The sequence below is a fragment of the Saccoglossus kowalevskii genome, chromosome 6, assembly GCF_978046115.1.
Source record: "Saccoglossus kowalevskii chromosome 6, keSacKowa6.1, whole genome shotgun sequence".
In the NCBI taxonomy this organism is placed as follows: Eukaryota; Metazoa; Hemichordata; class Enteropneusta; family Harrimaniidae; genus Saccoglossus; species Saccoglossus kowalevskii.
The window spans coordinates 33,342,702-33,486,880 of NC_140646.1; the positions used below are offsets into that span (position 1 = coordinate 33,342,702).

At 33.7% G+C, this 144,179-nt stretch overlaps 4 protein-coding genes and 1 long non-coding RNA gene across 6 annotated transcripts in view; 3 read left to right on the plus strand and 2 right to left on the minus strand.

The window, feature by feature from the left end:
* Positions 1–8,168, minus strand: part of LOC100371061 (uncharacterized) — a 13,475-nt gene extending 5,307 nt beyond the window's left edge. Inside the window, exons 1-3 of the mRNA XM_085500673.1 lie at positions 7,844–8,168; positions 4,209–4,435; positions 525–547 (exon numbers count right to left, since the gene is read on the minus strand). Coding sequence (XP_085356799.1) covers positions 525–547; positions 4,209–4,435; positions 7,844–8,000 — 407 coding nt within the window. The 5' untranslated portion in view covers positions 8,001–8,168. The remainder of the gene's footprint in view (positions 1–524; positions 548–4,208; positions 4,436–7,843) is intronic.
* A 10,257-nt stretch (positions 8,169–18,425) lies between these two features.
* Positions 18,426–20,302, plus strand: LOC146742721 (uncharacterized; the record flags this gene model as incomplete). Its single annotated transcript, XM_085500674.1, has 2 exons — positions 18,426–18,432; positions 18,714–20,302. Coding segments are annotated over exons 1-2 (1,596 nt in total), but the record flags the coding sequence as incomplete, so codon positions are not given.
* LOC100376684 (uncharacterized) lies at positions 20,300–74,629 on the plus strand. The gene is made up of 2 exons (XM_078012469.2): positions 20,300–21,257; positions 74,272–74,629. The coding sequence occupies exon 1, from the start codon at positions 20,303–20,305 to the stop codon at positions 21,251–21,253; it is 951 nt and encodes a 316-aa protein (XP_077868595.2). The 5' UTR covers positions 20,300–20,302; the 3' UTR covers positions 21,254–21,257; positions 74,272–74,629.
* Positions 74,630–101,291: 26,662 nt separating this feature from the next.
* On the minus strand, positions 101,292–132,336 carry LOC144359226 (uncharacterized). Its single transcript, XR_014929717.1, has 4 exons — positions 132,290–132,336; positions 130,090–130,213; positions 117,201–117,294; positions 101,292–101,419 (listed from the first exon to the last, which is right to left on the minus strand). It is a non-coding gene; the product is annotated as an uncharacterized LOC144359226 (long non-coding RNA).
* Positions 132,337–139,772: 7,436 nt separating this feature from the next.
* LOC100313738 (spalt-like transcription factor) overlaps positions 139,773–144,179 on the plus strand; it is a 46,019-nt gene continuing 41,612 nt past the window's right edge. For both annotated transcript variants that reach the window (XM_085500407.1, XM_002738509.4), the window contains exon 1: positions 139,773–139,932. In XM_085500407.1, coding sequence (XP_085356533.1) covers positions 139,860–139,932 — 73 coding nt within the window. In that variant the 5' untranslated portion in view covers positions 139,773–139,859. The remainder of the gene's footprint in view (positions 139,933–144,179) is intronic.

Genomic DNA, 144,179 nt, shown 5'->3' on the forward strand with positions numbered 1-144,179 from the left:
CTTCACTCATTTTGTATTTCTGTGTTTGGTTCGTCTACTCTGTATTCCCGGTCGAGTGTGTTTAGCATATAAAGTATAGACATTTTGTGTTCATTTATGTACTGTTGATATTTTCACATATAAATTCATGCACGAGTAGTCATTTTGGTTAGAACCTATATCCTGCCCTTTCAATAGAACATAGAAATTGCAGGGCAGATCTGGGTTCATCACAGGACAGGAGACAGTGAGTAAATACAAGAATAATATGATGTATTGCCGTTGCCTCAAATTAAGTTAGCATCTACACATGTTTTTGTATTATAGTTATTGTACCCAGCCAGAATTGAAATTTATATTTAAGACTAATAATTTGTTTTTTTCCCAGAACATACTTCGTACTGAGCTTGCTTGAAATCGCTTTCAGTTTCATTCAACACGATATTGTAGTATAATTAAAGGTTTCCGACTGAGACCCAGACTTAATACAATATTTATCACAAATATATCTATACTGTTATAGATTGGAACCTACACCCGCTTACCTGCTGTGTTGTACGATGTCAGATTATAAATGCTGTAATGTTGCCGTTATAAATAGGATTTCTGCATTATACTTGCAATGATTCATGGGATACATATTGGGACATTGTTGTTAACTTACATATGGGGCAATTTGAATCAGTTTATACTGAATTTTGAGAAACTATATTTCATACATCACAAATATGAACATACCCAAAAATCAATGTCACAAGTCAACCTAAATGTTTAGTTTCTATAGGCATAGAATAAATTCAAAATTCCTTATACTAGTATTTCAATTTCTGTGTTTTTCTGCATTCTGTTCTAATTGATGGTAGTGTAGTATAATTTGGAATCAATGCAAATTGGATACTTGAAGGAATGTCTTAGTCATTATATACCCTATATATAAAATATGTTTTTGAAATGCAGTCCCTCACCCCTTTGGCTATTTTCGCCGATTTTTCGCCATCGGAGCGATTCACGTCCCAAATTTTGGTTCACTGGGAGTCTCTAATAAATACCCTATGTAACCGCTGGACCGAATTACAAAGAAAATATTTATTGGTCGTGTCTGAATGCAGAAGTCAGGAAAACACAGCTACATGTACCACGTGAATTTCAAAATCAACCGTGCACAAAAGGTGGCACTGATGAAATGATTAGTCACAGTATACTATAATTTTAATTATTAGAAAACTCGAGGTGCAATTCGCTCGTTATGGACAATAAAATCACTGGAATCATCAATTGAAAATAAAGAATTTGGTAGAAAGTGTGGTTTTGAGCATATATAGCATCATCCGTATGATATTCACAGAGCAATGGAAAAATTAAAAACGCAGTAAAGACATTAATTTCATGAGAAAAGCAAAAATCTAACCATACAGGATTTCAGAAACACTCCAACATAAGGTATGAATTTCGTTCTGTAAGATGAGAACAACTACCTACAACTATCAAACTCCTCAAACCTACAATAGCTGAGGTGTAGTAATGCAGATAAAGACGAAAAGCGCCAGCCAGACAGCTGTACTACTGTCACAAAGGGACCAAACATCTGATAATAAATGGGTAACTGTCATAATAATACCAACGACATTTCCTGACAAAGCATAGAGAGATGCTGAAGTCAGCAAACAAATTAACATCAATCAGATCGTATGTTACAGAGAATAAATGGATATTCTGGAGAATTTGCAAACATCTGAAAAACGCATAGGAAATGTACCAAATTTGGCAGCTGGTGATGTTACAGAAAATGCTGTGCTGGAGTCCACGCCAGATTACCAAGCAGTCACTTCAATTGCAACACAATTCATGTGAACAATTAGGAACGTGAAAGCGTCATGTGAGAATATAGTAGAATAACTATACAATCAGGCTGTACTGTTGAGAAGTCACAACACTTGAAAAACTATTAGTATGCAACTAAACTGTATTTTGAGACAATATTTTGTTTCTAAAGAAAAGTACATAAAGTGAACTTTTCTTACAATACGAGACACTCGAATGTATACTTTTGATTTGTTCTTACTTTTAGATGTTGTATTGTAAGTGAACTACGGTGATGATTGTGTATTAAAGGTCGGCAGTCGTTGTGCCGCGTCCTGTTCGATATGGGACTCATAGCGACGTATACAACGCGTGTAAAATACATTGTTTATTTACATGAAATTTGAACACGCGCTGCGCGACGACCACCGCGCTTTAATATATAGTATGCATGTGTGTGGTGTCAGTCGTTCCAAGTAGCATTGTTTGAAGTGTGCGGTCAAATAAAAACAGTACACATTACAGTATAGAGACTTGTGGATTTCTCACGAAAAAGGTTCGAATGTGATCGAATTTATGTGTTACTCGAACGAATTGTTTGACTGACTGGAAATGTTGTGCTTGATACCTTGTCAAGTTCAGAGTCAGATTCAAGATGATCAGCAAATACATTATCTGTGAATTTTAGTATCATTTTATGCCAAGCTGACTGCATGACACGTAAATATGTAACGTTTTGTAATTGTGTAATAAACCTAGCGTTCTTTGCATCAATCGCTGGTTCAGTTCAGACTGCGCTGTCAAGTAAAATATTTAAGTTTTCGTTTATGATCTAAACAACTTTGATTTAACAAGTCTCCTGGTTCTAACAACAATGTGGTATTGTTCCAGAGCAAAGTTATCTAAAGATTCTAAGCTTGTTTATATGGTTTCTACCTTTGTCATTAGATAGTTATCTTTGCATTGAATTTATTCTTGTTGATTTCAACAGAATGTGTTGCTCGTGTTCAGCGTGTTAGGGTTAGTTTTATATCTGAACTCGTTTTGCAATTCCACTGGAATCTAACATTTCCCCCAAGTTTAAAAACTTATATTAACAGGAATGCATACATTACTTTTAAATATAACAGCAGCTGACAACGCCGTTATTTTACCTAAGAACGATTGGTTCTTTCCAATCATTCACTGCTCATGCGCAGAAACAAAACAGGGGCGACGATCTATTCAAATATCAATACTCGTCCATTTTACATCTTTAAATCGTTTTACTGAGCATAAGAATCGTGTAAATCATATGTACTTTGTATCATAAGTAGAGAATCATATGCAAATTGAATTATGCTAATTAGATCATTAGTGTGCATGTGACTTAACGTCCATAACAGTTTCTATAGAATTGCTACTCCTATCCAGAAAGTAAACACTGCCGTGTTTATAGCGCCGCCAACGTCATGATTTGTACGTTGGCGTTTATTTGTTTATTTGCGTACAGTAAACTTTTTTATAAATCGCGCCCTCTAGTGGTGAAATGCTGTGCGGTAAGTTGGTGACACGAAGGTTGCAGTTCAAATAATCGATACCGTTTCGATATGCATTTACCCATCAATGAAGTTTATGTTTTTTTAGAGATTTTACTATAGACTAAATAACGAACAACCAAACATCCATATACGTCATTTTGACGCCAGAGAAGCGTTCTACTATATGGCGCGATTTATGTAGTTCACATCGTTTTTGTCACATACATACGTATGTAGATACATAGGGTCAGGGTCGACGTTAAGCCTCGGTTATAGTGAATGTAAAACTGTGTATACCTTCCCAGTGCATCTTGACCCAAGAAATTGTTTTACGATAAAGCACGGCTACAACAAGACTTTAAACAGTGATTGACCAATGCACCCTCAACATGAAAGAGCTTCATATACTGTTTTTAATTTGAGAATAAGGCAGGCATCACTATATTTTATTTCAATCTACTGTGGTGTAAACTATGGCGTTCATGAATGCCAACGTTGTTTCTATAATATACACGATATATATAAAACTGTTGGACGTTGTTACTGGCATTACATCATGTCCTCGTCCGGTGACGTTAAAGTTATGTGCAGACGTACTTTTTTACAGATCAGAAAATACGTGTAATGGGCATGTGATTACAGTGACAAACAATTGGATGCTTTGAAAATGGTAATACAATTCAGTTGTAGTTTTTCTGGTAGTGTTTAACACTTATTTAACACAGTTATTACCTTCAAATATTGAGCGACACAAAGGTAGGAGTGAACTTCAATATATGAACGCTGTGCGACAAGGGTGCATTATCCGACTTTCTATACGTCAACAACACCTGGAGTTTGCCCTGACCAATCACGTTTAAGTGATTCTGTTTGTACAAATGTGTACAAGAGTCTATATCCCCTAAATTACTGATTAGCATTCCAGATGTCGATATCTATGCGATATTCACCCTCAATTTTCTTCCAAATTATCACATATTTTCCTGCCTCGCGAATGCTTCCATCTTCATTGAAGAACTTGTAGTGACCTCGTTCGTACAAGCAGTCGTCGCCGTGAACCTGTCCAGCTTCGTCGGTGTCGAGGGTCGACCATTTGGCGCCTGCGTTGAAAAAATCTCTGAATGATTTCTCAACGGCTGTGAACAGAAAAAAAAGTTTTATTCGTAAGCAGCAGGGTTTTGAAATAAAATAGGCATTGTTCAAGTTCTTTGATGCGTAAGTGTTTTAGTTTTAGTTTGTAAGCTTGCATGTATTGTATTTGATTTTTTTTTAAGTGCTTGTATTTCGTCATCAATGTTCATGCATATACCCTAGGGTATATGGTTCAACGAAACATTTTAATTCACCAAGGGAATTGTAAGCAGTTCAATAAAGAACGGTGTACTAGTAACCTCGACACCCTGGTCACAAATGCTCAGGCATCGGTTTGGGTCAGTACTCTATAGATACCCGCCTACTTTGAGAATTCATTATACTTTATAATACATTTTGTTATTGACTCCGCACTATTGGTACAACAGTACAAAACATTAAAATAAGAGGTTGGTAAATGAATAATAAATAATATATACAAATTTAGATAACATTACTCTCGCGACAACAAGAGCATTCCTTCGTCTATATAAATATTTATAAATTGCTATTGCAGTTGAATCAAACCAGCTAATCAACGAACACAGTGCGTAAACGTCTCAATATTAATTAATCGGCCAATAGAAACCTCTCGTTTCAGCTTGAATAGTGAAATTTATAAATATTTATATAGATAAAGGAATGCACCAAGAGTATGCTATGACAATTGTGCTTTCTTCGCGTTTTAATAATAAATAGGCATATTTTGTGAGATTATACAGGCTGAGTAATTGGAACGACAAAAAAAGTTTTTAAAAAATGATTATGGGGTTCAGCTGAGCTATAATATTCCGAAATATACTCTCCCTCATGTCCTGAAAAGCAAAAACAAATTGGACAAAATGGTATTTCCCTCAATTTTCACAGCCTGGTTATCATACAAGGCCACATAGCCCTGGGCATTTGGACAGGTTAGTCCGTTTCATTCTTAGGGCATATGTGTTGATATCGAAAAGCTGCTGTATGTAATTATTATCTATACTGTAACAGTGAATGTATATGAAGAGGTTGGCGTTATACAAACGGACGTGTCGGCCGCTGTTTATTTCAATGAAGGGTTGGAGTTTTTAGTATTTACAAAAGATACATGAGAGGGTTGGGGCCAAATTTAACATGATCAACTAAAACATGGGTATTGATGTTAAAATAATAAATTATGTAATGAGTGGTTTGTTGTCAGGACGTGATCTCTAATATAATCTCTATTAAATACAGTCGGGGTCTTCTATAGAAATGTAAAATGTACAATCGTTTTATATTTACTGAAATGTTGCATTTTGCAGGAAAAGTAATATAAGCACGATCCAGCAAGCCTTGCCAGTTTTCATGTAACGTACAGAATAATCTTAATATTTATTTTAAACTGTACGAATGAATACAAAATTTAGTCAAATGTACGTATAAGATGTGCGCAGTCTTCCCAGAAAAGCGAAACACGAAAGGTCGAAACGTCCGGCATTTCTGTTCAACATATCATGAAAGACTACTTAGATTGTACGTCTAAAAAGACAAGTCAGTTCCCGCCAAACAACTAAACCGAAAGTAACATAGAACTGACATTACGTTGTGTACACATGTTTTCGATTATATCTTTAGTTTATACATTTTTTGGAGCAGGTATTCAGAAAACGAGTGGAAACAGTTATTACTGAAATAGCTCTCCAAGAAATGTTATCAACAAGGAGTGTAGCTGGAATTTCACACCTTCCTTCTCTCGAGTATAATTCACCTGAACGGTACTTTCGCCAGATAAAATTCCATTCACAGAGATTTCTCGCTTGATGTCTTACTATTTCTTGTGCAGGGGTCAAAATACCCTTGTGCACACTGCACTATGCACATAGATCATTACCTAGTGCTAGTAAACCCAAAATATAATGTGCACACTGTGCATGTAGAAATTTAACACATTTTCACTAAGCCTAAATTAAGTTCAACCAATATTGTAAGACAACTAAAAAAAAGCAAATTCTTTCATGATTGCATCAATCGATAACTTGTAAATGCTATTAAAACTTTAAAACAATAAGTTAGTGCAGGTAAATTTCAACTTCAACATGCACACTGTGCATGCAGGGAAAAAATTCTATTTCAATCCCTGTTGTGCGACTGTGAAATTGCTGTGGCCTAAATTTAATACTATTAGGCTATCGATTTGTTTTATTTACACTGGAAAAGTGACCACTCTGGCTTGTAAAAAAGGCGACTTACATATTTTATACGGGGTGTCGGAATTTTGTCCAGAATGCGCAAATCGGCTTCACTATTTACATGTCATATTGGATTTGCAAAGGATTATGGGATAGAAAATGGACGTTTGGGGGGGGGTCGCATCTTCTTCATAGAGCCCCATGTTAAAACCAGCTTTTTACCTCCCCTGTTTTTTAAGAAACGCATTAGTTTTTTTTTAATTATGCTTATATTGTTGGACTTCCCATTATATTTTATTATTTTCCGCGTCACAGTTGTGATAAACTGTTAATTTATGAATGTCAGATTCACTCCTGATTTGTTGTATAAAAATGTTTGCTATGATTTTTAGACAGTATATACATGAACGAAACCCGAGAACAAGTGTAAAATATATTAATTTCATGCAAGCTTATTGGTCATGTTGCTCTAGACTACTACAATATTACATCCCACTCTATTGGTAAGTGGAATGTTCCAGTTTGAATGACGGTGGGACAGATGAAATGTATCACCAGCTGTCTTATCTGAGCGTGTTTTATTGTGTAAGTGTCTTACAGTCACACATAATCTTACTGTTTAGCCAAGAGGATGGGGATGCTGCAATCTGGCGAGGCTGAATGACTGACTATGTGTATTCAGAGATATCACGCCCACAGCACACATTGATAAACATTCAAACAACTGAAAGAATATCTTACAGATTGGCCCATTATCCTAGAGGTAGCTAGGTTATAATTTTTGCGGGGCAGAGATTATTTCCTAAGCAGTCAAATATGCCAGCTTTTCTTAGACAAAATATTGATCTACATGAAACACCTTGGTGATGATAATTTAATTATCTTGGCATAAATAATACTACAAACGGAAAAATTTAAGGAAGGAATAAAATCACTGAAGAAGAAAGACTATCTTGTTCAAATAAAAAAATAAAAAAATTGAGTATTCAGCTACAATTGTCGTTCTTTGACGAACACATTTAACTAATCATTTCTTTTTTAAGGCTGTGACGAAACTTTAATTAATTCCTCAATCGAAGATGTACTTCTCACATTCTGACGTTTTCTTATGAATATCTCAAAACATACATTTACAGCCATCTCCGCCTACCGGTTTGTTTTTCTTTTTTCTGGTTCTATTTTAGACTACGCTAGAATAGTTCCCGGCCAGGGCAGTCCCCTGTAAACGTTATAAAAGGATCCTTTATTGATCAATATGTTTACCTTCTCTTCCAAATAAGACGTCTGTTCCTGTTGGCATCAGTTTACAGTTGGGCGTATAGAGCTCGGATAAACCCTTAAAATCTCCAGCCTTGTATCTTTTCACAGGTTCCTCTTGAAGTTGTTGACAGAAAGCCTTCAAATCATGTGAGTCTGCCATGTCAGTTGGCGGGGTCGAGGAAAACGTAGTAAGTGGTGTGTGTCGGCCGTTCTATGCTATGAATAGAAACAATTATGTGCACGTTGAATTATATACCTTAGAAAGCCCCCCTAAGGTCAGACCCATATTCTGACGACGTAAGAAGAACCACCGACATCGCGGAGATTCTGTCATAGAAGCCCGAGGCGATTATAAGGCCAACACTTAGAGGGGTGGTTCTCTGTTTAAACCACTATGATCCTTGAACTAGTCTTACAGGTGTCAATAACTGAACTAATGTAATACAACACAGAACGTTGTTATTCAGTTTTAGCTAAACGTTTTAATATATTTAGGATTTATTCTTGCTTATTTGTGTTTATTTTTTAAATGGTACCCCTTTTACCGAAATGGGCGATGCCCTATTAGAGAGATTTCTACCGTACTGACTGCTGTTTAAAATTTACATATTAATGTCTGGCCGAACATTGCTGCGTAAGTATGTTATATAACTTTTTGTGCAGACAAACAATAGACTGATGAACAGGAGAAACCTGATATATGCATGTTTAGTCATGGACCACTTTTAAAATTCTGTCACAACTCGCCTACTCAGACAATAGAATTGCCACTGCATGGTTTTAATGGTCGAAGTGACCTAGTTCAAGTCCAACGTCCTGCCACTGGAAGGGAAGCTGCACTAAAACTCTCAGATCAAAGGGAGGTGTCTCCAGAGAAAACAACAGCAGTGTGAAAGTCTTGAAGTACTGGAGTTTTTTTTTTTAAATTGCTATGGGGGTTTCTAGAAATCCCTCTTGATGGTTCTGGAATTTAATTTAATTTTATATATTTAATTTTATTTTTACTATATATTTTCATTATGTTTTTGGTTTTTATTATTAATAAGTACATCTTATTTTGTTAATTATCGCAACATATGGCCTTGCAGGCTTTCGTCATTACCAAAACTACCAGCAAATAAATAATAAATTCAAATAAAATAAATTAAAAGTAAGTGTATAACAAAAAAAAATAATTAAAACATATTTTTAAAAAATCAGGGGAAAATAATAAAAAAAATTAGCCCAAACTAGAATCTTATTTTAATAAGATTGAATTCGTTCTCAGTACAATAAAAACAAAAGCGCTCGTCGATTTGTGTAGAGGGCGCTATTTAAAGCTGCGTTCTTCTGCAAAAATTCTACTCGCGGTCCAGATTATTTTTTTTACATGTGCACACAATTATATATTGCTCAGTTTTTATCTTAGAAAAAAACGGTGGATAAAACAGTTTCCATAGACCACAATGAAAACACATTTTCTCGCCAAAAACCCACTAAAATATTGTCAATTTGTTAATACTTCTAGATATCAAAAAGTACCTCTTTGATCACTATATATGTTTGTTTCAGCATATGTCACAAGCAAACTTTTGAGATATTGAAACATAACCTCGCTATAGGAAACAATGGTAAAATGCCTTAAACAGACAAATAAAAACCCGGGCATAAAACACCACATTAATGACAAAAAAAAACACAAAAAAACAAAACATGTTTATAATAATATTACCTCAACAATCAACAAAAGTATCGCGAGATACACTTCAGACTACTATACACCGTGTATACACGTAATTCCGGAAATGATAAACGCTTCATTCCATTCTCGTGTAAAATCTAGATGTTAGTTTACAATAAAGTTGAAACAGAACAAAAACAAAGGAAGACAACATCAACAATTAAACATAATAAAAAAAAAAAATTTTAAAGGCAGTTGTTATTTGCCAAGATCATTCTCTTTTGTTTTCAATGGTTTCTGTGATTGTAGCCATGACATAACGCTCACATCAACCTTTTGTATACTCTCCCCAACTCTGCATACCCTACTTTCACTTGATGCTATAAACATGCACGACCTAAAGTCTTGAGGGTCACGGTAGCCATATATGGAATATACTATCAATGACACGTGACAGCCCCTGCGAGGCCCGCCATTTTGTTTCGTGAAATACTGATTTGAAAAATCCAGTGTTTTCCTATATATTTTTGGTCGAAACGCAAAATGAACATTTCAGTACCAAACCAGCCATTTTCAGCCAGCTGTAAGTATAAATTTCGTTCCAATTGCAACGCGCATTCATTGAGTTTAACGATATTTTAACTAGCGACTTCATGGTCAGGGGCCTGTACGCGTGTCGAGTTTGAAGAATATTCAGATGCTAATCTGGCCCCAGACCTAGGGTAACACGTCGCTATGTTTAGACACACACACAGAGGGACTGTGGTTTAGAGTAGCCAGACAGACTGGCCGGTGTACATAGATACAGGTTAAATGCTTCACAAACAATGACTTAGAAACCTACTTACAGAAAATATGAACTTGTTTTTGTTCAGCACATATACACAATAGAATATATTCCGACAATAATCGCGTCTATCCAATCGATTGAAATGAAAAAAAGTACTTTTGCTTTTTCTAATAAAATAATGGTACAAAATCTATGAAATCTCAGTTTGGTGTCATATTCCCACAATCAAAAACCAAATAAAAGTTTTTTAAAAAAAAATATATTGTGAAATTATTTTTTTATTCAGAAAGTGACTGCAACTATTCTAGATTATCTCAAAATTTGTAAGACAACAAGAGATTACGCATATTTAATGTAATTATGTACACACTCTAAAGGCAAGACAGTGAAGTGATGCATAATACTGTAGAAGTGTGAATTATTTACTGGGTTTTAATTTTGCTTATTTCGCTGACTGGAAATTAAAACACATGTACAGTGAATATGTAAAATTCACTATAGAACACATTATCTAAATGATAAAACCGTGAAATATGCCTGAAATGGTAAATCAGCGAAATTTAAACCTAGTGAAAATTAGTCATTTTACAGTATATTAATAAGCCAAACTTTTGACCAACCATGTTTTACAGATTTGGATATTCAAAAAACCAGGAAATAGATTTGTTGAAAAAGAAGTAAAAAAAAACAACATTTTTTCATGACAGTTCTCCCTGATAATGAGAGAATAGAAAATTAATTTTCTTTCATGTAAAGTTTGTAATTTTGTGAATAATTTCATGAAACATATTCTAATTCACCTATACCCATTTTGATGATTTTTGCAGTGTTTTCAATGCAAAAATGGAATTACAGCAACTTTCACTATCATTTTTGCCACACTTGTCAACTTTTCCTTTTTCTCCTGACTTCCTGTTCCATTCTGCCTTTGAGTAGACAGCTTTAAATGTCAATTCTCATAAAGCAGTGTTAACTCTTAAATCAAACCAAATTTTCATTCATTTAATCCCAAATATAAATTCAGGTTTCTGTGGTTTGTAATTAGCACTATATTACAGTTCACTGAAACTATAGTGATACAAAGTTCAGTACACAAATTACATTCCATCTCTTCATCATTCTTGTGCATAGCTTGTCAAAATCTGTTACCTGGCATTTTCAAAAACAGTTTTCCAATATAACAATATTTATTGTATCAAAACATAGAGTGAACAGAAAATGTTTGATTTTTAACTTCTTGATGAATTGTACATAGAGGGCAGTATTCCCCACATATTATAGTAACATTTGAACATTTCAAACAGGTCTTTAAAACACTGCAGGCTTCAAATTTTCAGGTGCTGTTTTTGCAGCATGTTCATGTAAACATGAACTCTGATGTGCATGTAAGAAATTTAATGTAATTGCTAAATATGAATAGATTCGATGATTTAAAAAAAAATACTTATAACCTGGCAGAAAAGTCAAAATATCCATGAAGTGTGACTAAAATCATCCTCAACAAAAATTCAAATTTGAGCAAAAATTACTATCATTATTCAAAGACTCAGCAGCTTACATTATTTTTCATCTGTTGAAGACGCCATTCTTAGGTATGTGATCTAAAAAAAAAATAGAATATAATATTTCGCTTATCCTCTAGATAACCTTATTTCCCATCAACCCCTTCTCAAATAACAAAACATGTGCTTTTGACATGATTTTCATAATAAGATTTCTAGGAAATTAGTGACATAGCATTTCTAACATCTTGATAACCGCCTCTAATATCTGGGAATCAAATCAAGTCATCGTTAGATGAATGTACACATTTACTTTTGACTCGCTCCTTGCAATCAACCCTCATAATAAAAGCCATAACCTCTAGTCTTTCACTGTGATTTCTTTGATCTTATGATAGACTATATGATTAAAAATTTGTTAAGGGTCAGAAGAAATTCCTGCGTTATCCCCAGCTAACAAGGCCACTGTTTCCACAGGGGAGAATATCTGCAATGCCCGGTAGATTGTCCATTAGTACTAATCATGTTCAATGCATATGAATCGATTGCTATCTCTATTTTTTTTTTCTGTCTTCATTTTTGTTTCATCATTTCTTATATATGTGTGTTTTTTTTTCTTCTTTTTACTGATAAGTATCTTAGTTAATACATGTAATTCACAAACCTCACAAGCCTAGCAAACTAATTACCCCAGTAAATATTACTTAAATTGCATCTGCTGTGCAACATTTATGCCCTGCGACTGTCTTTTGTAGCTTGCAATTTTTCCCCCCTTCTGCACCTGTTCCGGTGACTTGAATAACCTGTTTGAAATTTAATTGATTTGCCATTTATATAGCAGAGGAATTATTGTGCTTTTGACCTGTATTTATCGCTTCGCCCTTTAGCTAATTGCATGGCAGCGTTAGATAAAGCATACACGTTTTTTCATGATTACATATTTCCCAATAGGTGACAGCAAACCTTAGTAATGTATCTGAATCCCAATCATATTGTCACATATTAGAGGAGATATGTGTATGGCACCACCTATAGTTTAGTTTGGGAAACGCACAGCATTGCCTCAGCTACTGATGATGATTTCATTTACTTCAGGGCCAGGAGCAAATTACAATCCAGGGTGGTAGGGTTTAATTAGATTGCAAAAATTTAGCACTGAATTGAGCTTCATGACATGAACCTGACCATGATTTTTAAACCAATTACCATTATTCATTTTTGAAACCTCAATTGACAGAGCATATGGTTACTTTATGTTATATTCCTTGTGCGAAACGTTCCATATATTTTGTGTAAATTATCTTATTTTCCACATTGCTTTTTAACAGATTATGACATGAGAGCCATGTGAGTTTTTTTTTAATTTCACCAACTTGCACATATTTCGTGAGTACGGGAAATTAGTGAAATTTGTCCATGAAATACCATAGCCATCACTCAATGTATACAATGCATTCTTTGTTTACACAAAATTTGAATGCATGCCAACCGTGACACTTTAAGTCTTTCAGACTTTCATCAAATTTTAGTTTTACCAACACCCAACTTCAAGTCTCAGAAATTTCTAGCGAAAAAAAAATCAACTTACAGTATATTCAGGTATTTGATTTGTGATACTTCAAATATAGATATTGTGAATGTTTTATTTCTACAGACATAATTATTACAGAAATCATCTTTGGCTCATTGTTAGAATTTACATGTATTCTTTTCTTGAAATTGGGTTCTTAATTATTTTCATTTTTTCAATTGACTGTTTTGAATAAAAAATTACTGATAAATTATAGCGCCCTCATACAGCATTGTAACACTCTTCTACAGAATTATATAACCCTTATGTAGCTTTATAGCAGTCGTTACCAGAATTATTGAACCCTACAACATTATAGCGCCCTCGTACAGCATCATAGTGCCACTCTTATACAGCCATATCAGTTTCCTTCATAACATATTAGTAAAGGATTTGCATCCACAATAAGCACCTTCAATCAGCATTATATCACTCACATACAGCATTATAGCACTCACATACAGCATTATAGCACTCACATACAGCATTATAGCACCCTCAATCAGCATTATATCACTCACATACAGCATTATAGCTCTCACATACAGCATTATAGCACTCACATACAGCATTTTAGCACTCACAGCATTATAGCACTCACATACAGCATTATAGCACTCACATACAGCATTATAGCACTCACATATAGCATTATAGCACTCAAATACAGCATTATAGCACTCACATACAGCATTATAGCACTCGCATACAGCATTATAGCACTCACAGCATTTTAGCACTCACATACAGCATTATAGCACTCACATACAGCATTATAGCACTAACATATAGCATTATAGCACTCAAATACATCATTATAGCACTCACATACAGCATTATAGCACTCACATACAGCATTATAACTCTCACATACACCATTATATCACTCACATACAGCATATCACTCACATACAACATAGCACTCACATACAGCATTATAGCACTCACATACAGCATTATAGCACTCACATACAGCATTATAGCACTCACATACAGCATTATAGCATTCACATATAGCATTCACAGAGCATTATAGCACTCACATACAGCATTTTAGCTCTCACATACAGCATTATAGCACTCACACACAGCATTTTAGCACTCACATACAGCATTATAGCACTCACATACAGCATTATAGCATTCACATATAGCATTCACAGAGCATTATAGCACTCACATACAGCATTTTAGCTCTCACATACAGCATTATAGCACTCACACACAGCATTTTAGCACTCACGTACAGCATTATAGCACTCACATACAGCATTATAGCACTCACATATAGCATTATAGCACTCAAATACAGCATTTTAGCACTCACATACAGCATTATAGCACTCACATACAGCATTATAGCACTCACATACAGCATTATAGCACTCACATACAGCATTATAGCTCTCACATACAGCATTATAGCACTCGCATACAGTATTATAGCATTCACAGAGCATTATAGCACTCACATACAGCATTTTAGCTCTCACATACAGCATTTTAGCTCTCACATACAGCATTATAGCACTCGCATACAGCATTATAGCACTCGCATACAGCATTATAGCACTCACATACAGCATTATAGCACTCACATACAGCATTATAGCACTCACATACAGCATTATATCACTCACATACAGCATTATAGCACTCACATACAGCATTATATCACTCACATACAGCATTATATCACTCACATACACCATTATATCACTCACATACAGCATTATATCACTCACATACAACATTATAGCACTCACATTATAGCACTCACATACAGCATTATATCACTCACATACAGCATTATAGCACTCACATACAGCATTATAGCACTCACATACAGCATTATAGCACTCACATACATCATTATAGCACTCACATACAGCATTATATCACTCACATACAGCATTATAGCACTCACATACAGCATTATATCACTCACATACAGCATTATATCACTCACATACACCATTATATCACTCACATACAGCATTATATCACTCACATACAACATTATAGCACTCACATTATAGCACTCACATACAGCATTATAGCACTCACATACAGCATTATAGCACTCACATACAGCATTATAGCACTCACATACAGCATTATAGCACTCACATACAGCATTATAGCACTCACATACAGCATTATAGCACTCACATACAGCATTATAGCACTCACATACAGCATTATAGCACTCACATACAGCATTATATCACTCACATACACCATTATATCACTCACATACAACATTACATCACTCACATACAACATTATAGCACTAACATTATAGCACTCACATTATAGCACTCACATACAGCATTATAGCACTCACATACAGCATTATAGCACTCACATACAGCATTATAGCACTCACATACAGCATTATTGCACTCACATATGGCATGAATACAATATCATTATAGTGCTTTCATACAACACTATGCATGACATTATTGCATTCATGTACAGAATTATTGCATCCTTACACAGCTATATAGTGCCCTCAATACTCCACAGTTTATTTGTAGGCTGTTACATACAAAATTAATGATTTGTAAGCATTTCTATCTTAGACTGTTTAATCCTACCTGGAATCTGGAAACACATCTAATAATGTATCTGTACATTATTAATAAAGCCCTCATACATTGTACTTTTATTGTACTCTATGAGAAAACTTGCGGTATTTATTTCCATTGTGTTTCATATTTGTTCTTTCGTATTGCATCCATTTTAAAATAAAAATTAAGATGTAGTCAAAATTTTGGCTTTTAAAATAAACACCAGAATCCTAAAATTCATGTTGTGACTTTGAAACAAGTACAGAAGCTGAATCCCCTGTGTGGTGTTTTGGTAAATATTTTATCAGCAAACCTCCTTATTTATATCTTGTACAAACTGTGTGAATATTTATACTATAAGTATAAGCTTATACTCAGTATAAGTCTGAGTAATACCAGTTGGAGGGGTTTCAACAATGTTATTTGTAAGCCGATGGGAGAATACAAAAACGTATCTTCTTTCTAATTGGTTTGTTCATGTGAGCATTCCCATTATTATGAAGTTGTCATAGAGTTTGTTACTGATTCTTCTGATCTTGTAAACTAACCACTTTTAGTTCTCGCTGTGTTTTTATCATTAAAGACAGAATGCTGGCTAAAATTGGATAGCTGCCAGGCTTTGCCAGGAGAACCGCGTGAGGCAATTCTGAAATTCACTCGGCTACAGCTAGGTTTTATAGATCTCTTGTCATTAAAATCATTTAGTGAAATAACATCGGTGGCTTTCTGCAGGTGCAGACTGACAACCATTCTGCTGCGTGAACATCTGTCTTCATTACTGCTTTCTGATTCATTTCCATAATTCAGAATTTGCCTTACAAATCAAAAATTGTTGATCTCGTTTATCAGTCAGCCTCCAAGGTCAGTTAAAGTTAATCAGTCAGTTTAGCAATGCAGATTCTCATATCTAGAGGTGAGGGGAATATTAATTTTACATGTTTGGGTTTGTCCATGGATATTCCTCTAATTTCCTCCCTGTCAGTGACAATTACTGTAGCTAAATATTTATATACCTCAAGTAAACCATGGCACACACAATGCATCTCAGCAGCGTACTTCAAAGGTGTGGGGGAACTTAACTACTTCCTGTATGGCACTCCCACGTCAACTCACCTTACATTTCAAATATCGCTTTTTCTGTCAGAAATGTAGAAACCTTTCCTGTTGGAGCCAGAGTGTATTAATTACATTGTCAGTTGCACAATAGGGGATTTCGTACACACAGACTATCCATGCTGTAACATGTTATATGCTATGTCCCATGCCATTCAAATTACTACCATGCTTTTTACTTTTTTACTTGTGACTTCCTTGCAGATTTTTACTTCTTAACTCAAGTGCAAGCTGCTGACAATCTCAGTTTGTGCAATTTAAAAAAGATTTCACTGAATCTTCTACTTGTAGAAATATTATTTATCAATAAACTGAAAACAAAGATTGAATTTTTACAGCATTTTGATGTAGAATGGTATTCTTTGTAAACATAACTCAAACATCCAATAGTCATATACATCCATACCATACTCGCAACTCATACTATGTGATGATTTAGTTGTTGGCAATGAGATGCATGCTCTCCTAGATTGCAAGAACCCCGAGATGGAAACTGCTAGGTGCCAATTTTTGGGACAATCTCAATGCACAATGAAGAATTTCAGAGTTTGTCTAAGCAGATCATGTCTAAGAAACAGTTTAGTTCAAAAGATAGTTTCATTGCCAACAGTCTAGGGGTCTTTATTCATAAAATCTTAGAAATTTATGCTAATTGTTAAATGGGTTTCCTGTTTTATTTTTTATTGTTGTCTGTGACAGTGGTTATTTATTTGTTTGTTTTTTGGCCATAAATTTTGTATTATTATTTCAAGTCAAATAAAATATTCTAATCTATATCGTCAATGTTTATCACTGAATTTACTAAAGCTATAATTGTATAACTTTTTAGCTCTTATAACTTATTATAAGTTTTCAATAAAATACCAGTAGAATACTTTTTTGTTCAGTATCCACCATATACCCTGTTTAAACCCTGAGTCAACTGGACCTTATATCCTTGCTTAACAAATTGTATTATAAGAAAATCTCCGTAACTGACCTTTTTAGCTAGAATGTTATTTTATTTATATTACCTAACAACGCATTGTGGCTAATTCAAGATGTAGCTGATTTAACAAAGAATCTAGATCAGGACTTTTAAATAACTTTTAAACTCACTTGTTCAAAATGTATGTTACTCTTCAGTTCTTCGAATGGAAATTTTACTTACTATGGAACTGTCCTTAGTGTCAATCTCTGAAGATTGTGGGTATTTAGTTGAATTAATTTGGTGACTGCTAATCCTTGCATTAGGAAAAATTCACTAAAATGACAAGGTACATTGTTGCTATTTCAAAGTGGTCTACATAGCAAAATATGGTACTACTCCATATCAGTCATCACCATGATTATGTTTATCCCTGTTGTTTTCAATTGTGTATGTACCGCTAAGTCATGTCTTGTATGTCTGAAGAACTATGGTTTTCAATCAGTTTGGCAAATCAGAATTGATAAAAATGTCCTATATTTAATATTTAATACTTTATAGTTTTAGTTTCGTATAGTTTTATGATAAAATTCGCAGCCTAGGGTAAATAAAACGTTGCCTGACAATAACAGCAGCCCATTCTCCGAAAATGATTCTATTTATTGAATTTTTGTCTATAATTTTCAAAGATTATTTATAAATTGTCTTATTTGCAATGACATTAATTATAATATTATTTGTTTTTTACTTTTTAGATTTGCCACCTGAACCTGTAACAGATATACACATATGCGGGACTTGTAAACTACAGTTCACCAGTGTTGAAGCTTTCTTAACTCATAAGAGAGTAGGATGTGGTACACATGTACCTGCACCTCCTGCTTCTCAACCTCCAGTGCCAGTCAGTGTCTCAGTTTCAGCAAGTGCACCACCATCTCTTCATTCGACTCAGTTTATATACACCCAGCCAATCAACAGTTTGCCTCGGCCACAACAGCCACAGCTGGCATCGCAGCAAATAACCCAGCAAAGACAGCAACAAGCAACAGTGCCATCAACGCAGCATCATAACTATGTCATTCCACATGTTTTAACTGTCACGCAAGAAGTATTCAACAATGATAACACCCAATCAAATCTTGCTCCAAATAATGTTATTGCTGCTACAGCTGCGACGACTGTACATGCACCAACCACAGCATCAAATACAAACACTATAGCCGCAATTACTAAATCCCCGGCAGCGAAAAGTCCGAAAGTTAAGAGTGTACCAGAGAAGAGATTCAAGTGTAATCATCCAGGTTGTAGCTTTGTATCTGCCTACAACAAGGATCTGGAGAGACACTATCGCACTCACACTGGTGAAAAACCCTTCAAATGTGAAATGTGTCACAAGGCGTTCAACCGTAGAGACAAGTTGAAAGTTCATCTGAGGTCACATAGCGGTGAGAAACCATACAAATGTGATTGCTGTGCCTATGCTGCAGCAGACGGCAGTAGTCTGAAGAAACACATTCGTATTCATACGGACGAGAGACCATTTAAATGCCAGATTTGTAATTACGCTAGTCGTAACTCTAGTCAATTGGTGGTACACCTGCGATCACACACCGGGGATTGTCCATTTCAGTGCCAGCAATGTGATGCAAAATTCAAGATAAACTCGGACCTAAAAAGACATATGCGAATTCATACTGGTGAAAAACCATACACTTGTGAGCTGTGTGATTATCGTTGTGCCATGAAAGGGAATCTTAGAGCCCATATGCGTATCAATCATAACCCACATAATCGGATACACTGTGATGAATGTGAATATATGTGTAACAGTAAACGCCAGCTGAAACTCCATGCCAAAGAACACCAACCTGAAAAGCCAATTAAATGTCTTGATTGTAGCTATTCGTGTGCCAGCAAAGCAGCCTTGAAAGCTCATGAGAGAATACATTGTGAGGAGCGTCCCTTCGCATGTCCTCATTGTAACTATGACTCTAAACAGCCAGGGAATGTTAGATCTCATATTAAAAAGAAACATGGTGGGGAGAGAGTCAGAGAAAAGAAAGAAGGGACAAAAAGTAAAAAATCAGATAGAAATAAAGAATCAAAGTTAGGGAAAAAAGATTTGAAACGATTAGATATCATCAAGCTGCCAAGTATGTTAAAGAAACCGCTGCAGTGCGATGTATGTGAAGCGTCTTTTGTGCGAATAGATTCATTGCGTAGTCATAAACGACAACACAGTGAGATCGAACAGTGTCTGCAGAGTACAGCACTGGCTGTGTTACAATTACAAGATCCAGTTGATAATACAGAGACTAATGGTAGCAATGTACAGAGTGAAGGAATGACCAACCTTCCAGTTGAACAGGCTGTAGAAATGGCTATTGCTCAAGCAGTTAGTGGAGAACAAGGTATAAAAGATGATGAAGATGTTGCTGAAACTGTTACTATAGTTGTACAGGCACCTGATGATCCACGTTGTCATGAAACTGTTGTTGTACATGCCGACGACCAACAACAACAACAACAACAACAACAGCAGCAGCAACAACATCAACAAGACACCGTACCATCGGTGAGTGTGGAACAATCTATTCCCATGAGCAGCATTTCTTCAACATTCTCGCAGCCTTTAACTGTTTTGTCTGGGTCTGTGGCTCAGTTGTTGCATGCACCTCCACTGGAAGGATTAGCTGCAGTTCAGCAGCAATTACCAGGTAAACAATTACAACAGAATATGCTGATAGAGCATCCTGCAGTTCAGAGAATTATAAATGTACAACAATCACAGCAACAGACACTGGAATCACAACAGCAAATACAGAACTCTGCCCAACTACCACCAACTACACAGGTAGTGACGATCCCAACGTCAATGCTTGTGGACCAGAACACCACGCAGATTCAGTTTACGACTCTCAGTAATGGCCAGCCTGTCATCATACAGCAACAGGGACCTATACCAATACGATTACACACTGCGCCAATGAATCAGATAAACACTCAACAACAAACACAATTAATCAGACAAAACATTAGCTTTGCTCCAAATAGTACATCTCCGAATTATACTGTGGCAACAAGCCAATCGCCATCAGTGAGTCTGCCACAGCAAACTGTAGTACCAAGCGCTGCTTGGGCCATTGTGAATAGAAATGTTGGACAGACAGTGGCTCTGAGGCCAGGTCCATCAATTACACCTAGGTTACAAGTGACAGCCACTCCAACATCAAACATCAGACCAACATCTGTAGCAACCACATCTAACAATCCTACAACAATGAACTATATGTAAACAGGTGGGTGTTTATTTCATTGAATGGAATGAAGTGTAGTGTATATATGATGTGAATTGAGATGGATATTCGCAGATGTATAGGGCAGCATACTGTGACATGATTTGTTTACATTTTTTGCCAACTCGCATACGTTCATTGTGTGTAATCCACCGGGACAATTTTGTTGTTTATTGTTTGATTAACCGAGACACATTTATAAGTATTAATAGCAGTGAACAGTGGCATTCTTCATGTGCAAACAACTGATTAAAGCCAATTGAGCATATCGGTTAAACGTTAAAAATTGTGCTCTCCTATAAGGTCAGCCAGTTAATAAACCTGCGGACTAAATAGTTCAGTTTTTGTGGACTTGACGAACACGTCCACTCAATGCATTTCAGCATATAGTGACGATGTCTTCCCATTACATAGGACAATGTTTCTATGTTAAAGTGGATGCTGCAATGATGTTAGCTCATGTGTACATGTGACTGAATTTATATAGATCTCAAACTATTGCAACTATATGAAATGAATCCCATTATGTGTATTGTTCTACATAACAATTGAAGGGTTATGAAGTTGCATTCATAAATTAGCTTGACTGCATCTGGTTAAAATAAGATATGTTGTACAAGCGTTTTGGGTCATCTCAACTTCTGCCCATTACCTGCTTACATACATATGACTACTAGTAACTCCAATATGAGAATTGTTCGCAAGATCGCTTCAGAGTAAATTTCTCAACCAATCAAAGAATATTTTACTTACAGACTATACGAACATCATATTGTGCATAGCATGTTGGAAATTGTGAAATTGGTGATTTTGTGAAATTTGGGAGTTGATCAAATCTACATTGTATCATATACCGGTATTAAATAAAGAAGGTTATAAAATACACTCAAAAGCCCAAAACAGTATATATTATTTTTGAGATTGAGCTTGACTGCGTATATCATTTTTTCCTGCGATTATATTTTGAGAGTTGCAACTATCTACACATACATGCTAACATTATTTCCTTGATAAACTGTCACTTTATATGTATTATATAAATAATATTTGAATTGTTTACAACAGAAAGTTTAGATTGAGTTTGGTGTATTCATATTCATCATGTTATATTCGAACACTTCTGGTGAATGGTGAATCCCAGATTGAACACCATGATCAGTTACCACCATTGAGACAAAAAACTATCATACCCAATGTTGTTCCCATTCAAGTCAAGTCACAGGTGAATTCTATAAACTTGCTGCCCCAGTGCATCTCAAACTGTTTTTCACAAACTTGTGAATATACCGATAAGGTTGAAAGGGAAACTTGCTGATTCTTATGACTGCACCATATGCTAGGTATGGAGGGAAACGCCATGACAAACTTAGAATATATCTTTGCTATTGAGTTGCTTTAAGAAAAAAAACTTGAAAAATTGCAAGTTATAACATCAGTAGGTCATCATTTTGGAGATGGCTCCAGAAATGATGAGAAAATACAGTACTATTAGCAGTGGTAAACAATTACTGGTATTTAAATTCAGACTATTTAATCTTCTCAAAAGATTTGAAGTCGAAATGAGATGTGTTGATGTCACGTGATAATGTCTTATAGAGGCAGAATGTCTATCTGTTTACTTATTGCATTGAGTGGAAGGGTCATGTGATAAATTCCTCTGGTAAAGTAAAAAAACAAAAACATTTCCCAATGTCAGAGAGAGTCATCAACTGCATTTTTTCCCGGTGTCATCTCCGTGAGAAATTCATCACCTCTGAGTTTTCCCTCTGATTTCTATTCTAATTTTGCTCAGAGTAAAACGAATTTGCCAATTGCTTACGAAGGTTGATCAGAATTTATGAGAAATCAAGGAGATATTGTATTAAACGTGTTCATTTGGCGTGAGGTGACAAAGGTTGGTCATTGTGATAAAGGGGTTAATTTCAATTTCAGTTTCTAAGACATTGAGGGCTATAACTATATGTTCAATTCTACTCAGTTTGTTATATTTCTCTCCCCTAAGTAGCCAACAGAAACACACTAGTGTACTCAGCTCTTTGGGCAGATAAATCAAAAAAGTAATCCCCAATCTATGTATAATTGATATTTCTTCCTGTTAGAAAATTGAAAGAAAAGACCTCTCTGGGTGGGATAATGAAAATACATTTTTCCTTCAGACAGTTGACCTGTGAAGTTGATTATTGCATAAGGTGGAACAAATCAGTGACGTTCCCCGTGGACGTGCTGGAAAAAAAACTACATACCATCAAAGCAGTGCAAAGTCAGTAGAAAATTGACTTTTATATATGACATTTTCGGCTCTTGGGAAAAAGTTTCATACATTTTTCATCAAGCTGGGAATGCTGATTTTTTTCAGCGTGTGCATGTTGTTAAAAGTAGTTTATTGATAGAGAGGGAGTGTATTGAAAATTAGATGTATGTCCCAAACGGACTGTGATAGTATAAAGTCTAGTTTTCTGCTTGGTTGCCTCTCAGTTTCTGATAATAGCAATACTTTAATAGCTTCAACCATTCCCCTATTACGACCATTATAATGCATTTATAACATTCAGATGAAAATTTCAGCAGCACGTATTAAATTTTTAAGAGTGCCATTTCGGTCATAGTTAGCCCATAGATCTTTAATTTGATGTGTGGATTGTGAAACCTCTTTTTTTTTTTTTGTCTATAATAAATTACTGTATTTTTGTATTTTTGTTATAGTTGCTAGTTTATGATCACCTATTCCATTAAAAGACATAACACTCTGCTGATCATGTGAGCCATCAAGCGAAATTATTCTCTTGTCATCTATTAGTCAAATAGTTTTAATAGCTGCAATTAAAATAACCATCAGGTACAAGCAAATAACTGATGATCGATGGATGTCTTCTTCATTTCAATAATTACCCCCCCCCCCACCCGAGTGGCTTGTTTGTTTTGAACACAGAGGGCGCTGTTCATAAATGCATTATCCTGCCAGGAGTGTCATCAATTGCCCCATGCAGCGTGAAACTAATGTTCAATAATTTTGTATTCAGGTTGGAGGTCTTGTATGTCTTGCTCCCTGATGTAGAAAGAATTGTATGAATGATTCCATTAATTTACCATCAGGCAACAATTAACAATTGACCTTTTGGCGGGTAATTTGCTCTGGTTCTATTGAGTATGAATTCAGACTCGGTTACGTATCAACAAAAAGGTTTACTTGGCTTCCATGCGTATAGTTGATTGGTGGAAAACCAGTTATGAAATTACTAAGTTTTACGTAGGATTTCTGCTTGCTTCCCCAGAGGCCTGTAATATAACCCTGTCGAGGTCTCTTGAACTCCGTTTTGCATGTAATTGCATTTTTTTTAGTTTTTATTCCTAAGGATACATTTGCCATCCGGTATAGACATGTGTGCATTAAATATCATTGCAGTCATGTTATTATACATCTTTCCCCTGCCTGTCAGAGCACTTAGCCTATATTTAATCCTGATATGTTACATACACTAACATATAGCTTTTGACAGGTAAATGCATCCATACGCGCCTCAAGTGTTTCTTTTTATTTTATACAGACAAGTTACAATATAATATTCAAAAGAGTGAATATGATATTCCAGGCACACTTTTTCATCATGGATAATATCAGTCTGTGATTTCTGATATGTTTAATTCTCATTCCTCTGGGATCCCGATTATGACTTGTATACTGTATGAATGTAGCGGAATACTACAAGTAGTTAGTATGCAGATATTTTGTCTTAATGCGAAAAATAGACTCCCTGTTATATGCAAAGACATGCAGAGTAATTTTCTTGCTGCATAATTGGATCAAACATCAAGATTATGGATGGAATTGCTGTGGAGACATTAGTTGGGCTCAGTCACCTGGGACTCCGATGGCCTGAATTATCTGTTGTGGGCAGGGCAGCAAAATGAAGGGATAGGCGAAATGGTTTTTAATCAACCAATTTGAAGCTAGATTGCGAGCCACAACAAAATGACATCTCCATAAATTTACAGTTTGTACATGCTTGGCTGACAGGACTATGCTCGTAAATCAATGCTCAACTTGGTAATGGACATCAGAGAATGTGATATGCATACTGTCAGTCTGTTGTGAGGTGTGCTGCGAGTTGAATGCACAAGTAACGGAGAGCGAGTTGGCGAGATTGGAAATTCCATCACTCTAAATCGTTGTGGAGAAAAATTAACCTGTCTCCAAGTGCCAAGTCCCAGGCTCATGCAACAGGTCGATATATCTTGCACTGGTGCTTAACCATAACACTGTAAAGCTAAAAAAAAAAAAATCTGCTTTGTGGAAAAAAACATTTAATCCTGATTTTCTATTATATCATATCCCTAACTGGCTTTATGAAATCAAGAAGATGTTAAAAAAATGATTGAAGTTGACTGTCTACAGACTGTTTGACTGGAAGCTAAAAAGCCTATTTAGGAAGTAGAGGGAGCTAGAGATGTCGGTCTTAGAGCCTAAGGCGTCATGTCAATTAAACATAATGAAATTACTAACACTTGGTGTGATAATCACAATAAGGTTAAAAGGGGAAGACTTTTGTGCATGAATCTTGTTTTTCTTGCATTCTATCATCAAGTACTACATCCACATCATCAAGGTGGTACACATTATCATTGCCTATGATCCCCTTAGGTCTGTGCAATCCCAAACATTTTTTTTTTCCTGGCAACTAAATATACACTTTATTAAATTATAGAGGGAAGTAATGCTGCCTTTCATGTACTTAATCTGTCAGTCATCATTGGCTTATATGGGAGTTATCAAAGTGCATGTGTAATGGGCCTTCACATGGCAACCAACTGATATTTTCTTACTAATACACAGAATAATATTAGTTATACTCTGTCGTGGTGCTACTTAAACAGATTACTTTAAAAAGGGCTTTAATAAAAGCTCTCATACATGCATGTGCAGTTTAGATTTAATCAGTGTATAAAAAAAATAAATGTAGAGGGAGATAGAGTATGGGAGAGTACGAGAGGTGTAGTGCCTGATTTTGCTTTCTGTGTTTGATTTATCATGTCTCGCCAGGATTTGTCAGCTGAGTTGCCAAAGATTTCCTGTCATAGTTCGTGAGAAGTTTTTTACGAGCCCAAAGAGTAGCGTCAAAGTTACCGCACCACAGATCTGATTATGGTCTGCGAAAGCCGTAACTAAGATTACTGTGGAAAATATATGGCTAGTGTATGCACATGGAATATTTTGTGCACGGTTGATGTGTCTGTGTAATTGATGTATGCGATAAGAAAAGCTGTGTCCAAGCCAATGCTTTGGCAATCTTATTGATTGGTCATAAATACTGACCAGTGTGCTACACTAATTGTACCTGAACAGTGGAAGATACAGAGAAAGTGAGTGGAGTACGTGCCTCTGTTTTAAAATTTTAATGAGGGCTCATTAAAAATGGACCAATTGGAGAACAGAGTTGATCGTTGTCATATCAGTTACTCATTTCCATCTATTTTGAAATGTTTTTTTCATTTTAATAATTTGATATATAAAATGCTATTGCGAGTGCTAGGAATTAGTTATGCATACCCATGTGACTTTAACACATTAGATCTCACATGTTAAGAACATTTATTGATGTACATATACGCCAAGCAAGTCACAATTGAACAATATAATGACACTGACCTGTGGATTTGCACCTACAGATGTTGCAATGATAAACTTGTTGTCAAGGGTCGCTGGTGTCAAAAGTTTGAACAAAGTAGCTGTTGAAATCAGAACACCCTGCTGACTGGGTGTTAAATTAGCCATGGACTCACTAATGATTAGTTCCTGGTATACACACGGCAGCTCTAATCTTATAATTCTCTCAAATGAGAAATAAAAACTGTTACATTTCAGCATTGTTCTGTACTTTGTTATGCGTTATTGATTTTCTAAGAGCCATTTAACCCCTAGGTGGTGGCAGCTGGTGCTAATGCAACACTGATTTTGACTCCTTGACTCAATAATTTGTCTTTTTGTTAACGAAAAAGGTATATTTGTACGAATACAATTTTTGAAGTTGTTGTCACTGGCTGACAGACTGGTTTTTAATGCCAAATTAAGTCATTATCCTGGATTACCGATTCTTAATTACCGTCTACTATGTTATCAACGTACTCATAAAATTTAATTTTCAGGACATAAAAATAAAAGATACTTGATTTGGTTTTGGTTAGTTTAGGATCTGGGGATTACAACTCTATATATTAGATGTATCTTTGAGGTTTGTAATTATTATATGTTTGTTCCTACATTTGTCTCTCACAAATCGGATGAGTGAGTCTACAAACACTGATTTCACTCACGATGTACAGATTGTTCTCAAATTTCTATAAATCTCTATATGCAGACATTACTGTAAATCGCTTATTTTTTGCAATTTGGCAACATTTGTTCTGACTCTCATAGATTAAAATAAAAGTCATTACTAGAAAATGTCTCCATTTTCCTGACTCAGAAAATTACTGTAATTTATGTCACTCTTTCATACTAAAGAACTATTTATTTAACTCTGTCACCATCATTTTTAAATTTTGTCTCCTTCCACAAAAATAACCCCATTCAAAATCATGATACTGGACTTTATTATTATTAATATTAAAACATTTCAAAATTTGATGAGTGGCAATAATAATCTGTATTTCTGGCTTAAAATTGTTGAATCTGGCAAAAATTTATTACAAAATGCTGGCGTGAAATCAAACCTGTAAGTGTGTGTTAGTTAAAATAAAACTGAATTTTTAACTTGCGGCATTAGTGGAAACATTTCATGATCGTCACTGTGGTTTGCTGTTTTAAAGATATCAACAAAATGTTCATTGCTACAGAATGTTGGGGTTTTCTCCTGACTCTTCAACATCACAAAAAAAAGTGATTTACAGTATTTCCTATATGTGAATATATAATGATTTGAAAAAGTTTGTACATGTATATTGTATCTATCGTATTAATAGTGCATTCACTTGCGTAAATGACGGAGAAATGTATTTTAATCAAAACAAGTCAGATTTTAATGATCCAGCCTCCGAGGATCTGTGGCCCAGATTATAAATGCAATTTTGGGGTTTATGTGCACTTTTATTAGAAATGCACTTGTAATCGAGCACAATTGAAATGTGCTTCTAATAGAGCAAATTTGATACCAGCCGAAGAAAATAAAACTACAATAGAAGTATGCACTTTGTGTTAGAGTGCACAGAATCTGATTGAGATGCGTGTAATGCACATATGAGAAGAAAAATATTCACTTCAGACTCAATACAATATTACTTTTGAAAGCTTTTTGTCAAGCAAGCTGACAGATAGAATTTCGTACCACAGGTCGACGTTTGATAGAACAGTACGCTAGTTTATTTTCACAATGATTACTAAGACGATGATTTTAAATAAACTATGATTCAAATTGATTTTTTTTCTAACTGACACATTTAGTATATTTTTCTTGCAAGTACAAAGCACATAAATTGAATTTGAAGCACTACACGCTGTGCTGCTTCAGAATTTTCACTGCTCCATCATTGTGAATGCACCCAGAATAATAAGCTATCTTATACTCAAATTACATAGTTTTTCGAAATGTCTATAGTGGCATTTGTTTTTATATTACTATAAGATGCATTGTTAACCAAGGGCTTCCAACTTCCTTTCCATTTCTGTTGTGTGGTACGTAGCATTTGACAAATCTCACTTGGGTGTCAACTTGCAAGACTTTTCAAACGTGTGTAGAAAGTATAGTAAAATTGGATACTTGTCTTGCAAGCCTTGTTTTTCTTTCTTTAATTGCGGTTGTATATAATGAGCAGCCCATGAGGCCACAGAGAAAATTACTTTGAAATAACAGTAATGTAATCTGCCTAATTCGCTGGATTGTCATGCAAAGTTAATGTCAACGATTATACGAAACATCTGATTTCATCGATGACGTCTGCAGATCTCCAAAATGACTTGCCCTTTGTTATCCGCCCTCGTACACAAATACATATATGTATGTGAATTGATTAAATGTACATAGAGGCAGCATGTTACCACACAATGAGCGTATCTCTCGAAATGTTTTATTGAAATCAGGTATTACTATCGCTGATGTCATTTCAGCTCGTTGATTGAAGTTTTCTTAAATTTCAGGATGTCATCTGAAGCCCATCTTTTCCTCTTTTTAGATAAGGAACAATCACTGTGCTTTTAGTTTGACTTGATTCCTTTTCTGATGTCATTATCAACATATTTTACCCTTTAGTACTTTGGACACTCTTTCTCAGTCCACTTGCTTTGGTATCTCCCTACGGGTTACTAGTGGACACTGCTAATTATGTTGACATTTGCTGGATGTTTAGTCTTCCATTGCTTAGTTAAAACTGTGGGTTGCTGCACTGTACACACACATACACACATTCAAATTTTGAGTGACAATTTATATTTTACCCACTAACATCATATAACCCACATCAAATATCCGCAGTACATTGACCAAATGCCCCTTTACAAAATGTAGCTGTCATTACATTCGCTGAATTCAACTTAAAAAATAAAGTTTTATATAAAATTCGCCTTATTTTCGCTGCTAGCAGTTTTCGCAATTTGATAATTTGAAGACGAAATTTTTCAAAAGTTGCTGAGACTCCCTAGGACTCAAGAGAAAAGTCCCTGTGACTCCCTAGGACTCTAGTGAAAAGTCCCTGTAACTCCCTAGGACTCTAGTAAAAAGTCACTGTGTCTCTCTAGAACTCCAGTGAAAGTCACTGTGATTCCCCGTTCACTGTACTTCATTATGATGATATATCCCATGATGCTTTGCAGATGTATAGTTCGCTAATATTTTCACCTGGGAATAATTTCACTGAGAACTGGTTTCAGCAGAAAAATCTTATGAAAATATTGTACATAACTTTATGACAAATCTTTGAAAACAAATCACAGGTATCAATCAGGTACAGTACAATAAAAGTAGATGACACATTGTCTTCACTGTCTGTCATAAGAAAACTGTTTTAGTATTACTGTGGATTATTCCCTTTTATTGTAGTCTGAAATAAACGCTATTGTATTTGCTCTATTAGAAGCGCATGCGCTTGATCACAGAAGTGTATCTTTGGTTAAAATTGTTAAAAATTTAAACATAGTATACTATGAATGCAGTATTTGGTGATGCACCTCTAATAGAGCAAATATGGTATTGTCATAATCATCTTTACATCAAAATGACCAGACAATATTTTTCTCACTTTTCTTTAATAATGTTGGACTCATTTGATCAAGATTTTAAAATTTTTAAAAGTTATTTGGTGATACAGAGAGAAGTTGAATTTTTGACCAAAATGGTGTCAATTTAAGTGAAAAAGTTCATTATGATGCATTCTTGTTGTATTCTGATTCACATATTTGTGGAATGAAAACACAGAAAGGAAGATGAGTAGAAGTACGACCATTGGGATTTGTAAAATGAAATGAATGCTTTTATCCTATGCCGTCACAGCCCATGGCAGTTTTGTATTATTCATTTACAATATGACATTACTCAGGTACCATTTAATATGTAATGGAATAGTGGCTCCGAAAAGGTAGCAACTCCTGCAGAGAAAATTATCATTTTTTTTTTCTTTTTGTCAAGCTTTGTTTAAAGCTATGATTATTATTACATTTGTTCTGAGTTTGTTTTGTTGCCAGTAGGTGAATGTCTGAGATGTGGGGTTATTCTACTTTTGTTTCTAAAAACAAAATACAAAGATGTTTTTACTACTGTCATTGTGTAATGTAAACTGCTTTTGTGAGATTCAAATGTTTGTGAATTTCAACAAGCAGGGATAATGGCAAAATTTGTAGCAGTGAACTTTGTAGTTTGGAACTAGTTTGTAGTTAAGACAGTGACTTTTGCGAAATATCGTCTTCACAAATGATTTCAAATCATTATGAAAAATTGATAGCGGCAAAATTTAAATGGACTACAGTACTGAATTGGAGCCATGTTTGCTGTGATGACACTACAAACCATGCTTCTTACTGTAAAATACTTTATTTTAGCTGGAATTCATTTTCGCTGAAAAGACTTTTTGGATGTTTTGTATGGAATTTATTTTCACAGATTTTTGAAAAGGTGAATGTAAAATATAGAAAAAAAGGTATATTCACTGAATTTTATTTTCACTGAATCATTATTTCACCGAAAATAGCGAAAATTAATTCCAAGCGAAATAAAGTATTTTACAGTACACGAGAAGAACATGGCCCTTTAATTTTTTCTGAAACTTGTGATCGTTTCAAAAAATTGTCATACTTACGAACGCCAAAGTCAACATTTGTCTTCAAAAACTAGACCCACGTAATTTTTTCAATCATTAAAGAAATATACATACAAATTTGAAAGACATAACATCAAAATTTGGCTGGAAAATTATGCCATTCATAATGAGTAATTGTTGAATGAATCCTTTTGGTTGGAACACTGGTGATATATTATGTTTTTTTCTGTGTCATTGCAAATCCACTTTGATTTGTTCAAACCACTTCAGTTCTCTGCTGTCTGGTTAAGTTAAATAATATGATTTTTGTTGAAGACGGTTTCCATAACTATTACAGTTAGCAGGTGTGAGTGACTAATGTACTCGTTTTTCTTTGTAAATTGTTAAACAGATTTCATGCCTAATTCTGGAAAATTATATTTTGTTTAAAAATACATGAGTGAAATGTTTTTTTCGTATTATGGAGGTCTACTTTTGAATTGTTGTCTTTCTTGTGATTGATAGTACACATCAAACAATCTGATAAGCCATAATTGTGATGCCCTCCAGCTGAGAAACAATATTTTTCTTTTTTGTAGGCCTGAGGGATAGACTATATTAATTGTTCGGGAGGTGTTATTGTACGACAATTGTGTGTTCCATTGATCTGTTGTACTTCTGCTTGAGGATTATTAGTTATTTCTGCGAAAATCGGAAAGGTGGGGTTTTTCGAGACAGGAAGTTTCTTTAATGATTATTCATCCCCGCGAACACTCCTAAATCATTGAATTAAAAAAAAATGTCCAGCACTGGAAAATATATAATTCCTTAGTGTGCTTACTTTCTATCACAGAATGAACTCTTCATAAAGTATGGAACTACGAAAAGGGTGGGTGTCATTGTGCAGCACACATTTATTTTAGCGTAAACCAACAATATATTTTACATACGTTGCATACGTTGCATGGGACTCATACTAAACACACATGGAGTCATGACCACCACCCTCATTTCTATATATTGAAAGTTTTTTTTTTTTTTTATATTGTTAAAATTTATCTCCTTTCTGGAGGTCTATGTTGGGTAGAGAAGAAAAACATTTTTTTTTCCCCAGACTGATTGATAGAATTTCTTGTTTTCATTAGTCAAGATATTGGCATAACTGGTTTATTAGGTGAAGATAGGGGTAGCCTATAAGTGAAAGGTATTACGAGTATTAGTAGAATGTGATCTAATGGATGCACATACTGAGTTGCACGCTCCTTTCAATCTAATCAAATCATACATCTATATGACTAGTCTGATCCGTCAGTCAGCAAAAATGAATATCTAAAATGAACACATTGCGTCTAACTCGCTTTGATATATACAGCTTGTTTTTCTTTCTCGCAGATCAAAACCTTTTTGCCAATTGTAATATTTATTTATCATGCAGTCTTTTTATATTATTAGCTCTTATGCTGGCTGTGAGACGTCTCACAATAGTAGGCTTTGATCAATGTGTTGTGGGATTGTGTTGTATGGCTAATAAGAGACTCGCCAACACAATATGTATTTTATCAATACACATGAGTACTCAGAAGAGCATATCTGTTAATAGATTGCATTCAGCCGACCGGCATCTTAAAAAAAAAAAAAAATAACATCAGGATCTATGAGTGAAGTGCATGCTTGAAAACGTCTTAGAGTACCTGCCCAAATACTACTATATTAAATGTGATAGCACTGACCCTGATTGACCAAAGTAAACCGATTCAACACTCGGTTTACACTCTGTAAATAACGTTAGCCCTAAGACAAGTTTTTCATGTCAGAGGATATCCGATTTAAAATATTTGGAATTTGAATTAATAGATATGCAAACATCCAACTAATCAATTTTGCCAGTAAGTTGAATATTGCATAGCAGGCAGCCACTCTGAAATTGTTTTCCAATTGCGTGTGTGATTGTAGGTAAATATTATATTTCAAAAGGGGGAGACTTGCTACAATGTTGGCGTGTACCGAGAATGATTGTGGATCAATCACTATTGGGTTTCCATATATACTTAGTGCGTATGGTAGATTTTGGCAGTTACAATTGTCTGTGTTATCAGCTGGTTCAGTGATTTTCCATTCTCTTGGAAAATAGCTCCTCACTTGTGTCAATATGCTAAGATGCCAACATACTGCCAGCCTGTGTACTATCTAATTTTCGTTACTAGCAATTTTCGCGATGTAATAATTTTACGATAATCATATGGACAAAATTTCATGATAGTCCATTGTGATTCACTGTCTTTAAAATTCTCAGTGAAATGTCCACTGAGCACTACACAATTTGCCTGTTTCTCCCAATTTTGTGGTAAAATTTATCTATCATGAAATAGGTACATAGTATTTTCACACGAAGGAGAATGATGATCATAGAGATGGCTGACCATTGTCCCTTATTTGTTTTAGGAAAAGATTGAATTCAGTCATCAGTATTCATAGATATGACATACCGATAGTTTTCATCATTTTCCACCAATTCCATCACACCCCCATTAGATGCATTGTGAAACCCCTGAATTGTGTGAAAAGTGACGAAGACCGAGTGAATTAAAAATTGTTACTCACGCTAAGTATGGAAATGTATGTGAGTGCATGGATGAAATGACTCAGAGATGTTCGCACAAGATTGATTGCAATTTCAGTATTTCCAGAGATGAGCCTGCTTAAAAACACTGTATACTATGACAGTGATTGTCAAAATGACAGGCCATATATTAAAATACCCCATTAAGCGATTATTCTCGTCACTACAATATTGAACTTGACTGAGTAAATGTTGACTCTTTGTACGACTCCTTATTGTCAATTAGCATACTTTAGATGTATGTTAAAAGGAAAAATAAAATTTGCTTTATGCTTTTATAGCTGTGAACTTGACATTAATAGTGGGCTTGACAAAGGTTTACAATGTTGATTCTGACAGATTAATGCGAATATATTGAATATTGCTATTACCCTTATGCCCCGTGTCTTTCAAAAAATTTATTTCCCATATCCAGGGGAAGAGATAAAATTGACTTTGTAAATGTTTTTATGACTTTGAACCTGTTGTCTTGGGTGTAGTATAATTTATTTATGATAAAAACATATTTACAGTCTACTAATGCCCTATAAATCTATAAATTTTATGTATGTTCTTTCCATACATATTAATTCCAGCGATATGACTGATTGAAGATGGTTATCGCTTTTACTTACGTATATCAATATTGATATGAACTACGATTTGAAACTTAATTGCTTGTCTTTTTTACTGTAATTAAGTATAATAACTAATAACTAATTAGACAAACGATGCCAATGATTGATTATTCTGTTTTCTGTATTCCATATATTGCAATAAATTCTGGTTGTTTAATCATTCATGTTTGCGTATGCACAGCGCATAACTGGGGTAAACTGTCCTGTTGCTATTTTCTCCCACACAGATCATAAAACTTAGAATATTAGATCTTCCTCATTTTCTTTTTTTTTTACTTTGATATTTATCTAAATGAATTACTTCTGGCTGAATTCAACAGTCAACAATTATTTGATAGACGTCACAAAGATGAATACTTGAATACTTATTCCTTAATGTATTAATGGATTCAAGTATTTAAAAAAAAAATGGAAAAATACAATGAAACGTTGCATCAAAATTGTTATGGAAACAATTATGGCATTTAATGAGTTGAACTTTTGCCTAACTATAATGTAATAATTGGCATGCAATATACCATATTTGTTCTATTAGTAGCACATCCACTTATGTAAATAATAGATGTATATCTAAAGTCACAGAAATTTAATGATCCGGTATTAAAAAATGCAAATTTTGGTTTAAGTATGCTTCTATTATACATTATAGATGGTACTGTAGAGTACTTTATTTTCACCTGGAATTTATTTTTTCTACTTTAGCTGGAGGGATGAATCAGTCCAGTGAAAATACCCTTTTTTCTATATTTCCTATAAAAAATAAACTTCTTACAAAACAACCAAAATGTCTTTTCAACAAAAATTAAAATTAATATAGTATTTTTACAGTATTTGTCTTTCATTTTTTTAATAAATAACTTGAGCCTGGCCATACCACCATTATTAAACATGTCTGGGTGGAAATTTGTGTTGTTTTAAACTTGCAATTACTGACTTTATACAGCATGAGAAATAAGAGAACATGTGAAATTTCGACTAAACTACAACTCTCCCAGTCTGGCTTAATTTATAGAAACAACAAAATGTATTTGTTCATTTGACACATATTCCATAATATTCAAGTTATAATTTGAATATGGTACTTTTAATTTGTACTGTTTGTACTGATGACCCAACTAAATATCCCTTGCCAACTTTTCAATAGTTGAGGAGAAATCCCTCATCAAATCTAGAGCTCAGTGGCGGATCCAGAGGGGGGGTGTCCATGCCCCCCCCAACGCATGACGATTCATATCATCTGGATTACGCAAAGCTTCTCTGCGATTTTCGCTCCGTATATCTTAAGCGAAGCTTGTGCCCCCCCCCCCCATACATTTTGCTGGATCCGCCACTGCTAGAGGTTGTACCTTTGCCTAGTGGCAGTGTATGGTCAATTTACAATCAACAATTACCAGTGTAAGATTTAAAATAATAATTTACAATCTGCATATGAATACAACAGTATCGGTCTACAATCTGCATATGAATACAACAGTATAGGTTTACAATCTGCATATGAATACAACAGTAGAGGTTTACAATCTACATATGAATACAATCATAGAGGTTTACAATTTGCATATGAATACAGCCGAAGAGATTTACAATCTGCATATGAATACAACAGTAGAGGTTTACAATCTGCATATGAATACAACCATAGAGGTTTACAATCTGCATATGAATACAACAGTAGAGGTTTACAATCTGCATATGAATACAATCATAGAGGTTTACAATTTGCATATGAATACAACAGTAGAGGTTTACAATCTGCATATGGATACAACTATAGAGGTCTACAATCTGCATATGAATACAACCATGGAGGTTTACAATCTACATATGAATACAATCATAGAGGTTTACAATTTGCATATGAATACAGCCGAAGAGATTTACAATCTGCATATGAATACAACAGTAGAGGTTTACAATCTGCATATGGATACAACTATTAAGGTATACAATCTGCATATGGATACAACCATGTAGAGGTTTACAATCTGCATATGAATACAACAGTAGAGGTTTACAATCTGCATATGGATACAACTATAGAGGTCTACAATCTGCATATGAATACAACAGTAGAGGTTTACAATCTGCATATGAATACAACGATGTAGAGGTTTACAATCTGCATATGAATACAACAGTAGAGGTTTACAATCTGCATATGGATACAACTATAGAGGTCTACAATCTGCATATGAATACAACAGTAGAGGTTTACAATCTGCATATGAATACAACAGTAGAGGTTTACAATCTGCGTATGAATACAGCCGAAGAGATTTACAATCTGCATATGAATACAACAGTAGAGGTTTACAATCTGCATATGAATACAACCATGTAGAGGTTTACAATCTGCGTATGAATACAACCATAGAGGTTTACAATCTGCATATGGATACAACTATAGAGGTCTACAATCTGCATATGAATACAACAGTAGAGGTTTACAATCTGCATATGAATACAACAGTAGAGGTTTACAATCTGCGTATGAATACAACTATAGAGGTCTACAATCTGCATATGAATACAACAGTAGAGGTTTACAATCTGCATATGAATACAACAGTAGAGGTTTACAATCTGCATATGAATACAACTATAGAGGTCTACAATCTGCATATGAATACAACAGTAGAGGTTTACAATCTGCATATGAATACAACAGTAGAGGTTTACAATCTGCGTATGAATACAACCATGTAGAGGTTTACAATCTGCGTATGAATACAACCATAGAGGTTTACAATCTGCGTATGAATACAATCATAGAGGTTTACAATTTGCATATGAATACAGCCGAAGAGATTTACAATCTGCATATGAATACAACAGTAGAGGTTTACAATCTGCATATGAATACAACAGTAGAGGTTTACAATCTGCATATGAATACAACAGTATCAGTTTACAATCTGCATATGAATACAACCATGTAGAGGTTTACAATCTGCATATGAATACAACCATGTAGAGGTTTACAATCTGCATATGAATACAACCATGTAGAGGTTTAGAATCTGCGTATGAATACAACCATAGAGGTTTACAATCTACATATGAATACAATCATAGAGGTTTACAATTTGCATATGAATACAGCCGAAGAGATTTACAATCTGCATATGAATACAACAGTAGAGGTTTACAATCTGCATATGAATACAACTAGTGGTTTACAATCTGCATATGAATATAATCATAGAGGTTTACAATCTGCATATGAATACAACAGTAGAGGTTTAATATCTGAATATGATTACAACCATGTAGAGGTTTACAATCTGCATATGAATACAACTTCTGAGGTTTATAATCTGCATATGAATACAACAGTAGAGGTTTACAATCTGCATATGAATACAACAGTAGAGGTTTACAATCTGCATATGAATACAACTTCTGAGGTTTATAATCTGCATATGAATACAACAGTAGAGGTTTACAATCTGCATATGAATACAACCATGTAGAGGTTTACAATCTGCATATGAATACAACCATGTAGAGGTTTACAATCTGCATATGAATACAACCATAGATGTTTACAATCTGCATATGAATACAACCATGGAGGTTTACAATCTGCATATGAATACAACATGGGGGTTTAACATCTGCATATAAATACAACCATGGGGGTTTACAATCTGCATATGAATACAACCATAGATGTTTACAATCTGCATATGAATACAACTATGCAGAGGTTTACAATCTGCATATGAATACAACCATAGAAGTTTACAATCTGCATATGAATACAACCATGGAGGTTTACAATCTGCATATGAATACAACCATAGAGGTTTACAATCTGCATATGAATACAACAGTAGAGGTTTACAATCTGCATATGGATACAACAGTATAGGTTTACAATCTGCATATGGATACAACAGTATAGGTTTACAATCTGCATATGAATACAACCGGGGAGGTTTACAATCTGCATATGAATACAACCGGGGAGGTTTACAATCTGCATATGAATACAACTGTTATGGTTCACAATCCACATAGACAATAGGTCACATGACCAAGAGTGGTATAATTCAACTAGACAAGCCATGAGAAAAGCTCAAAGTTGATTCATTTGAGAAAAAAGAGGGAAATGAAACTTAAGAAAATATCAATATATGTAATCTTTTGTACATCCATTTGCAAGCCGCCAACACGTAGACACTTACCCAAGATGTCCAGTATGGTATCTTAATACTGCAATGCAATATTAAATGACAGCCATCTGTTTAGAGTTACTCTTATATACAATATTGAAGATAAAAAGTAAAAGTGTTAGGCATATTTTTGTCCTGATTAAAACAGCAGGTAGGGAGGTCACGAATTAAACTTCAAAATATTACATAGATAACAGACATAGTTTATGTCAAATGATCAGGGATTCCTTCTGTTCAGCGGCAGTGTACCACCCGTGTTTCCGATTTGAAACATGAGTCTAATTTTGACTCAGGCATGTTGTGTACTTTGATCATTGATTTGTGCATCCTTGGTTGATCTTTGTTATTACAACTTAATTTCCATATAAACTGAAGATCTAGCAAGCTGTTTCACCATTAAAAAAAAAAACTGTAATCTTAAATATAAATATATGAAAATATTTAGGAAAATATGGGTCAATCACCGGAAACTTTCTGTAACTTGATTGTTTGCTTTATGTTTGTAACCCATCTCTTTTGCATGGTTATAAAAACTATATCAACAAATTGAAGGCCCAGGTACAAATCTCTGGGATTTCACTATATAGCCATGCCAGGCACTGCAGGAGTCATGTCCTGTGCTTCTGGAAAATATGTTTGGGTTCAATAAATATGTTTTTCTTGTATCACAATGTAATCTTAATTAATCTGATTAGTACATCACTGTATGACTGAGTGGCCAATGTATTGTCTCCAGATTCCACAGCATTCTGTCATATCTCAATCATATCTATGAAGGTATGAGTGTTTTTATGGAAATTTATAAAATATTTATGAAACATTTACTTTTTAATAATACCGTTGTGCTACATTCAAATCCTAAGAAGAAGTTTTTATTGTTATGGCAGCCCCTTTTGTAATGTTCATTACGCATAAATCTTTCGTTTTATGTGAAACATAGGTCCTATCAAATTCAAACCATTCAAAAACGAGGACAATTAAAAAACAAGTGTTCACAACACAGTTATTGTGACATGGACCTTTAAAATATGATCTTGTGGTCATTTATTCCCTGCAAAACATGGACCTTTAAATGGTAGGATTAGCTTGTGGTCAGCTGGGTTCTGTAAAACAAGGACCTTTAATTGATTGATGTTTAAGGAACGTGTGGGGGAGCTAGGGGGTTGCCACTAAGTCTGCATATTGTATTCTCCACAGTCATTACAGATTTCAATCACAATATCCCAATATATCATTCTCTGTGTTACATGTATACATGTACTGTACTTGTCCCACTGTAAAGTACAGTAATTAATTGGCATAAGGCCCCCACATAAAGATGTCCAGTAAAACAATTCCCCCTGGGACTTTCATCCCTGGACATGAACAGACGAGATTCAGTAGAGTAGAACTCATCTCAGTTACACTTTATTCTGTTCAGTGGCTTGTGATAAAAACAATATATTATCTGGCATATTTTGTATATGAAGTGAAACTTTGAAATACCAACACATGCTGGTTCATCAGAGGGAAATTCCTCTTGTTTATTGGCAACACGTGGCAGCTTATATGATATCTACAACCTTTTATCAAGTTAATCTGTAACCTGATCAGCCCAGTGATTTTTAAAATTCCTATTGACAATTAAGTCCATCAGTTGTATAACTAGTTTGAAATGTACTTGTAATAAGCTCTAAATGTTTTACAAATTGCTTTCTGTCATAACTGTGAGGATGCATTCCCTCAGGCTAAAAGTTACATACTAAGATGAAAAGTTGAAACTGTTCTACATTACGATTATAAACTTAAACACAGTTTGATAATTTATTTTTGAGTTGGATTTATTCAACTTTTATAAACTTTGTGATTCAATGGCTTATTGGCTTACTTACTGATTTCTCACCTGATGAAAATGTTCTACTTTCTGATTGGCTGTTTGATGAATGCTCCTCACTATTAATGTCAGTTACAACTTTCTGATTGGCTATTCAGTGAATGCCCCTCACTGTTAATGTCAGGTACAACTTTCTGATTGGCTATTCAGTGAATGCTCCTCACTATTAATGTCGGTTACAACTTTCTGATTGGCTATTCAGTGAATACTCTTCCCTGTTAATGTCAGCTACAACTTTCTGACTGGCTATTCAGTGAATACTCCTCACTGTTAATGTCAGGTACAACTTTTTGATTGGCTATTCAGTGAATGCCCCTCACTGTTAAAGTCGGGTACAACTTTCTGATTGGCTATTCAGTGAATACTCCTCACTGTTAATGTCAGGTACAACTTTCTGATTGGCTATTCAGTGAATGCTCCTCACTGTTAAAGTCGGGTACAACTTTCTGATTGGATATTCAGTGAATGCTCTTCACTGTTAATGTCAGTTACAACTTTCTGATTGGCTATTCAGTGAATACTCTTCCCTGTTAATGTCAGCTACAACTTTCTGATTGGCTATTCAGTGAATGCCCCTCACTATTAATGTCAGGTACAACTTTCTGATTGGCTATTCAGTGAATGCTCCTCACTGTTAAAGTCAGGTACAACTTTCTGATTGGATATTCAGTGAATGCTCTTCACTGTTAATGTCAGTTACAACTTTCTGATTGGCTATTCAGAGAATGCTCTTCACTGTTAATGTCAGGTACAACTTTCTGATTGGCTATTCAGTGAATACTCTTCCCTGTTAATGTCAGCTACAACTTTCTGATTGGCTATTCAGTGAATACTCCTCACTGTTAAAGTCGGGTACAACTTTCTGATTGGCTATTCAGTGAATACTCCTCACTGTTAATGTCAGGTACAACTTTCTGATTGGCTATTCAGTGAATGCTCCTCACTGTTAAAGTCAGGTACAATTTTCTGATTGGCTATTCAGTGAATGCTCCTCACTGTTAATGTCAGCTACAACTTTCTGATTGGCTATTCAGTGAATGCTCCTCACTGTTAATGTCAGGTACAACTTTCTGATTGGCTATTCAGTGAATGCCCCTCACTATTAATGTCAGGTACAATTTTCTGATTGGCTATTCAGTGAATGCTCCTCACTGTTAAAGTCGGGTACAACTTTCTGATTGGATATTCAGTGAATGCTCTTCACTGTTAATGTCAGTTACAACTTTCTGATTGGCTATTCAGAGAATGCTCTTCACTGTTAATGTCAGGTACAACTTTCTGATTGGCTATTCAGTGAATACTCTTCCCTGTTAATGTCAGCTACAACTTTCTGATTGGCTATTCAGTGAATGCTCCTCACTGTTAATGTCAGGTACAACTTTCTGATTGGCTATTCAGTGAATGCTCCTCACTGTTAAAGTCAGGTACAACTTTCTGATTGGCTATTCAGTGAATGCTCCTCACTGTTAATGTCAGGTACAACTTTCTGATTGGCTATTCAGTGAATGCTCCTCACTATTAATGTCAGTTACAACTTTCTGATTGGCTATTCAGTGAATGCTCCTCACTGTTAATGTCGGGTACAACTTTCTGATTGGCTATTCAGTGAATGCTCCTCACTGTTAAAGTCGGGTACAACTTTCTGATTGGCTATTCAGTGAATGCTCCTCACTGTTAATGTCAGGTACAACTTTCTGATTGGCTATTCAGTGAATGCTCCTCACTGTTAATGTCAGGTACAACTTTCTGATTGGCTATTCAGTGAATGCTCCTCACTAATAATGTCAGTTACAACTTTCTGATTGGCTATTCAGTGAATGCTCCTCACTAATAATGTCAGTTACAACTTTCTGATTGGCTATTCAGTGAATGCTCCTCACTGTTAATGTCAGTTACAACTTTCTGATTGGCTATTCAGTGAATGCTCCTCACTAATAATGTCAGTTACAACTTTCTGATTGGCTATTCAGTGAATGCTCCTCACTAATAATGTCAGTTACAACTTTCTGATTGGCTATTCAGTGAATGCTCCTCACTAATAATGTCAGTTACAACTTTCTGATTGGCTATTCAGTGAATGCTCCTCACTAATAATGTCAGTTACAACTTTCTGATTGGCTATTCAGTGAATGCTCCTCACTGTTAATGTCAGTTACAACTTTCTGATTGGCTATTCAGTGAATGCTCCTCACTGTTAATGTCAGGTACAACTTTCTGATTGGCTATTCAGTGAATGCTCCTCACTGTTAAAGTCAGGTACAACTTTCTGATTGGCTATTCAGTGAATGCTCCTCACTGTTAATGTCAGTTACAACTTTCTGATTGGCTATTCAGAGAATGCTCTTCACTGTTAATGTCAGTTACAACTTTCTGATTGGCTATTCAGTGAATGCTCCTCACTAATAATGTCAGTTACAACTTTCTGATTGGCTATTCAGTGAATGCTCCTCACTGTTAATGTCAGGTACAACTTTCTGATTGGCTATTCAGTGAATGCTCCTCACTGTTAAAGTCGGGTACAACTTTCTGATTGGCTATTCAGTGAATGCTCCTCACTATTAATGTCAGGTACAACTTTCTGATTGGCTATTCAGTGAATACTCCTCACTGTTAATGTCAGGTACAACTTTCTGATTGGCTATTCAGTGAATGCTCCTCACTGTTAATGTCAGGTACAACTTTCTGATTGGCTATTCAGTGAATGCTCCTCACTATTAATGTCAGTTACAACTTTCTGATTGGCTATTCAGTGAATGCTCCTCACTGTTAATGTCAGGTACAACTTTCTGATTGGCTATTCAGTGAATGCTCCTCACTATTAATGTCAGTTACAACTTTCTGATTGGCTATTCAGTGAATACTCCTCACTGTTAATGTCAGGTACAACTTTCTGATTGGATATTCAGTGAATGCTCCTCACTGTTAATGTCAGGTACAACTTTCTGATTGGCTATTCAGTGAATACTCTTCCCTGTTTATGTCAGTTACAACTTTCTGATTGGCTATTCAGAGAATGCTCTTCACTGTTAATGTCAGGTACAACTTTCTGATTGGCTATTCAGTGAATGCTCCTCACTGTTAATGTCAGTTACAACTTTCTGATTGGCTATTCAGTGAATGCTCCTCACTGTTAATGTCAGGTACAACTTTCTGATTGGCTATTCAGTGAATGCTCCTCACTGTTAATGTCAGGTACAACTTTCTGATTGGCTATTCAGTGAATGCTCCTCACTGTTAATGTCAGGTACAACTTTCTGATTGGCTATTCAGTGAATGCCCCTCACTGTTAATGTCAGGTACAACTTCCTGATTGGCTATTCAGTGAATGCTCCTCACTGTTTATGTCAGGTACAACTTTCTGATTGGCTATTCAGTGAATGCTCCTCACTGTTAATGTCAGGTACAACTTTCTGATTGGCTATTCAGTGAATGCTCCTCACTGTTAATGTCAGGTACAACTTTCTGATTGGCTATTCAGTGAATGCTCCTCACTGGTAATGTCAGCTACAACTTTCTGATTGGCTATTCAGTGAATGCTCCTCACTGTTAATGTCAGGTACAACTTTCTGATTGGCTATTCAGTGAATGCTCCTCACTGTTAATGTCAGGTACAACTTTCTGATTGGCTATTCAGTGAATGCTCCTCACTGTTAAAGTCGGGTACAACTTTCTGATTGGCTATTCAGTGAATGCTCCTCACTGTTAATGTCAGGTACAACTTTCTGATTGGCTATTCAGTGAATGCTCCTCACTGTTAATGTCAGGTACAACTTTCTGATTGGCTATTCAGTGAATGCCCCTCACTGTTAATGTCAGGTACAACTTCCTGATTGGCTATTCAGTGAATGCTCCTCACTGTTTATGTCAGGTACAACTTTCTGATTGGCTATTCAGTGAATGCTCCTCACTGTTAATGTCAGGTACAACTTTCTGATTGGCTATTCAGTGAATGCTCCTCACTGTTAATGTCAGGTACAACTTTCTGATTGGCTATTCAGTGAATGCTCCTCACTGGTAATGTCAGCTACAACTTTCTGATTGGCTATTCAGTGAATGCTCCTCACTGTTAATGTCAGGTACAACTTTCTGATTGGCTATTCAGTGAATGCTCCTCACTGTTAAAGTCGGGTACAACTTTCTGATTGGCTATTCAGTGAATGCTCCTCACTATTAATGTCAGGTACAACTTTCTGATTGGCTATTCAGTGAATGCTCCTCACTGTTAATGTCAGGTACAACTTTCTGATTGGCTATTCAGTGAATGCTCCTCACTGGTAATGTCAGCTACAACTTTCTGATTGGCTATTCAGTGAATACTCCTCACTATTAATGTCAGGTACAACTTTCTGATTGGCTATTCAGTGAATGCTCCTCACTAATAATGTCAGTTACAACTTTCTGATTGGCTATTCAGTGAATGCTCCTCACTAATAATGTCAGTTACAACTTTCTGATTGGCTATTCAGTGAATGCTCCTCACTGTTAATGTCAGGTACAACTTTCTGATTGGCTATTCAGTGAATGCTCCTCACTGTTAAAGTCGGGTACAACTTTCTGATTGGCTATTCAGTGAATGCTCCTCACTGTTAATGTCAGGTACAACTTTCTGATTGGCTATTCAGTGAATGCTCCTCACTATTAATGTCAGTTACAACTTTCTGATTGGCTATTCAGTGAATGCTCCTCACTGTTAAAGTCGGGTACAACTTTCTGATTGGATATTCAGTGAATGCTCCTCACTGTTAATGTCAGTTACAACTTTCTGATTGGCTATTCAGAGAATGCTCTTCACTGTTAATGTCAGGTACAACTTTCTGATTGGCTATTCAGTGAATGCTCCTCACTGTTAATGTCAGTTACAACTTTCTGATTGGCTATTCAGTGAATGCTCCTCACTGTTAATGTCAGGTACAACTTTCTGATTGGCTATTCAGTGAATGCTCCTCACTGTTAATGTCAGGTACAACTTTCTGATTGGCTATTCAGTGAATGCTCCTCACTGTTAATGTCAGGTACAACTTTCTGATTGGCTATTCAGTGAATGCCCCTCACTGTTAATGTCAGGTACAACTTCCTGATTGGCTATTCAGTGAATGCTCCTCACTGTTTATGTCAGGTACAACTTTCTGATTGGCTATTCAGTGAATGCTCCTCACTATTAATGTCAGGTACAACTTTCTGATTGGCTATTCAGTGAATGCTCCTCACTGTTAATGTCAGGTACAACTTTCTGATTGGCTATTCAGTGAATGCTCCTCACTGGTAATGTCAGCTACAACTTTCTGATTGGCTATTCAGTGAATGCCCCTCACTGTTAATGTCAGGTACAACTTTCTGATTGGCTATTCAGTGAATACTCCTCACTGTTAATGTCAGCTACAACTTTCTGATTGGCTATTCAGTGAATACTCCTCACTGTTAATGTCAGCTACAACTTTCTGATTGGCTATAGTTTTTTGGCTGTCTTCCAAGTGTTATGTTTAGATTGCCTTATACTTGTAGTCTGGAATTTAGATGAAAATCACCCATTTTATGAGATATTGAAAATCAGTACACATATAAAATTTTAAATATTTCCAGGTTGTTCAAGTTCACAGCTTTATTAGAAGCCCACATAAACCAAACATTTCATTTATTGTATATTTGATCATTAACACACGACTTGTTTTAACCACACTCCTGTCAATCACATTAACACATATGCTTCAAATGAAGCAAAAATCAGTTACCTGCAATCTGGACTTTGTTTCAAACTCACTAATGGACTATTTAGACTACAACACTTCACTTCACTGAATTCAATGATTACTTTTTGTCATTATGGGGAAATAAACAAAATTAAGTAAAAAGTAAGACAAAACTACGATAGTACTTATTTATTTGTTATCAACAGTGCAGAAATCTTTAAAATAGCACGACGTATTGGTGACATATTTTGGTAATAACTTTGAGTGCTCCTATTATAGCTTAATGCTTTTTGTTACTGGTGACATCTGCCCCCTTGCTGCAGACCGTCAAAAATGGTGAAACAAGGTCGCACTAGTGGCGATCTAATCCCCTTGGTTGCGAAAATCAATCAATCTTCTGTACATGAAAAACAAAATAACATTCACTTACATAAGCCAACTATTCAAAAGAAAAGAATCAGTGCATGAAATTGTTTTTATTTAATATTTTTTTTATTTTCTATTCCTAAGAAAAGTGTTCTTACCTACCTATAATTCCCATCATGAGATTATAACCTGCTGTCTGTCATCATGTGATTAGTACTCAGACAATTAATAATGAAAACTACATGCCAATCATTTAGTGTATAACATTCCTTCTCTAATAATCCAAAATGCCAATCCGCAGAGAATACCAAAGAATCCGTCACTTGGAAATAATCTGGCGTCGTCATTTTCTGATTTTGTAATTATCCTCTGGTGGAATATAGAGTTCACTTTATCATCAAAAAAACTATAATCCACATTAAGTTTTTATGATATGTTGAGAAGAAAATTAATATTTGAGTAAATTCTGAGATTGAAATATAAACCATTGGACAGTTTTTAACCTGCTGGATTCATGTGTTAAACTTTGCTCGAGGCAGGCGGTTTCCTGTCCCTCCTATCCCAGAAAAAAGTAATTAATCCGTCAACACTGGTGATCTTTGTATAAGAAGATAATCAAATACAGTTACAAGGTATATTTATACATTGATCAATGTTATTTAAATGTCTCAGCCCTGAGGTTGGCATCCCAAACTGTGTGTAAGCCCCACATCCATACCGCTTATAGCTGTCGGTGATATTGTGAGGGCGATGCAATATATTCTTATGTATTTAGAGTATAATAGCAGAGAACAATGACTGTCTCATACAAAAGTGTTGGAGAAGGGATGTAGATCAGAACAGTAAACTGGCTATTGTTATTATGCTTATCCATGGATACAGTCTCATATTTGATCTTCTAGAAACACATAATTGGTACATGTTTGTTGAAATGGTTAACATAACACATGAAACTGGCAGGATGTTTCCATACAGTCAAGATTTGGAGTTTTAAATATGTACTTAGGGACTGACCATTAGAAACTCTGGGGTGGGAGATTAATAAAACTACTGTGTAATGTTTGTTTTTTTCGTTTACTTACTTAGTTAGCTGAATGCCTCCACAGACAAGTCAGCAAGTAGTGTATTAAATTGAGATTCATATTTTTCTTCATGATGGTATTGCTGTAAACTATCTATTTTGTTTTAATCCCCCCCCCCTCCAAGTATTTAATGGTTCTATGAAAATCACATTGCAGATAAACCCACTACTTATGTTTTATTTGTGTAAATTTATAACAAATACAGTACATATGGTACTTTTTTTTTGCTTGGAATAAATTTTCGCTATTTTTGCTGAAGGAATGATTCAGTGAAAATATAATCCAGTGAATATACCTTTTTTCCTATGGTTTACATTCGACTCATCAAAAATCAGTAAAAATAAATCCCATACAAAACACCGAAAAAGTCTTTTCGGCAAAAATTAATTCCAGTGAAAATAAAGTATTTTACAGTATATTAAAAAAAAACTTATGGGGTGAAAGAGATGAATAAAGAAACAAGTATACAGGTAGTTACATCTGAAGGATTCTGTTTTCAGTAAGCTGAACAGCTCTGTACTTTACCAGGATTGAAGGAGATAGCGCTTAATCTGTAAATAATTATAGTTAGTAAATCAATTAATATTGATTAATTACACACTGGTATGTGTGAAAAACAATAATAAGGCCACCTCATTTAATTTAAAATTGATTTTACAGCAAGGAGTGTTGCACTGAGGATAATTTCCTTCACAGTTTTCACACAAATCATTGATTTTCCTTTTCTCTGTCGGGTTAATTATTAAATTATGATTCGCATTATTCTGTCTGTCTACAACCATGCTACAACTTGTAATCTCTACCACCCCATCTCCTCTCTCACCTTGCTTTGTTATATTTTTAATTACATTGACAGATTATCTTTGATTAAACCCAAGCGATTGTTTTTATCTGGGACTTGTACGTTTAGAATGCTACAGTTCTGCATCAATTATACCATTTGGTGATGAGTTCAAATTAGGAACTAAAAGATTTACAATATCCTATCACAGATGAAATATTATGTGTTGCTTTTTGTGTGTCCTCTTGTAATTACGATCTCTTCTTTAAAAGCTGGGAGAGAAAAAAAAAGTTTACACCTTAAGGCAAGTTACATTTTTATTTCATTACCATGCCTTTGTCTTTGATTAAACTTTTGCTACGAAGGCAATCAAGGAGAGTAATGACATCAATCTTATATTCAGTCGAGAGCTCTGATTGGTTGCCTGAAAACAACATGCGATTTGATGCAATGTACATGCATACATTTTCTGAGCTTCCGCTTGTCAGACTCTTATATGTGGGTAGAACGCAAACCATCAATGGTAAATGTATGCGTATGTTTTCATTTCTAAATGCTTTTCTGTTGTAAAGTACATTGATTGTATTCAAATCCAAATGAGACGGCTAATACCTCAGTACTGACAAAGATTGATATGGAGGTGAATCTGAGCTGTCAAATGATGAAATATACACTTTCCTGCCTGCCTCCTTCCTAACAGGCTTTCACAGTAGGAACACTTGTAGTTGTATTATTTATTTCACCAGTACCATGATGTCTGTAGGATGTTTGTTTGTTTTTCATAGTCAATAAGTTTGCCGATATGTCCTTGTAAATGTTGCTAGTTATCCTGCCTAGCATGCTGATCAATATAAGTAAGTTTCATGGTCTAAATGTCTGAGAAACTTGATCTCTGTCTACGTTTTACATTCCTTGTTAATTATAATTAAATCTGTATATAAACTTGGCTCTCTCCCCAGTTGAAAAAAAAACTTAAAACCACGCGCCTCCATACAACACTCAGGAAAGAGAGATTTATTGCTCCGTGCCCCGCCTCCACCATGCTCACCTGATTGTTTAACAACAACAACAAACACACATACCCATACCCTCACCTCCATGTACCCTTAATCCAATACAGGTTTCTGGTGGTATATTAATTCTTAAAAGCTGGAAATAATCAGTTTTCTTATTAGACAAAAATCAACAGCTTTTATCTTGCTAATATATTACTGGATTCCAGTATAACTGATTAGGGAACACCTATTAGAGTGACATATTACATACCTTTTCTAACAATTAATTATTATTTTTTCCCTTTTTTGTGTTTTGTCAAAAACTTTCTCTTTAGTAGCCAATTGAACCACATTTGTAACACCTTAATCTTGATGACCAGACACAACTAGAAACGTGAACATCAATACATTGTGAACATCAATACATTCTTCTCCATACCTTGCCTGTGCACAGACTTCCACATTGAGTACATGTATGCTAATTGATTGGAAAATGACACAAGGTTTTTTTTTTTTAAATATCTAAGGATTATTTCTTAATCTGTTTTACCATGTATATATTTTGAACTTATTTACAACATTTTTTGCCCATTAGAATTCCTGAAGTACGTGGTACTGACTAGTAAGCATATTCATTAGGTGGCCTACAGTACTACGGTACCTCATTTTTAACTGTCGCATAAACCAGAAAACGTATAATGACCCAGCAGTCACCTAAATCGCTCGGTGAGTTCCAATGCTATAGCTTTCATAACTTTACACCAATGCTTTGCAAACTGTATACATTTGTGAGCGTAGTATGCAAGGAGACGGTGATGATACTACAAAGCTATCGAGCGATTGAATATTGATGTTACGCAGGTTTTTAATTTCATGATGCGGCGTATGCTGTGTGCCTTCGGGGGCTGGCTATTGAATAGTGCAGTCAGCTCGGCTTCCTAACAATCACAGCCAAGCAAAATGATGTCATAATTTCACCTATCATGCAGAAAGCTGAGGAGATCGTAAATACTCATAGTTTTAGTAATGTTGATTATATTCCAAACAAAAGGACAAAAGGTGGATTGTCAGTGTTGATTTAACAAATTTCATTTAGGCGTTGTTCAGTATTGCCAGTGAATAGTTGATATAAGTACATGGTTGTGAATATAGGTTTGTTTTCACAGCCTGTGCTCTTTGTATCAGTAGTGATATATCATAAACATTTGTATTATATGGATTGTAATTCAAATGTATGATGTATATAAATACATGTACATGTATACTACTCTCACGTTGTCTACTGAATTTTGACCTGCTCAGTAATGCAGCACTTCATCTTCTCTCTCATCAATTTAAACAAATCATCAAATCTATTTGTACAAGATGTGCGTGAAATCATATTAATATGTAATTGGTGAGAGTATATATCTATATGATTTGTATGAAATCATATTTGTATTTAGTAATCATGTACATGAATCTATATCTATATGATTTGTATGAAATCATATTTGTATTTAGTAATCATGTACATGAATCTATATCTATTTGATTTGTGTGAAATCATATGCAATTGATAAGTATGTAAATAAATATATCTATATGATTTGTATGAAATCATATTTGTATTTATTAATAATGTACATGAATCTATATGATTTGTATGAAATCATACATGTATTTGTATTAAGTAATGTACATGAATCTATATGATTTGTATGAAATTATATTTATATTTAGTAATAATGGACATGAATCTATATGATTTGTATGAAATCATATTTATATTTAGTAATAATGTACATGAATCTATATGATTTGTATGAAATCATATTTATATTTAGTAATAATGTACATGAATCTATATGATTTGTATGAAATCATATTTATATTTAGTAATAATGTACATGAATCTATATGATTTGTATGAAATCATATTTATATTTAGTAATAATGTACATGAATCTATATGAATTAGATTTTTCAAGAGAGATCAAGATTTGTTCAGAACTTGGTCTGTTTTGCTTTATGTCATTTAACCCGGTCCCATTGTACACTCTTTCTATTTTTAATCATCCTGGGGCTTGTAAGTTTTCATGTAAGTGAGTTTGCTTGAGAACCATTTCAAATTTTATTCAAGGATGTATCCTATGAAACATCATCTTTTTTACATGTTTTTTTGTTTGCCAATTGTGCATTGTTGCTATCAATCACTTTTCTTTGAATTTAATTACATTAATGAGAAATTAAATGATTTGATAGTCCTCAATTATGGTGTAGGTTAAATTAAGATATCAACGTTGTTGTTTTGTTTATAACTGATGTCTGTACTTTTTTTTAATCATTACTGCCAGCCATATATTTCAAACTTCCTCTTGTCATTAAGTTTCCACTGCTTTGCTCCTATCCTGTATATAGTATCAATATCAGTATTGCTATTGATACGCTATGACTCTCAAAATGCTTCTTTTTGTAGCTTTTCAACCGAAACCAATTACACCAAGAACTGCATTTCAATTTCTGTGATTGATTCCTGTGATTTTTTTTTTGTCTCCATTTCATTTTATCTTTCACCTGTCCGAAAGGTTTTGTTGGCTTTGTCCATGGGTGACAGTTTGTCACCAAACAGCTGACGGGGAACAAGATTGCACTCTAACCAGGTGGGGAATGATAGTTGAGTCCAGAATATCAGTTTAGTGAAACACTTGGGTCTTTTACTTTTTATCTGTGTTATATTTCCCCCTATTTCTACTAATGTGACCTTTCTTTGTGCAACTACCTTCTCCCATCGTCCCACTTTTCTCGCAGCCATTCAATTATGATAAAGTCAATTTTTTTTTCTAAATACAAAGATACACAGCCAATCGTTTCCTTTGAATTTTTAACTGTCTAATATTGATCGTGGCAGCTGCATGGGCTTTGTAACTGACTCTAAGACAGGACATCTTCTGATAAGAATGAAAATAATTCTGTGAAAAATACACCATCATTTCAATTTCAATGTGATTTTTAAGTATTCTGAGTGATTTTATGCATTAGTCGTTATAGGAGATCCATGAAGTAAACGTTCCTAGTCTTGATTACTCCTTTGCTTTTAGTTTCATGGTATATAACGCTGAAAGAGAATTCAGATAAATTTGTGGAAAATAGAGGGGGCGAGTATGAATGAATGAATCACCATAATTGGTATGTATTACAGATAATGTTATACAATGCCTTTCACTCTGGAAATATACAGGTAACCTCCTTGTTCAAGGTCATCCCTTTTAGTCTTGGGTGACATGGATTTCTCCCACTCTTGAGATATATCAAACCACCCCTCTCACTTTAGAAATATTAATGAACCTTCAGCCTCTCTCATGTTGTCTACTGAGTAATATTTTGTCACCCCTCTTTCTTTAGAATTTAGTTAACCAATAAAAGATCTACATGCCACATACATTTCCTACCCTCTCACCAATGTAATAATATTCCATCACCCCTGGTAAGCCCCTAGTGACCTTGATATAAGAGGTTACCTCCCTCAGCTAAAATTGATGCTCATCATGAGGGCAGGTGTTTCTCTGAATCTAGAAGTATAACATTTTTTGGCCATATCAATTCAAATGTACCAGTTCAACCACTCATCCTAGAGGACCAGAACAACTCTCTTTATGAATACAACTGTACCAGATCATCCCTCGTCCTAGATTACCAGATCACCCCTCCTACTTCAGAAATGTTACTGTACCAGATCACCCCTCTCACTCCAGAAATACAACTGTACCAGCCCACCCCTCTCATTCCAGAAATACAACTGTACCAGACCACCCACTCACTCCACAAATCCAACTGTATCAGATCACCTCTCTCACTCCAGAAATACAACTGTGCCAGACCACTCCTCTCACTCCAGAAATACAACTGCACCAGACTACCCCTCTCACTCCACGAATCCAACTGTATCAGATCACCTCTCTCACTCCAGAAATACAACTGTGCCAGACCACTCCTCTCACTCCAGAAATACAACTGTACCAGACCACCCCTATCACTCCACAAATCCAACTGTACCAGACCACCTCTCTCACTCCAGAAATACAACTGTGCCAGACCACTCCTCTCACTCCAGAAATACAACTGTACCAGACCACCCCTATCACTCCACAAATCCAACTGTACCAGACCACCTCTCTCACTCCAGAAATACAACTGTACCAGACCACTCCCCTCACTCCAGAAATACAACTGTACCAGACCACCTCTCTCACTCCAGAAATACAACTGTACCAGACCACTCCTCTCACTCCAGAAATACAACTGTACCAGACCATCCCTCTCATTCCACAAATCCAACTGTACCAGACCACCTCTCTCACTCCAGAAATACAACTGTACCAGACCACTCCCCTCACTCCAGAAATACAACTGTACCAGACCACCTCTCTCACTCCAGAAATACAACTGTACCAGACCACTCCCCTCACTCCAGAAATACAACTGTACCAGACCACCTCTCTCACTCCAGAAATAAATCTTTACCAGGTTATACCACAGTAAATCACAGCTTAAAATAGACACCTGCAGGCAATTCGTTTCACTCATTAACCCTTTTTAAATCACATAAACAAATATCTGGTCAAATATATATTTTATTTGAGAATCATTTTGTTAGTTAAACAATTTGGTTTTAGCAGAAGTCAAAATTTTACAATTTCATAAGCGAGATTTTGAGAGTGAGATTTATAATTGAAAGTAAAAGAGCAAAGGCATCCAATATAGAAATCTGGTGAATATGATACATGAACTTATTAGGCGCTTAATGATAACACAGAGGGGGATCATTATACTAACTATGCGAGATGAAAAAAAATGTGAAGTTCATAATGTGGATGATTGTCAAGTTGTCGGTCTTTGATAAAAAGTAATAACAGGTGGGGAATAGAATGTCATACCCTCATGGAAATAACAGTATATGAAAAGTCTTGACCCGGGTGATCACGTTTCCTATTTTCATCTTTATTTCTAGTGTTAACAAAAATACTACAGATGTCAAATTTAACCTTTTCAGACCTCTCTTCTATTTTTTTGTGTTCAAATACCAAAAGATGCATCAACAAGAGTGGATCGGGTTTCCCATCACAATCCACAATGAAAGAGTCGGTGAAAATAATCTAAAATCTAAATTTTTTTTCCATTCTGAGTTGTGTTTTAATTTAGCACAGAAATGACTCGTATTTCATCCATCAATTTTGCTCTTTAAAAAAAAAAAAAAAAAGTGATGAAAATAATTTCCCGGTATAACAGACTTTTGTTCTGTTGAATCTGCAGGTCAAGATGTGTTTTGTCATACTTCATACTATGAATACTAGATTGAAACTGTGCAGTGTAACGATCCTGTCAATTGTGTTTCATATTTCCCTGGTATCAATGTCTATACAGTGAGTAGGTAATAAAGAAAGGTTCTGGCCTCTATCATATCCATACTAAACCTTCAATATCTTCACTTAACCTTCTTTTGTATACCCTATAAATATTCTACGATCTCTGACTGCCGTGTGTCATATTTCATAATTAAAGCCTTAGTAGTCACTGTATCATGCCCTACTGCTACAGAAATGAAAATTAATTTTCTCGTTTAGCTCTCGGCTAATAGCAGTTTTCTCAGTGAAGAGCCCCTTACACTTGGATGTCATATCATCATAACACGACTGCTAATGCCTAAGATTCCAGCAAACATAGGGATTGTTAATAGCATATAACGTCTCATTATGCTGGCTTCATCTCTCTCCTAAAATACCCTCCATATCATATGTGCCGTGTGTCGTAATTGAATAAGCCATTGGATATCAAAATACTGACTTTGCAGCGAACGGAGATGAGTGACAGTGTAATAAAGTCTGATCTCTGGCAAAATTGATAAGTCAATATACAGTAGTGACACAATAAACCGGTGTATTGCCCTTAATAAGAGTGTAGATATGTTCTCTTATTAAGCTGTATGTATGTCAGTTGTCTATTAAGAGCACACTTGGTCTAATTATTCATATTTTGACATTTGTAATACACTGTCTGACCTTTCAGTGACTTTAATAGATATTTATTTATTGCTGTCAGTACTGAAAAGTGAATGTTTCATACTCCGTCCACGCTCTCTCTGCTTAACTTGGCTGTCCAATCTTCTTTTGTGTATGTAGTTGACTGCTTGTAAATTGGAGTTATGGAATCAGAAATTTTATTACTGGAGGTTCATTAAGATTACTACTTCTTTAGGTGTAATTTATTTATAGCGATTTGCAGATGTCTTTGAAGATTTTTTATGCAATGTGCCAGTGATGCTTACTGCTCAGCTGGGCTTGTGTGGCAGGGGATCAATTTACAATTTTTTTTTACTTTTCCAAAACATAAAAATATAATGTGCGCTATTAAAAGATTATTCTACATATCTCTTCTGAATCTGAATGTTTTTGTTTCTAGTTGAAAACCATGACAACATATTTGGTCAATTGACTTCTCAATTTGGGTTTATAATAAATTTTTAAAATGCAGCTATGAATATATTTCCTTATTGCGTATGGTTGTGAGTACTTTTAGTGATGGAGAATACATGTATCAGAAATATCTATGGAATGGTCACCATGGCAACTCTTGAAGTCATGTGACTTTTATTTTATTACATAGTTGTGAAATATTCTTGTGAGAAAAAATTTCTTGGTAATCACCATGACTACTGTAAGTTATAATTTTCAGAACATGCAATTCCAAAATGGTGAAGTTTTACGGATACGTTACTCTCATATTGCACTAGTACAAATATTGACTCTGTGAACACCCATTTTCCCGCCAAAATTTTGAGCAACATTTTGCTCATTATATGATGTTTTCTTTAATTTTCTTATCAACTTTGAACCTGATGTTCATACGTTCTCATTGGCTACATGTTTTAATCAACATTTTTGAAAATATATGGAAATATTTTAATAGTTTACTGAAAGGTAAAGTAAAACCCAATATGCAAATTAAATGAAGGGGTACTCAAACTTGACACGATGTACCCATAGCACTTCAGTCAAAATCCAGTGGTCATTTTGAATTGAAAAATTGATCTAACTACATATAGCTATAAATGCTTGATATTTTATTAAGCAAATAAAAGGTTAGATACAAAAAAAACTTTGAATTGGGGGAGCTGAACTTGTTCCCATGGTAACACAACTTTGTGATTTCCCTATAGTGTGAATTTTAGTCAGGTTGCTGTTCTGAATTCAAAAATTCTCAAAATAAGTAAATTCACAGAGAATATCTTTGAAAAATTCATGTATCAAAACTGCATTAGCCAGTCTGGGAGCGATGACAGAATCGGGAAAAAAAATGCACAGGAAAAAATAATAGAATAAATATCCTGCAGGATCAAAGACAAAGAGGAAATAAAAAAAGTATAGCATCTTCATCATCGACTTTATTTTTGGCTTGGAATTAATTTTCGCTATTTTTGCTGAAGGAATGATTAAGTGAAAATAAAATCTAGCAATTATACCTTTTTTTCTTATATTTTACATTCGACTCATCAAAAATCAGTGATAATAAATTCCATACAAAACACCCCAAAAGTCTTTTCAGCGAAAATTAATTCCAGTAAAAATTAAGTATTTCACAGTATATAAACATTATCAAACAAATGTATTAAAATTACTGAAAGTTGACGATAATACCTATTAAAATGGTGATATGCGTTCAAATTTCATGTAAACAAACAATGCATAACACCCATATCATATATGACATGTTTTGATCAACATCTTTTAAACAGTAGATTGGGATAGTATTGAGTTCTCAATTCTTTCATATTATAGATAATTAGTGTGCAACCGAATTAGTCAACATTTTAAACAAAATACATTAAGGCAGTATTGCGTTTCACTATATAATATAATGATGTAGTTGCAATTAAATAGAATATGGCATAGTTGCCTATTTTCTGATTAACAACTCTCAAAGGTTCATTCTTATGTAATAGTTAACTAATTGTTATAATGCAATTATTCTGTTTGATGGCCCCTTTTGGGATGTATGAAAAAATGATTTTGTTATACATTGCATGTTAGGTTAAGTAGAGAACACCGGATAAAGTTACACAAGGATTGACACCCCCACCTTTAGTTAAAAAGCATAAAATCCAGGTTGACCTCAGGTCTAGTATGATAATTTGTTATTAGAAATTCAACATTTTCTCCTCCAAGATTAATACAGGATAAGGTTATTGTGGGAGGCATTTTATTTGTCTAATCATTTTTATTTTCTTAATAAAGTATGCAGAAACTGGATTGAGTCTTCAATTAAGTACGAGATTACTGTTGAGACGTATTCTTATAATATGTCTGCATGCTATACCGTAGTCATGTTGCGTATCATGAATAATATCCATAATCATTTATTACATTAAAGGCTGGGCATCTGAAATTAATAGATAGAAAATGAAATAAATAGATTATCAAAGCTACTCTATGTGTGGAGCATACACAATTAGTGGCCACTCAAACTGTGCCATGTGTTTCATAATTTCATATCCATCTTGGCAAATTTTTTCCTTCTAGATATATATTTTCTGAAATACACTCAATAAAATTATAGACAACTGGATTATGTTTTTTGTATTAGTATCATATACATGCACTTAAATAAATGACAGAGATGTGTTTATAGACAAAATAAGTTTATAGATAATTATCTTGCTGGGGGTGGGAGGTCTTGTTGTATCACTTTTGGGAATTTTATTTTCTCATTTTCACTTCATGACACATAAAGTTGAATTTTTGAAATTTATTTTATTAATTTTTCATAACCCATTCATACAGCACCTATGTAGCTCCCACTATATCTGACATAGTTGCAGATCCACACTGTCTCTACCCTAACCCCATCATTTCAGTTATCACTGTTTTTGCTAGTAGTTGTGGCTTCTACGAGTAACAATGTTGTAGTGTACAGCTCCTGCTGTTTTGCTATTGCGTAGTTGTAGTTTCGCTGACGCTACCAATAACAGCAATGATAGCAACATATCCCAATGACTCTCAAAATTTTTGAAAATTTGTCTCTCTGGTGAAATTAACATGTTTACAGTAGTGACTATATATACACAATTTATTTTCATAAATCATATTTTAATAATCCAGTATACAATAAATAAAATATTTGGTTATGTGCACTTTTGGAAATGTTGAAGTGGATACGGTATGTGCTCTATTACATTTGCATGATAGACCAAGAAAAATATATTAATCTTACTGGTATATGAATTATCACAATTTTAAAAAATTAAAAATTAATAAAATTTTCGTTAAAGATCAAAATTAAAACACATGTTTTATGGTGGTTTTAAAATATGAACATACATATGCAAACATGCATTCATTGGTCAGAAATTTTTTTTTTGGATTCAGTGCTTTTGTCAGAATTATGTCAAAAAATGGCAAAGCACGGTGTGTTAACAAATGCTTGGCAGGGAATCAGCTGATTGGAGGACCCTTGCAAAGACTCATGGGTAGCGGAGGTTATCAAATGACTTTCATAGCAAATGAAAGCATATTTTTCGGATCTTCCAGGCTAAATTTTTTATAAATTTTCATAAAAAAATTCATGCCTTCATGAAATTCACTGTATCAACAAGCACAAATTCAGAAACAAAATCAGAAACATTGTGCTTGTCCCTTTTTTTATTGATGAAAACTTCAGAAATGTGTTGCTAGGCAGACTAGGACCCACGACAACGAACCAACCCTTTGTAATAACAACAACAATAACAACAACAACATTAATAATGGTCAGCTGCTAGTATTGGTAACTGTCAGTTTATGGGGTTTGACTGTAGTGAGTGTATATTTAAAATCTCCAAATAAAAATTAAATATTAAAAGGATAAAAAACATCCCATTGCTTCAGGTTCGACCGAGCGTGCACAACTGAAATTAGCACTAAATTTTTTATGGGACAAGATTTTTTTGTTTATAAATATGGAATGAGACTGCAAATAATAGAATACTGTTATGTTATATATTTAATATCATAATTTCTATTGGTTGATCATATTCAATCATCAAAGTTTCACCATATTTGCTCTATTAGTAGTACATACACTTTAGATAAGTTGACTGTTGTATTTTAATGATCCACCATACAAACAATGCAATTTTTGGGTTATATTGGAGTTTAGAAATAGAGCAAATACATTACTACATAATAGATCATTTGCGTGGGTCTGACTTTATAATAATAAAATGACAATATGTATAAAGGGAAAATATCAATGTGTTGTTGTTTTCTGTCTCAAAATATTTGAAATTTGAATATTTGCAGGCGTTTGAAAACAACATTTTGTACCAGTTACTGCCACAAAATGTCAAATATACCCTGAAATTCTGAAAAATTATCTCACCAAGTTAAAGTGGGTAACAGTAGGCATTATGAATACTGAATGATATGCGAGCTGTACTAGGTTTCTACTGTAAGATACTTTATTATTAATAGCTGAAATTAATTTTCACTGAAAATACTTTTTGAGTGTTTTGTGTGGAGTTTATTTTCACTGATTTTTGATGATTTGAATGTCAAATATAGGAAAAAGGGTATATTTGCAGAACTTTATTTTCAGTGAATTACCCCTTCAGCAAAAATAAATGCCAAGCAAATGTAAAATATTTTACAGTATTTTGTGTCACAGTTCAATGTGTTATTAAGTGCCATTAGTCTTTGTCGGCCAAGTTCAAGTAGATAAAGCTGAATCATGCATGCATATTAAACTACATGAAGGTGGTTTATTGCAGTAATTAATAACTTGGTTGCATTTTTTTTGAATAATTTTAAAGCTTAATATTAAATTTATGAATTAACAGACTCTTAAAGCTACATTATTTCAATAACTCAGGTGTGTGCGAATTTCAACATTCAAAGGTTGACAAGTCCCTTATGATCTTGTTTTCCTTATATGGTACTGTTGTATTTCTTAGTGCAAAGCTTCTGTAGTTCAGTAATATGTTCACTGACTATTATCATCATCATCATAATTTTTCCATTTTATTCAAGAATATTATGATTGCACTTAATCATTTTCCTAGTTTAGTAAGTGCCATGCGTCATGTGCACAAGAGCAATACTGCTATAAATGTTTATACCGATAGTTAAAATTTTTCAATAATTGTTGTCCCAGACAATCAATTCACTTACAAAATGTAATTTCAAACTTTTTATTCTCTTTGATGAAAAATAGCAAATGCTTTAATACCTATGAAAAAATATGAATTACCGGTACTGCCATTAGAAGTGCTTGCAAAATTTATTGTAATTTTTTTAAATTTTTACTTTACTTTGATCTTTTTTTTTGTCCTACAGTATAAAATGTTTGATCATACCTAAAAAATTATAATTGCAAACTTTTGATTTTATTTATAATTTTTTTAATGAAAAAAGTGAAGGGTATAGATGAACTTATTTCCTTTAAAATAAGCATTATACCCCATAGTATTATGATTCAAAAAAGCTGCCATTTTATGACAAAAAGAGATAGTGGAATATAAGTTGAGGAAACTTCATTGAACAAATTTCTCTATCTACATCTTTTTCACTGCAACCATCTCTTGAAATAAGTTATAACTATTGTCTGTTGCAAGTATTATATAAACACACCATTTGCACACCTCTTTCTGAACTGTAAATAATACAGATCACTCCTCCAATGAATGCCCAAATAAGGTATGTCATGTGACAGCTACAATGTACATGCAATAGCAGCTAATTTAAATATATACCAGTACTAGATTGCAGGGTTTAGGAACAAAACTGGTATTGGAGGTTAACAATTACTTAACCTTTTCACCACCAGACTTTCTTGCTCAAATTGTTCTATACTTTTTTCTTATATTCTTCAATATTTCTGGAAATGAACCCTAATTTTGGAGCCAATAGACAAAATTTGAATCAATTTTGAGTTTTTACTCAAAACATTTGGCTATTTTTGTCCCACTCTTCTGAAGGAAAGTGCAGACTATAAGCGATAAACGGACTATTTTGTGAATTTGTGATGAAAAGAAGGAACTGGTGGTGAAAAGGTTAATTCATTTAATCTTATGAAGAAAGACATAAACAAAAAATAAAATTGTCTATGGTGCCTGTATAATTCAAATAAACAAATCAGTTCATGACAACACTGCTGAGGTTTTTAAAAAAGATGCTGTCTTTCCACATAGGCAGCCAAGAATTCTGAAATTATTCCTGTGTAACTGCTGGTATAATTCAGTAACTTCATTGTGGATAGCCACTGTACATTTTGCAAATTATAACTTTAATGATGAATATTCTGTAAAAATGCACCACAATAGATACTATCTATTGTGGGGGTACCCAGTTACAAGAGGATTGATTTGTTTCCGCCAAAATGAGAAAAGTACAATAGTTACACTATATCTTCATTGGTATTCTCAACTAATATAATTTGTCTTCAGACATTTTTATTCGAATTATTCGTTTTGATGATGTTTTTGTCTCTGTGCTAAATATAAACTACCGGGTACTTATAAACTGATATGCATTGTAAGTCTGCTTTCGATGTCTGTTGGCCGTCAGGTGGGCTGTATACTTGTGATGTTAATTGTGTGTTTGTCTATATAACAGACATTATCTACTTTATTGAGGTATCATTGTAGTTATTTATTACAAATCAACTAGTAAAGGTCATGAGAGTTGATAAACAGAGGGCAAAATGTACAAATATGGATCTGTAATAGTCATAAACCCCCTGCTATGCTCAGGGCCTTAATGCCTCAATCCCCATGTGTTGCTGAGGTTGGGGGGTAGCTATCCATGTCTTCCCTACGGACTAGCCCAATAGTAGACAGCTACTGGCAAAACATGCTTGCGAAACAAGACACATTTTTTTTGTTAGTAGCTCCTTTTATATGTAAACAGATGTAAATGTATCGTACACATTGTGAAGAAAAGAAAAAGGACTATTGTACTGTGAACAGATTTACTTTTGAGCGGAAAATTTCCTTGAGTCAGAAAAAATCATAAAAGTGAAAACAAATGACAGTGATGATTTTTTAACCGCGACAATGTCATAATTCTTACTGCTAAAAAAATCTGATTGGACATTATTTTCTATTTGCTGCAGATTTTCATCAGAATTTTGAGAAAAATGTATGTATGGTATATTTTTAACCGATTGGACATTTTTTTTGGGGGGGGCTACAGATTTTCATCAGAATTTTAAGAAAAATGTATGTATGGTATACATGTATTTTGAGCTGATTGGACATTATTTTCCTTTGGCTTTTGATTTTCATCAAAATTTTGAAAAAAATGTACTGGTATGTACGGTACATTTTGAACCGGTTTGACATTATTTTCTTTTTGCTGCATATTTTCATCAACATTTTTAAAAAAATTATGCAGGTTGACAGTTTACCTTGGAATTCACAATAAATCACAGCAAAGTAATGCATTTAGAGTTGAAAATGTCTTTATTATCTGTGACACTGTCTTCATTTTATCTGTTTTATGCACTGTGCCATATGTTCCATGATTACGTCAGTCTTATTTTTAGCAAGTTTTTGTAATTAAAACAAACGTTATTATTAAATCCCCCAAATATCTGACAGTGATGGTTTAAGGAACTAAAGTAACCAACGTCAAAACATTATTTTATTTATATTCCGGCCTGTTTGGCAAATCACAGTCAATAGCTATTTATTTGTAACGTCCTTCATACATATAATGATATTCATTCTGTATTTTAGACTTCCATGCACATACGAATGACATCCTTCTAAAATAGCCTGCGGAATAACATACTTCCATTAACCTGCTCAGTAACAATTAACTTTCACAGCCCAAAAAAATTAACCTCCAAAATTTTCTCATTTGCTGCGAAATTTTTCCACATTTTCCAGTTAATTTTAAACGAAAAGTATCAATAATGTTGTCGATCAATCTTGCGGTTCGAAATAAAGCATAGATATTCACACTTTTCAACTCGCTTGTGACGAATAATGACAAGCTATATTGAGGTTAATATCCTTAGTGTATTAGAATGTATGATACCTCGTACACAACCCTTCAGAGCAAAATGTTTTTCACAAACAATAAAATAGTTTAATCTCCCTCATAATGTTGGTACACAGAATCTGATCCCCTTCGTGCTGTTCCTATGACAACCAACTTTCCGAATATGATACAACGGAGGGTTGTAAAAATACATAAAATGTCAAATCTATAAATCCATAAATATGTCCTTTATCCATTTGTAATCTAAACTATATTTTATGATGGCGTCGGAGCAAAGCATAATATTGTACATCAATTCCCATGCTGTTTTAAATCATACCCATCTATGTATACACTAGGCAAGAGACTGAAATGTCTTTTGTACAGATTAGGTGGAACAAGGAATAATGCAGAGTAAAGCTATCTGTCTCTGTTAGGCCCGTTCACGATATATAGCTCTGCTTAAGACATAGCTCTCTGGTTATAAATATGGAGATTATAACTAGTGAAGTTTTCATGTCATAATTTGTATATATATTTCCCTCATTTTAATGGTTACACTGCTTATGTTTGCCATAAAGGTTTATGTACCAAGATTTGATCACCACCTAGTAAGGGAAGTTTGTTGATATGTGTACTCGCAGATTACTTCCAATCTCTTATATTATCCAGTTTGTGTTTTATTTCTTTCTTTGATAGCCACTTTTAATTCCCGAAACTGTTTTAACATGTATTATATTAATACCCAATTAAATTGTTATCAAAACTGTGTATTAATTAATTTGTAGTATTTTGGAAATCAGATGAATGATGTTTCATTAAAAAAAGCATAAGATGCGGTAAATATTACTTTGTATCTGCTTAAACTATTGAGAATAAAAAATGCTAAAATCGTACCATTAAAATTTATACACTGTTTTTAAAACTTATTAATTATATCTACATAACAAATAACCTCGCTTAGACATCAGTGAAAAGTAAAATGCAAGAAAAATAATTAAAAAAAGTATTCTTTATCAATTAGTTATAGTAATGCATATTTAAATAACCTGTCAATTGACAGCAACTTTCTGATATTAATTATATAACCAGTGATGTAAGTAAAGTATGACTAGTATAATACAAAAATACAGATAATGTTGGTGGTGTACTCAGGTTGAAAATGTCAATTTTATTATCAGTATTACATTTTTTGATAATTTTTTCCTCATTAATGTAAAATACTTTATTTTAGCTGGAATTAATTTTTGCTGAATAGACTTTTGGGTGGAATTTATTTTCACTTATTTTGTGAAATGGAATTTATTTTCACTTATTTTGGACGAGGAAAATAGCTGACTTTTTTTTTCACTGAATCATTCCTTCAGCGAAAATAACGAAAATTAATACCAAGCGAAAATAAAGTATTCCACAGTATATTGAATTAATTATGTTTTAGTAAAGTACACAGGTGTATCCATTGGTAACAAGTTAAAGTATGTCAATACCAAGGTCAAAGCCACTGGCAGAGTTTCATTGAATAACAGATATGACTTTGGGGAACCTTAGTTAAGGTGCTTGTGGTTGACACATTATATTGTCAAAATGTTAGTAAGATAGGAAGATGGGCACTCAACCCTGTCACATAGTCTCTCAAACACAGTATATGGCTTATGTGGAAAAATGCAATAATATGTACCTTCAATTTGCATATTATAAACCTTTTCACCACTAGACTTTCTCACCCAAATTTTTCTGCACTTTTTTTTTATATTCTTCAATATTTCTGGAAATGAACCCTAATTTTGGAGCCAATAGACAAAATTTGAGTAAACTTTCAGTTTTTACTAAAAAATTTGTGTATTTTTGTGTCTCAAACCTCTGAAGGAAACGCAGACTATAAACTAGTTTTTTAACAAGTAATGTTGTTGTTTGTTGGTTTTCTATATTTGTGTGTAATGTAAGGTTTTGTTTAACCCATTTTTATGTATTTCTGTATTTTGCGGGTCCTGTAGTTGGGAATTTTGTCCTGTAGATCATCCGATTGAATAAATAAAATAAATAAATAAACAACAAAAATATTTAATCAAAAAAAAATATTGGCATATATATATTCATGTAGTGATTAACTTGACATTATTTGGTGTGTACATCTAGAAAAGTAAGGAAGTGTGCATATAATAGTAATCTATATCAAACCATTGAGGGGGATACAAACTGTCTATGAAATCATGCATATTTATTGAAGTGTATCATTTGTATCCCCTCCAAGGAATCCTCATATTCTATATCTTGGTATTCACATCCTGTTTTGGTGCCTGTCTCAATCTCCTTCTCATGGAGAATAGCTGGAGGCGCTCACCGTCACTGATTTCTTCATTTCTCACTTAACCTAGCACCTCATTTTAACAAGACAGTAATTTATGAATTCTCCAATTGTAACTCATTTACTTGATTGTGTTTAATTATTTTCCACTGTAGCAAAGCCTCTCAATTGTTGGCAAATCTCTGTATCCAAGCCCCGCATTTAAAACAATAACAACTATGAGTTTGACTTTTGTTTAATAGTCTCGTTGGGAATTATTACATGAAATTAAACTCCCACATTTTTTTCAGAACACTGTCATTTACCTTGGTTGGTACACGGAGATGAATATTCTCAAAGCATTTAACCCTCCCCCCTCCCCAATACACGCAAGGAAAAAAGCTTTCTTAATGGAATTTCATAAAAAAAACAATCAATTTACTTAACAAGCTTTTCTACCCACCATTTTTTATGGTTCACTTTTGAATTCACTTTGTGGTTTCCTTCTTTTTGTTCCCCCTGATTGACTTGTTTTGTATCCTCACACGATGAGGAACACAAAAAAACAAAAAAAAGTGGCAATTTCCATTACAAATAAATTGATGAACAGCTAGCTATGGTGATTGACAGCCCCGTGATGCAGGTAAGTTGAGCATTACATGTAGTTCCATTTCCAGTAAATGTACTCTGTCAAATTATGTCAAAAGTGCTTGGATTTGACTAATTATACCTAGAAAAATAACCTGCTCGACATAGACAACCTGAAAGCCTGTGTCACTTGTTCCGATTCAAAACCATTGTTCGCTGGAAACTGCGATAAGAAATTATGACGGCTAAAACAAGTGGTTAATTGTATTTGTCAGAATATATGTTCATAACCCCAGACAAAGCCTTGCTTTGTGTCGTACATTTTAACAAAAGAGACCTTCATTTAAAGAGACATGTTTTTGTAATTTCTCGACGACCCAATTTTCGGAAAAATCATGTTCAACTATTGGCTATATTTATGCAACATGATGGCAAATGAATTGAGGTTGAACAGCCTTATTGAAAAAAAAAATCGTACATCGCATTGTGCTTTGAGTTCAATACATTTGACGTATCTGGCTTGACACTTTGAAAACCTGTATGAAGAAGTCATCGCACTTAAGTGAATGCTCAGGAAAAGGTATATAAATGCTAAAGCATTTTTCTCTTTTATGATTTTAAAAGCTTATAACAGGTAAAAGATTTTTTTTCTTTCAACTTCTTTGTGTGTCGTTGGTAATAGTCAAAAGGTGGATTGTTGTGTTGAAAGTTGACGACTTATTATCCATCGTTTGATAACCATCACAAAAAGATGTCTCGCTTTTTCTGTAAGCATTTATATGCCACAACTCCATTGATCCTCGACAAGATTTTGCTGCCAATAGTTGTGTTTCTATTTCGCAATGAGAATAATAGCATTTATGACACATATATCACACTGGTACCTTTTAAAGGTATTATATTGGATTCCATATGCAATTATTTGACAAGTTGAAAAAAGAAATACTTGATTAAAGTAAATGGAATGATAGAACTCAGTGATATGATCTTAACAGTCTCCTGTTGAACTGAGTGACTGTCATAGTTACGGACTGATTCTTGATTTATTCAAGTCTTGTTTACATTTACCTTACAATCAATATGTAACTTAGCAAGTACATTGATAGTTAAGAAGGTTTCATAAGGCCATAGGTATCACAGGGTTTGGTCTCATTGGTTAACTAGATGGCAAGGGCAAAGATTATCACACGGATAAGAATTAAAGCTGCCTTTTGCGAAATTACAGCATAATCGTTTTAAACTACCTGAAGGTTTTATTTTTTCTTCGCTGATGATGGGATTATTTTCACTCGGAAGATAAATGTTTTTGTCAGATGGAGATCGTTTTTTTCAGACTTTTTTTTCCTTCGAACAAGCGGAATGTGATATGATGTGTGATGGTATTTGGTTAATAGCGATGAGTCTCTAGCAGCATGGCGATACCTAAGATCAGTACCTCCACTCATCCGTGGTAAGCAAGAATACCCTTGCCTGATACAGCAAATACTTTGAGCAGTTTCTAAAACATTTTTATTTTCTATCTTTGTTGATAACAAAGAAGACTGCGTCCCGAGAGATTTCCGACAGTTGCATGCCTTTGAAGGGAGTGAGTGAAATATAAGTAATAAAAAGCCAAGCTTTTAACCCTGCAATAGATACTCTGACAGCTTTCTGAGCGGCGGGAAAAAAAACATGCAACACAAAAGGTTTAAACACTAGACAACGACTACTTACACATATTATTTTTGATCATTGAAACTAGCTAGTCAAGGATCCACCAGGGTACTGGTGAATTGGTGTATACACATCGCATAAATCTACCTATTCTGTTTTTGTAATTGCTAGTGTATCGGGGAATACATTCGCCAGGTGCAATAATCTACACAAGAAAATCATTTTTTGATGCCTTGGAGATAAGATTTCTTTTAAGTCGTCTTCATTTCAGGCTTATATCCTTAGAGAATTTGTGTCCTTTTGACGTATTGTAAATTACTACAAATATGCAATTTGCCGGGTGATTCCCATGTCAGTACCCAATAGGGCTCATTTTCCCAAGAGTCGTACATGTGCGTAATGTTGGGCGGTTTTGCAAGTGACAGGGTGTTGTGTGAGCTTTTATCCTTGACAATGGAAATCTCTCAAGCATGTTTTATTTTATTTTTTTTTTGAACCTGAGGTTTAATTTCTAATAAAAAGCTTATTGTATGGTCAGAGTGCAAAGTAATAATATGAGCATGTCTCTCGCTTTGTCTAAGTGTCTTTGTCAATGTCACCACTAAATGGCTGTGTAATCCACATTGGACCATTTGTCAGTCTTAACTAAAACTGAACCATTTTTCATTCACTCCACCATTGTAGGTAAGTTTTGTGATATTGTTCTCGTTAATTGATAGGTTTCCAACTCCGGTAGTTAAAAAACATCTGATGTTTCAACTCATTGCCATGACAACAGAATTTCATCTTGGGTGTTCAACATTTTTATTATTCAGTAATCTGAGTCATTGCACATTGCTGGGCTGAGAGACGAAATGATCCAAAATTTGTAACCTCACGAACATCCTCTCAGTTGTTTTAACAATAGAATATATTTATTGATATGCTGAGAAAATGCTACATGTCAATTTAGACTGTGAAAGTCATTAACATGAACTAAAATAAACACATTTAGGAAAACAAATTTTGAAGCCAGATTATACAATGGTTGAAACGAAATATTTTGTCACAATTGAGTAAGAGTTCTGGTGTTTGTTGACATCATTATTCATTTGAATTGCTAATTAGTGCTTATGTATCCTGATAGGTTCGGGTTTATTTTATTTATAATTTTGTTTTTAGCTTTTCTTTGCTTTGTGTCACTACTTACATCTAATGTGTGTGTCAATTTTAAGACCAAAGTGACAACTGGAGTGTTTGTGGAGCTTTAATTCTCAAATCCTGGCGCTTTAGTTTCAGATGGAATTTTCTTTCATGAGTATATGCAGTGCTTTTAAAGAGTTTTACGCTTCAGCCAAAGTGTAAAATTCATCACGTTATGAATGAAATTATAGGTTTGGAAAAGGGTAATTTGGCTTTACGAGTAGCTATGCACACCACTGGAGAGCTCCGTAAGAGGATTTCAACAGAAAATAAAAATTGAACTCACCAACTCAAGTAGAAAAGCAGCAAGTTTTAAGAACTTTGTAAGAGAGTTTTGTGAAAATTACTAAAAACTGTTACAATGGTGGCCATGCATACTAAGCATAACGGCACTATATCATTAAGGTAAAAAAAAATATAAAACAGCTTGGAGATGATAGTACAGAACTGTAAAACAGAGATTAACCCTATCCCCAATAGACAGCATAAGTATAGTTGTTGTCATGGGGAAAATGCACAATTTTTGTCTCTGACGTAAAGGCTTACATGACGTGAGGAACAAAACAACCTTCGTTTGCGTATTGAAGACAGTGAGTAGCTGTGCTATAGTCATTATTGATGACGGATATGTTACGATCTAGTTTGACATCTACTGGCCTTAGGATATAATAATATGAAAATGCAACATTATGTTCCGCTTCACACAATGAGACTGAAAAACATTATTTTTATAATATTGATGAAGCTGTCCTGCTAAATACAATTGATGATCTAACTAGTGAGTGTGTAGAAAATTGATGGTATTATTTATTTATTTTCCATTATATGGCTTCTTCAATTATATCATATTTTTTATTATTTGTGAAGTGGAACCAATAAATTATTCATTGATTTTTCATATATTTATTTTTTATCCTCCCATCATCATCTGCTGGTGTTCTCAAACTTTTGCTATTTATTCTTGTTCAATGTTGGTGACAAAATTCAAACCAAATAAAGGGAAAGGTAAAACACTACAATTATAAATACATTTCAAATGAATACAAATATGTACAGCTTCTAGATCTTAGCCCCCCCCCAAAAAAAACACAAAACAACAACAACAACAACAACACATCTTGTTTCTGGTTATCCTATAAATCAGTTAAAAAAGAGCTCTGTCTCAGCTTTTAATCAGGTTTTTTGACAGAGTTTCTACAAAAATGAATACAATTTTGTAATTTTCATGAAAAATCAAAATAAAAGAACATTTTTAATGACTAATTTAAAATTTAAAAAACTTGCACCAATTGATTTTGGAAAAAAAAATTTTCTTTTTTTCTTTTCAAATTCTAATAATAAAAACCAATTATGTCACTTTTTGCCTCAATGTGCTCATACAAACACATAACCTGGTTTAATTAATGTGGGCAATCTGACTTGAAGGCTATAATTTTATTTAAGTACTTTCTTGGCACATACAAACAACAAATACAAACGAGAACCTCAAAGTATCGGCCACTAAATATAGCTCCAAGATATCACCAGTTTCCTATGACTCGTTTTGGTTTTAAAAGCGAGAAAAATGCCATTTGATTTGTTACATGTTTTGTTTGTGTGTGCCAGGCATAATCTTGATTGGAATTTTTGCGGACATTACTTATAATCATGTATAATGTATAAAAAATAAAATATTGTAAGTGAAATACATTCTGTTGATGACATGCTGTTTAAATCAGTGCTTTGGGAATACATTTGCCCTTTTAACTCTGATTTTAGATGATAGTTCATCATACTGACAAGTGATGTTTTTCACTTTTTGGCGATGATAAATTTTTCTGAAGGTAAAAGTGTTGAAACTATAAGTGAATGGCTGAGGCACTTACAATATGAACCAAGAAATATTAAAAATATATACACTGTATAACTAATTTTTTATAGAAATGATTTTTTATTCACATATTGGCCTTAATTTTAAAATTCTGTGCCTCTGAGTGCCACCCCCCCCCCCCCCCAGGCTGTGACTTTTAATAAATGCGATTTTTGCTAGTATAAAGTTATGGCAAACTACAAACACCTTGTCCTCGGTATGACTGCTAAGGGAGTCCTAAATTTTCACTCCATATCCAATTTCATTAACAAATAGAAATTATGCTATAATTCTTCACCGGAATTGATGTTCAGCGTTCAAGATAAGTGAGTGGAGATGCCAGGTTTATATAGGAGAAGGGCAGAATCCAGGAAATTAGTCTATTGTCCCACAACATCCTTCGCATTTTTTATAACTACTCCGAGTTATTATGCAAAAATTGCCTCGCGGGCTCGAATAAAAGAAAGCCATAAATGTGACTGTGTCAAGCCCTTTCAGACATTTTACCGTAATCACTTTGTGTTATTACCGTATTATTTTTCCGTAAAATGCAATAAGAAAAATAAAAGTCACAGTGCAGTGCAAATGCCGGAGGAACTTGCACAAAGCCATAAATTATTTTTCCTTCCATAGGTCTTTATTCTATTATTTGGGGGACAATAATATATCATAATCTTAATATCATCGTATTGTGTAAGCTCATTTTCAGCAAGTACTTCAGTTTCCATTGCTTTATTGTTACATTTATCCTAATTTTATCTGGCTATGTTCTCAATAGGCGGAACTTTGACATACGAGGATACAAAGCAGACCATTCAGGAAGTAATCTAACGAGTGGGGGTCGGTTCGGGCCATTGGTTATGCCTGCCAGGTAAAAAAAAGTGCCGCAGCGCGTTGGGGCAGATCAACTTTGAACAGCTGTCGAGTTTGAATAGTAACATTAGAAAGTGTTTTTCAAAGTACTGCACTAAACGATTGCACCTTTTGTGTAAATGTGTTGGAAGACAAATTATAAGAATAGTAACTTGTGTTATTGGGTTAGTATAATGTATAGAAAGTACTCCTTGGCTAAACACAAAACTTGGTGTATGTCAGCAAAATCCTTGACGAGACAGAGCTGGAGAAACTAGTATTTGTCTTTTTCTGAAGTATTCAGCAGTATTCTGCTTGTCATATAGTTTTAGCCCCAGGAAAACTACTTACTTAGAAAGCTTCGCTGTAAATAAATGGGCTTTCGTTAAGAGAGTCTCTCATACCTCGTCTAATTTCATCTGCAAAATGGTCTTTGTCATCTTATTTAGGGTTTCAATTTTCACTAATAACTCAGTCTCCAAATATCCAGCATTTTTTGAATTTCTGATGTCAAGTTAATTTTCTGGTAAAATTGGAAATTTTGTTTAGGATTTAAATTTTTAATGTGTCCCTGTCACATCAACTTTTGACATCTGCATGGGCATTTGCATATTTGTTTTCCTGGTTTGATCTCAAATGGGGGGAGGGGGTTTTACGATACCCTTGAGGTTAAATGAAGCGGTGGGGGTGGGCAGTGTAGATTTAGAGAATGGTGAATTAGTGCTTCACAAGTATACTGTATGGCTTGTGATTTTCTGGTGTCCTTGTATATGACGCAGGGAATCAGTAAATAAGAAACAGTTTGCCATTAATTCCTAAAGAGCCAATCGGGTTTAATTATTATTGCCTCTTTTTAAATCCATATGTTTGTTATTACGGTGAGTCTTGATTGGGATTGGAAGATGTAGTGGCAGAGTGATAGAGAAAAAGAGGGAGGTGCTGAACTCCCCTGAGTTCTGACATACAACTACTAATGTTAAAAGACTTGACATAAAAAGATGACCTCAGTTGTCAGCGATGCGTTCATGTGTGCTTTTTGTCAACAAAAATTTTAATTCCAGTTTCTAATTTCTGGATGTAATAATGGTGGACTGATATGAGCATTACTTTAATATGACAGGAAATAATCAGAAAAGCCGGACTTATCAAATAGCCTGGGGAAAGATTGTAGTTTTTAGCTGACATAATAACCTTAAGGGAGAGTGAGTCTAACTAGTCTGATTTGGATCCCAAAGCTACAAATATCTGATAAAGCTGAGGCCAATTATAAGTAAAGCAATAGTTTGGATTTTGTTCTGAAGCAGATGATTTTTCCTTATCTTATGGTATTTGGATAACCTTTGCAATCCCTTTTCACACTTGGGAAAAACAAATTCAAGGCTTTTTTTTCACCCTGTAAACTGTTTGTTAAAGCAAGCCCTTTTTAAAGCGCGGTGGTCGTTGCGCAGCGCGTGTTCGAATTTCATGTAAACAAACATTGTATTTTACACGTGTTGTATACGTAGCTACAACGACCACCATTCTAATGTATATGCTATTCTATAGCTGTGATTGGAATAGTTTAAAGGGATAAAGAAAATGGGATTTGTTTTTTTCCCAAACTGTTTGAATATGCTAACTGCTGTATGCTACAGAAAATGACTGGTACCATCATACTCTCTTAGGAATTTTTTTGTCTGCTTTTCATAATTGAGATGCGTTGAGAGAGAAAAATCCAAATGGGCATATCAGGTAGATAGATATGGAAATGATCTGCACACATTTCCCCATGCATAAAACACAGAATCCAAGTTTAGGTAATTTTGATAAGTTGAGATGGAAATACTGATTACTTTATTTTACAAGCTCTATCCCCATGACATAGCGAACACAGGATTTCAATTTGCTTCTCCAATCGTCTGGTCTCAACAGCAGATAGTCTTGTCATGTCTGTGATTTAACCATTGCTGTGGATATTGTACAGAGACTTGGTTCTGCCCTGACCTACCTTCCAAATTTAACAAACACATTCATTGATTCACTTGTATCTTACCAGTGTTACGTACTCACATGATTTCAAGAGTACAATGTATATGTACATTATAACCTAGGCAGACAGCCTGTCATTTCCATTGGCTCCATTCCACATGAATATGAAATTCAAAACCAGCCACATTTATAAATCTTTAATTTTCATTTATTTTTTTATTACGTTTCAGATCTTTGATTTTGGAAGTCGCTTAATCAGATTAGAAATTGGAGAGTGAGTGAGTGCAGGAGAAATGAATAAACATTGATTTTGCAAGAGGATGCGTCATCACTTGGACCTGGAATTTCTTTATATATTAGTTATGAGTTATTTAGGACACTGTCAGACTGACTAAATGACAGAAAAAGGCAAGCTGCAGTATATTCACATCAATATGAGATAAATTGTCATAACTCTTATTATTCTGTTGCTCATTACACCACTTGAACTGTTTTCATTATTATTAAGAACAAAAGCAAAAATATATGGAGACCTAAACAAGAATTTCTTGACAATTACATCAAAATAATTGAGTACTGGAAGACTTATACATACTAAGCTAGTGTATTTCACCCCCAAAAAATATTTTGGCATAGATAGCCCATGTGAATCTTCAAAAAAATTATTTTTTCTTAATATAGTGATAAGATGATTTTACAAACATAATTAGGTTTAAATTGATAAAGTATATTGATTTTCATCCTAATTTATTGTATTAATGGTGGATCGTATTCACCCATTATTTACTGTTATACTGCATTCAGTAAAATACTGTGTACATCAGATTGTTGTAAAAGCCATCGGTAAGGTATACATATTGGAATGTTATCATACAGAACATATTTCTGAACTTCCACTTGGAGTAGAAGAAAGTACATGAATCAAACAGATTCTCAATAAGTTATTGTTTGTTTGTTTGTTGTGGTTTCTTTTCATCTTCTATAAGCATTGTCTGCATGTATTGACAGTTATTAAACAGTTCAGATACCACGGCTGACCACTCCACAATAGTATACTTATTGTCACAAAATACTTTACAGCAACAGCCATCTCTCCTGTAATTGGCCACTGTATCAAAATTACCTTACAGCCACACCCACAACTGACCATCTACTATGACTGACCAATCTATCAAAATACCTTACAGCCACAGTCATCTCTCCTGTAATTGGCCACTGTATCAAAATTACCTTACAGCCACACCCACAACTGACCATCTACTATGGCTGCATGACCAATCTATCAAAATATCTCACAGCAACAGCCATCTCTCCTGTAATTAGCCACTGTATCAAAATTACCATACAGCCACACCCATAACTGACCATCTACCATGACTGACCACTCTATCAAAATACCTTACAGCAACAGTCACCTCTCCTGTAATTGGCCACTGTATCAAAATTACCATACAGCCACACCCACAACTGACCATCTACAATGACTAAGCAATCTATCAAAATACCTTACAGCAACAGTCATCTCTCCTGTAATTGGCCACTGTATCAAAATCACCTTACAGCCACACCCACAACTGACCATCTACCATGACTGACCACTCTATCAAAATACCGTACAGCAGCAGTCATCTCTCCTGTAATTGGCCACTGTATCAAAATTACCATACAGCCACACCCATAACTGACCATCTACCATGACTGACCACTCTATCAAAATACCTTACAGCAACAGTCATCTCTCCTGTAATTGGCCACTGTATCAAAATTACCATACAGCCACACCCACAACTGACCATCTACCATGACTGACCACTCTATCAAAATACCTTACAGCAACAGTCATCTCTCCTGTAATTGGCCACTGTATCAAAATTACCTTACAGCCACACCCATAACTGACCATCTACCATGACTGACCACTCTATCAAAATACCGTACAGCAGCAGTCATCTCTCCTGTAATTGGCCACTGTATCAAAATTACCATACAGCCACACCCACAACTGACCATCTACCATGACTGACCATTCTATCAAAATACCTTACAGCAACAGTCATCTCTCCTGTAATTGGCCACTGTATCAAAATTACCTTACAGCCACAGCCACACCCCCAACTGACCATCTACCATGACTGACCACTCTATCAAAATACCTTACAGCAACAGTCATCTCTCCTGTAATTGGCCACTGTATCAAAATTACCTTACAGCCATACCCACAACTGACTATCAACCATGACTGACCAATCTATCAAAATACCTTACACGACTGACCACTTACAGTCATATGCATGCAAGTACTTCAACTACAATGGTTGTATGTACATGTATGACCACAAAATAACATTTACCACAACACCCACAGCATTGTCCCATGACTGTTAACTAATACATACACCACCTCCCCTACATCATGCTGTAAACATATTTCTTTACTGTATACTCGCACTGTGGAGTCGAGATGATATAGCAGAACTCTGAACACACTGTTATTCTGACACACGTTGCGCACAAGGTGATTGAGAGTTGAGACATGAAAAACATCATTGACATTGGCTGATAACATTTGGACCTGTCTAATGTATGCAAGTAATAGATGATGGATTGTCTTAATGAGCATTCCCTTAGGTCATCTCATGATATATGAACTTCAGCATTTTTATTCCATTAATACCATCAGTAATGTCACCAAGGGGAATTTCACTGATCCTAATATTTTGTTGTTGAGATTTGCATCAGCTTATATGATGATCCCTATAAAGAATTTATTGCATGTGTGATTTAGTTTTTGTTTATCTTTTTTTGATCACCAATTGCAACTCTTAATTGCTAATTTTATGAAATTTTTTTATTTATTGAATGAATGCGTCTGACTAAATAAGGTTTTTGTACACAAAATTCAAAATTGATTTTTTTAATGTATGTAAGTATAATAGTTTTGGTGTCAATAATTTTATTTAAAAGACAGTGGCCATTTTTGATATGGTTCCCATACAACTTATATAATGAGTATGAAACACCAATGCCATGCAAATTTGACAATTTGGATTAATTTTCACAACTCATATTGCATTTGTTCAGTTTCATTCAATGTCTCAATAAATGACTGCTCACATTGAATGGAATATTGGCCATTCATAAATACTGTATTTTCCCTATTAGAAGCACACATATACTATTTCTCTTATAAAAAAAATCAAATTTCAATGATCTATCAAACAATAAACTCCTCAATTTTTGTTTATATGTGCGTTTCTAATAGAGCAAGTGTGGTATACAACTGAATTTGCCCAAATAAATATAAACTGGGAGAAACAACAGTAATATTAAATGTTCGGAGCTGACTCCTGGCACAAAAAATCTAAATCAAGTATATGCCAACAGAAATATATGACGCTTATTAATTTTTAACACCATATAGTTTTTGTGCTTTTGTGATGAACTTAGAGCTTAAGTAAGTAAGTACACTTTAAATATTCTTCACTATAATTATAAATATTCTTTATTATACGTTTGTGCAGAAAAATACTGTTTTTTTAAATAAAAGTTGTATATTTTATCTTATTTTTCTTCAGTTGTACAAGTGTATTGTTGCATTATTGAATATATTTATGAATAAAAAGTGTTTTTATACTGTACTGCTTTCAGTTTAATTACTCTATTTTTTGAGTTAGGTTCAATTATTTTCTCTATATGAGTCTTTTGTCAAAAACCTCACTCATTGTAAAATTAACTTGTCTTTTTAGATTCTTGGAAAAAATGATTTACCTGTTTTCACCATTTCTGTCTTTTCATAGCATTTGATAATTCTCCTGTGAGTTAAATCATGAATCTCTCATAAAAAAGACAACTAATGTCAGTTACTTGTTGCTTTCAAATTCACATAAACTGACCCTCCCTGATATGAGTTTGAGTATTTTGCCATCATAATTGCATATTAACCCTTCTATTGACAGATATTTTTCCCGCCCAAAATTCAGTGCAAATATTTTCACATTTTGTGAAATTTTCACTAAATTTTATCACATTTTGTGAAATTTTCACTAAATTTTATCATCATTTTGGTTCATACGGACAGTTTCAGATATTGCTTTTCGTTTTCGACCAAAAGATTTATCGATTTTTATCAACATTTCATGTGGGAATGAGAAGACTGTAGACAATAATTTTGTAGATGGTGACAAAAGTTGACAATGGCTCCCAAAGATGCAAATTTTATCACATTTTGTGAAATTGTCACTGAATTTTATCATCATTTTGGTCCATACGGACAGTTTCAGATATTGCTTTTAATTTTTTACCAAAAGATTTATCGATTTTTATCAACATTTCATGTGGGAATGAGAAGACTGTAGACAATAATTTTGTAGATAGTGACAAAAGTTGACAATGGGTTAAGGTGACTATAACTATAACGACATATCAAAGCTCGGTATATCATAGGAGGAAAACAAGATTTGTTAAGCAAGAGAGAAGATTGCACCATAACAAGAATTCAGATAGGGATTTCCTGCAGGACAGATATGGAAAGTCCTTTATTCTTGCACAGAGAGCAGTTTCCGACAGAAACGACAAGTCCGCAGTGTGTGTGCACAATCCCTACCTGTCATATTGTATATTTTTAGGGGTCTTAAGATGGGGTTTGAGATAGAAGTCCGCAAAATCCCTCTGACACAATATGTTGCAGAGACTGGATTTACGATCCTCGCCAATGTGTCAGTATTTGCTATGATGTGAACTCAATGGGGATCATCATATCATGATAAGAGCAAGTTTAAAATCCCCCATTCATGGACAAGGCTTAGGACCCCTTAGGTGAAAAATAAATGCACTTCCTTGGGACGATGGTTTAACAAATGAGCAATGGTGTGGTGGGACGTGATTAGCATTTCTCTTAACATCACTCACAAAACTATTTGCATTGATTGATTCATAGAAAGTCAAAGAGAAAACACAGTCGTATATTATCAATATAATATGCTTCATTTGCATCCTGGTCTGATTGGTTTTCAAGCTTAAATCCAAGTATAAGAAATCTATTTAAAACAAGCTATAGTATTAAACAGTTGAAACAAAACTCTTCTCCGTTAGAAACAGAAAACAAAAAAAAGCAAGAACTATTTTTTTTTTTATTCAAGTAGAAGAAAAACGAAGATTCAACCAAATTCAACTACCTCTCTTTTTTTTTCTCATTTGTAAATGTCATAAAATAAGATTATTTTTTTTCACAATTTTATAAATACCTCATGATAAATTAGGAAAAATTACATTATGCTGTATTTGGGAAATGGTTGCTATTTATTGTTTATGAGTTTTTTCTTCTCAATTTAATATCCCTTTTACTAAATACTGGCCCAGCAGAGAGCACCTAGTCCAAGATGAACATTAAACTGCAATATACTTTAATATTTTGTTATATCTGTCAGTACCTTTTGAACAGCAAAGTCTACTTTTATCCCCTTTTACAAAATAAAACTTTTAAATAAGACCTGTAGCTAATAGGAATTTATGTCTATCTAAATTTTTTTTAAATTACAGAAATATCAAAACGTGCCACCAAAAATTTAGCGGGATTTAAAAGTTCAAAGCATGGAATTTTGTTGAGTACAATCATGCATTTGTCTGAGTAATTTTACTAGATGCCACTATGCCATCAAAAAGTTATTTAAACCTAATCTCAAGGAATTCTATTTATAAAATCCATCTATGTTTGATGAATCCTGTTTTTATTTCTCTCTTATCATCTTCATCTTTAGTTCCTTATGCTTACATTTGATTTCACGTGATTGAATATCACATTGAAAGATGCATTCTAGAAACTTATAGTAATGATCACAATCACTCTAATAATGTCAATACTCAAATTAACCCATTGAAAGTCGTTCCAAATATTTATACTATTTTATTTTATTTATTTTTTTGCAGTGTGTGTGTTTAAGTAAAAGACTTATGAAGTGGTCTGGTGGAGGTTAAGGTCCCTTTCCTGATGTAAATATATATTTTATTACCTTATACTTTCTCTTCCCAAATCAGTGAAGAACCCACACTGTGTCTGATGAATTGGTGTGTCAGCTCAAATCATTGTCAAAGTAAGAATTGTTTCAGTTCAATATTTTACAAAACATAATGCTAGTTTTTTAAAGAAAATATTTGTGTGTGTGCCTGTGTACAGAAGTATTTAAAGAATGTTATTCTACCAGCTCCTTGTACAGTAAAAACTGTACAAGAAGCTGTAACTATTCTTTTTGAATAATTAAGAACCAAAAATTCATCATTTCTCATATGTGTAGATGCTCTAATAGAAGCTGCACTCCCTCTAATACAGATTTTACAGTACTTTTACATTTCCTTGACCAGTTTAGGGTTAAAGGAGCATTAGCTGATTTTGCAATATACACATTTTAACACAAATAACTTTGTCTTCACTGTAAATACCATAAAATCATCAAATTGCGAAAACTCCTGGTTACTGGTAAGAAATTTACAATATGAAAATAACTACCAGTATTACCGTGATTGCAAAGTTGCTAATGTAGTGTGCTTTATTTTCACTTGAAATTCATTTTTTATGGGCAATATACACATTATAACACAAATAACTTTGTCTTCACTGTAAATACCATAAAATCATCAAATCGCGAAAACTCCTAGTTACTGGTAAGAAATTTACAATATGAAAATAACTACCAGTATTACCGTGATTGCAAAGTTGCTAATGTAGTGTGCTTTATTTTCACTTGAAATTCATTTTTTATGGGCAATATACACATTATAACACAAATAACTTTGTCTTCACTGTAAATACCATAAAATCATCAAATCGCGAAAACTCCTAGTTACTGGTAAGAAATTTACAATATGAAAATAACTACCGGTATTACCGTGATTGCAAAGTTGCTAATGTAGTGTGCTTTATTTTCACTTGAAATTCATTTTTTATGGGCAACTATTAAATCAAATCGTAACTATCAAATATTATTGATCAGATATTATTGTCTTGTATGCAATCTTAAGTTTTTATTTATCTGCAGTTTTCAGCATTTGAGAATCTGGTATCATGGTGGCCAATGTTTGTTAACTACCCTTTTTATTTATGATATTTTGCAATATTTCATATTTAATAACTAGCATAATCGTACATCCAGCACCTAAAATTATAGAATTTACTGTTCTGTAAACATATGTATCTGAATTCATTCCAAAAACTGTCTGCACTTTCAAGAAAACTAAAATCACATTCAAACAGTGCAGAAGCATTATAGGATGTGAAATGTTTTTTTTCTTGCCATTTCTGGCTGTTATCTATTGTTTTATCATTACTACAAGCAGAGAAAAAGATGTATAAGCATAATCGTACATCCAGCACCTAAAATTATAGAATTTACTGTTCTGTAAACATATGTATCTGAATTCATTCCAAAAACTGTCTGCACTTTCAAGAAAACTAAAATCACATTCAAACAGTGCAGAAGCATTATAGGATGTGAAATGTTTTTTTTCTTGCCATTTCTGGCTGTTATCTATTGTTTTATCATTACTACAAGCAGAGAAAAAGATGTATAATAAGTTTGTCATGAGAATACTGCAAAGTATGCACACAGGCAGTACAGCATGAAACCTTCTTCATTGCCATTTCAGCTGTTATCTATTGTTTAATTATTACTACAAGCAGAGAAAAGGATGTATAATAATAAGTTTGTCATGAGAATACTGCAAAGTATGCACACAGGCAGTACAGCATGAAACCTTTGTTGCCATTTCAGCTGTTATATATTGTTTAATTATTACTACAAGCAGAGAAAAGGATGTATAATAATAAGTTTGTCATGAGAATACTGCAAAGTATGCACACAGGCAGTACAGCATGAAACCTTTGTTGCCATTTCAGCTGTTATATATTGTTTAATTATTACTACAAGCAGAGAAAAGTATGTATAATAAGTTTGTCATGAGAATACTGCAAAGTATGCACACAGGCAGTACAGCATGAAACCTTCTTCGTTGCCATTTCAGCTGTTATCTATTGTTTAATTATTACTACAAGCAGAGAAAAGTATGTATAATAGTTTGTCATGAGAATACTGCAAAGTATGCACACAGGCAGTACAGCATGAAACCTTCTTCGTTGACATTTCAGCTGTTATCTATTGTTTAATTATTACTACAAGCAGAGAAAAGGATGTATAATAATAAGTTTGTCATGAGAATACTGCAAAATATTGTCTTTGTACATACTGTATGGTAATCATGTGATAATCTCATAGTATACAATTTTTTCGGAGGAAATGTTTAGTTTGATCCAGTCTATTTTTTTATTACATGGTTTTTAATAAGAATAAATTAATTCCAGTGTAGTTTATGATAAATCAGTAAAAATAATTTGCATGCATCAATTAATTCCAGCTAAAATAAAGCAGTAGTTAACTGTAGTTATTACCATTGAATTGACCAAGGGAGGGGTGAATGAGTGAGCAAGAAGAGAGTGAGTGAGTGAGTGAGTGAGTGAGTGAGTCAGTCAGTCAGTCAGTCAGTCAGTCAGTCAGTCAGTCAATCAGCAAGCATGTAAGTAAATGAGCAAGTAGTGTGTCTATCAGTCAGCATGTGAGTCAGTGAGCTGTGAGTAAACAGTGAATGAGCAAGTATAAAACTGAGTGGATCATTCAGTGAGTAGTAAGTAGTGAGTGAATCAATCAATGAGTGAGTGAGTGAGTGAGTGAGTGAGTGAGTGAGTGAGTGAGTGAGTGAGTGAGTGAGTGAGTGAGTGGATGAGTGAGTCAGGCAGTCAGGAAGTCTGTGAGTCAGTCAGTGATTGAGAAAGTAGTGAGTCAATCAGTTAAAAAGTCAGTCAGTGAGAAAGCATGTAAAGTAAATCAGTCAGCATGGGAGTCAGTGAGTTGTGAGTAAGCAGTAAGTGAATCAGTCAGTGAGTAGTGAATGAGTAAGGTAAGTAGTGAGGAATGAGTTAGTGAGTGGATGAGTGAGTGAGCAAGAACGTGTGAAAGTAAGTCAATGGAGGGGCAAGGCTCCTAAAAATATATATTGGATGATATATAGGCTGATTATTTTGGAGAAAGTAAGATGTGGTTCAAGGCCGAATGTCTGTCATTGTTAATAGGTCAGTTCAAACTGTTACAGTAATGTATTTAGGTTATAACTAGAAACTTTACACAATTGCTTTTTGGTTTATCTATACATAGTCATGTGATCAGTATGATATTTTTCTAGATTCAGTATCTGGAAACTTGTACCATAGTTATTACATAATTGAAAATTTTTTGAATATTATATTTTCCAATAATTTTTCTATATTGAGAAGTTATGGGAGAAGTTAAAATGTGAATGGTTGGCACCTGAAAAACTATATTGAAACACCATGGAGAAATTATGACTTTGGTTGCCATGGTAACAATATTAACTCTATACTAGATGTATATCTTCTCAGAATAACTGTTAAAATGCAAGAATATCAACTGATGTGTAACATTTATGTTTCCATCCAGTTTATTAATTTATCATAGCCCTTTCTCCACCATGGTCAACTTTTGATATCATTCAAACTGCCATACTCGTAGAAATACTTTGAGTAAATATGGTGAGAGACTAATTTTGTGGGGAGGGGGAGGGGTGAAAATTATTGTAGCAGTAAGAATGTTAGTTTACTTAAAACCAGGAATTTAAGCATTGTCATCACTATTAGCACAACACATTATGAGCATTTTTTGCAGCAAAAGGGTTAATCTTAAATCTATTTAGACGTTTGTCATTTCTTTTAAAAATTATATAAAAAACTTGGCAACTTATGATAAAAAAATATTAAAGCAAGATCTAATGTTTTTTTTAGTTATAAATTAGCATCGACTTTAATAAAAATTATCAAACAAGGGATTTTAAAATACTGAATTTTGCTCAAAACTATATCCTCAAGGTGTCATTAAGTATTATTTAGCCTTTTTACCACCAGACTTTCTCACCAAATTTTTCTGCAATTTTTTCTTATGTTCTTCAATATTTATGGGAATGAACCCTAATTTTGGAGAAAACAGACACAATTTCAGTCAATTTTCAGTTTTTACTCAACAAATTTGGCTATTTTTGTCAAAATTTTCTGAAAGAAAGTGCAGGTTATAAACAGGACTATTTCGTGAATTTGTGATGAAAGTGGTTGTGAAAAGGTTAGAGAAGCCTAAACTTCTCATCTACAGCTCAGATCAGTCCAGATTCTTCAAAAACTGTTCTTCTGTTTGTTTTCTTAAATTGTGTTGTCAGTTTAGTGTACTCATCATTCATGTACATTTCATCATGTCAATTTCTCCTTGATGGAATTCTGGAGCCAATTTGATGTATTTGCTTTGGACATCTATTGTTTCTTGAGGCTAAAAGTTAGCTGAACGTCAAAATTGATGAGGAGAAAGATTCCTCAACCATGCCTAGCTGCAAGGCAGAAGTAAAAATTTACCTGGGAGATTTTTTTCGGATGTATGGATATTATTGCCCACACATAGAGGATAAGCTGAATAAATTTGTCAGATTTGGTGACCTGCAATTTCATTACCTGTCTCGCATGCCATCATTTTAGCCCTTTCCTGTAGGGGATCAAGCTATTTTCTGCATTCAGGTCAAGTCTGCTCCATGTCCAGGGGATTATTACTTCTGAAATTCCATTTCTTCTACAGAATTGAATTAAATTTATCTTGCTACGAAGCACTGAGGCAAAAGAAATACTCCAACGCTTAAAGCAAGCAACGAGAGCTTTTTAAATATTAATTCAATATACATGAAATGTAATCTGGGAATTTTTTGTAAAGTGAATTGTTGACACCTGAGCCACTGTTGACAGGTGTTTCTTGGTAATAAGTACTTTAGTGCACCCAGTAAGATAATACCCGATGTCACCATATTTAGGGATCATCTCCAAAATATGAAATATAAATTTTTATTATAATAAAAATAATTCACTTTCCATTCAATGACTCAGAAAGATTTTGTCATATAATGTTCATTTTTTTTTACCCTTTGAACACATTTTGCACATTTTTATGTATTTTTCTACAACTTCTTTGTTTATTTTGGACCCAATGGGCATAATTTTTCATTTGCTACATGTTTTAATCACAGTTTTTGATCAAAGTCTTTAACATTCTAATGGTTAATGTGAATTATGGACAGAAAAGATATTGGTAATATTGATTGACTTTGATCAATTATATCGACCAATTTTGAATGATTATTGTATTTATATTTGATCATGAATCTTTTATGAAATTTGCATACAGGGAAGTATAACATTTTACAGTGACTATTACCGGTAAGTATAAAATACCATTTTTAGTGGATAATAATTATTAACTTTCTAATTTTGATTATTATTTGTGTTTAGGACACAAGTTAGAATGTAATGTAACAATGTATTGTACATTCATTGAATACATCGCATGGGACTCACTCAACACAGTTGTTTCTCATAACGTATTCCAAAGAATTGGCAAATCGGTACACGATAAACAGTTTAGTAATAGAAGCATTTTAAAGCTTTCATTAAGAATGTGATTAAAAGTCAGTAATTCAACTCCTCGTGTCATATAGAGATAATTGCATTGTGACAAGTCTCATTATTGTGTGTCTATCTCTGGCACTGATTTAACTAACATGATGTCATAACAAAGCGAAGCTAAATACTGACACTGCAAATCCTAAATCTAATAAAAAGAAGCCTTGGAGCGGACCCCTTAAAAGGTATTTTTCAAGATGCGTTAGTTTGCACCAATCAAAATGTTTCGCTAATTCAAAAGTGGATGTAGAGTGTTGTTGAGTAACAATACGGGAAAGACATTTGGGGAAGTTCCATGGTTTTGTTCATTAGGCAGGCAGTCACATGCAATTTTATATTGTCAAATAAAATTTAAATCAATGTGAGAAGACTGTATATTCTTTATAGACTTCATAAAAATTGTTATTCATATAAGAATATTTTAGGTTTAATGATCAATTTGATAAAATATGAGAAGACCCTTTGTAAATGAGGAACTATAGAAAACTTGAAACCTTACTCAAAATACACAAATTTAGTGATCATTGGTCATTATGTATAATTAGAGAAGGTCCCTTATAGCTGTGAGGTGATGATCCCTTGCCCAACTGCATCTTGAGAAGTCCCCTTATATCAGTTCTTTTAATTAACTGTTCATGAAACTGTCATAATTTGAGATGGTCCCTTATAAAGGTGATGATAACCGATTTAATTTGCTTACCCATAGATAGGTCTTGAGTTACATTTACTATAATATAATTTTGGAAAGTGTAGGTGTAAATGGAGTCTGGATGGGTTAAGAATAGCAACTTAAGTTAATGTCTTTATACCTTCCCATCATAGCTGCTAACTGCGGAGCACTTCATGTCTTGCAGCGAACCAACAAAAATCCTCTCTCACTGACCCTAAATAAGTTCAAGTAGCACTTCCTTTCCAAAGGTCGCTAAGTATTTACCTATCTATATCCATATTTTGCGCAAAGTGTTTTTCGTAAACTTTCTTTTTGCTTATGGCATCACTGCTGTAACTTTGATTGGTCAATAATCACTGACAGTTTTTTTTATAAAACAAGCTGTGATTGGTAAATACAATCCTAGCTCAAGTTTATTCTATATAACAGCTGCTGTGATTGGTTAGTTTACATTTTTGAACAGAAGTCATTTTTACAACAAATATTTTACAGAAATACATCATCTTGTATTATTTGAGAGATTTTTTTAAAACAAATAAATGTTACTATTTTTATAATGTGTCAATTGTTATTCTTATCTAACCACTTTCATTCAGATTCCTAATAGGTTGTGATTTGTGTCATCAGTTGGTATTGGTTTTCTGACATTTTTTTATAAATGTGTGATTTTTATCTTCCAATGCATTTTGTGGTGTTCAATAATATTGGAATGCTTGTGGGATCAGTGATTGAGATCTGTAGTCACATTCTAATATGATACAATAATCTGATTTATGCCATACATTGTTAGAAGATAACACCTGGTTTTGGTCCATCAATCCAAGCACAGGTCACCACACTTTGACTTCTATTCTCAACTTTTATCATTTGTTTTGTTCTTTTTTCTTTTCTTTTTTTTTTGGGGGGGGGGGGGGTCGAGACTTGTATCCAATAGAAAGTTATGTCTATTTGGGGTTCAAAATTAAAACAATATTAAACAAAAAAACATAAAAATGTTGGAACAAAATTTTGGCGAAAAAAACTGAGGTTTTTCTATCAAATATTGATGTATTTCATCAAACTTGTCTGGTTCAAAATTTATGAAAATAATAGAAAATTTGACAAATTTCATTGCCTATCTGATTATGAGCAAAAGAACAAATGTAAGAAAATTCCTTGTGTGGCTCAAAATTTATGAAAATCATAGAAAACTTGACAAATTTTGTTGTCTAAATGATTATGAGCAAAAGATCAAAATGAATAAATGGATGTAAGTATTGAATAATGATGCATTGTGGGTCAAATTATCAACCTGCTGTGAGGATGCTACCTGCAAAGTATTCCTTTCTGAATTGAATATTTAAAATAATGGGTGTCCCTAACTTTTGACTGTACTCTTTCACCTCTAGTATATCAAAATTGAAATTTACTGAACTCATTTTAGTTTTGAGATGATCTTTGCTGATACTTTTATACTTTTCACACTGGAAGTTTAACACCCGGTATAGACCACTGTGAAAATCAATCTAGTCAGATGATATTTTGACAGGTGACCACGCAGGGAGGCAGACTGTGTGCTATTAAAAGACGAAAAAGATGTCATCTCCTCCCACGACCAAGATTAAACGGAAGATGAAAACTAAGATGGATCATATCACCCCTGATAAAGCGGCTGCTTTTTGTTTTTCATGAAAATGAGAGCCGATTTTTTTTGTTAGAGAAGTGGAAGAAGCAGGCTTAACGATACTACATAAAAATGCAAGGTAAAATTAAGGATATAAGAATTTAGTGTCATCGTATTATGTAGATTCCACAATTTATTTTCATTCATTGATTAGACTATAAATGACATAAGTATAAAGGGTCACTCATTTATCTAGAAAAGTTTTAATTTTTAACTGAAAGAAGAAGAAACATTATTGCTATCAGTATTTCACAGTATTTGATTCTTATAATACTGATGTATGACAATTAATTGAAAAAACTTAAATTTTTGCAAATTTCATGAGTCATGGAAATGTTGTAGCAGTAGAGAAGCTAGACACGTAAACATTTGCGAAATGTCATCCTAAATGTCATTAAATCATCAAATTGCAAACTAAATGTTGGCGAAAATATAACTGTTTACAGTAGTATCTGCAGCAAGTTTGTGAGATTTATCTTGAAGCTGGTCATCTGATAGAGGTAGATCCTACGTGGAAACTCATTTATCAAGTGTATGTGCACTGACAATCAATGGTGGACAATTTACTTATTACCCAGGGTGCCGCAGGACCATGTTAGATGAGCGCCTCGTCTGTAATACGCCTGTCAGGACAGCCCCAAAGTCAATTTTCGACATCCACTGACATACAGCTTAATCTGAAATTGAAAAATGTCGGTATAATCCATGAGAAATATTTCATTGATTCTATACTCTATAAGATGTATTAGAATCAACTTGGGACTGAGCATTCAATTTGTCGATTGCCGACTTTTGTCCTCTGAGATATCATAACCTTCTATGATTTCCGACTTATTTATTGATTTTTTTTTAACTCATGCCTTGCAGCATATTCTGACCTTGTGTTTGAATTTCAAATCTAATTAATCTCGAAATTATTGATTAAATTTAAATGTCTACCTCGATAATGATCAGTGTAAATTCCGGTTAAATAATGGAATTAATGTTTATTACAGTTTTACAATGTTGATATGATAATATTGATCACAAAGTACTCATTATTAATATTTAATATGCGTATCAGTTGTTGAGATGAGTTAATTGCCTACTGAATTGTTTGTCTGTGATCTGTATTCCACTCTCCAATTTCCTGCCCATTGCTAGATCAGCGTTCGTTGTTTTGAAAGTATTTAATCCTGCTTTGAGACTTTTTGCATACAACATTGCCTTAAAATACTGATTATCAAAACTGTCCATATTTTAAATTACAACATACTATAAAGATGTCACCATCAAAATTGTAAAAATTATATTTATCTTCGAAATTTCAATTAATGCGACCTAACATTAGTTTTGAACTTTCAACAAAAAAACGGAACCAAATAAATGCATTATCTCTGCTGTGTTGATTGTTGAAATTCATTTTCTCCACTGCCCCCAGAAATGTTCTGTCACATTCTCATGACTTTAGCACAATGCAGCCACTAGCATTGTAGAAATTGAAATGCCCCCAATACAAGCACATAATTACCTGCTTGTTCCTATTATTTTCTTTTTTATTGTATTGATAATCATATCTTTCTGTCTTGTAATCACTCAGGCTTGGTTTGTTTCTTTTCTAGACTTGTTATTTTTATCACTTGAAATTATCGATAATGAATCGTTTATTTAAGGAATGGATTTCATAAATTTTGTAAGTTGTATATTGTACTTTTAATCTGAGTACAGTGAAATCTGTCTAAACTGAACACCATTGGGACTGATGTGCAGTGAAACCTGTATAAAGTGAACACCAATGAGACTGATGTACAGTGAAACCTGTATAAACTGAACACCAATGGGACTGATGTACAGTGAACCTGTATAAACTGAACACCAATGAGACTGATGTACAGTGAAACCTGTATAAACTGAACACCAATGAGACTGATGTACAGTGAAACCTGTATAAACTGAACACCAATGAGACTGATGTACAGTGAAACCTGTATAAACTGAACACCAATGGGACTGATGTAAAGTGAAACCTGTCTGAACTGAACACAATAGGGACTGATGTACAGTGAAACCTGTAAAACTGAACACTAATGGGACTGATGTACAGTGAAACCTGTATAAAGTGAACACCAATGGGACTGATGTACAGTGAAACCTGTATAAACTGAACACCAATGGGACTGATGTACAGTGAAACCTGTATAAAGTGAACACCAATGGGACTGATGTACAGTGAAACATGTATAAACTGAACACCAATGAGACTGATGTACAGTGAAACCTGTATAAACTGAACACCAATGAGACTGATGTACAGTGAAACCTGTATAAACTGAACACCAATGGGACTGATGTAAAGTGAAACCTGTCTGAACTGAACACAATAGGGACTGATGTACAGTGAAACCTGTAAAACTGAACACTAATGGGACTGATGTACAGTGAAACCTGTATAAAGTGAACACCAATGGGACTGATGTACAGTGAAACCTGTATGAAGTGAACACAATAGGGACTGATGTACAGTGAAACCTGTAAAACTGAACACTAATGGGACTGATGTACAGTGAAACCTGTAAAAACTGAACACCAATGAGACTGATGTACAGTGAAACCTGTATAAAGTGAACACCAATGGGACTGATGTACAGTGAAACCTGTGTAAACTGAACAGCAATGGGACTGAGGTACAGTGAAACCTGTATAAACTGAACACCAATGAGACTGATGTGCAGTGAAACCTGTATAAACTGAACACCAATGGGACTGATGTACAGTGAAACCTGTATAAACCGAACACCAATGGGACTGATGTACAGTGAAACCTGTATAAACTGAACACCAATGGGACTGATGTACAGTGAAACCTGTATAAACCGAACACCAATGGGACTGATGTACAGTGAAACCTGTATAAACTGAACACCAATGGGACTGATGTACAGTGAAACCTGTATAAACTGAACACCAATGGGACTGATGTACAGTGAAACCTGTATAAACTGAACACCAATGGGACTGATGTACAGTGAAACCTGTATAAAGTGAACACCAATGAGTCTGATGTACTGTGAAACCTGTAAAAACTGAACACCAATGAGACTGATGTACAGTGAAACCTGTATAAAGTGAACACCAATGGGACTGATGTACAGTGAAACCTGTATAAACCGAAAACCAATGGGACTGATGTACAGTGAACCTGTATAAACTGAAAACCAATGAGACTGATGTAAATTGAAACCTGTATAAAGTGAACACCAATGAGACTGATGTAAAGTGAAACCTGTATAAAGTGAACAGCAATGGGACTGAGGTACAGTGAAACCTGTATAAAGTGAACACCAATGAGACTGATGTAAACTGAAACCTGTATAAACTGAACAGCAATGGGACTGAGGTACAGTGAAACCTGTATAAACTGAACACCAATGAGACTGATGTACAGTGAAACCTGTATAAAGTGAACACAATAGGGACTGATGTACAGTGAAACCTGTAAAACTGAACACTAATGGGACTGATGTACAGTGAAACCTGTATAAAGTGAACACCAATGGGACTGATGTACAGTGAAACCTGTATGAAGTGAACACAATAGGGACTGATGTACAGTGAAACCTGTAAAACTGAACACTAATGGGACTGATGTACAGTGAAACCTGTATAAAGTGAACACCAATGGGACTGATGTACAGTGAAACCTGTATAAACCGAACAGCAATGGGACTGAGGTACAGTGAAACTTGTATAAACTGAAAACCAATGAAACTAATGTCCAGTGAAACCTGCATAAAGTGAACACAATAGGGACTGATGTACAGTGAAACCTGTAAAACTGAACACTAATGGGACTGATGTACAGTGAAACCTGTATAAACTGAACACCAATGGGACTGATGTAAAGTGAAACCTGTATAAACTGAAAACCAATGAAACTAATGTCCAGTGAAACCTGCATAAAGTGAACACAAGTGAAACTATGTACGGTGAAACCTGTATAACTGAACACAATAAGGACTGAGGTACAGTGAGACCTGTCTAAACCGAACACTACAGAGACCAAATTATCATTGTAGTTTTGACAGCTGGTTTCAGTGTACTAGCAGTCAGTAAGTTCTCACAATACCTATCACTAACACATGTCCACTAGAATACAGGAGGAGCACTTTACTGCACACCTGCAGATGGGCAGCATTAAATAGATAAAACATATGTCAATTAAACTTGAACCTGAAAGGAAAACCTCTGTTGTGTTCATTATTACCTGTCAAGAGAGGGCATTAATAATCCTTGTTTTAAAACAATCTTGCTGATGGACTTTGGTGGAAAATTACTGCTATTTCCCGTAATGTTGCTGAGATAGAAACCTGCCGAGTGGGCAATCTGTCTGTTAGTTTGTGCCATTTATTACATGTATATCATTGAAAGTGGTATATATACACTGTGGGTCTAATCACCATAGCTCTGTACTGCCTCATTTTTTTTACATGTATCAATCATACTATCAGGTAAAAATTTATTCAATTAGAGACGTCAAATAACGAAGGGCAAACTATCTGCTACTTTCCCCGGTCAGGTACGGATGACGACGACAAATAAGAAGAAGGGAAAATAAGACAAGTATCTTGGTATCTTCCTTTTAGTCTAATGACATCATAAACCGTATAAATGATTTTCCTATCTGCTCATAAATACATCTTGGCGAAGCTGCTCTTCGTGAACGAAAATCTTTTTACCCTAATTTGATCTGCCAACAAATCTCTCATGGCCTTCCTCACACCATTTCTCCAGAGACATACACACTTTTTTTTAGAGTAAAAAGTGCAAAAATAAAGGAGCAAAAAATCATGCATGCAGCAAGGAAAAGTAATTTACTTTTACTTTTTATTTTTCATCTTAAGTAGAGATATGTAAATAGGAAAAGCGCCAACGAAATTCATAGATGCAGCAAGCAAACTAATTTGTATCAAGTTTTTTTCTTCTTCTTAATGTACGAGAGAATTAAGTGTGTGCAAAAGTCTGCCATGTAAACCCATTTATCAAAGAAAAACACAACTCATGACGACATTTGTCAATTAAATGCCAAAAAAAGTACTTTTAGTGGTAAATCTTGACTGAAAAGACTCATGTGTACAGTAGAGTGGTTTCAATTTAAGCTTCAGTTATAGACATACGGAACACAAGTTAAAAAGCTCTACTTTTAAAAAGCAGATTTTATCTAGTATATTTTAGGTAAAAATACTTGATGATACTTTTCAGTTATTTATTATATGATAAAGTCTGGTAATTTGTCTAGAATTTTCGCCAAATGGTCCGTTGATGAAAATTAAGATTTTTAATTAATTTTAATTAATCTACAAATTATATGCAAATTATCAAAATTAATTATTACCAATAATTTGTGTCCAAAAAACTGATTTGGTTTGTCACATACATCTCTATTTTTTAATTCATAAATCTAAAATTATGCAAATTAGCTAATTAATATACTAATTTAAAAAAAAATTGATTTTTACAGCTTTATAGCTTTAGCAGTGCATTGTTGTTAGGGATATAAGAAGAAGATCCACTAATTAACCCTTTGATCATTAAAGTTAAGTTTTTTCACCTTCTGCGAAACAAACTTGCAGAATTTTTTCCGGTAATTTAGATTCAATTTTGATCAAGACCTGTAGGAGATTGAAAAATATGTCTATTCAATCTAAAAATCGCAAAAAAATTACAGAAAAATAAATAAAAATGTACAAAATGTCACTCCAGCATTTTTGCGGGAAAAATTATATCATACAAATGGTCAATATAGTATAGTTATATGAAATTGTGTAAAAAAAGTGGTGTTCTGTTCTCTGCTACAGAATCACTGTCCAAGTATGGAAAATACTGTGAAAGATGAGTCTCCCTTCAAAACAGAAAAGCTGTCAGAAAATATATCTAATGTGTTTGAAAAAAAATGGTTTACTGCATGATTTTCCTGCCTTCATTCCATAACAAAGAAACGCATCTCAAATAATCTAATCATAGCCATATATTTGCTTTATGCGGCTTCATTCCTTTAAGTTGTTGGATAATTATTGAGCTCAAATGACATATTATTTCAAATCAGGTCACATTTTGACAATCGTTTTAAAAGGCCAAGGCAAAGTTTGCCCAGACATGTAACTGGATACAATAAAACAAACTACACGCACTTTTTATTGACAAAGAAAATCTGTGTCTCACCTGTTACGGAACATAAAAGCTAACACTGATATTTCTTTTCCCCATTGGATTTTGCGTAAAAAACGAATAATTGTCAGCAAACACTCTTATTTTTGTGTCTACGAACAGATTAAATTTCTCTGTCTCTCTCTTGCTTGCTATAATTTAATGCAATAATAAAAGCTTTCATCCGATTTTGTATCGTGATGTGTGTGCGTCACTCATACATCACTGTAACTATCTTCCCATCATAAGCTACTTATCACCCCTATAGGTGTGAATGGATTGTCCTTTGCCCAGCCACTGTTTTCAGAGCATAAGTTTGATTAAATATTGCAAAGTTTACATCAGGACCAATAAGCACTCAAAAGCAAAGATTATTTATGTCATATTTTTTATGGTATATTGGAGAGAAAGCGTGAGGAAAGATGAGAGGTGATTCAACTTAAAAACAGATGACAGATGAATTATACATTTTTTTAATTTCTTTTTTTATGGTATTTCTATAAATGTTTGTTCACGAACAATTGTCTGGTACGATTCGTTAAATTATTGAAGTAAATTTTAATTGCAATGTAATTTAAAGAATTAGACTTTTTGCCTACATTTTAATGTGACCAATCACAATGGTGCGTTTATAGTCTTGTGACATCATAGTGTTTATCATAAAATTTAATATCGCTAATAATAGACACAATAGCGAGATAGACACCGCTTCCAGCAGCTAAACATTGTCTGACTTCAAGATTCAACTACTATACAATAATATGGCTAATTTTATCATAAATAACAATATCTTTTGCTCCTACATGTTTCAAATTTGTCATATGATTAGCTGATAAATCATTCCTTTGTACGCTAAACTGAGTGGGGACTGCACACATTAAATATAAATGCTGAGACTGTGTAATATTTGCACTGTTATTTCCAGAGGGGCAGTAAAATTTAATTGTAGTTGGCACCCCTATTCAGTTAATGGTATATTCCATAATTCTGTTGAAAGATGCATGGGGTAATTTACTATCACATGTAGGAAGGGGTGAAGGTTACTTTCCCCAGGGATATCTTTTTACTGGTAACATGTGTGCATTATTAAATAATTTACAAAGAAGTTCATATTGATTTAAACTTTGAGTGAATGACTTTTGTAGTAATCAATAATATCCCCAACAATAGCATAATTTGTTTCTACAGGGGATTGCCAGGTCTGGCTGCTACTCAGTAAGGCTGTCGGCTAACTGCAATATTCCGCACATTTCTCACACTCCAATGCCGCTTAATACGAACGCCAAGATTACATGAGTTTCATCAATTTCCCAGCCCACCCTTTTAAAACATACATCATAAGTCGCTGCCATCTCTGACGATATTAAATCCAACAAGATTGGATTTTGTCCGGGTATTTGTGCTCTCGGAGGAATTCCCCTCGTCAGAATGCCCGTGCTCTAGAGGAGAATCCGTCTTTCAGCACCGTAACCTGAAAGGTCAGAATCCTATTCGCAAAGGGACAGTATGAATTATTTGAAATATGTATTTCATTAAGGGGGGACTCTGTGTTGATACGCCGTTAAGGAAGAGTAATGCAGCCCAGGCTCTAATAGGCATCTTCCTAGAGATTAATCATTTTAACATTTCTATATGAGTGCAGTCGACAGCGCCCTACCTACATAACATGTGGAATGATGAATGAAACACTTATGAATGTTAAAAAAGAAGCAAATTTTCTCTTTCTATTGATTGATGGCCTTCTTTTAATATCAGACTCATAAATTATTGTTAGGACTCCAATAACCAGATTTCACGGAATAAAAAAAAAAAGCTACCTCACCCCGTAATTATGATTTATACCCAGCTTGACTAGTTCTGAAAAAATTAGTAGCAGAAATATATAAAAAAAAATACTCAATATCAAAATGGCTTTGGTACTTACCAATGTGAAATGTGTAATCGAATTTTGAAATAATGAAACCAGTTCATTTTGTTTGGTTGAGTGGGGGAAATGAAAAAAGGTTCAGCATATATGGGATTAATTACGTTTTTCTTTTAAAAATAAAAAAGAAAGCGAGATGATCTCTAGCAATCATAATCAAAATTGAAACTTTGTTGGTGTAATTGGATTGAAATGCAATGAAACGATATTGACGCTGGCAGGTAGACCGACAAATGCAACGATGATTATAAAGAAAAAAGGCTTTCATATTCCTTCAGCAATTTCCATTCACACTGCTCACAATGAGAAAGTGTATGAAAAGACCATTATGCTTTTGTTAATATTTCAATTACGTACTCATATTCACTTTTTAATTATGCTTTGCCAATATGTTTTCCATTGTACAATGAAAATTGTCCCCTTTGCAATAAAAACAGCACTTCAACCGACCTGTTCACTCACTTGGCGTGATATACCCCCATTGACTAACATTACGTCATTAAAATGCGAAACGTGTAACATACGATACTTTTTAATGCAATCAAAAATATTGTCTTCTATATTGGTTCTGGGAGTTGTGTACATCTATTTTTCGCTGCCTTTCTACTTTTTTTTTTTTTTTTAATACAAATTTGGATTAGCCTCATGAGTAATGTCATGTCGGCTCAAATAGACTTTCTCGCTAATGCACTCAACGTGGTCAGTCTTGAATAAGAATGAAGCTGACCATGCAGTTAAGGTGAATAAAATGATTGAACTTCGGTCAGTTTTTAGTGTTAGTCTTTCTTTTTTTCACACCATTGCTGGTAAAACTTATCTATATCTTGTCTAGTTCCGTCAAGCTTTGAATACACAATGTGATATCTATGTTTTGTAGAGTATTCTCTAATTTTCTTGAGGTCAAGTATGTGTTGACCTTTTAACTGACTATAGCACGTTGCTGCATTGTTTTATTTAGCACCTTAGAATGAAATGGACACAAGCTGTCAACAGACACACCACAACTTTGTGCAATTTCCAAGAAGACTTTCTTAATAAGACTGTCGTAAATTCTCTCATTGTATTTTCACAATTTCTTTTTTCATCTAAAAAGCTATAACTTCTCTTTAATATTAATTACTTAAAACAGGACAAAAAAATGCGTGAATAACATGCAACATTATTTTTGTTTGTAACTTTTCTTCATTTTTATTTTAGTTTTTATAAATGTAAACTCAATATTTGTTATGAAATATTGATAATAATTGTTAATAATAATATATATAAATTCATCTTTCATTGTCAATACCCTTTGTTAAAATATTTGTGTAGAGTAACGCTAAAAGCCTGCTGACCTATAAAATGGTCTTTATGAAAATGTTTATCTTGCCAAATACTTTTTGTTTCACCTATGCTTCGTTATTTCTCACTTCTCCAGACACACTGTCTCATTTTTCATTCTCTTTGTGAAAATTCTAACACCATTTCCCATCTTATTGATTTCCAATCTCTTTATCTTTTTATCAGCCATTTTTCAAATTTGTTACTTGTTTTCGCACCTTGTTTTCATGTGACCTTTCGACCTGATTGCGATAAGTTTTCCCCTGATTACCCATCATTCTTAGTAAATTTGTTTTGTCTTGAATCAGGACACTGACAATTGAATTAATTTTATTTCCTATTTCTATATTATTCAAGTAAAAGTCATTTAAAGTTTTAATATTAAAAGTCAAATTAATTCATGTGCTGCAGCTTCGCACATTGGTTTCTAAAAATACATCATATTCCTTTGCAGACTGCGCTAAATCTGTTTCCTGTTGATTCGTTTTTTTGTTATGAAACCAACCGAGTTTGAAAACGAGAGTATTCAAAAGACTTAACAAAGACACAGACCTTTGTATTGAAAAACAGAGACCTCAGTTTAGGCTCCTCACTATGAAATCTTTACGGATCAGAGGCCAGTAGTTTACTCACTATATCGAATTGGTGATGAAAACCCTTCAATAACAGCCACACAGGAAAATTAATAACTGTATGTATACATGCATCATTGTTAATATTCTATCCAAAGTAGGGGGTCTTACTGAGAAAAATATGATGAAAACATTCTAATAAATGCTTTCATTACTTTGCTCATAACTGTAATATTGCCGAGTTATGGTGATTAGTAATTCTGTATGGGGGTCACATACTCAAACATGATTAAGAAAGAAAAAAAATCAAAATTACACTGGGTGTTGCAATATTAGTCCTGTTAACTTGGTTTATTTCTTTTATCTTATGACTTTCCTAATCAGTGGTCCACGTGTGAGTTGTGATTAAGCCTGTGAGAGGGGGGGGGGGGGATGGAATGTTCCATTGCCATGGAGGTGGGGAAGGTTAATAATGATGTGTACCGTAGGTTTCATACTCGTGTACAGGCAGTTCAGGTATTTAATTTTCAGAAACAACATAGGCCAGATATGTTGTGAATATATATGCAGGATTATATTGCTTCCTAATTTGTTCATTATGGATGGAAAAAGGAGTGAATTCCTTCATGGACTATACATGTAGCTTCTGATTTACAGTATATGAATATGAAATTCATTCAATTTTACTAAATTATTCCCTGTGACTGCCTGTTTGAAAAACCAAATAAAATTAAGGTACCCAAGCTAGTTTTTGTTTTATTGTACTTTTCAAGTCAACATGTTAATAAGGATACAATTACACTAGAGGGCTTAACACTATGAGAAAATCACAAACACAATGTTTCCATGGAAACAAGTTCAGGTACAACCACTTTTTTATTTCTGATGTCATATATTTGATGTAACTTCATCATAATATCAATAATTATTGATTGTGATTATGAATTTGACACCTTTTTCCTAGTTTTAGCTTTGCCAATGTTTAATTATGGGGGTTTATGGATACACTTTGTTTTACTTACCGGTACTATGATGCCAAATATGTGTCACAAAATTATGACAGATTTGTTTTTTCAGGAAAGTATGGTTGAAAAGTGTTTTTCCCACAAATTTTCTGCCCCTTGATGTAAATGGACCACCTAACCTGTCCACAGCCAGATTTCTTCTCACCAGTATTTTGGTGTCACTTGTATTCAGATTTTCTAGTTGTTTTTTTTCTAATTTCATTGAAGATCTTGGTATAAAATAAACAGAATATTGTTGTCAAAATTGATAAAATGGTAAGCTGATTTGTGGTATTATATTCCAAAAAAATGTTATGTTTGTGCCCTATATTGCATGTACAAAGCCCTTGATAAACTTGTCTGCTGCTGTTCTAGTTTTTCTTTTTCATTTATTTGTTTGTCTGAATCAAACATCTTCATGAATTACACAATGCTTAGTGACATTACTGTAAAATATGCTATTTCCATGGAAACAAGTTTGATGATTCATTCAATTTTTTTGCTAATTTTGGGGCCTGCTACATGCATAAAATCATCATGAGAGTTATGAAATTTCTTAACACCATACTGTTTCCCGCCATAATTTTTTTAAAACATTTTGCATATTTTTCTAGTATTTCTTTGTTAATTTTGGGCAAATAGACATAATTTTTCTTTGCCTACACACTCTGATCAATACGTTAGAAAAAAGAAATATGGAAAACTAATTTGAGAAAATGACAAAAATTCAGTTTGGAGCTCCAATAGTTTTAACACATTACTTTATCTACTGTCTATTTATCACACCTTCTTTATCCCCAACCCCTCTATAAAAATGGTTAAAACTGTGCACAGATAAAACTTTTTATAACATGACTATCATTCAAATAAAATAAATCTTTTAAGCTAATACAAACAATCTAAAGTATAACTGGATAATGTAGCTTCTAGGTGAAATACACACCAAAATCACATCTGTTTTTAGTAGCTACTGAATCCACATCGCTTTTTTCATTTTGTCTCTAAAACCCACTTTTAAATAAATAATTATGTTCCATATTGTTAATTACCTCTGAATAAGTGTTTCAAGAACCTGTTATATAGTGAAATTTCTCCCACAAAAACTTACAGCTTCTGAATTTTTTATTGTGTAGACTGGGGATACATTAATGTTGCATAGAAAATTATTGGCTGACTGACAGCCATCTGAGAAAAACTGGATCCACAATTTTAAGCACTCATGCCAATATTTACCGTGATTTTTGCCTAAGTTTTGCTTAAGGGTTTTTTAAAGGATTCTCATGACAAATGCAAATAAGAACAAGCTGTTCAAAACTTTAACTTCTTTGTCGGTACTTGTTAAGTTGACAGAAAAGTAAATCTTGTTTTTCGTTAAAACTGCTCCTAGTGGGCTATTGCTAGGATTGGGAGCAGTAAAAATTGATTTTGTCCTTTTAAGTTACTTTTTACTTAGACTTTCTGGGGAAATTTTGAATGCAGGGGGGTTGATGAGGAATACTGACCCATAAAATGATGTCATTAATAGGTGCTTTGCCTTCATTCATCTTGTTATTGAGTAGATGTTACTCAAAATCCGAAGGACATATTGTAGATAACTTGTTACACTTTTTGAATCTCAAATCAAATTCTTATAGAGACGATCTGGATAACTTTGAGTATCTTTGACTATGTTTAAATAATTGTTTTCAATATTTTATTCTGATAATAATTTAAGCTATTAGTTTTGGCAGCAAAATTTACAGTGCTTCTTTAATGTAAAAAAAAGGATTTTCTTTTGTGTTCCAGATTTTGAGTGCCAAATCATACAAATATTAAATTTCACTACCTAAAACATATTTTATATTATATGTATTATAACATTTTGCAATCATAAGCAACAAACCTTTGCATAAAGTAATATATTATAGAAATTGTGCTATACGTACATGAAGTTGAGGGTACACTATAAAGTGAATTTCTTGATTTCAAGACAGTGATTAACTCTTTGAATACTGTGGAATACTTTATTTTCGCTGGAATTAATTTTCGCTGAAAAGGCTTTTGGGGCGTTTTGCTTGGAATTTATTTTCACTAATTTTTGATGAGTTTAATGTGAAATATAGGAAAAAAAGTATATTCACTAGATTTTATTTTCACTGAATCATCCCTTCAGCGAAAATAAATTCCAAACGAAAATAAAGAATTCTACAGTACAATATATATTTATTGCCTTTCACAAAATAAACCTGCATAACTTCTTTTGTAATTGTTTTATTTTTGTCGTGACTTGCAAATGGAAATTGTTGTCTTTTTGGTCCAAAATTAATGAAGGAAATACAGACAATATGGGGAGAAAAAATGTGTAATGAAAAAATAAATACCTTTTCGTTCAGAAGTGTGTAAATGATGTAATGAAGTCATTGCTCACTTCTTTTACAATAGACCATTGCAGGTTTCTGGTGGATTTTCTGTGCAACATATGCAACTCTGTTAGGATTTCAAATCAAACACTCGCCTGCAAAAATTTGGTGTGATCGGTAGATGTTTGAAGGACTATTTTTATTAATATATGACTATCGGTAACTATGAACTAGAATGACATAGTGGGATCGCCTTATGTTAAGACAATTATTTCTGTGTTTTATGCATATACCTGTATACATCCATCCTTCAGAACTATAGTTCATAGTTCTGTGTACTCAGTGGTTTTGCAGAGTGCATCCCCTTTATTGGAAATAAATATTTCTAAGACTATGCACTGGTGTGTCTATATCATAAATTATATGACTAACTATGATGAGCAAAGTGGTGCATTTGATAACTTAATCAGACAACAACACAGTGTGGTAAATAGTTACTTGGAGGACTATTTCAAGCACTTATTATAATATGACTAGATATGAACTATGATGAAGAAAATGGTGCATTTGGTAACTTAATCAGACAACAACACAGTGCAGTAAATAGTTACTTGGAGGACTATTTCAAGCACTTATAATATGACTAGATATGAACTATGATGAAGAAAATGGTGCATTTGATAACTTAATCAGACAACAACACAGTGCAGTAAATAGTTACTTGGAGGACTATTTCAAGCACTTATAATATGACTAATTATGAACTATGATGAAGAAAATGGTGCATTTGATAACTTAATCAGACAACAACACAGTGCAGTAAATAGTTACTTAGAGGACTATTTCAAGCACTTATAATATGACTAATTATGAACTATGATGAAGAAAATGGTGCATTTGATAACTTAATAAGACAACAACACAGTGCAGTAAATAGTTACTTAGAGGACTATTTCAAGCACTTATAATATGATGAACAAAATGACAAAAAAAAATTTCTTAATTAACTATCTGCAAGTTGATGGCGTAATTTGACAATTCTACAGGACCCATAGATTACAAGACCTACCATATTAATGAAACCCAGATTTATGTGATAGTTGACAAGATACAAGATACTTGTTTGGTGACTGACTATTGCTGTACTTGGTAATGATCTATCAAAACAAATTGAACGCATGATAGCATTGATTGCTGCCCATAAAATATGTGGTTTGTGCAAGCAGAATGCCAAAAAACTCAGTCAATCATTCCCACAGTTGAGGGTCACTAGTTCTTTTCCTCTTGTTGAAAGCTACTGTAAACTGATTCATTTCAAGAGAGAAAAATGTTCATGAGTCAGAGAACAAAAAGATCAATACTGTAAAAGACTTTATTTTAGCTGGAAGTACCGGTAATGTTTGCTGAAAAGACTTTTGGGGTGTTTTGTATGGAATTTATTTTCATGAGTTGAATGTAAAATATAGAAAAGAAGGTATATTTGCTCGATATTATTTTCACTGAATCATCTCTTCAGCAAAAATAAAATCCAAGCGAAATTAAGCTATTTTACAGTAAATAAATCAAAGTGGTATCGTAATCACAAATTTCAAAATCGTCAAATTATCATATCTTGAACACTGATTTTTATAAGACGGACGGGCTTTGATGTTTTTATAGAGTGGAGTCAATTTTTTTTGGGGGGGGGTAATTTTTTAAATAAGCATTTGATGTTTGTTTTTTGGAGAAAAAAAAAACATGCAGACAAATATACTGATACTTAATTAAATTATTTTTTTTCCCACCTTTATGAATGAGTTGTATTATCCAATATTTTACTGAAAAATATTAAAACTGTAGCGTAATAATTGTTGATAATCAATTCATGGGTACTGGAAGATGTTGAAAAATGTTAGAGTAACATTTTTATTAATATTTCTATAATTTCATTTCCCTGAAATGTTGAGAAAGTCTTGAAAAAAATGATATAGATTTATTTGGAAAAATGGCAAAAAGTTGACTTTTGCAATAAAAGGCAGAAATACTCAACTACAGATGCAACTTGGAATTTTAAATTAATTCAAGTTCAATATGATCAAAGTTTACTAGTTTTATGATTCATTCTATTTTTTGCTAATTTTGGAACCTGCTGCACACAAAAATCATTAAAGAAAATTACGATTTTATGAAATCCCATGATAATGTTTCCCGCCAAATTATTTTTTCAAACATTTTGCATATTTCTTTGTTAATTTTAGATAAAATGGACAGAGTTTGTTTGTTTTATTCTATCAGTAATTTACTAGAAGATGTTTTAGGCATGTATGAAGTCCTATGGTTCTTCAACAGCCACCGTTGCCTGGGACAATCTTGCATGAATCTTTAAGTTGTCAAGTTATTCCCAATATCCTTGGTCTACAAAATTACAAAAGGAATCTTTTGTGTTTATGTAAACTAAGTTAACTAGTTTCTATCAATGAATTCCTAGAAGAAGTTTTAACTCTGTATCAAGTCCAATGGGCCTACAACAGCAACTGTAGCCTTTTTGGCAAGAAGTAATAATCAATGTCTGGGACCGTGTTTATGAATAAAGTTTTTAGTCTTGACAGTCCATCAGTCCTATAACAGTAAGCAACACCAACTCAATGAAGAATGGTTACCTGAGCCATTAAACGTTTAAACGCCAATACAATAGATGACATTCCTATGTTGTGTAATTACAATACATTGCAATACAGCCATAAAGTCTGTCACAGTTATTTACTAATCACTATTGTATCTATGTTCAAAGTCTATAGCTTCCTTTAGTGTTTGGTCAAATCATGTCGCCTGCCATAGACCTACTTGAGACTATTTACTTCCATGTATCCCTCCTCTACTTTAACATGGGAACAGTGTAAACATATCAGCATAGTTGGTAGACTGCCTAGGTGAACTGTCACTATGATCAAATTGTCTGACATTTCTACCCACATGTTTATTATTATAATCTCAACTTCCTTCACTATATATTCACATAATGAATTTTCACATTTTTCTGTATTTTTTTTTTGTACCAAAAACGTTAAAGATCTTTAGCCAATGGAAAATATTGTGCATTGAATAAACAAAGAAATTATGAAAAAATACATACAAATTTGAAAATTTAGATGGAAAAAGTAAAGGCATGCAAAGGGTTTCAGTTGAAGATAAAAGAAATTGAATTATTTTCATCATCACGTGAGAACAAAGATGTTTCTTTGTACCTTACATGAGTAGAGCTTGAGCTTGAAATCACTGTCTGTGATTGGATGAAAACATCATGCTGTGTCACTTCCAGTGATTGGATGACTCAAATCACATGACTTGTCTTACCCATGATCCTTTGCACTTGACCAAACTTCAGTGCACATTACTTAACCTATCCATGTATGAAAAAATCAAACTACTCAATCACCTGTATGGATTTCCATTCATTATGAACGTCAACGTTATTGTTAACAGTCTGGTAACCTGACTACTAGTATTTTGTGTACAGAGAGGAGAACTCTTAAACTTATAGTGCAGTGAAATGCTGTTTAGGGATTAACCATTTGAAAACTAGCGGTGCAGGACATCAATGTACATTTTATTTTCAACAACAAAATAATAATAAATGGTTTTTTTTTTTAATTTCTCTTCATTGTTTTATTATGCTGCGTAGTTATTTTTTACTTCTTCTACATCAACTAATCCTCCGAAACTCCCTAGTTTTCCAAATGGTATGACCCTTATTATCTTCTTCTATTTGTAATCACATAATATGTATAGCCCTACCGTTAGTTATCAAACGTGGTGAGATTTACATCACACTACCATGCATCAAAATGGTGGTTGCCAACCCTTATATTCATCAACCCTTGGTTTTAAGTTAATGTTCAAGATTTGAAACTGAAATTGAGCAGGCATGTGATTTATTTTCTTCAAATAACCCAACTGTTATTTTGATGGACGGGGAAATTGATCTTTGGCGTTGCTCTGAAAGCCATGTATTGATTACAAGAAATGGAGGAAATCAGTCAGATTATTGGAGTAATTGAATTTCCAGCCAACAAACCCACAATTGGGTAATGTAGTGGTTTTAAAGTATAGAGTCCATTTTCATTGTCAAAACTGTTTATGTTATGGACGCATTCAACCAGCCACAACAAATCAGGTACCAACCTCCATGTCTGAAGAAACCATTCAATTCTCAGTTACACTCCCCAACGATCAGTGCGACAAAACTACTCCAGCCCATGCATTAATCTAACATCAATTGTAGCTGGCATTAAGTCTATGAACGGCTGTTCCACATAGAGCCACCTGTCAATGTGAACATTTCAACATTTAATATAACAATGTCATTGGACAATGAATATAAGAGGTAATATGTGAGTTTTGTTTGTGAGTGAATCTGTGGATTAATGTTCCCTCCCTCCCTCAAATATAACCCTTAAATTTTTCACCACCAGACTTCCTTGCCCAAATTTGTCTCCACTTTTTTCTGATATTCTTCAATATTTCTGGAATTGAACCCTAATTTTCGAGCCAATTGACAAAATTTGAGTCAATTTTCAGTTCAGTTTCACCTTTCATAGGTTCACCAATCAAAGTTGATTTTTTAACAGTTGCATGTCTCTTAACCCTTTAACCACCAGACCAATTTTTTTTTTTATATATTCTTCAATATTTCTGGAAATGAGCCCTATTTTTGGAGCCAACAAACAAAATTTTGAGTAAAATTTCAGTTTTTACTTGTTTGAATCTTCACATTAATTTTGGTAAAAATCTTAACAAATCAAAGTTCAAAACTACTGGAAATTTTGGGAAAAATCCCCTTACTGAGAAGGAAAGACTTGCAGTAAAAGAAAAAAAAGAAAACTTTCATATGACTCCTTAATTTTGTGAGAGAAATTTACAGAATTATATAGTAGTAATGAACATTTAAAGTCAGTCACTATCCTTTCCATCTTTGCAGTCATGCATTCACCAACTTTTCTAGCGGAGAAAATTGAATGGTTTCAGTACGAAAAGTTAATTCCTCGCCAGACGCTTTTTATATAATGTGTGGCACCATCTGTATATATTTTTTCAATGATGTTACCTGCGAAAAGTTTTCAGATGACAAAGTTTTAGGCTTGAATTGCTCTTATAATGTCCCTTGGGCTTAATATACAATATTTACATCTTGTCAAATAGTTCACGTTTACAGCTTCAAAGATGGTGAAAAGACATAACCAACCACACAACCCTTAATCACACCCTGGGATGAGAAATTCCACAGTCAATCACAACAATCAGTAAACTGTTCATTTAACCCTATTGCTGTTAAACAGAGCGTCCAACAAGTAACCAGCCACAGAAATCAAGTAGTGTTGAGACCACTCGTATCTTTATCCAGGCAATCAAAAGTAGAAAAAAGAAACAGCAATCAGACAATATGAAAAATTTTAACTTTGTCCATCGTGTATAAAATGTAGTTTACATCTGCTTCTTTTCAAAGAATAATGGGGATGAATATTTTATCAAATCTTGCCATCTGGGGGAATTTTTCCTATACAATATGTTTCATCTGTGGAGACATGCTGGATCTTATATGTAAATATATTGATTAAGTCATCTCCTGTTCCAACAAAACTACTTTTACTAATGTTTGAACGGAATTTACTGCTCTTTTTTATTCATCAGAAATCTGCTTAATCTTGAATCATTTATTTTGCAGCCCTGTCCCTCCATGCTCATATAACTCACCAAATCTATTACTGAAAGACTAACTAATGTATATTTTTTTTTTACATTATTGCAATTATTAATTCTCAAATTTCAAAGATACCTTTGTTTAATGTCTGTGTAATGTTTTGTTAAATAACCAGAACACATATAAGTTTTACAAATTTGCTTAGTTTTTATTCATTTCAGCAGAATTTCAGCTGTCTAGATACTGTTTTCATATGTGTGTTCACTTGCTTCTACAATGGGAATTTCGGTGCAGTATTACGTTACATAAGTACGTGATTTTCCATTATTATTATTTTCCAAGATATTGCGTTATGCTTTAAAGGAGTGGAACAGATGTCTGCTGCAAAAATCAAATGATTCTATTTTGAACTTAAATCTCTTTTTTTAAAATGGAAAATACCCGCAAAATACTTTTACATTTATTGAATCACACACAATGTTTTTACGCTACTACATTACAAACCTTTGTTTGTCATGTTTTTACGTTTAGATTTCACTCATAATTCAGGATCTCTATTAAAAATGAAAAAAATGCAGCTCAAGTCCCTTTGATGACTTTACAAGAAAACAAAACTAAGGAATGAAATCAAAATACAGATACTCATAAAAAAAAAATAATAAAATTAGCAATGTTTCTATATTTTTTATGTGAGCATCTATAGTGTGTTGAATGGGAGTGAATTCATCACATCGATTGTATATCTGTAGTAAGTCATTCATATAATGATAGAATCTGGTATTAAAATAGTCATTTCATTTTGTGGTCTTTCAAATGAAACGTACTAACATTGATCTAATCAAGGGATAGTAATTCATTCAACTTTCAAACTGTCATGTACCAGTTTTAATTTTCTTTTTACATGTTAAGTATTAAATTGAAATGAACAGTCAGTCTCCTGATGATGAGATCTTGTAGAATATTGTACCTTTGTTGGCTGTTGGCTTTATACATCAATCTAAATTTACATCAGTTGCTGTTTGCTGTATTATGATACACAAATATGATTTGACCGGTGTTTCCCGTTCTCTTATATTCTATTCTATTTAGGACTGGGCTATTATATTATAATCAGATCTATTCTGCTTAATGCAGCTACACAGGTCTATTCTATTCTATTCTATTTTATTTTATTTTATTTTATTTTATTTTATTTTATTTTATTTTATTTTATTTTATTTTATTTTATTTTATTTTATTTTATTTTATTTTATTTTATTTTATTTTATTTTATTTTATTTTATTTTATTTTATTTTATTTTATTTTATTTTATTTTATTTTATTTTATTTTATTTTATTTTATTTTATTTTATTTTATTTACTTTACTTTACTTTACTTTACTTTACTTTACTTTACTTTACTTTACTTTACTTTACTTTACTTTACTTTACTTTACTTTACTTTATTTTTTTTTATTTTATTTTATTTTATTTTATTTTATTTTATTTTATTTTATTCTATTCTATTCTATTCTATTCTATTCTATTCTATTCTATTCTATTCTATTCTATTCTATTCTATTCTATTCTATTGTGTTTCTCTTCAAATCAGCATATTCTATTCTATTCTATTCTATTCTATTCTATTCTATTCTATTCTGTTTCTCTTCAAATCAGCGTATTCTATTCTATTCTATTCTATTCTATTCAATTCTGTTTCTCTTCAAATCAGCGTATTCTATTCTATTCTATTCTATTCTATTCTATTCTGTTTCTCTTCAAATCAGCATATTCTATTCTATTCTATTCTATTTTATTCTATTGTGTTTCTCTTCAAATCAGCGTATTCTATTCTATTCTATCCTATTTTTATTCTATTTTATTCTATTCTATTCTATTCTATTCTATTCTATTTCTCTTCAACATATTCTATTCTATTCTATTCTGTTTCTCTTCAAATCAGCGTATTCTATTCTATTCTATTCTATTCTATTCTATTCTATTCTATTCTATTCTATTCTATTTCTCTTCAACATATTCTATTCTATTCTATTCTGTTTCTCTTCAAATCAGCGTATTCTATTCTATTCTATTCTATTCTATTCTATTCTATTCTATTCTATTCTATTCTATTCTATTCTATTCTATTCTATTCTATTCTATTCTATTCTACATTACATCATTCTGGCCCACTACTATACATATTGTACTTTAATTGTCACATAATTTTGACTTTCAACTAGTCTGAATTCAGAGAACAAAAACTGTTGTAAAATCACTGTATTTTTATTTTGTTGCACGTATTCCATTCTGTAAATAATTTCTAGTACAATTGTTTTGCTTTCAACATTACAATGTATTAGTATATGTAATGGACAGTAATGCGCAAAGCAAGATTCTAATATTCATAACGAATTTTAAATCCTTAAAAGCTTTGATGTGCAAATAAGCGTCAAATAACCCGAAAAAAAAAACAATCCGGATAAACTGAAAATGATTTGATCTTTCATCACATTTAGCTGACCTTAGTTGAAACGCCTTTACTCACTTCATTAGCAATTAAATGAGAGAACATGGTAAAGCTGGAGGAGTTGAAAATCTGATTCCATATACTATATTCATCCCCTACAGGTGTAATATAAATGAATTAAAAACTGTTTGTAGGTAGAGAAGAGAGAGTAGGATAGATGTAGTCTCTAATGGCATGGTAAATGTTTTAAGTTGGTCACAGTTGTTTCCTAATAATTTGATAGAAGCTACATTTTCCCCTGATGTACCCGTCAGTGTCACGTGTCAACTGTATACAGTAACTTTATCTCCAAACATACAACTGATACATGCCATCGCTTGACACTCAATTTTGTCTCCATGTTCTTTTATTAATGATTAGTACGTTTGTTTTTCATCAAAGAGGCCTTTCCATCAGTTTAATTTTTCCCTGCGTCTATGATTTATGTTATAATCCAGTAATATAACAATGAGAAAGGTCAGACTTTGTCTTAAATTATGAACGACTTAATTGATGCTGGGACTGCAAAACTTATAATCATAGAATTCACATAGACATAAGTTTTTAAATATTATTTAAACTAAATAATTTCATATTTTTTTAACTAAATAATTCATATTGTGGTGCAGTATACATCTAAAAGTATGAAACAATATTCTTTTACACTTAAAATTAAAAAACAATTTCTGAACCTGACAAAATCAATTTCTTCATTTTGTTATTAGGAATTATTAAGAATAAAAACCCAGTCTGTGTTTCAATTTTTCAAAACTTGTAGAAATAATAGTATGTAATAACCCCAATGCTCTCCACAACAGAACCAATGATAAATCATTCCGATATTTTTGTTAGAATAAGAGACAATATGGACAATTTTGAGTATTTTAAATTTATTTATTCCATATACCAGATAGCAAGAAAAAAATGAAAGTGTTTTCATTGAATGAATACTACGTTTGCTGCCCCAATTTTTCAATAAATCATACTCTAATGCTTTTATCAAGACACAATATCAAAAACAAATACTGTTCAAAAATATAGAAAGTTATCCATGTTTCCTTTTTAAGGTAAAACTCAGTTAATTTTGTTGATTTTAAATTTGGATCCAACATATTAATAATGTATGTTGAGAGAATGGTTGTCTTGGACTTCCAAGACTTTAAAAGAGTGGCGGAATGTTGTAGCATAAATGGGAAAATGTAATAGTATAGTGCTTAATGTAATATTTATGGATAAAGTAAATGAAACCAGGGCTAGTAGGTATATGCAAAATGTATGATGTTCACTCAAAACATGTTACATAGAAGATAGGCAACTATGTAACTTGAGAATACATTCAATACTTAGCCTAGTAATAACTACAACTGACAGGTCAGGGCCTTTTACTACCTCAACAAGAAACAGTCTACACAACTGTCAATTGGTGAAACTACTTTTGCAAGATATTCTAGCAGTATACTTTTGTACAATTTTTTGTAACTACCTGTGAATTTAAAATTTCAATGACAGATTTTAATACTTTAATGGCAAAGCTACATTTGCAATTTGTTCTCCTGGGTGTCTGAGTAGTTTTTTCTTCAAGACTAGGGAGCCTTTTTCACCAGCTCTTCACTTAGGTTTGTTAAAAATGTAAGCCCTGTGTATAGGGACTTTGTATAGGGCAATTTCAAATGTAAGCAGAGAGGTATAAAGTTTTCAAACAAATTCTTAAATAATATTAAATTTGCTGTATGCTGTTTTCCTTAACTACCAAAGATTGTCTCATAGGCTTACAGTATCACTGAAATTGTTAGCCAATCACTATTAAGCTACCTTATTTGGCAATCAAGCTAACCAATAGAATCTTTTGTACTATGTAAAACCTGTAGTTGTATAGCCAATAATATGAACAGTCATCTGTGAACAACCTAAGCTTTATACAATTTAGATTGACATGCCTGTAGAGATAAAACGTTTTATTTTTGGCTTTCTTTATTCATAGTAATGGAAAATAAAGAAGAAAAATAACAAATTCAAAATTACACAGAACTGGTTGCAATCAGAAATTGCAATAAAAGAATTCACATTCCTTTCTCATATTGTTAAATTTAACTAGAAATTCATCCCACTGGGCCATCATTGATATATTTTGAAAATGGCTGATTGTATTCAAGAACTATTGACAGTTTTCCAACCTGTAGTTCAAACGATTTGTCAAAATGTCTGTAAATTGTCTATGTTAATAAGACTTGGCAGCCCTGTTTCAATACTGCATGTGAACATTTCCCAGAAGATTGTCTTGAAAGTTTGGATTTTTGCTGATTACTATTACACCGAGATTGACAAAGACAGCAGCAAAATTGAAAGAAAAAAGATTTCTCTGCCAGTGGAATAAAATTGTTTGCCTCAATTAAAGATGTTTCTTTTTAACTTGTATTGACTTGCCGTATATACACTAGGTTGAAATACTGAGTTGTTTGCCATGTCAATCATTTAGTAGAGCCAGATACAATGACGTATTTGCTCCAATAGAGGAGCATATAAACTAAAAATTGCATGTCTTGTATACTGGATCAATGAAATAAGACTTATTTTTACCATAGAAACACATATGTATAAACGTACATAAGCACACGCGCTTCTAATAGTGTAAAGTACTTTATTTTCACTTAGATTTTATTTTTGCTGAAGGGACAAATCAGTAAAAATATAATCCAATGAAAATACCATTTTTCCTATATTTTACTTTCAATTCATAAAAAATCAGTGAAAATAAACTTAAACATAAAAACAGCCAAAATGTCTTTTCAGCGAAAAATAATTCCAGCTAAAATTAAGTATTTTATCGTAAAGCAAATACAATATTGACAATTCCTCTCAGGTCTGCAATTTTCAAGAGAAGTTTTAAGAATTTATCATGCATTGAAATTGCAGATTGAAAGTTCATTTCAGACACCAATATGTTCAGTTGTTTGGATTGCTTTGACTTAAAAATGCAATATGAATGGTAACATAATAGCATATTGATGACCAAATTAGATTATGATGTATCATTAACTAAAAATGCTGCTTTTAATAGAGGAAATATGGTACATGGACCTCTATTGGAGATGCACTTTTAATAGAGAGAGTATGGTACATGGACCTCTATTGGAGATGCAATTTTAATAGAGGGAATATGGTACATGTACCTCTATTGGAGATGCATTTTTAATAGAGAGAGTATAGTACATGCACCTCTATTGAAGCTGCACTTTCAATTGAGGGAATATGATTTTTACACTTCTAATAGAGTTCTAATGGTATGTGGTATTGGAAATGCACTTCTAATAGAGGGAATATGGTACCTCTATTTGAGATGCACTTCTAATACAGGGAATATGGTATGTGTATCTCTATTAGAGATGCACTTCTAATAGAGAGAATATGGTACATGGACCTATATTGGAGATGCACATTTAATAGAGAGAATATGGTACATGCACCTATATTGGAGATGCACTTTTAATAGAGGGAATATGGTACATGCACCTCTATTGGAGATGTGCTTCTAATGGAGCAAATATGGTACTATATTATTGTTCTTTTTTCTCAATGATTAAAATTATCTCATAGCTAGATATAACAACTCTTTAAAATGATACTGTATGAAGCAGGTAATGACCACCTTGCATACATCATACATAACTGCCGTCATGTGGTCATTCATTTATTGAAATGGCCTTCCAGTCACAGGCAGCTGACTCACTTTATATCTTCGTTATCTTCAGCTTTGCGTTAATATTTTGTTATTAATAAATCTTGTATATAATTGTCTGTGAATATCAAATTACTTTGCTCTGTTTAACTAAAAATAATTGTACACTAAAATGTTACCGGTACTCGAGATGAATACAATATCTTGTTTTGCAATTGCTGTGATTAGATTAACTAGCTTCACAAATCAAAAATGATGACATTAGTACGCTCTTTTCATATTTTAACCACTTTTAATCTGCTTATTCATCGGTTCAATGATTTTTCATAAGAACAAAATTGTACGGCGATATTTCATTCATTTTTATGATGCATAAATTCATTTTAACCATTAATAACAATTCTACTCCAGGCAATATTGGCACAAATTGCATAAAGTTTATTAATTATTATTGAAGTGCGGACATTTATCAAATTGTATCTTGAAAGGTGAATCTTGTTGTGATTATAGTTTTTATTGAGAACATTATTGAACCTGAAACAGGACTTATGTGCTGCATGCGTGGGTGTATGTATGTAATGAGTAGACAACTCAGGAGCAAATAATGTATATAGCAGTGTATGCTGCAGTTTGCTGTGAAATGAAACAGCTGAGGTAATTTGGATAAGTGTGTAAAGTGCAGCAAAGTGTAGTTGGTGTGTACTGCAGCACTGATTTGGATAAGTGTAAAGTGCAGCAGTGTGTACTGCAGCACTGATATTGATAAGTGTAAAGTGCATCAGTGTAGTTGGTGTGTACTGCAGCACTGATTTGGATAGGTGTAAAATGCAGCAGTGTGTACTGCAGCACTGATATTGATAAGTGTAAAGTGCATAAGTGTAGTTGGTGTGTACTGCAGCACTGATTTGGATAAGTGTCAAGTGCAGCAGTGTGTACTGCAGCACTGATATTGATAAGTGTAAAGTGCATCAGTGTAGTTGGTGTGTGCTGCAGCACTGATTTGGATAAGTGTAAAGTGCAGCAGTGTGGTTGGTGTGTACTGCAGCAAAGATTTTGATAAATGTAATGTGCAGCAGTGTGATTGGTGTGTACTGCAGCACTGATATTGATAAGTGTAAAGTGCAGCAGTGTAGTTGGTGTGTACTGCAGCACTGATTTGGATAAGTGTAAAGTGCAGCAGTGTGTACTGCAACACTGATATTGATAAGTGTAAAGTGCATCAGTGTAGTTGGTGTGTACTGCAGCACTGATTTGGATAGGTGTAAAATGCAGCAGTGTGGTTGGTGTGTACTGCAGCAAAGATTTTGATAAGTGTAATGTGCAGCAGTGTGATTGGTGTGTACTGCAGCACTGATTTTGATAAGTGTAATGTGCAGCAGTGTGATTGGTGTGTACTGCAGCACTGATATTGATAAGTGTAATGTGCAGCAGTGTGATTGTTGTGTACTGCAGCACTGATTTGGATAGGTGTAAAATGCAGCAGTGTGGTTGGTGTGTACTGCAGCACTGATTTTGATAAGTGTTAAGTACAGCAGTGTGGTTGGTGTGTACTGCAGCACTGATATGGATAGGTGTAAAATGCAGCAGTGTGGTTGGTGTGTACTGCAGCACTGATTTTGATAAGTGTTAAGTACAGCAGTGTGATTGTTGTGTACTGCAGCACTGATTTGGATAGGTGTAAAATGCAGCAGTGTAGTTGGTGTGTACTGCAGCACTGATTTTGATAAGTGTTAAGTACAGCAGTGTGGTTGGTGTGTACTGCAGCAAAGATTTTGATAAGTGTAATGTGCAGCAGTATGATTGGTGTGTACTGCAACACTGACATTGATAAGTGTAAAGTGCAGCAGTGTAGTTGGTGTGTACTGCAGCACTGATTTGGATAGGTGTAAACTGCAGCAGTGTGGTTGGTGTGTACTGCAGCACTGATTTTGATAAGTGTAAAGTGCAGCAGTGTGTACTGCAGCACTGATTTTGATAAGTGTAAAATGCAGCAGTGTAATTGGTGTGTACTGCAGCAAAAATTTTGATAAGTGTAATGTGCAGCAGTATGATTGGTGTGTACTGCAACACTGATATTGATAAGTGTAATGTGCAGCAGTATGATTAGTGTGTACTGCAGCAAAGATTTTGATAAGTGTAATGTGCAGCAGTGTAGTTGGTGTGTATTACAGCACTGATTTGGATAGGTGTAAAATGCAGCAGTGTGATTGGTGTGCACGACAGCAAAGATTTTGATAAGTGTAATGTGCAGCAGTGTGATTGGTGTGTACTGCAGCACTGATATTGATAAGTGTAAAGTGCAGTAGTATGATTGGTGTGTACTGCAGCACTGATATTGATAAGTGTAATGTGCAGCAGTATGATTAGTGTGTACTGCAGCAAAGATTTTGATAAGTGTAATGTGCAGCAGTGTAGTTGGTGTGTATTACAGCACTGATTTGGATAGGTGTAAAATGCAGCAGTGTGATTGGTGTGCACGACAGCAAAGATTTTGATAAGTGTAATGTGCAGCAGTGTGATTGGTGTGTACTGCAACACTGATATTGATAAGATCAGTGGCGTGATAGTGTCGCTTTCAAATTTCTCAATATTTCAAGTAAATATTTTGTTATCATATTATGTACAAATAGCAGTATACCACACCACTATAAAATGTCACCATTATCATAGTTGACATGCAATTAAGATAGTGTTTTTAAGTAGGTTTGAGTTGAATTGAAGCTTATTTGTCATCATCTTTATGTTTTCATTTTTATTGGTTCATGCCATTAGGGTATCAAAAATGGGGTCACAATTTCTTGAGAAAAAAAAGAATTTGAAATTTTGAGGAAAATGGCCAGCATTTGCATTTACCGATAGTCTATGCTCAAATAAAATCATCATATCTTAAATTTTTTCTCAGTGACAGGATGAAAAGTTTTATATGATATAATATATATTATTGATGTGAATTATGATAATGTTGAAACATTTGAAAAAAATGATATTTAATTTAGTCGGTTTTATGTGTGATGATAGTTTTCTATGATATACAATGGGATTTCTTTCCCACAATGCATTGCACATACATGTATGTGCCGTAACATACTCAGTAGTGCAAACTTTGAACTTGACTTGAACCTTAAATAACTCCCATGAAATTAGAGCATAGTATAAACTGTATACTGTAAATACATTAATTGTTTGCCAGGTTTTAATTTTGCTATTTTGACTAAATTAAAAGCGTGTGAACATGTAAAACAGCAATAAACTCATTGTTTTACTTTCAAATTTGTGAACTTAAACCACAGTGAATAAATCAAAATAGTGAAATTAAATTCAGTGAAAATAATTGGTTTTACAGTAATTTGGAAAATATTTGTAATTGAAAAACTTTCTCAAAGATCTATTCAAGGCATATATAATTTTGCTATGTTTAAAACTATGCAATTACACATATTTATACTCATAATATGACATTTTATTTGGAATTAACACAAATGTAGAACTTCAGAATGATCTGATTGGTCTAATCTTCCAAAAGACACCATTTGTAGCCTCTTATTGGCTGCTACATAGAGGTCAGAGGTCATGCAAGATAGTTTCATAATTCCAAAGTGGACAGTATATTACAATTGTTGGTTTTGGACCACCCAAGCTGTAGTTACATACATTTATTCAATAGGTTTTCATTGAAGAATATGAATGCAATATTTAATAAAAATAAGGAAACCTATTTTTGAAGAGGACAACTGTGTCTGCGGAAGGTTTACAATAAGTTGACAATCATGGTGGTGAAGAGGTTAACCAAATAACTACAGAAATTATAGTTTATGAAAAGAGGCCATGAAAAGAAAAAGTTCTGAAGTAGATTATGATTAATGTACATCATAAGTTTTCTTTTTTTTTAAATGATAACTCGTTCAAAATAGCACAGCAAGAAAAGTTTAAACTATTAAAATTGTAAATAATTTAGAGAAATCCGTACCATAGTGTGAACGTTAAACAAACAATACAAATCAAATCCCCCACTCCTCTGTCTCTTTGAGAATTAATAGGGAGGCTGGAAAAGAGAATTAATGCTTGTGTTTAGGGTAGAAATAAATTATACTTACGTAGTCCTTTACTTTTGCCACCTTTTCTTTGCTTCAATTAATTTTGCTATGGCGTATACTAAATAGGTCCATTCTCATTGTAGGATTTATTTAGCTGCAGGAAAACATAACATTTTGATTATGCTTATGGCTGCGAGCTCCATCGTTAAAAGTCACTACTCAGTGCCAAATTGCTACAAAAAGGAGTGAAAATGGGGCAGGGGTCAAGTGGCAATGAGTATTTTACTCACTTAATTAATCATGAGGCCACAAGGTCATGTGTAAAGTACTCTTCCAACAAAATTTATCACTGTTTCCGTGTAAAAAGGTCTCATTCTTTTCTCTTGTATTCAGGCGTCAATCAGGCTGCTCAGTTTTATTTTCATAAACTGCCGGAGGAAATAAAATATTGCAAATTTCATTGATGGGCTTTGCATTCTTTCTTGATGGTACACTGGGGGGGAATGTGATTGTATGGAAGCCAAATTATGACTTAATTGGTCTTTTAAGCCATTTTGATGTGTCATTTGTCGTATAATGTTGCTACAAGCAGTTTACATACATATAGTGGCCAGGTTAGGAATGCTACCACCATCCATTAGCTAAATCAGCTAATGACATCATTTCATGCATGTGTATTTTTCTCCCTGTTTTTTTTTTTCTTCTTTATCTGACAATTGACAGTTTGTCTGCTACCACGACTCTTGTTGACAGGTGTACAACTTTGGGTGGTTGACGCTGAAAGACGCAGGTAATCCACCGTATACCCCATCATTGACCCACAATATAATATCTTTATTTATGGTTTACCTCCTGTCACTAGGATTTTATCAATCTTTTTTTCTCAAAATTCATAAAAATACAAATTTGTATTCCCCCCTCCCTCAAACTTCTAACAGTCTAGATTTTTTTTCAATCATAAATAATATTTAAGTAGTCAGAATAATATGATTTACCTCCTAGCAAATATTTTATCAGTCTTTTTTTCGGCAAAATTCTTTAAATATGAAAATTGATATTTCTTCTCCTTCCAATATCTAACAATGAGGATTTTGTTTAATCACAAATCATATTTGTGTAGTGAGAATCATATATTCATCATTATCGTTTACTTACCAGAGTTAAAATTTTGTTATAATAATACTTTTAATTGAAAACATAACTCTATGTAAGATATGCAATTTTATACTGTAATGGAGAAATAGGACGCTGGTGCCACTAGTCTAAACTGTAAAATATTAATATTTTGTTCAATATTGATTCATTTAATTTTGTTTCTCCCGGATGTCTTTTTATCAAAGTTATGAATTTTCATTTTTATATTTAGTTAAATATTTTTGATTTACATGCTTAATATTTGGGATATTTATTTATTAATAGCTTTTTCCCTTGATTTACAAAAGGCATACTGAATTCACAGAGCAAAGTTTGAAATATACGTGTAAGTTTCTAATACTTTTTAAGTCACCTGGCCTTGAAAGGTGACTCCCGACTGGTGATTAGCATGACTAAGTTGACAGGTCATTCATTTCCATCTCATTTCTTGTTAACCTGCTCCGGAAATAGCTGCATAATTAAGCAAAACAATTTCCCAACAATTTTAGTGAAGATGTAAAATATAGAGTGAGAAATAAGCGAATAGGAGAAAAGGGTGACAGTTTACTGGAGACATTGACAGGTACACAACGACTTAGGTATTTAGCGATAAATAGCAGCGGGCTTCAAAAGTTATTGCTTTTTCCATAACACAAAGGCAACTTGAATTAATTCGACCATATCACCAAAAATGTCTTTTCTTGATCAAGCATAAAAGCATATGAAAGCTTATTTAGTAGATTGGCCACCTGATTTCCCAAAAAAGATTATACAATAGTAACAGGAAATGTGTACTTCTTCTCAAATATTTGACAATATAAGCAAATCAGTTCCCTAGTGAAATGGCCAAACAGTATGGCTATTTAGAGAGAAAATATGAAAGTTGCTACTAATGATTGTATAGAATTTTCATTTACGTCAGTGCTCCGTTTATGATGTTTTCTGAAAAGATATCGTTAAGCAGTAAGACGTGCAGTGGTTGCAATATTGATGTCCAATAACGCAGACACTTTTAGAATGATAAAAACTGAATGGGCTAGCACTGAGTGCCGACAAATCATGCGAATAACAATTTGTGAACAAAATTATGACTAAATTTGTTTTTCTTTTCAATATAATGAATGTTTTTCTTCTGATATTTGATTGAAAATAGGATTCATTATTATTTTTTACTCATGGGTTTGATTAATTTTACCTCTAGGGTTGTGTGTTCAACCATTTTGTCGTCAGAAATGCTGGATTATGGGAGATTTGCATCATGTCACCCGTCTTGCATTACCTGTCATATTAATAACCGATCACGTCATGAAAACCACTTTCGGTGACATTTTTGTTATCGGTACATTCATGTTCACGTCTGCAATCAGATTTATTCCTGTGAAATACCATATTTCACTTATCGGTACTAAAAATAGCATTGTTATTGTGCCGTGTCATGTTTGATATGGGTCCCATGCCACATATACAACGTGTGTAAAATACGTTGTTTTACATGAAATTCAAACACTCGCTGACTGTGATATTATAAGTTACGTTTTTTTCTTTCCCAATGATAAATTAAAATTTGTGCTAGCAAATTAGATTTCTGAATCTAAAATCAGTTTTCTATAAAAGAATATTGCAGATTTTGGAATACAATTAAGTGTTCAGCCTCTTTTCCACCACCAAATCGAAACAAAAAAAAAAATCGCAAATTTATCCTTCAGAAAGAAATGAATGGCAAGATAGAGAAATGAGATTAAGAAGTCAGATTGTTGTGATTTGAGCTCTGAGACTATCCCACTTGTCATAGTTAATTTGTACAAAAATTTCTCTTACTGGTGTTATAAGATGAAAAAACTCCTTCTGGGAGCTAGTTTTTCTCCCATTACACACTTGTAATGTAAAATTTTATAAATTCATTTGTGTTTTGTTGGCATGTATGCTACCTAGATTTATACTTAGGGAAATGGAGTCCCACAGGAAAGTACTAGAGACTCTCTGAGGAACCGAAAACTCATTGGATCTAGTGAAATATTCCTGATCCGACATTGCCCGAGTAAACCCTATCAAAATTTCTCTGGAAAAATCAATTTTAATGTTCTATGTAGCGTATAGATTGAATGTAATCTGTTACAGCCAGCTACAAATTCAAATAAATCATAGCCCCATGCGGATGTTTATCTTCCAGACTGACTTTCTATAGCTGGCGGGAAGATTTTCTTCTACCTCTGTGTTAAACTCAAACTCGCTTTTGCTTTTATATGTCAGTTTTTGATAGGAAAATGCACAGCGCTCAAAACATTCACATGTCATTTTTAATTTATTACTTTCACACTTTTAAAGTGAAAAATAATATTTTTGTCAATGTAGGTATTGATGACCCTCCCCCTATTATTAGTTGTTTTGATGCAAATAAATGATTTTTCTTGTTGGTCCTTTATATTTTCAACACTCGTCATATGATTTCAAAAATTTATTCGATAATATATGCAAATGTGTGGTATGCGATGAAGATCTCATGCGAATTGAACACCCCACGAAAATAATCCCCAAATCGCAAGACAAACCAACATTTCTTGAGATTCTCATGCAAATTAGTGAGTTTTCAAAAAAAATGATTAGGTCTCAACTCAGATTGTTTTTGGTAGTGATACAAAAATCTTTCATTTCTGTTTATACAATCAAATTTTTCTGAGCATTCATTGCATTCTATGACGCTTTTGGTAGAAATAAGATTGATTGACGCATATTCAAAGCATACAAAGTGCAAGAGATTGTTCGCCATACATGGTTATGAAGGTTGCACACCTTTATCGTATAATTCTATGAACAAACTCACAAACAATGCTTTTCCAAGGAATGCTGGAAAGTTCAAAGTTTGCAAAAGCTTCAACACATGGCATATTTTCTTTGTTCTTCATAAGCTTTACAGTAAAACAAAGCAACACATCATCAGCATATTTTGTTTGTAATTTTGACAGCTTTTATCATGTGGAAAGTGACAATTAGCATATTTTCTTTGTTCTCCAAAAGCATTACCAGCAAACAAAGCAACGCCTCATTAGCATATTTTTAATTGTTTAGAGTTATCAATTAGCATAAATTCTTTGTTCTCTTAAAGCTCATCAACATATGTTTGTAATTTTTTTTACCTTTAATACTGACAAGAGATCAATTAGCATATTTGATTTGCTCGGTTAATACCAAGTAACACATCAGCTTATTTAAATTGTACTTTTTATAGCTTTTAAACACGTAAATGTATAGGCATTAACTCATCAATATTTTTTTTTGAAGGTCAGATTCTTTGTTTTTTTTATATAATTCTTATAATACACAATTTATTCTTCCATTTACCTAAAAGAATAGTTTCAATAATTTAGACTCCTTTAACCAGAATGGAATATTCCATTTCTATGGCAGGAGTATTGGGTATGTTTTCTAATAGATACATTGCTTTCAGTTCTCGTGTGTATGGTGGACTGGGAATGTGGAGGGCAGCTTTGCGATAAAAGTCTTGTATATAATCACTAATTTATAGTAGATACTAGGTTGTTATAATTTGGGTACTGAGGCCTGACCTGACTCCCAGCAAGTCCAATCTCAGAGATTAATATCTTTTGTTTTAAATATTACATTATGTTATGAATTTTTCATTTCCTCAGGAAACATAATGAAACTCTGAATTATTGCTTTGTGATATTACATGTGTACAGCTGAATAAAAAAAACATTGACCAAGAATGAAATATTGACACTTTTATTATGAAAAATAGGAATATTGGTAATAATAGACATTTTACGTGCATACGTCAGTAACTTGCAGACTCACTTAAAGTCTGTGTGTAGTCACAAGTTCTTGCACTAAGGGAACAGATTTTTTTCAGTATTTCTTAGTATTATAAGTCAGATTTTACAAGGATTGGATATGTGGGGAAAGTATCTAAGGAATTTTTTTTTTTGATTACTATAAGTCATTTTAATTTCAAGACTCTCATTTTGTAGCACACTAGTTAACTTTTCGTTAGCTTGTGAGTCATAGCGATTATTACGAAATTTTATACTCATAAATGCTGTCAAATTATCATATCGCAAAAATTTATAGCGTCAAAAATTAAACAGTTTACAGTCTCATGTTAAAATTTGATTGCTTATTCAAATAAAATATTGCATATAAAGAAACCAATTTGTATACCCATCCTACTTAGTATATCCTATGCAAACCCAAAACACCCATCTTTCCTTACCAGTGCATTTTGTTACACCCACTACACAATCCATCACCCATATATTTGTATGTACTTAGTAAAATTCCCACACATATCCAAAACATCCATACTTTCCCACCCAGTGCATTTTGTAACACCCACTACACAACCTGTCATCATACTCATCCAACTTTGTGTACCCCACACATACCCAAAACACCCAACCATTCTTACTCAATGCATTTTGCTACACCCGCTACACAACCCGTCATCATACCCATCCCACTTAGTGTACCAAACACATACCCAAAATACTCATCCATTCTTACCCAATGCATTTTGTTACAACCACTACACAACCCGTCATCATACCCATCCAACTTTGTGTACCCCACACATACCCAAAACACCCATCCATTCTTACTCAATGCATTTTGCTAGACCCGCTACACAACCCGTCATCATACCCATCCCACTTAGTGTACCCCACACATACCCAAAACACCCATTCATTCTTACTCAATGCATTTTGTTACAACCACTACTCAACCCGTCATCATATCTATCCCACTTAGCGTACCCCACACATACCCAAAATACCCATCTATTCTTACCCATTTTGTTACATACTGTATTTAACACTAAATGACCTCACACACCATATTTGGCCATTTTGTTACATACTGTATTTAACACTAAATGACCTCACACACCATATTTGGCCATTTTGTTACATACTGTATTTAACACTAAATGACCTCACACACCATATTTGGCCATTTTTTTCCCTTTTATCATTTATCCCCATCTTCAAAACCTGACATACTAATATGATATTCCCTTCACCAAATCTTTCACGAGATGTATATAACAATTCAAATGAACAATTGGATGAATATTATTATTATTATTTGTACATATATTGTACATTATATTATATAATTTGAATTATTTCAAATCCTGACTCACTCACGTTTATTTCTACTATGTATAGAACTTACTGTGTGAAGACTCTGCTAACCCTTCCTATCTCCCCTGATTCAATCACTTACAATATTTATTCTGTATAGCAATCCCACTGTGTAAAGAAAATGATGAAGAATGTACCTCGATAACAAGCCTTAACTATATTTTAATAAAATATATAGTTTTCAGAATATTACTGATTTAAGATAAATATTAATAACAATCCAATCATAGATAAATTGTTTGTACTCCAGATTGTGACATCAAATTAAGACTTTACATACTTAATAAATCTGTCATTGTTTTGATTCAATTATTTGTAATATTTTGTTTAGAACAATCAACACCAACATCGGAAATATATTCTTTGTTTTTATTTTGATAATTATACTATAAATTAATAAAAAGTTATAGACATGACTACCCGGTATTTGAAAATGATGATTACATAAAGCCAAAATAATAAATGGCTTGCCCACTATGTAATAATAATTTTTTTTTTTAAATTAGTTTTGAAGTTAAAAATGATTTTCTTTCAGCTACTTTATTGGAATTGCAGCGAAAGCATCTTGCTGTAACATGTACTCATTCCCAAGGGATAGATTGTTATGACAAAAATGTAATTTTTCAATACTTGTCAATAACTTCCTACGCTAGATTTATAGTCAAATCAAGTGTTCTTTTGTGTTTGAAGTAAAACCCTTCGTTTAGGTCTTCAATCTTTGTCAATGTGATTTTATTTTTCATTTTTCTGGTCTATTGATGTTCCGTTTTCTCAGCAGATTCTCATATAACGTTTAATCAATTCCACTTTTCTCACTAAGACCTCATTGATTACATAAAATGCCAATTTTTTTTTTACATGAGAAATAGATTTTTCTAGACTCTAGTTGTAAAAAGTTCATCTTTAATTCTCGAAAAATTGATATTTGTTATTGTTATTTTAAAGATTTCTTGCAGAAATCGTTTTTTTATTTATTTTTTAGACAAGCTCCCAGTCACTAACAACATATATACTTTGGCCTATTATGCTTAATTGCATATGTGACTTGTGCATATTCTTCATGATTTACGAACATTGTATATCCAGTCTATTCCTTTTCTTGAGAATATACAAATTATAATTATTTGCTTATACTCTCCTTGGGAGAAGGTGCATCTAACTAACCATTAACAAGCTAGTCATTTAGGTATAAGCAGCCCAATAAAGTTGTTTCAAATTGAAATTTCCAAAATTTTTTAACTCTCGTTTATTGACTTTTTGGGGTATAAAGTATAAACCCAAATACTCATTTAAATGAAAAAACAATTCAGCCAATATTAGGTTCAATCACATGGAACACAAGAATTTAAAATAACTCAGTGATGAAAGCAAAAATAGTGACCGACACAAGTGTATGTTGCACGACAGTAACTTGAACCAGGGACGGCGAACATGAAGGAAAGAGACCATGCAGAACCAATAAATGCCATGAAATGTCCAATCGCAGGCAACTTCCAGTAAAATAGAATCCTAGCTGTTCTTATGTTCCATCACTGTAAACATGTATATATGATGTATCATCATCAGTTGATTTTCTATGATGGACAAATGTGCGATACAAGACTTAAACACAAGGACCTGACATACAAGTTTGACTGCTCATTGAAATCATTCACTCCCGCTAATCACTCACCGCTGCTATATAAAAAGAAACAAGCTGCATTGTTGGCTGTTTCTCACGTGGTCACCAAGTACACGCCTCATTGGTCAATTTGTCACAAAGTGTGAACGCAAACAGGGTGATTTACGAGCTGCATTCCTTCAGATGGGTTTGTTTTTACAAGAAATGATATTCAGCCTTTGTCAATGTTGAGTTAATACATGGTTATATGTAGAGTTGAAATGCAAAGTGGATTGAAAATGTTGAAATTTGGTGTTTTAATGTTTTAACAAAAAAACTTGACCAATTGATATCCTGGGACAGGTTTGGAGTACTCATGGTCGTGTGTGTGTGTGTGTGGGGGGGGGGGGGTGTTCCAAACTGATTTTCCTTAAATGAAATTGAATCACATCAGACTTCTACTTATATTCATGATGACATATTAAACAAAAATTACCCTACATTCCATCTTCCCAGGTCTCCCAAGTAATTCAAATAGTGCAAAATTCAAAATCCCTATTGTAAAAACTTGCTTGATTAAACAGATGATGTAATTGTGTTTATAAGTCTAGTCTTTGACCCATAGCCTACAATCTTTAACCTGCCTTAGTTTTTCCATAAATTCCACTTTTTTTTTTAATGATCCTCTAAGCTTTCTTACTTGACTGCATGGCCACCATTGTTAGGCATCTGGGACTTTTTACCACCTTTCATGGGTTCACCAATCAAAGTTAATTTCTTACAGTTGAATGTCTCTTAACACTTTCACCACCAGACTTTCTCACCCAAATTTGTTTCCAATTTTTTTATATATATATTTTTTTATATATTCTTCAATATTTCTGAAATGAACCCTATTTTTGGAGCCAACAGACAAAATTTGAGTAAAATTTCAGTTATTACTCATAAAATTTTTGTCCCAATTTTCTGAAAGAAAGTGCAGACTATAAAATTGCACTATTTTGTGAATTTGTGATGAAAAGAGGGAACCAGTGGTGAAAAGGTTAGACTAGAAGTAAGAAAGTTAAATCAAGTTGATGAAAATTGAAATGAAATATGTTCACTTCACAATCGTAATCTCCACAATTGATAATTTTCTTTCTTTTTTTTGAAGAAAAAAAATATGTATTATAGTACTGGCTTTGATCTCCTTAACGATTTTTGTTCACCTTCTCAGCATAGCTACAACTTTTTGTTATAAGGATGCAAAAGAGGGAAAGATGTTTCCTACATCAGTATCATCTTTCTTAGTTTCCCCTGTCACAGTATCTTTCTTTCTTAATCAAAATGTGACAAGCAAAAGAAAAGCAATCACATCATGCATGGCAATCAAAGGGTCAAAGGTCACCTAATGTCTACACATTCCATCGGTTAAAATAGCTTTATACATCACAACAACAAAGATAAACAAATGAACATTATCCAGTCAACATTGGTTTTCCTCATTGTGCAAAAAACACAAAAATTTATCATATATATATTTTTTTCTTCAAAAAAAGCCAAGGAAAAGAGTCCTTCTTCGGTGCTTTGACAGTGATTTACACCTCCGAAGGATGGACGGTATTGATTTTTTACTGTAATCACAATCTGAATCCTGACAGGTTGTAAATTTACCTTGAGACACCGAATTAACCAAATCATGACTACTCTTAATACTGATTATGTCCATTGCTTTTTTTCTCTGTGTTGTAATAATATATTTTATTGTCGGTTTTCATTCAGATTGCTACATCACTAATGGGAATATTAAACTATAATAAGTCTAATATCAAGTTTTGAAATTTCATCATCTATATACTTGTTTCTAATTTAATATGGTTATCATTGCTTTTAGGCTAGTCATCTAGAAATATCTTTCTTTGCTCTTACTCTTTTAAACAAGTAAATTCCAAAAGCGAATACTGAAACTTTTTTGTGTTTTTTATATTTATATTATTGTTGAATGTCATTTTTTTATTATAAATAGAAAGAACAGATAATAAACCACACTACAGGAAATTAATCAACATAGGAATGATATTTTTTTTATTCATCTGCCTTCCTAAAATAAGCAGAAAAATGGAACTTGACAGTTAGCCTGGCAATTCTGCTTCATCACAAATTCTAAGCACAAGTTACAAATGAAATTGACATTCTGCCTGCATCAAACGGTGCTTAATTTTGTCCAGTCTTGTACATTACTTTCAAGTCATTCATTTCTCATGAAAATTACTATAATTCACCTTCATGAAATTCTTATATTCCTCTCTCCCATGGTTGGCTAATCAGAGAAATGTATAATACCTCTCCCACTTTTCACTATAGTTTTTTTTAAATAAATCTTATTTCTAACTTAAGTTGATTTTGTTATAACTTTTACTCATACGAGTATTAGCAAAATACTGTGAATAAGGTTAGTTTTTAATAATAGCGGGATTTGAGATATACGGTAGTGGTTTTAAGATCAAAGACTAATCCCAAATAATGATGATTATTCTTCCCTGTTCTCTTTAAGCCTCGTTGTATGCATAGATGTATTACAAAAGGTCAAGCACTTCCATTTCAAGAATAATGTTTTCTTTGGGGTTAATAATATTATGAGTTAATTCAGTCATGCAATTCATTTTTCAGTAATTGACAAGTGCCAGTGTTGTTCTTTTCATTCTTGCATTTCCATTTCTAATATCGCAGCGTGTCTCTCATCGCTTCTCGCTTGTTAATTGTAATTTTGTTCAACTTCTATGACAATCAGTCGCCTGTCAGTGTGGCAGGAAATTTGTCATCTCGACTGAAACTAAAGCGAATCTGGAATTATTTTTTTCTCATCTCTCCACATGAGAGTGAAATTAGTTTGATAGGTCGTGAGGAATTCACTTCATTTTACTCTGATCCATAAAAAGTAAAATACTTCTCAATTTGTATCAGTGTGATCAATTGCTTTTTGAGGTGTTTGTTAAGGAGGAAGAGGTCAGAGCTAACAATATGATACAATAATAAAATACTTAACCCCCATGTTCAGCAAGGTCACTATTATGATATCTCATATATATCGGCTCATCACTTTGTATTTTATGTAAATTACATTGAAAATTGATCCATTAGAGTGTAATTAACTTAATAGAACTTTTAAAGCTCGTTTTTTTTCCCAAGGCAAAATAGGAGTAAATATTTCTAGTAATCCTTTCATTGTAGTATTTGAAATCCGCTAAATCTGTTTTATCTCCTTTGTCCCTTCACAATAGGTAGAATTTTGTTTTTGAATTTTTACTTTAAATGTGTCAATTAATGTGAATATTGCATTATCTTGTTATTAATTTCCATTTTTGAATTTTCTGCTATTATTGGAGGGACTCTGGTCAAGTAATTATTAAACGAATAAAAGTAACAGTTATTGGGTTTTTAAAAGGACTCTTTTAAGGTAAATCTTTTTCTTTTAAGGTAAATCATGACGTGAATATTTTTGTCAGGGAAAAAAAATCAAAAGTATGAAAAACATTACATTCCCTGAAGTGATGAATTCCACTTTAAGTATTAATTATTAAATATGGAATATAAAATATGGGTGATATGCAGTAGCAAAATGATTATTCAACGTTCTCTGTCATCCTTTGTGTTAAATAATATTGTTATACATTTAGTATCCACCAATCACATGGCTCTTACTACAGTTCATATAGTACTGGAATCAGATACTGTCATTGTAAACAATATGTCTTAGAAATTTAACAGGCCCAACATGGTAAAATTATCACCAAAACTTTAATTATTAGCCGGATAATTTTGCAATAGATTTTAAATACAAATCGTCACCAAGATCTTGTTAAAAACAAAAAGGCCACATGACATGACACATCGTGTCAGGGAGAAAATTAAACTCTTTTTGAGGGGCAAAGTCTCATGACTCTCTCACTCTTAACGAGATCTTGTCGGCCATTAATGTTTGAAAGTCTATTGTGAATGTGAATCTGCATGATTGAGTTATCCTCACCGCTAAACAAATTGTATGCATTCTACAGAACCTAATAACAGATTTGACTTTTTGAACTGTGATTATGATGAGCTTCTTAATACAATAATCATATTTGGTGTTTATTCATTCATTACAAATTATGGAAGCCTTTAATTAAGGCCATGCTAAAATATAATATTTAATCTTGAATATAATCTCTAAATTTTGAAATCAAATCTAAAGATTTTGAGTTCTAATCTTGAAATTTGACTTTCATTAGTTAAAGTTAGACATTAAATTTTGTAATTAACATGGGCTTCCATAATGTGATTCTGATTTTCAGCAGCAGAGGATAAGACTTTGTGCCAGTATTCAATGTAAAATGGATATAGTTTTACATATTTAGTTAATCGTATATAAATATATGTTCATTCATTCATTCATTCATTCATTCATTCATTCGTTCGTTCATTCATTTATTTATTTATTTATTTTTTTATTTATTTTTTTAGTTTAAACAAAGTTCAAATGATGCAGTATTAATCATACCCCGTCACCCATTCGACTCACTTTTCATCCTACTACCACCCACATTTTGAAAGAACCATTCCTTAATTACATAATAAATTAAGAAAAAGTTCTTTGGTTGCTACATTACTGAACACAGGGGTTTCATTTTGAAACCATTTATTTGTATAGCCATAAACTGCAGTATTTCAAAAGTTTAACAGCTTTGGATGTTGCCCCTCAAAAAACAAACCTGTATATCACAGAAACATTTCACAAATAGCATTCTACTATATCAGTGCATATGCTTCTCATATTTTAGTCACATTTTGTAAAATTTCAAAGACTGAACGCCGACAATAACAAATCGACAAGTTCGGCACAGAACTGAAGCTGATATAATAAAATCACTGCATGTAACTGTATATTTGTGTTAACCGGAAGTATAGCAACCTGTCTTTGCTTAGGAGACTGATGCTATCCCGTGTCAGGTAGCCTAGCAACTGGAAAAAACTCATCTTTTCTCACACCCCTTATTCATTCGCCTGCAAACATTGTTATTTTGAATTCCTATTTCCTTACCTTAGTAAATTCCATCATCTTCATTTGATTGGCAGATATAAAAAATTTCCTTCACTTACCACAATATACCCTCTCGCCTACTTGAAAATGCCATTTTTGTGACATTATTATGCTTCATGGAATCCTGAATATTGATTGAGAAAGCAAAAAAAACACATCTAAGATATTCCATACATTAAGAGCAGGCAATTCATATAAATAATATGTTCTAGGGGACATTTGTATGCATGAATCCAAAAAGCCTAGCTAATATGAAGCACAATTTTAATATTGACTATGCAAAATGACACCTGTAAAATGCTTTGTTGCCTCTCAGCAGGAAATTTTAAGGTATTTTAATATCCGTGTTTTGCTTTGATAATAACCCAGGGTGATTAAGCCATGAAAACAAGAAGTGATGCAGAAAAATCAGAGAAAAATGGCCAAAGTTTAAGTAAGAACAGGTCAATTGATGCTCTTTCTTAATTTTTCACCTTTGACTGGTTTTTCTGCTTAATAACTTTAATGTGAAGTAATGCAAAAGAATGCACTGAGATGTACTATGATTTATATCATGTAGACAGGAATTTCATATTTGACTGGAAGAACATGCTGTGTCTGAAAGGAGTTTATGAAGCATCCTATGTTGTCCAACAAAGAGTCGGATAAATTAACATTATTGTTTGAGGAAGTCATGTCAAAAAGCTAATCAAATTATACATTTATTCAACTTTTTTTCTATGTTCATTCTTTTTTTTATTATTATTATTTTAATTATTCATAAAGTGTTCAACTAGAGATGATGGTTAAACCTTGCAATGTAAGCAACAACATGCTCTTTGGAAAAAAATACACAAATCAAATCAGATGTAGTGATTGTTGGTCACCATGGTAATAATGTGTTGCCATAGCAGGAGCCAATCAGGCAGCACCTAGATGTTTTCTCATGAATATTCATGACTTCCAAATATGGGTTCATAATACATGGAGATTGGATAGAGCAGTTAGAAATTGTTCCCATCATTTGTTGCTTGATGAAAAAGATGGTGTTTGAACTGAAAATTGGAGATTTCCTTTTGCAGGCAGAGTTCCTGAAGGTTTTATTCATTACGTTTGGGATCTATTCAATTCTTTTTATACTCAGTAATGAAGCTGGGGACTGGCTTCCTTTTGTGTTGTAGTCTGAGTGTACCCCAATTTTTTCCCAAAATATTGAGTTAATGACTTCATTGATATCAACACGGTGAACTTTTTTGTACCATAGACTTGTCATGTGTATTTATGTTCGAACAGTCCATTCATATAGATATTGAAGATCAGTATCTGCCTATATTACTCAATTCTGTCTCCTTACGTATGATGAAATTAGTAATTTAAACCAATTTTCTGTGACAACAACATACAGTATAAATATTTCTCTCAATATGATATTTTATTCCAAAAAATGTCTTAGCTGATTTTGCATAGTACTGAGCCCAGGAAACAAACAAAAAACTTTCTGGTCAATCTGTTTGCAACAATCACTATGGTGCATATGTTCATTTATTTTTATTGTAAAATTGTCATAAAAAATTATGCTTCTATTTAGATTTTTCATGAAAATTATTTTTTTTGTTTTTTCAACAATTCTGACAAAAACATATTAAAAAAGCTGTGACCAGAAGCATGATTTTTTTCCAGTTTTCTATAATTAGGACTTTTATCAGAATTACAAACTTGGGCAGGAAGTAATTAAATATGGCAGTAGATTATTTTCATTTATATTTATATTTCAAAGTCCTTGCCAACAAAAACAAGCAAACCACTTTGCATTAATTAATTAATTAATTAATTAATTAATTAATTAGATTCAAATGAAGAATTAATAAATGTGCAGTTTGCTAAACTCAAACATAGATTTTGAAATTAAAATTGTGAATTTATTAGAAATTCAAACAGTAGTAAATTAGTTTTAAATCAATAATTTCATCAGTTTTATCAAAATACACGGCAGACTTATGTCAATTGAAATAACGATGTCATTCTTTTGTCCCAGTATGGTATATGTGTGACCAATATATTACAATATTTAGACAAATACTAGAGAATTTACTTTTAATATTACAGCCAGATATGTCATCTAAATAATCATTAAATTAAAGTAATTAATGTTTACATTATTCATGTTGGATATTGTACCTGTCAAATGTAAATATGTACAAAATCATCGATGGTTTCATACCTGATAGTATATGCAAATTTGTCCATTTTTGTTTTCCCTTGTTTCCTAGATGGAAAAAAAAATGATAAAAAGGTTATGTAAATGACATCCGTCTAATAATATTTTATTGCATGACTTGTAAATTTAATAAAGCTATTGCTCTGCTGTGTTTGTTTTTAATTTCAAAAATTTGCTGGAATTATAGTTTAAATTAATCCGAAAAGCCGCTAAAGAAATAAATTTTTCCGCCATTTATTTGCAGGCACTGATTTTTTATCACAACCATAAATAATAAGACGCAACGATATTCCCAGTATGTATCAGTTTCAAAATTAAAACAAAAGAGTATTAGAATTCATATAATGATACAATTTTTAAAAAATCATAATAAATAGACAAAATATTAAAAATAAGTCTTAATGGAAGGTTAAAAATAAAAATGTGATCTTCAATATTGTCAAGAGAGCTGTCACTATGTGAATTTCTATGTCAACATCTTGCATGGGTGCAGGGTTAATCATCAAAAACATTGCCGTCAATGCTGTAAAGTGACCCAACCTTGCCAATTATTAAAGAAATAACATCAGAATATATGAGGTGGGAGGAACGAATAAAAGAAAACAAAAAACAGCATCTGCTGATCAATGACTCAAAGGAAAAAAATCAGTGATATGACAAATCAAAGAAAAATGATCCCAATAATTCATATTTCATAAGAACAAAGTAATTGCTGCAAAGGGAATGACATGTCATGTTTTATCTTTTATTTGATCAACTGTCGTGGGACTGGCAACGTGATAGTCGATCAGACAAAATTTACATACCATTGATGTATACTGCGGAGAGAGTCAATTTGATCTTCAGTTCATCACAAATGCCATATTTTATTTTCCATATCAGTGATCAGCTTGACATAAAGTATGAGAATGATTATTAGGATGAAATTGGTGAGTCCAACCTTTGGCCAGCCCTGTATGCTTTCGGATGCTTGTAATTATTTCTGGGCAGACAATTATAGTGTCTTTTTCCTCCTTAGTGTTTATGAATCAGTCATGTGTAGTTATGATACACCACAGTATGACACAGGCGAGCTAAGGAAATGATAACGTAAATTATATACGTTAGTTTCCCTGTCAAGGAGAATATATCATAAATATACGCACAACAAAAGCACTGTTCATTTCTTTTAATAAAAAGGCGGCTTAGAGAATAACCCTTTTTTATATGAAAACTTATTCATCACTTGGTTAGAGTAATTATTACATAATTAAATTGTGTTTTTTTTTCTTTTCAAGCACAGCTTTTGTATTCCATTTTTCATTTTCCATATTAAAAGTATGGATCTTAAGTAGTCTCCTATATCAATGAGAGGCGCTCTTGTCAAATAGCATCAAAAATAAAATGAAAACTTGATAAGTGCTTGACTATGCCTCCTGCTACAGGCTTCGTATCGAGTATTACTGTAGCTTGCCAGTATGATAACTCCCGTGCTTTGAGCGGGAGATATACATGAAATGTGACAGGCCAATTTTTTTTTTTTTAAATATTAAATACATACTTAGAGGAGCAAGAACTGAGCATGTAGTAATGATATGAAGCCGGCTCAATGCGACAATGATATCAGGCGTTATTACTAACTATATTAAGTCTACCTGTCATATAGCTATTGACCTTTTAATATAAAGTGAGTTTTACTCAGAGTTGAGCCAAGTATCTCCGTGCTGACACAAAATCATATTTTTTAATCTCACTATCATGACAATTTTGAAACAATCCGATGAGTAGGAATCTGATTGCTCTCAATTTTCATCTCCGTCAATATCCTCGCTTAAATCCTGCTTCAGTGATACTAGAAGAAATCATATTTTTTATTTATCTATCCTGCTCGGGCATGCGAAGGTAAATCATTTTTATCGCACATATTTTTCTTTCTCAGAGGTTCTGCAACCACCTGTATTTCCACAGATCTTGGCTTCACAGCGTGAGAATATCCTCCTCCTCACATAATGTGCTTTTTTTTTTCAGTGTCAAATTCAAGTGGTTTAGCTACATCTCCTGTGTTCATGTTGCATACACAACACTGAGATAGACTGATTAATAGCATTTGTGTGCATGGGATCATCAATAAATTCGGAGTTCAACCAACTTGCCTTTAAATGCTCACATTGATAAGCACAATAGCGGCAATTTTATACCCTATGATATAATTACTACTTAAAATCAGTGTTTGATTATTGTTTGTACTCAGCATTTTCATTTCAGTGAGCAAATTTTCGACAAGTGATTGAATTTTCTGTGTGATTGTTTATGCAGATGACGTTATTCTAATAACCCTTTAATCAATCAAAAACATTGTCACATATCGCATATTTATTAATTCTGGCCCAGTCGACTCACTCAGCACTCGCAACAAAAATTATTAAATTCTTTCTTGCAGTTATTAGAGATTTACATATAAATGCAATCTTGATACCCCTTTTTTCTAAGCATTTTATAAATATTAATACATTGCTAATGGCATTGTTTCTCCATGAAAAAAATACAGTGAGAAAGGTCTAATGAGAAAATGATCATTGCATATTTATGAAATATGATAAATGTCCTGGGGAGAAAATGAAAAAATAAACAAGCCTCTTGTAGTGTACACTAAAAGTATCTGGGGCTTTTTCCCTTGTGACAAAAATTCCCCTGAACTGCAAAAAATACATTCAAGATTGTATTGTGTGTTTTTTTTTATTTTTTATTTTTTGGTTTAGACTATAATGGTCTGACATGCTTTGTTTTATCTAATTTGGTACACATAGACTGGAAAAGATTTTAAAATGCTTGGATTTCTAAAAATAAAGTGACTGAGTGCAGCAACTTATGAATTATTAGCATTAAGCTTTTATCGATCGGAGTGTACATATCCACTTTATAAAATTATGCTATGATAGATCTCTCTGATTACTCTGTCTGATATGCCTGTCACACAGACACTATTTAAAAATTACCCTTTCTTGCATGTGTCTGTTATTTTTTTTAGTTGGGATTAAAAACCAAACAAAACAATAGCAACCTGATGTTGTTACAAATTTAAATGAAGTTGCTGTGAACGGAGAATAGAAAGGGAAGGATGAATTGATACTAGGAATACACTTCAAATTATCCATCTATGGAAATTATGATGGAATATTAGTATACAAAACTACAAGGTGTGTGATGATGAGTCTACTGGCATCAGGGGCATGGCAGACGTTGTTCTCATCTGTCATTTCATTTTTTTATTTCTCCATCCATGTACATGCTTACAAATTATCTTTGTCTATCTTTGTCAGCAAGAAACCAGATTTCCACTCATTTCACATTCCAATAATTGACTTGGAAAGCTTCCCTTTGTCAGTTTGCTGGATTTGATATTATCTTCGTACCCACTTCTAAGTTGATGAAGTATTCAAAATGGAATCGCGGCAAAGAAATACACTACCTAATCACATACAGGAGCGAGTAATGAAATTAAATAACAACAACAGAATGGGAAAAGAAAAAGTGTCATTTTGGTTGGTGTGATCGAGATTGGGTATTGTTCCTGGAATAATTTGAGTCTATTTCTCAATTTTCTCTATTTATTGATCCAGTCCATCCAGTCGAGAAGTTATGCATATAAGCATGTTCAGTTTTCTTACATCTTTCCTTTTGTATTGTTTCTACATCAGTGTTTAATTTGAGATGTCGACCACACATGACAACATTCTGCGTAAGGATTTATTCGCTGTGATTCACTTCTTTTGGTCAGTCTGATTCCTAATTAACTACCAAATTATTCCATTCTTCCACTTATTAATATAATATTTTATCATTAAATTATTAAAGTCATTATGTCATAGATAATATCCACTGATACATTGTGCCAGGTGATTGGCTAGTTGCAGAAATAAATATAAAATTGTAAAGATATATTAGTAAAGTGTGAAAGCATGTAAACAGATAATGACATTAACCGCCGAGAAATTTCAAGATCGTACAAAAACGAGCCATAATTTGAGTAGTTTTTGTATTCCCACGTCTGCTTTGTGTTAGTTAAAAGTACCCTGTCTGTCCTACTGACCACTGGGAAGTAGATAAAAGTCCTTTGAGATGAAGGCTGACAATGTATTTGATTTATTATCGTTTTTGTTTTGTTCACAAAAATGAAAAATTAGGTTTTTGAGAATGTTTGTTAGTCTAAAGTATGTTTAAGACGGAGTGGGTAGTCGTACTAGTAGCTTAGGGTGGAGTGATCGGGATAAATGTGCACACCTGTCTTAGTAGAAGGGGAGTTTCAACACTGTATGCTTAGATTGAGGACCCACACTCCTCGCAAGTTGCGTCTAAATTATAAGGACAATCGGAGACAATATATTGATGACGGTTAACAATCAGTTTGATGTAGTTGTTACAAAAATACAGAAGTGGGTATTGCGACGAGTGTATAATGATGGATGGTCGACCGACATGATACAGCTCTTGCGCTCCCTTCATTCTCTCTCATCATTTTCTTTTCATATCCATGTATTTAACCTTTGATTAATATTGGGGGTCAAGGCCAGCATATATGTCATAACTATTTACTTTGGCACATGTAGTTTGTCTCATAATCGGCAATATGTGTGAAAATCAGCGTTTCAACTACGAATGCGAAATTCGCGTAATTAAAGATAAAAAGAGACTGGCTAAATACGGGGTGTTTTATCGATGATGACGACTAGAAATGGGGTGAATAAATTTCGTATGTGAGTTTATTAAGGACATGCGACGCGATCTGGTTAGGTCGATATCGGCAGTGTCTATTAAAACCTCGCTCACCGTCACAGGACGAACACACGCGCGCCTTGTACAGATATCAATCCTATATTGTGTTGATAATTCGTGATTTTACATTGTGAAGGCAGTTCTACTTTGAACGGAATTAACATCAAAAAACAAACAGAAAAAATCAAATCCACAAAAATATGACTGAAAATAGAAGAGTGGACAGTTAAAATCGTAAAAGTGTCGAATCGCTAGATGATATTGGACGAATTGCGTGTTTGATTTCTATGAAAATTGTTACTTTATTTTTAATATAACGGTGTATACATCTTCCATCCTCCACCTGTCACGCTTTCAACTCATTCCTTTATATCGTTGCAATGGAATGCAATTTCACAATATCTTTTACATTTTTCCAGTGAAAGTGAGCTGGTGGAATAGCTTGCTGAGAGGAGGAGAAGATAGGAAATATTGCGACACCTGTCTAGTGTGTCACGAATGTTCGAGAAAATGAAAAGAAAACTGTATTAACGGCATTTCCATGTCTTTACAATTTCCCTCTTTTTTAGCTCTTGTCTATTTTAATGTGTAACTATTTTCAACGAGCCCTATAGTAACTCTGAAAAGACCGTAGCTTTCGAAGAGACGGCCTATTAAAACAAACATTGGCGAAGGATTGATGGCGTACAGCCGTACCCATTATAACTGGTCCACCCAATAACGTGCACGTCTCGACCTTAGTCTCGTTCGTTGTTTCTCGTTTGAAACATCCTTTTGACTAGGCGTGAAATTTCCACGTGGTGTGGACGTTTAACTGTATTTAGAGTTTGGACAAAAAGACTGATTTGAGTGGTCCCCATTGTCTGGCGCCCTGAAGATGAAATTGACGCCCAGTGACACTATTATCGGTGATTTGGCGGGAAAAGAACAATAGCCTGCCCTGCACATACAGCATTTCGAGCGATATTTCGCTAGCTAATCAAAGCTCTTCTACCGTGTCAGTATTTTACTCGATTCATTTTCAGCCAACAAAAAATATAGAAAATTCAAATTGTTTAAAAAAAGTGTAGTATTTTTTTCGCTGGTAAATTATTTCAGGGGGTGTGCGATCTCAACCAGGGAGCTACGTTTGCGGAGTATTTCTATCGCACAGTGAGCGCGTCAGTGACTCACTGGACCACGCTGTTATTAACACCGCCCTCAAAATGCGTCGATGTCGAGATACATTCCTCGGTGAGCAATTACGTAACCTTCTATTCAAGTGTTCTTGAGAAATAAAAACAATGTTTTATATATTTTCCACGGACACAATTTGTGGTATGACCGTTTTCAGACAATGAATCTCGTGTTTTATTTGTTAGCCAAGCATAGTACTATTCTTAGTGTGAGGTTGAAATAATCCTAGTAAAATCATATACAAAATATGCCGGACGGCCAGTCGGCACAAATGTCATAAATAATTACACGTGGGGCGAAAATAACATCCTCTTGCATGGTTTCGTACTCGCTTCCCCTGGTCCGCATTTATTGGTGGAGCTCCCAGAATAATGCAATTTCTAACTTATTAATTTTCCATAATAGGGAGCAATGAGTGTTAATTCCCCGTCGATGCAGGCGTCGTGGGGGATAACGATCTGTCAACCTTGGATACGGTGGGAGGGGTATTATTGTGCATAAACATATCGACGGGTGAGAATTGCTCATATTGTTATGTGAAAAAGCCGTGTAAGAGCATAGACGCACGCTATTGCCGATCAGCTGATCACAGAGAGTGGCACGCACATTGGCAGCTGCTCAGCTGTGGACTGTCAATAGTGTGGTGGTAGTACGCGAGTATAGTAGTATTCAGCAAAAAACGTCATTCTTGGTAGATTTGTGCAAATCATATTTTCTGATGACAATTCTCCCCTTTGGCGAGTCGAAAGGAGGTACGTTTCTTTTCTATTTCTATATGTAGTTCAGCTTTTCGGTTTATATGTAAACGAAGAATAATTTTCGATGTTGGGTCAAATATGACTGACTACGGTCTACGTATAATCACACGAGGAAACACAATAGAGATGAATATTTATAATGGGGAATGTTAAAGAAATTGGCATTGTGACCTTACTGTTTAGCGATCAATTGGGGGAAGGGGCTATAACAGGGAAGAAAATGAGACAGGGGAGAAACGAGAGACAGTTTGCCAAAGAAATTCCTGTACGTGAACGTCGGGAGACGTTTAAACACCTTAACGCAAACACGTTTTGAGTGTTTGTATTGCAATATTGCGTTTCCACTGTGCAGTTTGTCATCGCGCACTCAGGCGGGTCGTCGAGCTTTTTACAACTGGGTGTGTATTTATATAAGGCAAAAAGATATATTGCGAATTATTATCTAAGTTTGGTTTGTTAATGTTAAACTCTAAGTTGATGAAATCAGTAAGCAAGTCAAACGGCGCTACACGCGTACGTTGTGTTGTTGAACGATCTTCCACAGTGTGTGACATTCGCGCCATTTCCCAATACAGGTCACAAAAGTTGTCAGTAGTTATAAAAATACGCCAAATTAAATTACGTCCACTGTCTGACAGCCGCACGTATCTCTTGATGGACTTAATGCTAGTCTTCTCTTTTCTCTCCGGTTGAAATTTTATTATGAAAGTTGTCTTAGTAATGAGTAGAGCGGCCAATCACGGCAATGCATTCGAAACATAACGCAATGCATTATTGATAAATCATAAATTTCTGTACATGCGCACTGGGGCCCCCACTGTAATTTCCGTAATTTTGCCAAACTCGGCGAATTTCTAATCATTTCCCCGCTGCTGTTGTTTCCAGCCATGTCGCGCCGAAAGCAGGCCAAACCGCAGCACCTAGGGAGCGACCAAGACACGTCCACGATTCTGGAAAACGGTGAGTAACGCCGACAGGGCTTGTTTTCTTGGCGTTTTGACTTCATTACCGGTGGCCTTTTCTTAGGCCAGGGCTTCTACCTATCGGTATTTTGACATCCGATAAAATGTTTATACAAATTTGTCTGCTGAGCTTATTCTGGCCATGGACCTATTAGAACTGTTGGGCGACGGGGTAATACTTTGACAGCTAGAATTGATGGGACGGCGGGCGGCTCTCTTCGCCTTCGTCACACTTTCCAATGACAACTGTTGGAACTTATGAAATTCCTTGATGTGGGTTCATGCACATTTCAGTACGCGTCGCTTTAGTTTGCAACAATTGTTTATATAGTTACGTCTTGAGATTTCGACTTTCTTCTCCGACTTATTTGACAGTTGTACTTGGCTCCCATTTATCTTTCCCTAGTAGGCGACTTCCATTTGAAAATTTGAATAACTTTTATTTGACGAGAACTTGAAATTGTGTTTTGGAATGCGGGTGAAAGCGGGAGTTGAAGTTTTGACGTGTGCTGTGTGTGCGTGTTGTCGGGACCTACGCGTAGTTCGGTGACAGCAGCATACAGTAGCAGTCTTTTATGAAACGCCATAACTGCTCCCCATAACTCTTCCAAACAAGAGACAGATTTTACTTTCCAACTTTTTACTTTTTTTGTATCGTTCTGCTTTATATTCAAATTGCTGCCGTCCCTTCTAGGAGGTGGTCGTGTGACAGTTTCGCTGCTAAATTTTTACCCTAAAGTTAAGGCGAAATATGAATACGCGCTCTCACTTTCGTGGCGTATAGAGTTTCATATTTTACATTTCTTTCAGACAGTCTTTGTAGTTGTTAAGGGAAATGTTTGAATTGAGTGGCCATTCGATCTCGTTTCGCTTGGCCTCAAAAGTAGCCACTCTCCAAACTTTAAGGCACCCTGTTTTAACATGTATACGCTAATTACGAACAAACTTCGTTTTCACCACTAATTCATATTCATTTTTAGAGACAAATTCATATGCAAATAACGTGTTAATTATTGTTTTCTTTCATATGTTAATTTGTTTTTCATAATTAAAGCCCAATTTAAATTGAACAGTCATTCATACCTGATTCTCCTACCCCACTGTGCGATTCTGGCTTTTGTCCCCCTTTTTGTCACTTTTTCTCTTTTCATCAATGTAATTTTGGCAAGTGTCATGCATTGAAACTTGAGAAGGGCTTTTAGGCAGTGAAATTATTGTACAACTAGAAGCCTCTTTTCACTTTTTGGACACATAAACAATAGTAGGGAACCGGTATAAAGACTCTTCTGGCATTTGTATTATACGTCAACCCATGTCTTGGGAGCTCTACTTCATAGAAAATAGTGCACATTTTAAAGAAAACTTTTGTGTGTTAGCATATTATTCATAATGAAGTGGCCAGTTTTAAAAAAGCCGATTGCCTGTTTGTGAACTACTGCTTCTACCTATAAATCTTACTTATAGTACATTAGTATTCATCTTAAATGCCAGACTACAGCTTTTTTTCTGCTTGGGCCCAGTTATAAAAATCTATCACAAGATATTTTTCATATTTTTTTTTCTTTATAATCGGTCGCTGTAAAACTGTCGCTTAATTGAAACAATATCTAAATTTATAAAAAATTTTATCAAGAAATCCATCTCGTATATTTTGATTTGCTTATTATTTATCAACTGAATCACCGGTGTGCTTTGATTTTTCTAATCTTGTTAGCCCAGTGGACGGTGCATTAGATCATATTCTATCTCTGTCTGGCGTGATCACATTTTCCCATCACTGAATTAAGTTAATGAGGAGAGCATGTTGGTTATCACCCTTCATGGTCATGATAAATATGTACACTGATAGTGCCAGTCTATTTATCAGCATGAGGCCCCATATGAACAAGCAAAGCTAAGAAATATTATAAATAATAATTCCCACTATGGTAGAAACAATGTAAATAGTTACAACTGGGGGCCAGTACCCATTTCAGGGTGAGATATAACTGTCATATTTGCTTCGATACCTATCTCTGTGTGTGCTTTTGGCTATTCATGATCAAATTTATGTATCCATATTTTCTCTGAAGTCTTGTAAACTTTTCTCAACACCTGTAAATGCATTGTAGTGGCAGAGATAGCACCCAATTGTTTTTTTTTTCACATAGACTTGGCAACTGTAACTAGTATCTGGTCATTCACCAGTGAAGGTCACTTAGTGTCTGGTTCATGCCTAGTAATCTGTACCCACTACATATTCATTGAGGGCTTGAGTGCACCTGATTTTTTTATTTTCAGCAAGCAACAGATTTGTCTTTACTGAATTTGACTGAATAGACATTAGTAGCTGTGCAATTAAGTTGACAAGGTCGCATTAAACAAGTTAGTCCCTGAAAGCAACTGGTTGCTACATCTGTTATATATCCAGGGGGAAAAACTTAAACCAATCTTTAGGAAGATGGTGGTAAAGCCCCCCAAGTGATGACTTTTAACCAAGTTTCTTTTAGAATATTACGCAAGCAACAGATGAATAATTGTTGCTGGTATTTTGTTTTTTTTGGAGCTACTGATGGAGCACTGTGCGTTGCACCTATTGTCGGCCATTCTTTTGAAATCCATAATTAATGCAGCATTGGTATTTGTCTTGTGTTTGCACGCGGATGGCATTTTTCTTGAATAGATTTGAATAGAAAAGAAGTTTTTAGAGCACATAATGACACACCCTGAGATTTTTTGACCAAGGGCAATAAAGAATAAATTTCTTTTGTGGCTGTAAAGTCGTTACTCATTTGATGTGCATGCTACAGTGGGTCCCAGTATAGAATATGCAAAATATGTCTGTACTTTGTCATTGTGGGCATTAATAAGTCTTAATAAAAGCGTCTTTGAAATGATGTCAGTGAAGACAAACAGTGCTATGGCTACGGATGAAAGGGGCCGAGATTAAGCCAGATAAAAAATTGATATGTACCTACTGGTCGAGAGTGCTCATTGTTTGCAGTTTTCAGCCAACTTTTCATTTTCACAAAAGAATGCAATTTTCACTGAAAATTCAATCATGCCCCACCGTGTCAATTGAGAATACAGAAAAGAAAAGGACGAAGTAAAGTGTAGTAAACAAACAAAAAGTGTCAATATGCATAGCTGTACAATGGGATCATGGATTTATGTAAAATGTGCTTTCCTACGCATTCCATCACAACCTTGTATGAAAAGTAAAGAAAGACATAAGAAATGCACTCACTGCAACAACCAGATATTGAATAGGCTTTCATTCATGTCATTCTTCGCAGCTGTGCTCCAGCATGGATCGCATAGTTTGATTAATTGCTGCTAGAAGATTACTGTTATAATATCAAAATTGGGTCAGAAGGGTGAAGAATTTTTGACATTTTCATCATACTGTTGTTATGATCAAGCTTCCTGCTGTTTAATACAGTTGAGGATATTCTCAATGTGATTTTCCCCGCATTAAACAATCAATGCACCGAATATTGTGGCACTGGGATTAGTGTTGCCCCTTCAATACAAAAAGGTCTTCCAAAGTATGAAAAATTGACTCTGACATAGTTTTGATGGAACTCTGGGTTTTCAAGTTTAATTTGGCACAAGAGGGTCGGCACTAGCCCTGTTATGTGTCTTGAGATTTAGCTAGTTTTTAATGGGAGCGTGCAAGAACAGACAGGGTTCCTCAGAGAATTTATCACCCATAATTTAAACTGTGTAGGAATTGCAACTTCCACTAGCCTAATCTTATTAAATTTGCTTTTACATATTTCATATCTGTCCCCTGACAAATCAAAGCCCCCAAATTGCAAACAATCAGCGGGGAAAATGTGGCATGTCTGAATCACAGTTGAAATTAACACTAACTATATATACTGCAAATGCAGGACAGGTCAGGTGTGGCTGGGAATTTTGATAAGGTTCCTATTGTCTGCATTTATTCTTTCCTTGTAATTCAGAATATTTTAGAAAAATTTGGAATCTTGAACAAATTCTGTGCAGCATGTATGTATCTGGGATACGTGTATAGGAATTTTGAATAATAGACTTGATTGTTTTGATGTGTTATTTGTACAAATCTAGGTGTTTTCATGGTTTCTTTGGTGTTATTTGAATAGTAGCTCATCACCATCCTAACCTCCTTTTCAATTTTTTCAATAGCACATGGCCTTTGATAATCATAACAATAGTATATTGCATAACCTTGTACTGTCTGTCCCCTTTTCATCTATCTGCAGTGTGATCTCAAACGGAACA

Bases quoted from the DNA above. Each gene is read 5' to 3' on its own strand.
- LOC100376684 (XM_078012469.2), top strand. From the start codon at position 20,303: ATGACCAACCTTCCAGTTGAACAGGCTGTAGAAATGGCTATTGCTCAA.